At 53.0% G+C, this 111,144-nt stretch overlaps 5 protein-coding genes and 2 pseudogenes across 7 annotated transcripts; 5 read left to right on the plus strand and 2 right to left on the minus strand.

The window, feature by feature from the left end:
- Positions 1–3,263: 3,263 nt before the first annotated feature.
- On the plus strand, positions 3,264–4,202 carry LOC309683840 (olfactory receptor 10AG1-like; the record flags this gene model as incomplete). Its single annotated transcript, XM_082499838.1, has 1 exon — positions 3,264–4,202. One exon carries the CDS (start codon positions 3,264–3,266, stop codon positions 4,200–4,202), a length of 939 nt encoding a protein of 312 aa, XP_082355964.1.
- A 7,003-nt stretch (positions 4,203–11,205) lies between these two features.
- LOC309683935 (olfactory receptor 5D18-like) lies at positions 11,206–20,642 on the minus strand (the record flags this gene model as incomplete). Its single annotated transcript, XM_082499911.1, has 4 exons — positions 11,206–11,325; positions 12,125–13,058; positions 20,050–20,110; positions 20,630–20,642. The coding sequence occupies 4 exons, from the start codon at positions 20,640–20,642 to the stop codon at positions 11,206–11,208; spliced, it is 1,128 nt and encodes a 375-aa protein (XP_082356037.1).
- LOC309683936 (olfactory receptor 14A16-like) lies at positions 20,641–21,597 on the plus strand (the record flags this gene model as incomplete). The annotated part of the gene is made up of 1 exon (XM_082499912.1): positions 20,641–21,597. One exon carries the CDS (start codon positions 20,641–20,643, stop codon positions 21,595–21,597), a length of 957 nt encoding a protein of 318 aa, XP_082356038.1.
- A 6,479-nt stretch (positions 21,598–28,076) lies between these two features.
- Positions 28,077–29,025, minus strand: LOC309683829 (olfactory receptor 6M1-like; annotated as a pseudogene). The gene has a single exon. The product of its transcript is annotated as an olfactory receptor 6M1-like (transcript).
- A 31-nt stretch (positions 29,026–29,056) lies between these two features.
- LOC309683937 (scavenger receptor cysteine-rich domain-containing protein SCART1-like) lies at positions 29,057–68,115 on the plus strand (the record flags this gene model as incomplete). The annotated part of the gene is made up of 16 exons (XM_082499913.1): positions 29,057–29,088; positions 36,415–36,467; positions 46,543–46,851; positions 47,093–47,398; positions 48,262–48,582; positions 48,668–48,982; positions 49,340–49,654; positions 50,273–50,587; positions 51,338–51,475; positions 51,635–51,730; positions 52,167–52,250; positions 52,939–53,003; positions 66,104–66,226; positions 66,394–66,468; positions 67,468–67,503; positions 68,047–68,115. 16 exons carry the CDS (start codon positions 29,057–29,059, stop codon positions 68,113–68,115), a joined length of 2,652 nt encoding a protein of 883 aa, XP_082356039.1.
- Positions 68,116–75,890: 7,775 nt separating this feature from the next.
- On the plus strand, positions 75,891–96,229 carry LOC309683939 (olfactory receptor 14A16-like; the record flags this gene model as incomplete). Its single annotated transcript, XM_082499914.1, has 2 exons — positions 75,891–76,184; positions 95,543–96,229. 2 exons carry the CDS (start codon positions 75,891–75,893, stop codon positions 96,227–96,229), a joined length of 981 nt encoding a protein of 326 aa, XP_082356040.1.
- A 10,011-nt stretch (positions 96,230–106,240) lies between these two features.
- LOC309683940 (olfactory receptor 14C36-like) lies at positions 106,241–107,176 on the plus strand (annotated as a pseudogene). The gene has a single exon. The product of its transcript is annotated as an olfactory receptor 14C36-like (transcript).
- Positions 107,177–111,144: the final 3,968 nt, after the last annotated feature.

Genomic DNA, 111,144 nt, shown 5'->3' on the forward strand with positions numbered 1-111,144 from the left:
ATGCTCTCCCCTGGGAGCTCTCCCCTATATAGCCACGCAAGGCTGCCTTGGTCAGACACACTCATCCGTTTGGGGGGCCCTGGGGCCACAGTAATCTGTCCAAACATAGATATGTGCAGTGCCCTGAAAGGACTACATGAAAGGGCTACAAAGATGATTAGGGGATTAGAACATCTCTCCTACGAGGAAAGGCTGAGGGACTTGGGTCTTTTTAGTCTAGAGAAAAGAAGATTGAGGGGGGATCTTATTAATTCTTATAAATACTTAAAGTGAGAGTGTTGGGGGATGGGACCAGTCTCTTTCCAGCGGTGCCCAGTGATAGGACAAGAGGGAATGGGCACAAACTTGAACATAGGAAATTCCATCTTAAAATGAGGAGGAACTTCTTTTCTTTGAGGGTGGCAGAGCACTGGAAGAGGCTGCCCAGAGAGGTGGTGGAGTCTCCTACCCTGGAGACATTCAAAACCTGCCTGGACACTGTCTTGTGCAACTGCTGTAGGTGACCCTGCTCTGGGGTGGCGGGGGTGGACTAGATGATTTCCAGAGGTCCCTTCCAACCCTGACCATTCTGTGGTTCTGTGATTCTGTGACACAGGCTTTATTACCTTCCCATGAACCTCCAACCCGAGCTTTCTCTCTGCACCCTCTTTGGAGGTGAACCTGAGTTCCAACAGCATGAGCAACTGGAGTTTGACCTCTCAAGACCATCTCACCTTAGAGCTAATGCAGGGCACAGCCAAAATGGAGGCCCTGGGAGGAGGTGTTGCAGAGCAGCCTTTTCCATTTCTGCAAACTAAAGTTAAATACAGATTCATTTTTTTTCTTTACTGCTCCTTTCTTGCCTTCTGCCTCTCCACCCATCCCCTTACAAGGTTAGCAGTTTTCCTTTGAGCAGCTAAATCTCATTTCTCAATTTCTCTGTTTTCAGAAGTCACATTCTAGAAGTTGCTCAGACCCTTATAATCATTTTTCTGACAGTCTTTCTCAAGTTGGTAATGATGCTGTGGGTGTCTGTGGAGGAGCACTGGTCACACCAGCATTGCTCTCTTCTCTCCTGGGGTTCTTCACTGACTTATAACCAGGTGGGAACAGGAGTGGCAGAGAAGAGTCCGGGGAACCCCATCCAGGTGTTTTCCAGGGAAATGACAGAAAGGAAGAGAGGACCGCACCGTCTCCCTCAGCATCATGGAGTGAGGAGCGTGTCCCTGCATTGTGGCTCCTGACAATGGTAACTCCCTTTTGTCACGCTTTGAAGTGCTGAGAGCCCGTGGCAGCACAGCCACTGCCACGGCAGCTGCAGGCATCTGTGGGGCTCGGCTGGGCTCAGAGGAGCAGGTTTGGTTCAGCTTGGAGAAACGCTGCTGCTGAGACAGTCCCCGGGTAAAGAGTCCTCCAGCAGTTTCCCACGCCAAAGCCAGTCCAATCCATGCACTGTGCGTGATCCTGTGAAGCGCTGAGAAAGAAGATGCTGTAGGGTTGGGTGGGGGAGGGGAGTGAAAGGAGCAGACAATGCTGATTATGGAAAAGCTGCCTATAGGCGTCTGCTTTCTGTTAAAAACTTGTGTACACTAAATGCAATATCTGACAGTATTTCAGGAAATAAGAAGTATTTAATGCTCCTGTGCATTGGCGTTCATAAGTTGTGAGATTAGGAAAGAGATCGTGGTCACTTTTCCCTCACATAAACCCTGATTTTCTCTTGGAGATTTCAAAGGGCAGCTCTAAGAGAACTCCATGGATAAAACTCACCAAAATAGGCAGGAACAGTAGGAAGAGAATATTAAAAACAAAAGAAAAAAAAATCATGCTCTTAAGACTTGGTGTCTGTGAATTCAAGCGACCTCTTGGACCAAACATGGTGTGTTTTTCACTTGGCTAATGGGAATGCTTTTATGACATGTTTTCTAACCAGCTCTTCTCATTATCGATACATCAGAGTTTAAGACAACTTCTGGAAGGCAGTCAGCGAGAGCTGCAGAGACGCAGCCAGCACCCTCAGTGCTGGAAGAGAACATGCCTTCTCCACATCAAATCAAAACTTTTAGAAACCCTTTGTTTGAGTCTGTTATTCACAAGAAGCAACCTGCTACTGCAGAGCTGCTTGTTAATGGCTCACGTTCTTCTGGTGTGATCCACGAGAAGTCCTTGTGCTGTGGGAAATGCAGAGGGGAAGGCTCAGTTTCCCAGTCAATGAGAGCATCGCTCAGCTCTGCAAGGGCTTACAGGGGCCTGGGAAACATCTCTGCCTTGGCATCAGAGCGACCGAGCCCTCGGTAAACTGCCATAAATCCATGCGACAGAGCAGCAAGGTCAGGAACAGGGAACTGCACAGAGCTCCTTCAGAAGTCATAAAAGCCTGACCTTTTCAGGAAAACCACATACCTTGGGAGATCACCCTCTAATCTCCACTCTTCTGCCTTTGATCACCTTTGTTTTGGGATGCATTGAAAGCTCTTTGAGACAGTGTTGCACAGTGGCTCCTTTTAGCACCCTGAGGGATTGGGATAGATGCACAAATAGCACCTTTTCTGCCGTGTTGAAATGCCCCATCAATGTTTCTGATTCATGGACAGAGAGAAGTTTGTTTTCTTTCTGATAGAGTTCACCTGTCAGCCATGTAGAAGTGAAAAATTTGGATCCAAAGCATGTCTCCCTGCTCACCGTGTGTGGACAGAGCTTCAGGAGATGAGTTCTTATGTCTCAGAAGAGCTGAGGTAAATCTCTCTCACTACAATCTAAGAGTGAAATCTGGTGTTGCCTTACCCTTGCCTTGCCCTTCCCTTGCCTTGCCCTTCCCTTGCCTTGCCCTTCCCTTCCCTTTCCCTTGCCTTCCCTTGCCTTGCCTTGCCTTGCCTTGCCTTGCCTTGCCTTGCCTTGCCTTGCCTTGCCTTGCCTTCCCTTCCCTTCCCTTCCCTTCCCTTCCCTTCCCTTCCCTTCCCTTCCCTCATCTACCAACAGACAACGCTTTTTAGAACATCTCCTCTCAAGAAGGAAAGACACATTTTTCCGGTCCATACTGCCAAACTCCATGATTTGGACTGAACATCCCTGTTCTGTTTTCCTCTTAGAAGCCCTTTCTCAACAAGCACCTGGTGGTAGACTCCCGTACGGCCATGCAGATCTTGTTGGGGCTTTGCTAACACTGCAGTCACACCTGCGCTGGTGTCTGCAGTCTTTCGCTGTGCTTGAGGGGTGTGGGATGGTGGATGGGCCACTGCCACTGTCCAGTGAGCGTGGTGTTTGCATTTCTCTGTAGACAGAAAATGCCCCAAAGAAAAGGCTTGGAGAATCACACAGCCGGATCTGGATTTCTTCTTTTGGGATTTTCAGACCAGGCCAACCTGCAAGACTTGTGCTTCACAGTCTTCCTGATCATCTACCTAATGGTCGTCGTAGGGAATGGCCTCATGGTGCTCATCACTTTGGTAGACCCAAACCTCCACAGCCCCATGTATTTCTTCCTGAGGAACTTATCCTTCCTGGAAATCTGCTATATCTCCATCACGCTGCCAAAAATGCTGCTGGCTTTCCTGACGGGAGACGGCAGGATCTCCTTCCTTGGCTGTGCTGCCCAACTGCATTTCCTGGTTTTGCTGGGAAGCACCGAAAGCCTTCTCCTGGCTGCCATGGCCTACGACCGCTATGTAGCCATCTGTGGCCCCCTGCACTATGGCCTCATCATGAATGGGAGGCTCTGTGTCACACTGGTAGTGGGGTCATGGCTGGCTGTCATACCAGTACAGGCAGGGCAGACGTACCAGGTGTTCACTTTGCCCTTCTGTGCCTCCCATGCCCTTCATCACTTCTTCTGTGACGTGCCCCCTCTCTTGCAACTCGCCTGTGCAGACACTTTCTGGAACCGAGTGATGCTGCACACCATCATCCTGCTCTTTGCAGTCCTTCCCTTTTCCTTGAGAGTTGTTTCCTACACACAAATTGTCAGGGCAATCCTGAGAATGTCCTCAGTTCTGGGCAGACGCAAAGCCTTTTCCACCTGCTCCTCACACCTCGGGGTAGTGACTCTCTTCTATGGCTCCGCGATGGTTGTGTACTTCAAAGGACAGTCAAGAGACCCTGCAGACACTGACAAATACCTTGCCCTGTTTTACACAGCTGTGACCCCCGTGCTTAACCCTGTCATCTATAGCCTGAGGAATAAGGAAGTGAGTATTGCCCTGAAGAGACTCCTATGGAGAAAGTGATACTGCAGAGTTTGTGAAATAAGCCGAAACAGTACCAAAACTCCCCACAAGGTGTTTGGTTGTGTGAACACAGGTGTCCCATATTAGCTTAGAGAAAACTGGTGTCCTGCCTGGCTATGATCCTCCTCAGGAAGGGGATAGGTCTCCTGGGACATTCCTGCCATCTCGGATAGCTCCACCTCGATATCTTCCTACTCCAGAACATCCTCAGTTCCCCTGGAGAGTTGACTGCAAATCGCTTGTTCCGGCTGTGTCGGCCCAAGCTGCCAGTACCTTGAAAGGAAAATAGTCAAAGCAGTCAAGAGGGATGAGAGGGTGACACATCCCATGAGAAGATGACCAACCTCAGTTTGAGAAATCGTTTGCTAGACCCCATTGAGTATCCGGAGTGTCCTTGGATGGAATCACCGTAGGAAAATTAAAGATCTGAAAGTCATCTTGCCCTTCCTCCATGGCGTGTCTAGGAAAGGACCAAAGGCAAAGGAAAGGAAGGGATCAAGGTGGGTTGGGGAGCAACAAACATGGGAAACAGAGGGAAAAGGGGTTAAAAAGAGCTGGTCACATGTAAACCGTTGGCTGGTCATACACTTGTCTGGCCGTGCCTGCGACTGATCTCTCCAGCCTGTCCTGTTTCCTTACTAAAGTTCATCTCCAGCAAGTTTCTGGGGTGAGGGGGCTCTCTGCTCTTTGTGCAGACAAAGTGTGTAACACGCTGATGTTCTAGCTCTTGCTGAACAGCATCAGCGCCTTCTCAGGGAATAGACTGGGGAGGGCGCAATGGGTTGGGAGGGGACACAACCAGGCAGATGAGCCCAACTAACCAACGAGATAATCCCTACCATATGACATCATACTCAGTAATAAAAGGGAAAAGAGGGAGCTTTCCGGAAATAGCCACCTTTGTCTTGGGTACTGGCTGCGCATCCCACTACCCATGGGAGGTAGGGAGTGATTGCTGTTGCATCACTTGCTCTGTTTTCTTTTCTTTCTCTCTTCTTCCACTTATCCTTCACTTATGAAACATCTTTAAAAATCTCAAACCCAACTTTTCTTGCTTGTATACTTCGTTTCTTCCTGCCCCATCCCACTGGGGGCACAAGGGGTGGGGGGAAGGAGTGAGCAGCTCTGTGGTGCTTCACTTTCCACTGTGGTTAACCCACAACAGCAGAGCAGCCAGCGAGTAGAAAAAGAGTCCTGGGAGGCAGTTATTTTAGACACCCTAAGTCTGGACTGAACACTGGAGAGCCAAGACTTATAAACTGCTCAAGGTCCAGGAAAGACCCCTCTGCTGCCTCTCCATGGAGGTGTGACCACTTCACTAATGCTCTCTCAGCCCAATCACTCAACTGGTGCTTTACCCATGAGGTTGTCTACTCATCCAGACTCTAGCGTCCTAACTTGAATACAAGAATATTGAGGGACACGATGTCAAAAGTCTTCCTATGCTGAGGCCAATGACATCCACTTTACTCCTTTTATTCACAAATACAGGTGGTTTACCATGAAGGCAATCAGCCTGATGAGGCATGATTTCCCCTGACTATACAAGCACACTGACCATTCTTGGGCACCTTCTTCTCCCTTATGTGACTAGAAATGTCACCCACAGAGGACTCATTCAATGGCACACTCTCATAAAAGCCCATGGTTCCATGGATTGCACGTCTGTGCTTTTTCAAAGATGGGTGCAATGTGGCCTTTTCTCCACTCACCAGGGACCTCCCCCATCACCATGGCTTTCCAAAAGTGACAGACAATGGCCTCGCAGTGAAAGCAGCAGCTGTCAACACACTGCTGTCAACTGCATGGGCTCAGTTCATGAAGTAATCCCTGACCCCACCCTCATCCACTGCTGGTTGTAATTCTCCTCTGGAGATGTGACCCTACACACAAAGGCCTGGAACATGTTGTTGAAGAGTCGGGAGAAGGAGGCCTTGAGTTCCTCAGACCTATCTGGATCTGCTGTTAGTAGGTTCTCCACCCAGCTGAGCAGCTGGCCCTACACTGTCCTTGTTAATTCTTTCCATGTTAAGGAAGTGGTAGCAGCTCACCATCTTACCCTTCCTGTCCCCTGCAAGGGTCAAGTCTGAGGAAGCTTTGGCTTTCCGAAAACATTGTCTGCTTCCCTGGAATGTGATTCCAAGTTCCTCCTTGACAGCCTGCCCTGCTTCCACCAGCTGGTCCCCAACAACTCTGTAGAGGCCTGCTGCATGGGCTGGACTCCTCACCATTCCGCAACAACACTTGGAGAGAAGGAGGGGAGAAGGGAAAGAGGGGAGGACGGAGGGAGGGAGGGAGGGAGGGAGAAAGAAAAGAAAGGAAGGACAGACAGGTCAGTTCTCACAGTGGAGGGGAGGTCTGCAGGGGTGTGCACTGGCATCTGCCTAAGACCTACTAAGACTGAATGACTACGCAATCACACGGCAGGTGAAATTCATTGTAGACAAGTGTCCCTGTGTGTGCACAGGGATCAGCCACCCTCACGTCAGTGGTACAGTGCTGAAGAACATGCTTTCCTGGCCTGAAAACACAACCGAATGATGGTGTGAACCCCAACCCTGCACTGCAGTGAGAAAGCACTGACTGTATCAGCAGCCACACACAACACCAACACTTCATGGGCCTTTCACATCCCCCTGTGTCTCCTGTAGAATAAATAGAATACAGTTGCTCAGAGGGCTTTTCACTCACACCTGCACTAGAAAATCCTCCTCAGGGGCAAGGCAGGGATGGATCCTGGAAAGTCTCTCCCAGGTCAACATTGCTGGTCCTGTGGCTTCAGCAAGAAAATTTGCAACAGGGCCATGATGATGGTGCTGCAAACACTGCCGTGAAAAATGGAAGCAGTTGGGTGTGTGGCTCTTTGGGGCTTGGCAGTGTCCCTGTGCGGAACACTGTCCATTAAAACAGGGAGCTCCATTTCCCTCTCCCCAGCTGTCCATGTAGCACTGAGGTTGGGCACAGCACAGCAGTTGCTGCTGGTACAAAGGCCTCCTAGGAAAGGGCAGAGCTCATTGCAGACCAAAGCAGAGGTGCATGTGGTGAGCTTTCCTGCAAGGGTGAGTGTCTGTCACAACATGGCCCATGACACAAGGATGTGAGGAGAAGCAGGAGATGAGATGGAAGGAGTGGGAGGTGGCAATAGGGAGAAGAAACCAAATTGCACAACTGGTCACAACTGCACAATTGGTCACAACTGCACAGCTTGGCTGTGGGTATGGGGAACAGCAGTTGACTCCCTGCATTGTCCAAATTTTGACCTAGCCAAATGGTGTTCCCTTCCAGTGTGGTTTTATTGAGAGGGAAGGAGGTGGAGAGGACAGACACAATTTGTATGGGAGAAGCATATGTTCACCCATGTGGCCACACACAGACCCATCGAGCAGCATGCCCAGCCCTACTGACAAGCCGGTAGGAGAAAAGCTCCTGAGGAGGGTGGATGGAACAGGCAGGTAAAGAGGGGGAGAGCTGGGCGTCCCAGAGCAGACAGGGAGAGACAGGGGTCTGGGAAGAGGCAGGAAGGGAAGGTCAGGGCTCTTGGAGAAGACAAAGAGAGTCACTGGTATGCTCCCATCTCTGACAACTCCAGTGACAGCAATCCCCGTGATGGCCATCCCCCTCCCATCCTGAATTCAAGATCTTGTGCTTTTATGCCACATAGGAGGTTTGGGAGAAATCCCAGCCTTTGGGCTCTTTGCCCTGCTGTGTGTCCTGCGCTCTGCTGGAGGCTTTAGTTCCCCAGGTCATGGCACGTGCCTTTTCTAGCCTCGCTTTCAGGTTCCCCCTCACCACTTTTAGCTTTTCATTTTTGTTTTCCTCATCTGCATTTCCTTTTCGTCGTTGTGCCTGCCCCTGCCCATCCAGTCAAATCCCACACGAGGGTTTGCTCGGCTTGCACTCACCTCTGAGGGAGATGATGTGCTCAGCACCTGTGAGGCGCTCATGCACGGGGAAACACCGCGCTGTCCCAGTGCCTTCCTCAGCACTGGAAAGAGGACTGTCAGATCCTGCCACTTCTCTGTTCCTCTGGGGATGGACCCAGCTAGATGAGAGGGTTGATGTGGGAGGAGGGCCTGCTGGACCACGTTGCCTGTGGTGGACTTCTGGAGGGAATATTTGAGATAGACCCACCAGCACTTTGGTACCATGTGTACGTGATCTCTTCCGCAGAAGGTCAGTGTCACGTGGCTGCAGCAAACAGGACATGGTGGCATTTAAAATCCCACGAGAGGTGTGCAAGATGGCCTGAGCCTGAGGCAGCTCCAGCACCCTTGGAGAGATGGGACCAAGCTTTTCAGGAACAGGCTGAGGTGGGTTGGCAGGGATGGGCTCTGGGCACAGCCAGGCTGGCAGGCCTGGACAGGGAGAGGGCAGGTCCCATCTGTGGGGTTTAACTGGGAAAAGTCACAGTAACTCCTGAGGAGCACACCTCTTGCACGCCTGTCTGAGCTCAGGCAGGTCTGGCACCAAGACAAGGGCTCCTGGGGCAGGGCAGAAGGAGCTGAGCTAGGAAAGTTTGATCTGATGACCCCCAGGTTCAAGCCCCAACTTCAGCAATGCGTTCCCCCTTGGCCTTTTGCAGAGCTGTCCTGTCTTCTTCCAGCCTTCCCTGGTCCTTGTCCGTCCACCCTCCCCAGGAACAGGGCAGAGCTTCCCCCAGGATGGGCACTGCTTGGATGATGCAGAGGGTAGCAAGAAGGGCTTCAGTAAGAGTGTTGGAAACCAGAGGGCGGCAAAAAGTTGTGGTGGCACTGCTGAGTGGGGCAGGGTGCCTGGTGACCGAGGGCATGTGGAGAGAGTGTCAGTGAGCTGAATGATCCTATGCGACTCTAACTCATACAGACATGAAGAGTTGCAGCCAAGGGTGCTGAGGGTGCTGGTCAAAGTCATTGTTTGTCTGCTTCTCTCATCCTGGGAAAGCCATGGAACTCAGGGAGGTTCCTGATGCTTGGCAGAAGGCAAACCTCCCACCCATCTTCATGAAGAGCCAAGAGGAAATTCAAGGAACTACAGTCTAGTCAGCCTGACCTACGTCCCCAGGAAGGTGATGGACCAAATATTCCTGGAAGCCATTCCCAAGACCTTGATGGTCAAGAAGGGGATTGGGAACTGCCAGCATTGCCTCAACAACGGCAAACTGTGTCTGACCAACCTGAATGCCTTTTACAACAACACGATGGGCCCTTGGGATGGGGGGTGAGGTGGATGCAGTAGCCCTTGACGGCTTGGTGAAAGGGGCTGCCTGGGTGGAATATGTTTATCCAAGACAAATGCCATGTTCCCCTTGCCACTGCACTGGGACAACACTATGCAACAGGCCCGGCTGGGGATGACCGCTGGAAGGCAGCTCTGCAAAGAGGGTGGGTGGACAGCAAGTGGGAGAGGAGGGAGCAGCGTGCCCTTAGGATTGGGAATGCCAACAGCATTCTGGGCTGCATTAGCAAATTCAGAGGCAGCAGGGAAAGGGCAGTGATGCTTTCCCTCTGGGAACCGCATCAGGACTGCTGTGTCCAGTGTGTGGGTTTCCCACTGCCCCACATGGCCTCCAACACCGCATGGACCAGGGTGCATTCAGGGCTGGAGAAATGTCACCCCCAAACAGTCCCCATGGCAGCCCTTTCTCCTTCTTCCCCAAGTAGTCCCCTCTTTGTTCCCCCCCACCAGTGCCTGCCCCTGCCCAACCCCAGCTGAATCCCACCTTGGTGTGTGCAGACAGCTCTGCTGCAGGGTGTGGCAGCATCTAGGCCAGGAGAGATTGCACAGGTCTGGCCATGCCCCCTGCAGGCACTGAGCCCAGCAGGAGGATGGAACTGGCCGTGCAGCAAAGGTCCCTCCCTGGGCCTGGGGTGTATGGCCAGAGGTGGAAGTGGTCAGGGTGCGGGGCTGGTTTGCTCCCCATTGCCCTGGGGCAGCTTCCCCAGGGTGTCCAGGGACTGTGGCACAGACCAGCTCATCTCTTGTCCACCTTTCACACCTTGCTTCCTTCTCCATGAAACCTGGCTCTGTACGGTGATCACTCTTCTGAGTCTCCATTCACTGCCCACCCCAGGGAACGTGCGCAATCCCCATCCTCTCCTCACCCCTCCAGACTCCTTTCCAGAGGAACGATAGATGCCATCAGCCCTGTCATACATGTGGCAGCCTAAAGAGCCAATGAGGAGCTCATGCAGCATCTCCGCAGCCCCTGCTCAGCAAGAAGGCAGCGTTTAAAACCAACATTTGTGTCTAATGGATCCCAGTTGTACTGCGAGTTTATCCCCGCAGTCACAGGTAGAAGAGGAGAAAAGACACATGTACTGGTGAAGGAGCTGAGGAGGAGTCAGCAGTGTGCCCTGGAGGCAAAGGCCATTGACATACGGGCTCCCATAGCACAGGCCACGGAAAAACTTGAGATCTGCGGAGAACCAGGGTGCAATGACCATCCCTGCCCTCGGTCCTGGATAAACTGGGTGGGGTGGGTTGGTCACGGCTGTCAGTGAAGCCTCACACAGCCGCTCCCTCACTGACTCACTCCTCACCCCAGTGGAATGGGGGCAGAGACTAGGAAGAGCAAAAGTCAGGAAAGTCATGGATGAAGATAAATATAGTTTAATACACAAAGGAAATAAAAAGAAGAAAGAAAAAAAAATAAATAAACAAGAAGATAATAAGAGTCAAACACCACCTTCCACAAGTACACGAATTCCCAGGCAGTCCCCAAGCAATGGCTACCAACCCAAAACCACCTCCCCTCCAATTTTATTGCTGAGCATGATGCTATATGGCATTGCATATCTGTTTGGTCTGCTGTCCTTGCTGTGTCTCCTCCCAACTTCTTGTAAACTCTCAACCTACTCACTGTAAGGGCAGTGTGAGAATGAGAGACAGTCTGGATGCTGTGCAGACACTGTTCAGCAAAAGCTAAAACAGGGGCGTGTTATCAACATGGTTTTGGTCCCCAATCCAAAACACAACACCTTACAGGCTGCTATGAAGAAAATGAGCTCCATCCCAGCCAGACCCCCTACACTGGGTCAAAGCTTTCCAGTGGGGAAGGAGGGCTGAGGTGGAAAGCCTGATCCTCCACAAATGGAGGAGATGGGGCAAGGGAGTAGGTGTCCCAGTGAAGAGAGAAGACCTTGAGCTGGAGCCAGAGGAGCACAGCTGGAGCAGGGACTTGCTCATTTCCCTGGGAAGAGGGGAGGGAAAGGTGGAGGGAGGGAGATGCAGGTGATGATCTTGTTTTAGCCCTCATAAAGAGGAAGTGCTTGTGTCAGTCCAGCCTCTCCACCTGCCTTTGCAGCAAGAGAAGCAAAGGCTTCTCACTCAGCTGCTGAGCTGCTGCATCCCCAGCTGGATCCTGAGGCATGCCTGCAGCAGGGCCTGGCCAGTGGAATGAGGAGACGTGCATGGTTGTACTCGACATGATCCACCCAATAGGAATGGCCCATTTTTCCTTGGCAGTGCAATGAAAGCAGACCTTCATTAGTGGCTGCCATGCAAGATTCATGCTCTTGAAATGTGCACCACTGGGGGAAGATAACTCTAACCCTGGGACCCCACAGCAAGAAAGATGCCCTCGTGATGGCCCTTAGAAAATGTTCACATATTAGGCCAAATATCTTTTCTTATCTCCATGAACAAAGAAATCTTTAACACTTTAACAGCTCCCAAATGTAAGCCTACCAAGGTGTTTATTATCAAGGGAAAAGCAAACCCAAGACATTTTCAACATTGCTATCTAAACAATAGTATTTCTCTAAAAGGACTTTGTTCTTTCTTCCCTCTGCCACTCCACAAGTAGCATGCACGTCTGAAGAACCAATTGGTGTCTAGAGCTTTCCTATTCAAAGGAACAAGAAGTGTCTTTTGCCTGTGCCACCAAGGAAGCTGTGGGTGCAGGCCAGAGCCATCCGGATTATTTTCCTGGTTGCCTCCCTGACCTCCCTGTTCCGCAGGCTGTAGATGAGGGGATTGACCAGGGGTGTGAGGGCAGTGTAGAAAAAGGAGAACACTTTGTTGAGCTGCCTCAGAGGGCCTCTTCTAGGCACCATGTAGACTAGGATGAGGGTGCCATAGAAAAGAGTGACAATGGTGAGGTGAGAGGAGCAGGTGGAAAAGGCCTTCTGCCTGTCCATGCTGGATGGGATCCTCAGGATGGTAGCTATGATGCACACGTAGGAGCCCAGTGTGAAAAGGAAGGGAAAGATTAAGTCCAGGAAGGCAAAGATGAGCCCAATGAATGTCAACACTCTGGTGTCATTGCAGGCAAGCTCCAGCAATGGAGTAAACTCACAGAAGAAGTGGTCAATCGTCTTGGGGCCACAAAACTGCAACTGGGAAAAGAAGACTGTGACTACCACCAGCAGCAGTGATCCCCATAGCCAAGAGGCAGCTGCCAGGTGTACAGAGACCTTCCAGGTCATGAGGCTTGCATAGAGCAAGGGCTGGCATACGGCCAAGTACCGATCATAGGCCATGGCCGCCAGCAGGTAACACTCAGTAGTGGCAAAGGAAGCAAAGAAGTAGAACTGAGCCAGGCAGCCGTGTGCAGAGATGCTGCTGTCCCCAGTCAGGAAGCTGGCCAGCAACCGAGGCAGGATGGTGGAGCTGTAGCAGGTCTCCAAGGAGGACAGATTGCCCAGGAAGAAGTACATGGGGGTGTGCAGCTGCCGGTCTGCTACCACCAGCACAACGATGAGGATGTTCCCAAATACGGTGACTGAGTAGATCATAAGCAAGAGGAGAAAGAGCAGGTTCTGGAGCGTGGGGACATCACTTATTCCCAGCAGCACAAAATTGGTGGATGATGTCCCGTTGTCCCTTTCCCCTTTGGCCATGCAACTTTCCTTATCTTTCAGTTCCTCCAAAGAGGACCTATGAGAAAGAAACACATTTCAGTGTTTGCCTTCAATATGTTTTTGTGTAGGGCGTTATTCTCTTCACATGAGTTTGTGTTTCATCCCTTGTGAAAGTAGAAAAACAAATGTTCTTCCTGATAGGTAAAGAATGCTCAACCCAGCAGACCCTCTGCAGATTCTAGAGGCCATCTGCCCAATGGAAGTTCTTCTTTCTCACTGTGCAATAAATCTATGATATGCATTTGCTCACACAGAAACACATAACTTTCATACGCCTGTGGAAGATGTGCTATAGGTGTTGAGGATCAACATCCTTCTTCTCTCAGGAAAGACAAAGTGTGCCAGAGAAAATAAACCCTGCTCTCCAAAAAAGCCCAGTGTGTGAAGCATCATGGCAGACACCACCCTTCCGCCAAAGCAAGGGATGGGCACATTGCAGGTGAGTGGCCACAGCTCTCGGAAACACTCCCATGAGGAGGAAAGGATTCCCACCCCACTCCTTCCCCACCACCCAACAGGCAAATCCCTCCTATTGAGAAAGCGCAAGTCAGGAGTTACTGCCTCAGATGACCAAAGCACTGTGCTGGGGGACTGCCAGAGAGCATGCTGAAAACCACATTGCGGGTCAAAATGTGGCATAAAAAGTGACAAGGAAGGGATCAAAAAAACCCCAAAATAGGGAAGGGGTTACTGGGAGTGAGCCAAGGCACATGGGAGAGGTTGTGCAGGGAGGAAGGATGGGAGGGCAAAAGGAGCCAAGTCCAGGCTCTCCTCAGTGGTTCCAAGAAGAAAGAACACATTGAAATACAGGAAATTGGAATTTAAAGATAGCGTGGTGAAATACTGGAAGAGCTGCCCAGAGAGGCTGCAGAGGTTTCATCCCTGTGGCTATTAAAAACTTGACTGGGCATGGTCCTGAGCCACCTGCCTCAGCTGACTCTGCTTTTAGGAAGCGGGGGCTGAACAGGCTGATATGCTGGGGTGGCTTCCAAGCCCAGCCGCTCTGTGACTCTGTGACTGGGAGCTGCTGGGCAGAACCTGTTGCTTCACATTTTTCCCTCATGAGCAGTGGTTCCTGAGGGGTTTGAGGATGCCTGCCTGCAGATCCCAGCCCAGCAGCAGGACTTCGGCATGGCCAGCTGTGCTTGAGGGGCTGCCTGGGCAAGCAGGACATTAAGCGGGGTGTCCGCAGGGTGCTGGGGCTGAGGTGGGATACGATCAGGGTCAGGGGCGTTGGCAATGCCAGGACATGCCTCAGCGCATGATTGGAGAAAGCTCATGCCCAACAACCACAGCTCTGTGCAACAGCAGTGCCCTCCAAGGGCCTCACACCCACCTCTTGGGCTGGAATGCACTTGTTCCAGCGGTGATAATCAAAGGAACTGTGCCGAGAGTTTGCCAAAAACTATTCAGAATGCCTGATACCCCCAGCCCTCTCCACTGCAGGGGAGTGACAAAGCTGAGGGCTGGAAAAAAACCCCAACAACTACATGGTCATAATCCTAATTCTGAGAGTGAGAAAACATATAAAACCCAGCAATAACAACAAAAAAATAACCAAATCTTGAGACAATTGAAGTAGCCCTGTGAGGGATGAAGTGAAGGGCACAGGCAATGTGGCCCCACACAACCTGCCCAAATGCTCTCCTGCCTTCCCAGCTAAGGAGGGAAAGTGTCCCGGGGCTGTTCCTTAGGATGTCACTGTGCAGTGCCAGGGGCCCGGGGGTGTCTGGGGGAAGGTGGAAGCTGGGGTGGGAAGACATGCAGGAAAGGATGGGGCTGAAACTCTTATCTCGATGCTCTCATTTCTTCTCTTCAAAGACCCAGCAGCCTGACTAATAACACTCAGACCTAAACAGCCCCCCGCACACCCATCACAAACCTGCAGTCCTCATCATGAAGCACTGACATCAGCTCTGATGGATCGTGGCAATGAAGTCCAAGTTCAGCGTCTTACCTTCTGCCTCTTCCCTACCATGACCTTCACTTCTTGGACCTCACCACAAGCCCTGAACCAGGGCTCATTCCTTACTCTGCCCTTGCCCTCTTCTCCCAGCAGCTGCTAAGGTCAGTCTCCAGCAGCACCTGAAGGCTCCCTCAAGTCTCAAGTCTCAAGCCCGGGTTTATAGCAGAAAGGAGACTCTAAAGGTTCCCGCTGTAACGTGTCCCCCCTGAGGATTTGCAGAGAGTAGAACCAGTATAATTGTGTTCCTGGTGGGATGGAAGCTCTGAGGTGGTGGAGACTGTGTCAACAGCCCCAGGCACTGCTGACCCCCATGAAACACGATGTAAACTGAGGCAGGGAAACTGAACCAGGAGCTGCTCTGAATTTGGTGAGCAGAACAAGAAAATGCCCAGAAATTGCATTCACCTCAGTTCCCTTCAGATGACTGCATCAACTCACACAGCATGAGAAAGCCTCAGACCTTCTGAGGCAGAGGGACCTGCCTTGTTGGCAGATGAAGGCAGCAGAGCGGTGGGTATGTCCTTCCAGACAGGTGTCCTCTCTCCTGCACAGGAGGTGCACAGGGGCCTCCCTTGCTCCTTTGCTAGCCAAGGGGAGCAAGTGGGCATGGCTCCTTCCAGTCCTGGTGGGCTTCCACTTTGGGAGAACCCTCTCCTGTTCCTCTGCCCTGGCTGGGAAGGCAGGAGAGGGAGGCCCAAAGGACACAGATGTTTGTGCTGTTGCTCCCATGGACATGAGATATTGAATCACAGTTTATCTTGGGAGCCTCACACTGAAAGGAAGGTGCTGGGGGTCCCAGTCCAAGCTGGGCACATTCACTCCTCATCCAGTTGGTGGTGGTCCAGGAAGAGGGGGAACTCCTTTGCCAGCACAGTTTATGGCCTTTCTTTGGACATTCAATGATTTTGGTACATTTCTCTCTCCATGCAGAGACTGCACATACCCAAAGGCATCAGACGCAGCCCCAGGAGCCCATGCCCAGGCTATCCCATCCCATTTCTATTTGTTGACTCCCACCTGTATGGTGTTTGCCCTCCAGCTGGAGCCCACCCTTCCCATCTATTCCATCTGCCAGAGGAGCCCTCAGTGGGCTCCCTCAGCTCACTGCTTTGGAACCTTCACTGCACAGGCTGCACTCAGGCAATGGTGCATGGTGGCAATGGAGACAGCTTCTTTCCTGCTCCTGCCTCCCACCTGGCTGTCTCCTCTGCAGGAAAGCTCATCTGAAGAGCTGTGGGCCTGAGAACCTGCCATCTGCTCCCACTGAGCCAACCAGGTTCTTTGCCAGGAACGCTCTGACCACATGATGTATGGGAAGGAAGAGAAGTTTTATTCGATCACAGCTGTTAATTGAGCTTAAGGTACTCATTTAAGGTGCCAGGTACAGTCTTAGAATGTAAGAAGAGTCATTGGTTTGCTGTATCAAAACATATGATGTTCTTTGAAATGTTAGAAATACGTAGAAACATGTTATATGTATTTTGATACTCCTTGAAATGTTATAGCAAATAATAAATATATACTCTTGTGTATAAATATACACATATATAAAGAATATACTTGTCAGTGTTATATTCTTTGATCTGTTACCGGTCTCTAAATATTCACTGTCATTACCCCAGACATCCCCCACTGCCAGGGGTGAATACATGCACTGAGGTCAGCTCTGACCTGTCACACTCTTACAACTTCTTAAAGAGAGGTTCAGCCTTTACGTAGCCAATCGTTGGGCTAAGCCACACATACACCTCCTGGTTAATCTGTCAGGGGCCCAGGAGCTGCAAAGCCAGTAGCTCCCGCCTCACAAAACTGTTTGTGCTGTTAAAACATTCTCATGGTTTTGACACCTTGCTAGGCTAAGGGAATGACAGCCAAGGACGACACTGGTTTTCACAACTGTGACCTGCTCTTGGTCACCATAGTTGGCCCATCGGGCAGCTGTGCTATAAAGACCCATCTCCTGAGCTGTGTCCAAACACCATCCAGAAACCTCAACGATTGTCTGCACACTGTTGTGCTTCCTTTCTAGTGAACACCAGGTCATTACAGACCCCTTCAGAGGACACATAAGGACTGAGAAACTAAGGAAAATTATGCTCACACTTGGCACATAAGGCCATTTTGCAAGGTCATGAGCCCTCTGGTCTTCTTTTCTCTCACAACAACGTCACCCTTACCAGCCTCTCCCCTTACCCTCAGCCATAAGGGCTCACTCCATTTGTCGGTCCCATAGAGGAGCTCCACATATCTAAGCATATCTCCTTCGCACTGACAGCTCTCCCCTCCTGATCTTTCCGGCCTGTCTCTCATCATCATCCTCTGCCCATTCATCACAGCACCCCAGTCACGTGGGCTGTCCCAACACACCTCCGTTGTTATTCCCCTCAAGTGAATGAAGAGATGGCACGTGGGACTCCTCCTGCCTGTGCCCCAAGCTGAGGGCACCGGTGCATGTCTGGGCCGCGACACCAGGGCTGAGAGTGGACTTGCCATGGGGAAACCTGCTACCAAGCCTCCAAGACCTCATGTGTGCACAGTCTTTGCTCCATGGCAGAGACACGCTGGAGTGGATGGCCGATGGCAATATAACGAAGAAATCAGGTGCCCACACAAAGAGTGAACTGTGCTTTCCCCAAAACCAGAGAGAAACGGGGATGGGCTGTGCAGTCGGAGCAGAAGAGGAGCCTGCTGTCTGTGGTGTCTCTGCAGGCCTGAGGGGCTTTGGGGGAGCTGAAGCGGATGTCAGGAAGGAAGAGATGATGTTGAAAATGTCCTTGGGAGTGGACATGCTATGGTAAGGGAAACTGTGAAAATTATTGGCCTCATCCATGATTGTATCATCAAGGGGATGGTTAAATGATGGGGGAAACCCCATCAGGGTTTGAGAGGGAATGCACTTGAGTGGAGACCCTGGTGAGATGTGCTTTGTATTCATGCAGTTCTCTACATCTACTGGGTAGGGAACAGGCACATCTTCTGTCACTGCAGTGGTGGGCTTCAGTCAGTGGATGGAGTTCCTCTATAGGACCTGAGCCGTCCGTGTCAGCTGTGTGCACTTGTGCTGGAGAGCCCTGGCATCTCACATAGTACTGCAGGCCTGTATTTGGCCATGAAATTGAGATGCAATTGCCCTGAATTCAGTTACGTAAATAAAGAGATGCACATGAGACCATTGTCATTATACTCAAAGGGCATGGAGAAAATACAGCTGGTGGAGAACAGAAAGAGAGAGACTTCTCTCTCCCAATGGCACATGACTCCATCTGGTCAGCTGAAGACCTCTATAGGCTGTCCTGGACAAAAGCAATAGTTACAGGTTCAGTTTTTGTACGTGTGGGCATCTGCTGTCATTTCAGTTGGCCAAAAGAATTTCCTACCAGCCTCAACAAGATGTCCCCAGACGCTGCCCTGTCTCTATGAACTGCTCCATTAGAGCTTTCAGCTTCCAGCATCCATGTTGGTCCCTTCTGGCACTTCACATGTCACCAGGTGTGTGTGTCTGAACAGCTCGCTCCTGGCCTCCACCTCCAGTAATTACAATGGGAGATGAAAGAAGGAACTCCCCTGCAGGAGCCTATTTTGGGCACATCTGAGCTGAGGCAAGAGGAATCCCACCACCTGTGGGGTTGTGGCAGTCGTGGGAGGAGCTGAGTCCCCTTCCAGCCCCAGGACTACAAACCCAGAAGGAGGTGCCTTGACTGACGCAACTGCATCCCTTCCCTCAGCATGGTGAAGAAGATCCCTCCCTGGCACTGTCTGGGTGTCCTGTCTAATGATGAGACAAGGAAAGGTGATATTTAGAGCTAACTCTGTCTGTGAGAGGAGAAAGGAAACTGCTGGAAGTCAGAGTCTCTTCCTGGGTGAAGGAGGGGACATCAGTGATTGCTTCAGCCTCTTTCACAGGAGATTCCCCTGGAGCCCCAGGGACACCTCAAGGGAGCCCAGAGGGGGCACAGAAAGTGCCGCCTTGGGCTGGTCCTCTGCTGCTGAGCTGGGCCGGGCTCCCGGGACGGAGAGAGCTCACGGCAAGTGGGAGCGCTGCCGAGAGGCGGCTCTGCCCAGGAGCAGCTCCCCGGAAAAGCACAGCAGGGCTGAGGCACTGCCTGCAGGCGCTGAAGAGACACGAGAGAAGTGAGAGAGAGTTAAAGGCAGTGTGGAGTTGGAGGATGGTGAGAGTTCACTGGGGGAGAAATCTGCACAGCGCTGAACACAGTAAGTCTCTGGCTGCCGGTCAATGAAAATGAGCGTAGATAGGATCTGGCGGGGCGGCGCTCAGAGTATTTGAGTGCGGAGAAGGACGCGCTCCAGAGCAGGGCTTCCCTGCTGCACCATCAGAGGGACGGGCATGCCGGCCGCCTTCTCCCGGGGACGGCTGCAGGGCTGTGCGGGTGGGTGTGCAGCCAAGGGTGCTCAGCTCTGTCCTGCTGAGCAGGGTCCCTGTGCCCCAGGGGCTGTGTGCCAGGGCAGGGACCCTGCCACCTGCCAGGGGCAGCACTCAGCCTGTCCGGGGAGCTCTTCATGGCACTGCGGGGAGAAGCTGCGGGTGGAAGGAGCGATCCCCAGCAGGGCAGGACAGGGCAGGATCTTTCTGCTGTCAAGAGGGTGCTGCGTGGGGCAGGGCTGCTCACACCCCCAGATCACCCCCAGGGTGTTCCCGAGGGGACTTTTCAAGGGGAATATTTATGAGGGTAACCTGAAAGTGAAGGAGTCTGTGCTTTGACTTTTCTACTCTGGGTGGGCTGGGTGATGAAGGAGGAATTAAAATTCACCTTTCAGGTTTGGGTGGGGAACAGAGACTCTTCAGCTATTATGCTGAAAGATGCAAAAGTCTCAGGGAAGCAACACAAACACCAACTTCCCTCTGCCTCAGCTTACAGAGAGCTCCAGCATCGTCTCTGCAGGCTCTCCCTCACCTTGCATGCCTTTGCAGAGAACCCTGGTGATGCTCCTTCTTCCTTCTTTCCCCTCCTGTCTGTGCCACCCTTGGGCTTCCCCTCAACTTGCCGGGGAGTGGGGTTTCAGCTGCAGCTCAGACACCCACCCTGTGGGTCCTGCCATGCAGATCTGCACTCTGTAAGTGAATTCTCCACTATCCTCTGTTTCTTTGGGGAGATAACATGTGAGTGTGAACGTGCTCCAGGTCAAACCAAGTGTGAATGTGCTCCAGGTCAAACCAAGCACAAAGAAGCCAGGAACAAGGCTGAAGGGCAGACCAGCTCTCCTCACTCTGCCCTAAGCCACAGGCAATGCTTTTGCATCTCCCCAGAAACAGAGGTTCACTCAGACTGCAAGAAAAATGCTGACAGTTTCGGCTCCAAAATAATATTTCCCTGGTAATCTTATGATTATGAGTGGCTAAAATCTGCCCTACATTGTGAGTAGGAAATCTAAATCCCCACCTTGCTGCACTGCAGAGTAGGACCAAGTACTCTGGAGCGCACAGTGAAGCCTGAGCTCTTCGTGGCACACTCAAAGAGCAACCAAAGGAGCTCCAGAAATGGAGCTGAACAAAGGTGCTGCTAAGGAATAAGAAAACTGGAGCGTTTCTATGAGAAACATTGAGTTATATTGCAAAATGTTTGTCCTAACCTGTCAATAACTTCTCTTCCTTGGACACCTACCTGTGAAGCTCATGTCCAATAGCAGCTCCATCACCCAGTTCCTCCTGCTGGCATTCGCAGACACACGGGAGCTGCAGCTCTTGCACTTCTGGCTCTTCCTGGGCATCTACCTGGCTGCCCTCCTGGGCAACGGCCTCATCATCACTGCCATCGCCTGCGACCACCGCCTCCACACCCCCATGTACTTCTTCCTCCTCAACCTCTCTCTCCTCGACCTGGGCTCCATCTCTGTCACTCTCCCCAAAGCCATGGCCAATTCCCTCTGGGACACCAGGGCCATTATCTATGGGGGGTGTGCTGCTCAAATTTTTTGGTTTCTCTTTTTTATTGTAGCAGAGTATTTTCTTCTAACCATCATGGCCTATGACCGCTACGTGGCCATCTGCAAACCCCTGCACTATGGGACCCTGATGGACAGCAGAACTTGTGTCCACATGGCAGCAGCTGCCTGGGGCAGTGGCTTTCTCTATTCTCTAATGCACACAGGTAATACTTTTTCACTACCACTTTGCCATAGCAATGCTCTGGACCAGTTCTTCTGTGAAATCCCCCAGATCCTCAAGCTTTCCTGCTCAGACTCAAAACTCAGGGAAGCTGGGCTTCTGCTGGTCAGTGCTTTTCTTTTCTTTGGATGTTTTGTGTTCATTGTGGTGTCCTATGTGCAGATCTTCAGGGCCGTGCTGAGGATGCTCTCAGAGCAGGGACAGCACAAAGCCTTTTCCACGTGCCTCCCTCACCTGGCCGTGGTCTCCCTCTTCATCAGCACTTCATTTTTTGCTTACCTGAAGCCCCCCTCCATCTCCTCCCCTTCCCTGGATCTGGTGCTGGCAGTTCTGTACTCGGTGGTGCCTCCAGCAGTGAACCCCCTCATCTACAGCATGAGGAACAAAGAGATCAAGGATGCCCTGAGGAAGTGGATTAGACATTTTTTCAGCAGCCATGAACTGCGTACCTTCCTCTGCAAATGATTCCCAGTGTGTCTTGTGATGGGCCAAGCCTGACATAACTTCCTTTTTTTTCCTTCTTTTTGTCTTTTTTCCCCTTGTGATGATCTTTTCTGAAAAGAAATTCTTTTACTCATCCTGTCGTGTTAAGTATCCACCTGTATTGTGCGACCCAGAGACTTTGGGTAAAATAAGACTCAGGCTCTCTTTGTATTTAAAGAAAAAAATGAGGCAGCTGCAACTTCTTTTTCTGAGACCCACCATCAGCAGAGCATGAATGAGTGGGAAATGAAGAGACCTTTCTGGCTGCAGCAGCCTGGGGCAGGCCACTCTGTCACCAGGGCAGCAGGAGCTGCCTGAGGATCCCCAGGGCTCTTGTACTGGCCTGGGGAGAGGGGGTGGCCCAGAGGGGCTGCCGACCTCTCCGAATAGCCTGGAGAGGAGGACACAGGGTGCCGTTGACTGCCTTGTCCTTGTGCCACAGATGTCCCCCATCTCTGGGGCTGGCCCTGCTCTGCCCCCCAGCAGCTGCTGTGCCCTCCCGAGGGGCTGGGGCTCTGGAGTGAGTTCCCAGAGCTCTGCAGCACCCTGGGGCAGGCACTGCTGTGGGGCCATCTCTGGGATGGAGAGAGGCCAGGGGAGCTGGGAGAGAGCTGGGATGGAGCTGGGCTGGGCTGGAAAGTGCCCAGGAGTAAAAATCCTCAGTGTCTGGCTTGTCCTGTGTGACCATGCAGGGTGAGGAGTCACACCAGAGTGTCTGTGGTGCAGAGCCAGGGCTTGGGGAAGGGCTCAAAGGCGTGGAGGTGCAGGAGAGAGGAGGCTGGTCTGTGCCCTTGGTGGCATAGACACATTGGGAAGGTGGCCCCGGGCCTTTGTTACTCCCCAGTCTGGCTCGCTGACCATCTCCAGCACTGTCCGCTCACCCCAGGTTTATGGATGAGTGCTGCTGTGAGGCCATCTCCATCCTCCTGCTGGGCTCAGTGCCTGTATCAGGGCACGTCCAGCCCTGCCCCAGCTCTCTCCTGGCCCAGACCCCAGTAGACTCTCGAGCAGGGCTGTCTGTGAATCTCTGTGTGGGACATGGCTGGGACTGGACAGGAATTGGGTGCTGGGGGAGCTTCACAATATGATCATGTTGTAGCAACATTGACATAAACCAGGAAAAGGGAATGTAAAATGTAATTGAAGCCACCAAGGAAACCTGCTGCTGCTCAAGTCCTCTGTACTGCCCCAACCCTATTTCATTATTTACCTAAGATTAAAAACAGAAATAGTAATTAGACGTGATTTATTTACAACTCAATTAAGGAACGAACCAGCAGACAATGCAGCATTGTTGATAAGCAGGGTATTCCTGTCAAGAGAGCGATGAACTGCAGGCCTGGTCAGCAAACCCAGAAAACCACTTGGAACTGCCAAGATCAGAGGAGAAGTGGGTAAAAGGTAATTCTGTCAGGGGGAGATCCAGACCACCGACTCATTGGCCACCTACCCAAATGATGCCACCTACTCAAAAGAGAACAATGGAAGAAGAAGATAGAGTCTGCACAATAATTTACATGGGAAGCGAAGAAATCTCGACCAATCATTGAAGAGAATAACAATGAATTGGTATTAGTTGTTTGAATATGTAGTAATCCATGTATATAAGTGGAAATTTTTGAAACTAAGGAGTGCTCCGGTTTTGGCACGAGCAGCCAATTTCTGCGCATTAATTGAATAAAGTTGGCAATACCTCTGCTCTGTGTGTTATTGGCTTGCACACCGGGTAAAGAACCCAGATTTGGGACAACAATCATGGGGAGAAGGGGCAAAGATGACTGTTGGTGTTGGGGAACTTTTATCCATCCCTGAATGCACACCACCATGTGGTGTACCTCCCCAGCAGGGCTGTGGGGCCATGTGTGGGGTGGTGGGGCTGGAACAGTGCAGGGACAGGACATTGAGGGAGACCATGAAGCAGCTGCCAAGAGGTGACAGCAAGGACAGGTTACACAGAAGGAATTTACAAATTGCCTTTGCTGTGGAGGTATGCTTTAGGGAACAGCAAAGCTCTCCTGGAGTTGGTGACTGTAAGAAAAGTGAAGGGCAAAACAGGAGTTTAATCGCTCATGAGACCAAAGCTCAACATGGAAAATGCAGGGCTGTGGAATGGGGAGCGGGATTTCATAACAGCAGGCACGGGTGGGGCTGAGGGACTCAATGACACCTTTGCCTGAGTCTTTCCTGAAAAGGCCTCCAGTCCTTTGTGATCAGGGAAGGGGTTGGAGGAGGAGGAGAACACGTATTGGCAAGAACTTCAGGAAATGCAGGAAGGGCCAGTGCCAGTTTCTGCCCCTGCAGGGGACTCACCCTGGCAATGGCAGGGCTGGGGGCTGCCGGCTGGCAGCTGAGGGAACCAGGCTTGTCCAGCCTGGAGAAGGGCAGGCTGAGGGGGACCTCATGGCAGCCTGCCAGTGCCTGCCAGGTTATGAAGAATACAGAGCCAGGCTCTTCAGCATGGTGCATGTTGGGAGGGCAAAAGACCATGGGCGTAAGGTGAAAGAGAAGAGGTTTAGAGGGAAAAAGGAAAAAAACCTTTTCCCCATGAGGTCAGGCAAGCATAGGAACAGGTCACCCCGAGAGCCTGTGCAGTCTTTGTCTTGAGAGGTTTTAATGATCCAACTGGATCAACCTTGAGCAAGTCCGTGTCACCGTTGGTCTGACCCTGTTTCTCACAGGTTGGACTACAAACTTCCCAAGCTCTCTCTCAACCTCGATTATCCTGTGATCCTATGATTTCAGGTCCCATTTCTGATCACAACCAAGTAGACATTCATGAGGCATGAATTCCCCCATGGTGTATGTGACCATCTAAAACAACATCTAAAGCAGTGAAGAGAGGTTGACACCACTTTAACTTGCTCTGTGCAAAGGCTGAGTGAGGGGTGTCAGACTGTCATGGATCCTCTTGACTCCTACCCGTGCTTTGTTCAGGCTGACTAAGGAGCAACACACTTCACATCCTTGGGGTGAGCTTGCGAGCTGGAAAGCTCCTGGCTCACGTCCAAGGGAGTGAAGGTGTCTTGAAAAATGTTTCCAAAGGTGGTTTTGAAAACCAAACGTGCAAGACAACCAATGTACAGAACAAGATACCGGAGTAAAAGACAACTAACTGTCGTGTCTATACTATTGACGAGCAGCCCACTAATTCACTCTATCAATATTACCATCAGGATGGGCCCAGTGTGAGCTCTCCCTGGATTGCAGGTGGACAGCATGGTGTGTGACTCTCCCTTTGAGCAGGGACGTCTCTCAAGGTTAGAGATTCCTTACCTGAGACTAAGAGATCATTCCTTGCCCAAGGTGGAGACATCCCTTACCCATGATGGATCCTGAGTAAGTGACAGCATGCTGAATTAATACTCTGACACACTGCGAATCCATATAGCTACCCACATATTATTAATGTTGTAAGAATAATTCCATTAGACATGGACCGTTGACCAAGTCTGAGACTATGATTGGATCCAGCCAGACCTAGGCTTCAAAAAGGAGTTTAGAAGGCAAGGAGGTCCACACTGAACCTCATTACTCAACAGAAGGGTCATAGAATCATAGAATTGTCAAGGTTGGAAGTGACCTTTAAGATCATCAAGTCCAACCATCAAACTAACACTGACAAAAACACCATTAAACCATGTCCCTAAGCGCAACACCTATCCATCTTTTAAATACCTGCAGGGATGGCGATTCCACCACTTCCCTGGGCAGTCTGTTCCAATGAGTGACAACCCTTTCTCTGAAGACATTTTTCATAATCTCCAATCTAAACCTTCCCTAACGCAACTTGAGGCCACTTCCTCTTGTCCTATTGCTTGCTAGTAGCGAGAAGAGACTGACCTTGCTACAACCTCCTTCCAGGCAGTTGTAGAGAGCGATAAAGCCTCCTCCAAGCTCCTTTTCTCCAGGCTAAACAACCCCAGTTCCCTCAGCCGCTCCTCATAAGACCTGTTCTCCAGACCCCTCACCAGCTTCACTGCCCTTCTCTGGATATGCTCCAGCACCTCAATGTCTTTCCTGTAGCGAGGGGCCCAAAACTGAACACAGTACTCGAGGTGGGGCCTCACCAGTGCCGAATACAGGGGAACAATCACTGCCCTGCTCACCAAAATATTCCTGATAGAGGCCAGAATGCTATTGGCCACCTGGGCCCACTGCTGGCTGATATTCAGCCGGCTGTTGTCCAACACCCTCAGGTCCTTTCCTGCCAGGCAGCTTTCCAGCCACTCTGCCCCAAGCCTGTAGCGCTGCATGGGGTTGGTGTGACCCAAGTGCAAGACCAAGCATGTGGCAATCTCATACCTTTGGCCTCAGCCCATGGACCCAGCCTGTCCAGATCCCTCTGTAGACCCTTCCTGCCCTCAAGAAGATCAACACTCCTGCTGAACTTGGTTTTGTCCACAAATTTACTGTGGGTGTACCCAATCCCCTCGTCCTGGTTGTTTATAAAGATATTAAAGAGGTCTGGCCTCAGTGCTGAGCCCCTGGGGACACAACTTGTGACCGACCGCCACCTGGATTCTGAGGGAGTTTTCCTGGAGATCTCACAGTCAGCAGCACTAAAAGGCAGCAGAGCTTCCTAGAACAGCATCTTCCAGGCTTGGTGTGGTTGCTTAACCTTGGCTGGCTGCCAGGTGCCCACCAAGCCACTCCATCACTCTTCCTCAGCAGGACAGGGGGAAAAATAAGATGAAAAACTTCTGACTCTAGATAAAAGCAGTTTAATAAAGAAAAAAAAGGCCCCATGTGGAAGCAAAGGAACCAACCAAACAAAAGATTTATTCTCTACTTCCCATCAGCAGGTGATGTCCAACCACTTCCTGGCAAGTAGGACCTTGGTTGCTTTAGAAACCCCTCCTCCTACTTTCTCTTTGCTTTTATTGCTAGGTGTGATGTTATATGGTATGGAATGTCTCTGTGGTCAGTTTGGGTCAGCTGTCCTGGCTATGTCCCCTCCCAACCTCTTGCCCACCCCCAGCCTACAGGCCTGTATTTGCAGTGGGGGTTTGGAGAGACAGCCTTGCTGCTGTGTGAGCACTGCCCAGCAGTAGCCAAAACATTGGTGTGTTATCACACAGTTCTAGCAACAAATACAACAGTAGCACAGCACTGTGAGGGCTGCTATGGGCAAAGGTAACTCCATCCCAGCCAGACCTCCCTCTTCCTAATCACTGGGTTGTCTTCCTGCCTTAGCTGCCCTGCAGGCCGCCATGCCCAGGCCTGTTCTGCTCGCCTTGCTCAGGTACGGTGGGGCTGGGCCCTGGCTGGGGAGGCACCACCTGCGTTGCCAGCCATGGTTTCGCCATTGGCTCCCAGCTCGCCTTCCTTTGGAGAGCAGCCCGGCTCTTGCTGCTCCCTGTCAGGGGAAGAATGTCTTCTGACCAAGTGTCAACATTCTTAAGAGAAAACCTGCACCTGACCTCATCATCTGGCCTCACTTCTCATTCTCCAGGCAGAAAATATGCACAAAGGTATTTAGGAAGTATAACTCATCCCACTTAATGTGGACAACTGAAATCACTCTAGAAGCATCGGTTTCCTTTTACGGACCATCTTCTTTCATCCAGGTGAACACATGCTCCCCTGGGCCAATGGGAAAAAAAAGAATTTGAATGAGGGTAACTCATCAGAGGTGCTCTGCACAGATGAACCCAAAAGCAATGGATTGCCCTCAGGAAGTCTCCCTGCATTGATCACAGCAGAAGCGTAGAACAGTTCAGACTTTGCAGCCGTCTCCACGGTGTATAAAGTTACCTGAAACTAACCGTATCCCCTCCGTTCTCGAGCTATGTGCAGGTATCACTTCTGTTTCTCCTCCCCCTCACAACTGCCTTCCTGGCTCTGCAAACAGGGCTCAACGTGCACTCACCCAGAATAAATCATCAGGAGCTTGCCTTCATACAATGACCGGATAAAACAAAGACATGTATAAGAACGGTCACATTTTCCTCTGTGTGCCACTGGGAGTTGGATCTCATTAGGGTTTCCTGTGCTGGCCCAAGAGTCATACCGCTCTCTGCTCACACAGCGTTCTTGAAGAACAATATACAACTCCAGGAGCGGCTGATAGATGTTGCCTCTGCCTTCACTTGCAGCACAGTGTAGGCCTCGGCAGGTAACTTACTGTTCTCTCATGTCTCAGCTCTGGACACAGAGAAAAGGCCTGAAATTTCTGCGTTCTCAAAGACCGGAAGTCCAAAGTTCCTGGTGGTTGGATACTAAGGTTCTCATACCTCCAGCACACACCACGATTGGAATACAGAGATATTAATGTGGATTTTCTCTGCCTCATTACTTCGACAACCTGGTCCAGTGGGAGGTGGCCCCGTCTATGGCAGGTGGCTTGGAACTCGATAATATTTAAGGTCCCTTCCAACCTAAACCATTCTATGATTCTATGAATCATATGTTTGCCCTCCCCACCCCTTTCTCCCTACCAAATACACTTACAAAATCTCTTCTTAGACAGAAAAGATTTCCTCTTTCCTGAAGATTATCACACTTCTCTTCAAGCTCGCCTTGGGACCATCTTTCATCTGCTGGTTCCTCAGGCTGGAAATAAAGGGTCTCATCAAAGAAGTTATGACAGTTTTGAGAAGGGACACTGCCCTGTTATAGAAAATGTGGTGATCTGAAGGCTGGACATGCAGGAAGATGCAGCTACTGTAGCCCAAGATGACAAGGATGAAGGGAGAGAAACATGCAGAGAATGCCTTTTGCCATGAGGAAGCTGACTACAACCTAAATATGGTACTAATGATGTACAGGTAGGACCTTGCTGTCATGCCCAGGGAGCCAAGGAGAATGATGCATGAGGCTCTGAAGGTGATCAGCTCAATAATGTGTGTTTCTGCACAGGACACCTTGATCAAAAGCACACTGTCCTAGAGGAAGTGCTCAATACCCTGCAGAAGGGCAGCCTGGCAACCGGGACAGTGGAGACACGGATGGCCAGGAAGCCTGCAGTCCACAAGGCCACCTTTAGGGCTGAAGGTAAAGCTGACTGTTTGTGAGCACAGGCGGCTGAAGAGGGTGGCATATGGCATCATAACGGTCGTAGGACATGACAACCAGAAGCACAAACTCAGTGCAGCCCAGAAGGCAGAGGAAGTAGCATTGAGGTAAGCAGCCTGCGTAGGAAGTGGTTTTGCTCCCTATCAGCAAGTTTCCGATGGCTTTGGCTGGGATGGATGTCGTGATGAAGTTCTCCACACGGGAGAGGTTATAGAGGAAAGAATACATGGGCCTGTGGAGGTCTCCTTCAGCAAGAATGAGGGAAATGATCAGCAGGTTTCCCACTAACATCACCAGGTACGAAGGCAGGAGAGAGAATGCCATTGGGCCCTCCTGATGGCAGATGGATGGGAAGCCCAAGAGGGGGAACTCTGTGAGAGTCGTGTGGGTCAACATTTCTGCATCTGCTCTGCAGGGAGTAAGGGAGATGGTCAGTGGAGGAAGCAATGCCTCGGCAAGGTAAAAGAGGAGACAGAGCACAAGAATGTAGAATGATGAGAACAGAGATGCATGAGGGCATTCACAGTGACTCTTGAAGGAAAACAGAAGAGAAGAGAATCAACCTAGAGCAAGAAGACACCATTCTATGCACTGATAGCAAACTCAGCATGGGGCTAAGAGCAGGCATCCACTAGAAACCAGCGATCAGGTATTGTGTTTGAGCTCTTTACCCAAGAGTCACTTTAATGTCAATGGAGGAAAAATAGGCATTTGTCAATCATTCTTACTCTAGTCTATCTTAAACATAGCTTTTGATATGAGATAAAATGCACTCTAGTGAAAGATAAAACACCTCAGCAAAGTGGCTTTAACCTTTTGATTAGGACAGGCATGGAGAGAAGGTGGCATGAAGATGGTGACAAAGGAGGAGGCATGTTGGGAAAACCAGACCCAAGCAGGGAAAAGACAATCTTGCTGTCATTAAAACATTGTCATGACTGTCTTCCCAGTTGTACTTGAACTTTGCCAGGTACGGCAGGAAAAGTTAGTAACAGATTTCTCTTCAGTGACTGAAAATTTTCTTTGTCCTGCTGAAGAACAATTTTGATAAAACTGCCTGACTATAAGAAGGAAAAAAATAAAAGACGACTAAAAAAGCAAAATAGTAAAGGGGGGAAAGAAAAAGAAAAACCAAACCCGAAAATTAAGAGTACAAAAAGATTCTTTAAAGAATCACACAACTTCGTAAAACTTTTCAAAGATTGTTAACAAGTCCCCAGGGAGGCTTTGGCAGTAATGGCTCTCAGAGGGACCCATTAACACTCCAAGAAACTTTGGAGTTAACATCTGACTTCTACTTCTTGAGAGGTTTCTTCAGCTTCCTCTGTGTCTGAGGTTCATGGAATCAGCACCAAAATCACCAGAGGGGTCATTAAAATGCCTTGGGCTGCTCCTATGCCGCTAAACTGGTCCAGGCTCCTGGGAGGGAGGAGCTCATGGAGAGTGGGCGTGCTGCAGAGAGACAGCTCTGCCCAGGAGGAGCTCCTCTGCGAACCACAGCAGGGCAGGGTCCGAGGGCAGACGAGCGAGGCAGAGAGGGGTTAAAGGCAGTTGGGAGCGGGAGGACACTGAGAGCTCACAGAGAGAGAAATCTCCACAGCCCCTGACACGGTAAGTCTCTGGCTGCGGGGCAATGCAGCCGCAGCTCCTGCAGGGATCTCCTAAAGCTGCCATAGCCCAAAACCTACGGGATCTCGCTGCAGCGTAGAGGAGGAGGACATGCTCCAGAGCAGGGATCCTCTGCTGCACCATCAGAGGGAATGGGCACGATGGCTGCCTTCTCCCGGGGACGGCGTCAGGGCTGTGAAGGTGTGTGTGCAGGCACAGGTGCCCAGGGCTGTCCTTCTCAGCAGGGTCCCTGCACCCCAGGGGACCGTGTGCCAGGGCAGGGACTCTGCCGCCTGCCAGGGTCAGCACTCAGCCTGTCCAGGGAGCGCCCCACAGCCTGTGCCAGAAGCTGTGGGTCGAAGGGTTGACCCCCAGCAGGGCAGGGCAGGGCAGGGCAGGGTCCTTCTGCTGTGGAGAGGCTGCTGCATGGGTCAGGTTGGCTCACAGCTCCACATCACCCCAAGAGGTTTCACAGGGGACTTCTCCAGAAGCCCATCACGACAAGGGCTACCTGGGAGTAAAGGTGCTTTCCAGGGTCTTTGCTTTCAGTTTCCTGCTGAGGTGGGGGTGGGGGTGGGGAATGGTGCTGGAGCTGTCAGATTTGCACAAGAGTAGGAGACTTCTACAGCATGGAAGTGATTGAGCTATAGCTCTTCAAAGAACCTGATAAGGTCCTTTCACCCACCTCAGCCTCAGAAAGCACAAACATTGCCTTTGTGATCTCTTCAGAAAATACCTGATCCCGAGTTGGGACTTGCCAACACAGAGGTGCCCCTGGACAGTGCCACAGTGGGTGGGTTGGGGTCTGTGAGCACTGACAGGGAGGAGATTTGGGGACAGCTCCCAGCAGGGGCAGCTCCAGGGAGATGCCTTCCCCAGAGACACCCCTTGGTCTCTTCTCCTACCGCATAGAGCTTCTGCCATCAAGGTTGTGGGAGCTCATGCTGACTCACCTGCTTAGCAGCTTGACCCCTGAGGTGATGAAACTTCCAAGTGCCATCCCTGCATCACTGTCCTCCCTTAGAAGTAGCATCAGGGCATTTTTCTGTCTTCCCAACTTGTCTGTGCTGCCCTTGTTCTACCCCTCAGACTTTCCGGGGACAAGGGCGTTCAGGGGAAGCTGACACCATGCTGCAGGTCCTGCCATGCAGCTGTGTCCTTGGGAGCAAAGCCTTTCAGCCCACCCTAACCTGTTGGCCTCTGGGCAATGCAGTGTGTAGGGATGAGTAGTGACCTGGCTCTGCTCTTGTCACTGCAGTTTTAGGACACCCAGGAGTTTCCTTGAGGTTTTCCTGCAGGAATATGCTGAGCAGCTCCTCTTTGTTACAAGTGCATTACAGTTGAGGTAACGAGTAAATGTCAGAAGCTGTCACCCCCTTTCCCAAATCCCCACTGCTGTGGAGAAGGGATGACTCCTCGGGAGCCCACAAGCAGAGCACTGCTCCTCACGGCACGCTTGGCCAGCATAAACCACAGCTGAACCAAGAGAGACACAAAAAGTTCTGGGAATAAAAAGAGAAAGGCAATGTGTGTTTTGGGGGGTTGTGGCTTTGAAGGGCAGGAACGGAAAGAGATTCGCTCAGAGCTGTCCTGAGTTGTGAGTGTGCTTTCCTTTGGCAGTAACTCATGAGCAAAGGGATGAGATGTCCAACAGCAGCTCCATCACCCAGTTCCTCCTCCTGGCATTCACAGACACACGGGAGCTGCAGCTCCTGCACTTCTGGCTCTTCCTGGGCATCTACCTGGCTGCCCTCCTGGGCAACGGCCTCATCATCACTGCCATCGCCTGCGACCACCGCCTCCACACCCCCATGTACTTCTTCCTCCTCAACCTCTCCCTCCTCGACCTGGGCTGCATCTCCACAGCTCTCCCCAAAGCCATGGCCAATTCCCTCTGGGACCAGAGGGACATCTCCTACTTGGGATGTGCTGCACAGGTATTTCTGTTTCTGTTTTTGATCTCATCAGAATATTATCTTCTCACTGTCATGGCCTATGACCGCTACGTGGCCATCTGCAAACCCCTGCACTATGGGACCCTCCTGGGCAGCAGAGCTTGTGTCCACATGGCAGCATCTGCCTGGGGCAGTGGGTTTCTCACTGCTCTGCTGCACACTGCACATACATTTTCAGTACCTCTCTGCCAAAGCAATGCTGTGGACCAGTTCTTCTGTGAAGTCCCCCAGATCCTCAAGCTCTCCTGCACAGACTCAGACTACCTCAGAGGAGTTCAGATTCTTGTGTTTAGTGCCTTTTTTTCTTTTGTGTGTTTTGTTTTCATTGTGCTCTCCTATGTGCAGATCTTCAGGGTTGTGCTGAGGATGCCCTCTGTGCAGGGACGGCACAAAGCCTTTTCCACGTGCCTCCCTCACCTGGCCATGGTCTCCCTCTTTATCAGCACTGCCTTATTTGTGTACCTGAAGCCCCCCTCCATCTCGTCCTCATCCTTGGATTTAGTGGTGTCATTTCTGTACTCGGTGGTGCCTCCAACAGTGAACCCCCTCATCTACAGCATGAGGAACCAGGAGATCAAGTATGCCCTGAGGAAACTATTGCAATATACTCTATTTCAGCATCAATGAGGCAATTGTCTTTCTCCTATGACTCCCAGCATATTCACAGAAAACAGCAGGATGATCTCGTTTGTAAGTTTCTTTCTTCCTTCCTTTCTTTTTTTCTTTCCTTCTTTCTTTCTTTTCTCTTTTTTGTCTTTTATTTTTCTTTCATTCTTTCTCTCTTTTCATTTTCTTTCTTTCTTCTTTCTTTCTCTCCTTTTGTTCCTTCCTTCTCTCCTTTCTCTCTTCCCTTCATTCCTTTCTCTGGCACAGTGACCCCATGTACACAAGAAGACAGACTCCCTCTGTAACTGAAACAAAATAAAGGTAGCAGCAGAAAATCACAGTTTTCAGCTCCTGCTTTTGAAACTTTCCTGGAGCTGTAGGAGAAGCTCCTCTGACTCTGTGATCGCCGGATGGGCTCTTAGCAAGCAGAAGGACAGGGGATGTACCCCTGGAGAGGGATTCCTGATACCTGTTGCACTGGCTTTTGACGGGATAGAGTTAAACTTTTTCATAACAGCTAGTGCGGAGCTATGTTTTGGATTTGTGGTGAAAGCAGTGTTGATAATATGGGGATGGTTTAGTTATTGCTGAGCAGGGTAACACAGCGTCAAGGCTTTATCTGCTCCTCTTAGTTCCCTGACAGCGAGTAGGCTGGGAGTGCACAAGAAGTTGGGAGGGGACACAGCTGGAGAGATGACCCCAACTGACCCGAGGCATATCCCATACCATATGACGTCGTGATCAGCAATAAAACCCGGGGAAAGAAAAAGGAAGTGTGGGATGTTTGGAATTATGGTGTTTGTCTTCCCAAGTAACCATTACGCTTTCCTGGAGATGGCTGAACCACCTGCCTGATGTTTGGAAGTACTGAAGCAATTCTTGATTTTGCTTTGTTTATACACACAGCTTTTGCTTTACCTATTAAACTGCCTTTCTCTCCACCCTTGATTTTTCTCAGGTTTGTCCTTCCGATTCTCTCCCACCCAGGGGGGACGCAGCCAGGGGCTGTGTGGTTCTTCACTGCCTACTGGAGTTAAACCATGACACCTCTTTGAAACACCACACGCCAGATTAAGCGCAGCACTCAAACGCAGAGGCACTGGAAGTGCCCCACAGTCCTACCAAGCCCCTTCCTTGGCCATAGGCCCATCAGGAAGTGGAAGCTGGAAAGGGGCTCATCGGCAGTGATCCCTGTCCGTCTGAGTGTGCTTCCCACCCTGACCATCACAGCCAGTGCAGGGGCACCCCGTAGCCCCAGGGCACCACAGTCCTCGCCCGCTAAAGAGCAGCACTTTAGCTCAGGGCCCTGTGGGGAGCATGGGCAGGGGTGCAGAAACAGCCGGCCAAGCCAGCACGGACACACTCATATGGGAAAAGGCTCTCTGTGATCAGGGGTGTCCCAGGAGAGGAGCAGGAGACCATGTGTGTGTAGGGGATGAAGAAAAAGAGCGACCCATTCCCATGTGTCCAACTGTGCCACTGGCAGAGCAGGAGCTGCAAGAGGAGCCCCAGGGCAAGGACCCTCCTGCTGTCCTGGGGAGCGGGGCTGGCACAGGGGGGCTGCAGGCTGCTGGTGAAGGGCACCTCCTGGGCCTGACAGCAGGAGAGGCACTGTCACAGACCTCTCTCTCATCCTTCCACGTCCAGCCTGCAGCCCTGGGGCTGATGGGGAAGCTGAGAGCCCTCTCTGCCCCCCAGCACCTGCTGTGCCCTTCCGTGGGGCTGTGGGCTGAGTGCCCAGCGCTCTGCAGCATCTTGCGGCAGGCACTGCTGTAGGGTCAGCCCAGACTGGGCTGCTCTGCTGGGCTGGGAAGATGGCAGGGGAGGTGGGGAGAGCAGGGGAGGGCTTGGGCTGAGCTGGAAAGTGCCTGGGAGAGGAAAATGCCAGTGTAGAGCTCAGCTGTGTGTGAAGAGTGGGTGCACACCACAGTGTTCTCACACAACCAGGCCTTCTGGCAGAGACATGAAGGACGAGGAGAGCAGGACCTGGTCTGTGCCATGGTCCCTGGACACACCAGGGAAGCTGCCCCAAGATTATCGTGACCAACCAACCCCTCATGGCTGCCACTGCCAGCAATAGCCACTCACCTCAGCTCAGAAAGGTTTTCTTTCCCTCCACTGAGGGACACTGAGTGACTACATCAGAAGTTTATTCCTGCATTACAGATATCGGAATACATATTGCGTCTGTGTGATGAGACAAACTTGAGTGAACACAAGTGCCATCAGCCCCTCCTGGGAGTGTCCTCTTGTGGGAAATTGAGTTTCTTGAGATCACTTCAGTGTGTGAGTAACAACCCCTGGTAACCACCACTGGGATGTGTGTCCTTGCATGTAGGTCATACGGACATAGAGCTATAAGATCACCAAATGCTTCAGGTTAAAAGGACCTTTAAAGGTCATCCCATCCTATCCCCTTTCCACCAGCAGGGACAGCTTCCACTAGATCAGGCTGCCAAAAGCAATTTCCAGCATGAGTCTGAACACTTCCAATGATGGGGCATCCACAGCCTCTCTTGGCAACCTATTCCCCTGTCTTACCACCATCATCATAAAATATTTCTTCCTCATGTCCTATGTTATCCCTCCTTCTTTCTGTTTAAACCCCTCGCCCCTTGCCCTGTCACTCTCGGCCCTGGTAAAACATCTGTCTTTCTATAAGCCCCCTTCATATCCTGAAAGGCCACAAGAAATTGTCCCTGGAGCCTTCCCTTCTCCGGGATGAACAACCCACACTCTCTCCAGCCTTTCTTCATGGAAGACGTGTTCTCGGCCTTGCATCATTTTTGTGGACTGTGCTAACACATCTACATCTTTCTTGTGCTGGGGACACCAGAGCTGGACACAGTACTCCAGGGGGGGGTCTTACAAGAGCAGAGTGCATGGGGAGAATCACCTCCCGCAACCTACTGGCCACGCTTCTTTTGATGCAGCCCAGGATACGGTTGGCTTTACGGGTTGCAAGTTCATATTGGAATGTCATGTTCAAGTTTTCCCTCACCAGTATCCCCAGGTCCTTCTCAGCAGGGCTGCTCTATATCCCCCAGCCTCTCTTGATGTTGGGGATTGTCCTGACCTAGGTGCAGGGCCTTGCCCTTGGCCTGGCTGAACTTCATGAGGCTCACACGGGCCCACTCCTGCGGTCGCTCAAAGTCCCTCTGGATGGCATCCCTTCCCTCTAGCGTTATCAACTGCACCACTCATCTTGCTGTCATCTGACCACCTGCTGAGGGTGCACTCAATCCCACGCTGTGTCGTTGATGAAAATATTCAATATGAAAATATGAAAATATTCAATAGTCCCCTTGAGGGACACCACTTGTTACTGGTTTCCACTTTGCACATTGAGCCACTGACTGTATTGGACACCACCATCCAGCACACTCCTTATCTATCTACCAGTCCATCCATCAGACCCATTTCTCTCCAATTTACTGTCAAGAATGTTGTGGGGCACCATGTCTAAGGCCGTACAGAAGTCCATGTAGATGACATCTGTTGCTCTTTCCCACGGAGGCAGTCACTCCATTCTAGAAGGCCACTAGATTACTCAGGCACGATTTGCCCTTGGTGAAGCTTTGGGGGCTGTTTCTAGTCAACTCCCTGTCTTCCGCAGGTTACAACGTATTTTCCAGGAGGATCTGTTCCCTGATTTTACCAAGTACGGAGGTGAGGCTGACTGGTCAGCAGTTCCCAGGTTCCTCATTTTTATCCTTTCTAAAAATCGGCCTGATGCTTCCAGTTTTCCAGTCACTGGGGTCTCCAGCTGACTCCATGACGTTTGAAATATGGTGGAAAGTGGCTTGAAAACTGAATCAGTCAACGCCCTCAGCACTCTTAAGATTTATCTGGTTGGGTCCCATGGACTTATGTGCATTCAGGTTCCTTAGGTGACCTCAGACCTGATCTTCTGCTATGATTTGAGGGACTTCATTCTCCCAGTCCCTGCCTTGAAGTTCAGGGACTTGGTAGACAGGGGAGGAGTGACTGCCAGGGAAAATGGAAGCAAAGAAATGGTTGAGTACTTCTGCCTTCTCCTTGTCAGCTGTTACTAGATTTCCTGTCTCATTTATTAGGGCAGGTACATTGACTTTAAACTTCCTTTTCTGGAAAACATACCCGTAAAAGCCATTCCTATTTTTATTTGCATCTGTTGCCAGTCTGAATAGTCTCTTGCCCCACTTGGCCAGTTGAGTCCCAACAGCCCCCCAAAAGATCCACCTACTCAAATCTCACTCCATGATCACAGAAGCCCAAACCTTGAGTGTGACACCAGCAGCCACAAAGCCAGGCATTCACCTGTTGGGTTTGTCTCCCCCTTCTGAACCCCCTTCCTCTGACTGGGAGGAGAGAGGAGAACACCACCTGTGCCCCTGATCCTTTTAGCATTGCTCCGTGGGACATATAGTGTCTTCTGGTGGTTCTCAGTTTCCTTGTGACAATAGGAAATTCCTATGTGTCTCTCTCCAGAGAAACTGTCTGGAAGGCAAATGGTTGCTTCGGTGCTTCTCCATAAGGAATCTCCAATTACTAATACTTTATGTGCTTTCTGGTGGCACTGGTTCTAAAGCGGGTGGGTGGGTGGATCAGCTTTGCACAGTCGGCTTTTCCTGAATCCTGCCCATTACTCACCTGCTCTTCATTCTCCATCCCCAGAGCATCACATCTGCTACTCAGGGGCACTTCAGGGAAGAGGGAGGGTTCCTCCTGCCCTGACCAGAGACAAGGGACCAATCTCCTTCCTCTCAGGACTTACTTGTGTCAGTCAGCCTGAGGTGGAATTCAGGCTTACCCTCCCCTTGGGCAGCATTAAGGCAGGGCTGGTGCTCAGCGTGGCACAGCGCACAGGACCGTGCATCCATCTCTCCATCACGTTCCCGGATACTGCACTGCCTGTTGAGCTCCTCTGGTAACACACCTACTGGTTTGAGGAGTTCTTCCAGCTGGGCACACTTGCAGCTATGATGGCCATTGCTTACTAGGGGGACTTCCAGGTGCTGGAGCTCCATGCAACCTGAGGTCTGGACAGCTATTTCAGTCCTTGGGAGTTCTGTTTGGGTGGACGTGACAGCATAGGAAGGCTGTAGAGCTTCTGCTTGCATTTCAGCCTCCACCTTGCACTTGACTGCACACAGGATGCAGTCTCTTTGAAGTTCTCAGGAAAAATGGCTCTTTTACATCTAAAAGGGAAAATGCTTTGAAAGATGTTGTCCTTCTAATTCTAAATTCCTGGAGACCTCAAGCTTCTGGGTGGGCTTGCACAGCCACCAGCGTGCTGGGGTTACCATCAGGGCTGCAGCCTACGCCTGCCCGGGGAGCAGAGGAGGCAGCAGCCCAACAATGGGCAGAGTGCGCTGCCCTTCTTGTGCAAAGTGCCGGGCAAAGGGTAGCACTGCTCCCAGCTGACACCACTCCCTGTTTGCACGCCCTCGTCGTGCTGCTCCTCAGGGACCAGTTATATGTGGCGTCCTGTGGTTTGAACTGGACGCGGGGACCAATGCACCGCACAACTCTCGGCTGACCCCTCTTGCCAGACCTGTTGCCTGCCGGCTGGTCCCTCCACACACACAGCCCACAGGTGCCAGGGGCCCAGAGACACCCTCAGGCACCTCCGGGCACCTCACAAGCCTTGACATCCTCTCAGCATGCCGCAACAACTGCTGCTCCACTGCTGCCACTGCCGCCACTGCCCAACGTTTAAACTCTGGCAGGAGCCATTACTTTCAGGTTGGTGTGGCTATTTAATTCCCAAAGTGCTGCAAATGAAAGTGTCACTGACAGTGAAACAAGTTTCAGTAGCTCCAAAGTGGCTGGAGATTGTTTTTTTTTTAAAACTTTCGTTCTGGCTGGGAGCACAAGTGCCGTGGTTTAACCCCAGACAGCAGCGAAGCACCACACAGCCACGCGCTCACTCCTCCCAGTTGGATGGGGGAGAGAATCACAAGAGCAAAAGTCAGGAAATTCGTGAGTTGAGACGGGAACAGGTGCATAAGTAAAGCAAAAGCCGCGCACGCAGGCAAAGCAAATCAAGGAATTCCCTCACGACTTCCCACGGGCAGGCAGATGTTCAGCCATCTCCAGGAAAGCAGGGATCCATCACGCGGAACGGTTACTCGGGAAGACAAAACGCCATAACTCCAGAAGTCCCCCTTTCCTTCTTCTTCCCCCAGTTTATATGCTGAGCACGACGTCATGCGGTGTGGAACATCCCGTTGGTCAGTGGGGGGCAGCTCTCCCGGCTGTGTCTCCTCCCAACCCTTTGTGCATTCCAGCCTACGCGCTGGCGGGGTGGTGTGAGGAGCACAAAAGGCCTCGACTGCGGAGCAACAACCACAAACCTGAGGGTGTTATCAACCACTCGGCAGGAAAACAAATAGTCCCACCGCCTCCCAGCAGCCACAGGGCCATTGGCCCCGGAAGACACTCTCTCTTCTGGTCATGTGCTCTGTTGTGATTGGCTGGCAGGACTCAGGACTCCAGTTCACCCGGAAATACATCAGACCCGGAAGGCCCTTCCCCTACATGCACAGGGGCCGCCATTTTGGTTTGACCACCATTTTAGGTCAGGGTGCTGCCATTCATGGCAGTGAGCAGCAATTTTGTTAAACATCATATTACTCTGGATTGGCTAATGGCCATCTTGTGACATAGCAACACCCATGTGTTCTCAGGCAGCCCCTGTGATTGGCTGCCTGCCTCCTTTGGCCTAGGAAATGCTTGGATATGAAATATATACCTTTATATTCAATATAGACATCTATGGAAATAGATCTCTGAAAGGAAGTGTATAATTCTAGTAGCAAAATAATTATTTATATATAAATAGGTACAGTATTTTTTTTATAATCATCCTTTTATATATGTTTATACATATACACATTTTTCACAAATAAACATTTCTGAAGCTACACGAATTAACATACTCACAAAAGTAGAGGTATGAAATGGATAAAACCATCTTTAATATGATTTAATATACTGCAGAAGTAAAGTTTAAGTGTGAGCAGAAACAAAAGGAAAATTCCAGGTCGGGGTCCCCCACTTTACCAGGCGGCAGAACATGCCCTGGCAGGTCGGGGCTGGGGGGAATTCAAGAGGGCGAAGGAGTGCCAAAAAAGTGGTGGGGCACGGACAAGCTGCGACATGCCCAGGTACTATTGCCCCCTCCCTGGAGACCTCCATGGGGCCCCCAGAACAAATCCTGTCAGGTGCAAAGAAGGGCCCATTCCTGTGAGCAGCACTGGGAGGCCCCCACAGCCCAGCCCAGCGCTGCAGGGTGGCCACGCGGGCTGCCTGGGGCAGAGTCTGGGCTTTGAGCGGTGCTGCAAGACACAGGCCATGCTGGCTATGAGAATGGAAAACCAGGACAAAATGCCACCTGCAGAAGAACATGCACATGGGGTCAAAGCAGAAAAAACTCAAAGGGCTTCCCCAAAAGTACCACGTGCTCGAGAGAAAACAGCCAATGGGCCAGTGAACTGCAAACTACATTTTGAGGTGTCCTGCCAAGAAGTTGGGTGGTGGTGGGGAGCTCCCTTTCCCCATGGTTCTGGAGGAGATGACAGATCCCTGTCAGACCACCGTGGGGTGCAGGGCAGTGCTACATGTTCTGCCTTGTCCTTAAGTTGATGGTCTGATGGAAATTTTCAAAAAACTCCAACTAACCGAGTGAGGGGAGAAGTCAGCAGTGGGCTGGGACTTGTCCACGTCCACCTGAGCCACACCAGCCAAACCCAGTACGCTGTGTGTATGTCATGTCAAAGGATGGGGAAGGGGGTGCTGGTGGTTGCTGCAAATGCATTGAACACTGCAGGACCTGAGCAGGATGCAAACGGTATGGAATAAGGGGTGGAGATTGTCCTGAGTCTGGTTGGGATGGAGTTGATTTCCCTGATAGCAGATGAGATGGTGCTGTGCTTTGTGCTGGTGGCTAATCCAGTGCTGAGAACACGCTGATGTTGCATTTGCTGATGAGTGCTGGCATAGCATCAAGGCCTTCACTGTTTCTCACTCTGCACCCACAGTTGGGAGGCTGAGGGTGGGCAAGAGTCTTGGAGGAGACAAAGTCAAGACAGATGATCTAAATGGACCAGAGAGATGATCCATGCCAAACTATTCCTTGTTCAGCGCTAAACCTGTGAGGGGAATTTCTTCAAAGTAGCCATTGCCTGAAGACTGAGTGGGCATTGGTCTTCTGGTGAGAGTGATTGCTTCTCCTTCACTTCTTTCTTTTGCCTTTTTTTTCTCTGCCCTTATTAAATTGTCTTTATCTCAGCCCTATTTTTTTTTCTGTTGGTTTTTTTTTTTTCTTTTTTTCCTTTTGCCCTTCCAGTTTTCTCCCACATCTTGCTGTGGAGGAGTGAGCAAGTGACTGAGAGGGGTTTTAGCTACTGGCTTGGGTCACCCCTAAAGTATGAGCACAGAGCAAATAGGTTGGTATGTGCCTCTGAGGCCTCTGCTGCCTGAGAGACCAGGCCAAGAGGAGGCTTATGGTTTGTGTAGGAGCTTGTGAGGTCACTTCTTTCCTCCTATTTCATAGGTGAGCAGATAGCAAATAGGTAGGTATGTGGTGGTCAGGTCTCTGGTGCCAGAGTAGCTGATAGAGCAGGAGCAAGGCCAGGGCTCTTGTACGAGCCTGTGAGGTCACTGGTGCTTGTGGTGCTGATAGGCAAGAGGGAGACACACGGTTTGTGTATGTACTTGTGATGTCACTCTCGGCTGAGTAGCTGATAAGACAGGACCAGGTACACAGCTTGTATAGGGGCTTGTGAGGTCACTGGAGCCTGAGTACCTCACCAGGAAGCACATGGCAGGTGGGCAGATACGTACTTATAAGGTCACTCTCAGCTGACAGGCCATGAGCTGACCCATGGCTTGTGTAGGTTTTGTGAGATCGTCCTTGCCTCAGTACCTGACAGGCCAGGAGCAGACCCATGGTATGTGTCTGTCCTTATGAGGTCACTCATGCCTGAGTAGCTAGTAGGCCCGGAACAGGCCTATGGATTGTGTAGGTGCTTGTGAAGTCACTGGTGCCTGAGCATGCCAGGAGAAACGTGTGTTGCGTTGGATATTTAGAGGTCACAGGTGCCTGAGAATCTGGTAGGCCAGGAGTAAGCACCTGTCTTGTGTAGGTGTTTGCAAGGTCATTTGTGACCAATTAGCTGATTGGCCAGGAAGAGGCCCAGGGGTTGTTTAGGTGCTGGTGAGGTCAATGCTGTCCTAGTGTCTAAAAGGCCAGGAGCAGACCCCTGGGTTGTGTCGATTGTTGTGGTATCACTGGTGCCTGAGTTTCTGATAGGTTAAGAGCCAAGCAATAGCTTGTGTACGTGTTTGTGAGGTCACTGTTGTCCGAACACCTGATAGGCCAGGAGCAGGCCCATGTCAGGCTTAGATGCTCTGACATCACCAGGAGCAGGCCCATGTCAGGCTTAGATGCTCTGACATCATCAGAGGCTGAGTGGCAGATAGGCCAAGAATATGTACGTGGCTTTGGAATGATCTTGTGATCTCACGGGTGCCAGAGTAGCTTTTATGCAAGAAGTAGGCATATGGTTGTGTGGGTGCTTCTGATGTCGTGAAAAGAATATTTAGACCCCACCCAAATAAGGACTTTTGGAAGAACCATCCTCAGCAGAAGCCCATAGTGAGGTCACCATCAGTATAGGTCCTGAGCACACAGCGGCAGAAGTAGGAGAGTGTGAGGTCACCGTCAGTATAACCCATGAGCACACAGCTTTGGCAGGAGGAGGGATGTGAGGTCACGTCACCGATGGAACCCCGTGGCCGTGGGGTCGGTGCAGAGCGGCCGCGTATATCACAGGGGCCTCATGGGGGACGGGAGCTGCCCGGCGGCGTGCCTGCGAGGCCGAAGGAGCAGCCCCTGCAGCCCTGGCTAGAGCAGTCGGGGTGGGGGTGTCTCGGGGGCACGGCAGGGATGTGCCTGGGCACGGCGCCAGGAGGAAACCACAGACTTCCTGCCCGGGCACTGCGGGGGGAGCGCGGGGAGCGCTGCGAGGCCACGTGGGCTGTGGGTTGTGCACCTGCAGGCTCCAGCTCCCGATCCGCCCGTGGGGAATAACAGCCCCTCGGTGACACGCTGAGAGTCAGGGACACGTCTGAGCCTCTGGGCTGCATGTCTGCTGCCAGGGCAGGGACGTGTCCCAGCTCCAGCTGCTGCGAGGGACCGACCATGGGCTCTCTGGGGAGGCCTGGACAAGCCAGCACTGCTGGGATGGAGCTCTTGACCTGGGCAAGGCCTTTTCCCGGCTGCTGCTCCCAGCACAGAGGGGTCTGTAGCAGGGGCAGGGGTGGTTTCCTCCCCATCCTGACACAGACCCCTGTGCAGTCCCAGCTCCATGGCTCCCACAGCTCAGGGACAGCTGGACACTTGTCACTTGGGTTCATGGATGAGGCCAGCAGAAGAGACGCTCAGTGCTCCCAGTCCCCACAGCGAGGTGCAAGGAGTGACCGACTCATATTCCCTCCACACCCAGCTTGTCCCATGACAATCCGCCACCACAGCGACTGTGATACACGCAGTGGGACATGTATGTCCTTCATATATGGTCATGAACGGCGCTGGAGGAGTTCATTGGAGGGCTGGGCTGTGTCGGAGGGGAGATAGCTCCCGATAACGTCTAAAAAGGTGCTGCTGCTTCAATTGGCTCCTCCTGCAGCTGGGTCGGCATCTGCAGAGATATATTACCCTCCCATCATCATCATCCCCATGAGTCCCCAGGAGCCGTGACCGGGAACAGGGTGCAGCAGAGCCGTGCCAGCAGAGCAGGAGTCGAAGGAGGGGAATAGAGGGATCCATCTCCCGTCTGGTGCTGGGGCTGCTCCTCTTGGTTCAGCTCTGCAGAGGTAAGTGCTGGCTCCCTTCTAGTGAGCACCAGTGGGGTCATCGGGATATCTCTGGGAATGGGATTTCCTTGTAGCTGACACTGAGGTGAGGGTCAGAGGGCGTTCAGGTCTTTGGACTCCATGCCTTTTCCTGCATCTATCTGGGTAGGAGAGGGTATCTCCACTTCCAGGGCTCCAGTATTTAGGTCAGCTCATTTCTGGCTGCATTTATAGACACCCCATCCCAGGGTACCCTTTTGGGATCGCCTGTTCCCCAGTGCTGTTCCTCTGGTGTTGGTGGTGGCTCAGCTGATGACAGCAGCACTCAGCAGTCCCCAGGGCTTAGCAAACCTGCAGATCGCCCTAGAGGGTTTGTGTGCTGCTATCTGCCCCCAGGTTCTGGGGACCCTAACACCAGGAGGGAAGTTGTGCTCCACACAGAGAAGGGGACTGGGGCATCTGCACGTGGAGATGTCCTTCTTGGGGCCCCAGCAGTGATGCCAGTAGCTGGAAGGGGACATGGGTTGGGCGATGCTCAGGACTGTGTCGGCACTCCCTTGGGACATGGAAAGCCCTGGGGTGGTAGGTTTTTGTTGTGCCAGGGCAGGTGGTGTGCTATCGGAGCTTCAGGCCTGGGGACACGGTGCTGTTAAGGGGTGCTGGTCTGGGGAGGAGCAGGTGCCTTGTGCAGGGCCTGGGGGTACAGTTCCTGGGTGGGCAAGGGCAGGGGGCCTTTGGGATGGGAGGAGGTGCTGAGGGCTGTGGGGCAACAAATGGCCCCGTGGGTCTGGAGTTAGCACCCCCAGCCTGCACAGCCCACGGGGAGTGCAGGGTCACCCACACTCCCCCAGGGAAAGACCGGAGGGGAGAGGGCTCCCACCCTGGTGGCCGTGGCTTGGCCCAGGCAGGGGGGACCCCAGACCTGCAGTCTGGGGCTCAGTGTTCTCCTGACCAGTCCCATGTTTGTGTTTGAAGGGGCTGCAGAGGTGAGGCTGGAGGACGGCGGTGGGCGCTGTGCTGGGAGAGTGGAGGTGAAACACCAGGGCCAGTGGGGGACCGTGTGTGATGACTCCTGGGACCTGGATGATGCTGCGGTGGTTTGTAAGCAGCTGGGCTGTGGGTCTGCTCTTGAAGCTCCTCGGAACGGACACTTTGGGGCAGGATCTGGCCCCATTTGGATGGATGATGTTGAGTGTCACGGCAATGAGTCTGCCTTGTCTGACTGTACACACTATGGATGGGGTCAACACAACTGTGATCATTCTGAGGATGCTGGAGTGATATGTTCAGGTAAGGAGCCAACCCGTTCCGCACCTTTGGGACCGGGACAGGGGAAGGGACCTGTCTGTGCCCTCTGGGAGCCGTGAATGGATGCCAGAGCAGGGTGCGGTGTGACTGGTGCACTGCCAAGCTGGGGCTGTCATTGCCGGTGTCCCTGGTGCCTGAGGAAAGACCAGTGGGATCCCACCCTGGGCGTCCACCCACTGCCAGGCCCCAGGATGGCCCAGCCCACCCTCAGTCAGAGCCTGAGTCTGGGAGATGAATCCCCCTCCATGACCCGCATTTTTTGTTGGTTCTCATCTTTTTTTAATGCTTAGAGGAGGGGTGCCAGGGGGATGGGACCAGTCTTTTTTTTCAGTGGTGTCCAGTGACAGGACAAGAGAGATCAGGCACAAACTTGACCATGGGAAGTTCCATCTTAACATGAGGAGGAACTTCTTTACTCTGAGGGTGGCAGAGCACTGGCAGGGGCTGCCCAGAGAGGTGGTGGAGTCTCCCAAACTGGAGACATTCCAAACCCACCTGCACGCCATCCTGTGCAACTGCTGTAGGTGCCCCTGCTCTGGCAGGGGGTGGGACTGGGACTTCCCAACCTGACCATTCTGTGATTCTGTGATTCTCCTCCAATTCAGCCAGGACCTTTCTGGCATTGCCGAGGGCTAGGTTCCCCTGTGCCAGGTGCACCAAGAGCTGCTCAGATGGCCACCCACAGCCCAAGGGAAGGGCACAGAGTGGCCAGGGGGTTTCGGGTTGTGTCTTCCGGCAGACAGAAGTTCCTCAGCCAAAGCAAAGGGGCTGCTCAAAGGGGAAAAGCGCTGGCCTTGGGCAGAGGAGCAGGGTGGCACACAGCAACCCGTTCCTCTCCCAGGGTCACCCTGCAAGAGCCAGCCCATGGGGACATGGCACTGTGCAGGCAGTGCTGACCCACCTGCCCCAGGCCCGGGCTGCCCTGTGTCACAGGGGCTTTGCCGGCACATTCTGGCGCTGCTCAGTGCCGGCCTTGCAATGGGAGTTGGTGTCAGCCCAGGGCTGCTCCTCTCCCGCTCTCCTACCCTCTGCCTTCCCGTTAATGGCCACATTTGTGTTCCTGGCCCTGACTGAGGCAGGTGCCAGAGTCAGGGGCTGGCACAGACTCCGACTGCTGATGTAGCCGTGCCACACTTGTACCATGTGACATGTCCCATCTAACAGCAGTGTCCCAACAGCCTGAGACCGCCCTGAGAGAAGGGTGTGTTTTGTGCGATTCCAAGGGGTTCCTCAGCCTGGCCCTGAGCTCGATGGGCAGAGCAGGCTGCAGCAGCCGACAGGGTCTGAGCCCATGTCCCTGGGCCCCAACGTGCTCTGGGTGCTGCCTGGGAGCTCAAGGTCTCCAAAATGGCAGGAGTTTGTCTGAGCAGTGCCTACACCTGGGGGTTGGGAGAGAAGCAAGACCGCAAGTGCTGTGCTGATGTCTGAGGAGCGGCAGGGTGTCCCTGGGGTATTTGTGCCAGCAGAACCCACTGGGAGCTGCTGAGAGGCTTGTGGGGCTGTTTGCCTGTGGCCACCTCAGAAACCAGGTGGGACATGGGCCCGTGAATCCCAGAGGGCTCTGGGAAATCGCAGGAGTCTTTGATTTCTCCAGGATTTGTCCAGCTGGTTGGAGGGGACAACCCCTGCTCAGGACGAGTGGAGATCCATGATGGGAATCAATGGAAAACCGTCTGTGACTCAGACTTTGGTCCCAAAGCTGCCGACGTGGTCTGCAGGGAGTTCCAGTGTGGCACAGTCCTGTCTGTCCATGGGGCAGCTCACTTTGGAGAAGGGGTTGGTCCCATGTGGAACAGGGAGCTCCAGTGTGTGGGGAATGAATCCTTCCTCATGTTCTGCCCCAAGGGGTCCCCCAGAGACCAGCCCTGCACCCACATGAACGCTGCTGGTGTCACCTGCACACGTAAGGACTCACATTGGAGTGTTAAACACCAAGGGGCGTGCTGGGGATGGGGGAGAAGGGCAGCGACCGTGCTGTGCTGGGCATGAGGAGAGAAGGGGTGATGTGGTTGTCTGCAGCCAAAAAAATCATGCAGAGGGAGAAGGATGACAGGGTCCTCTCCATTTGGCCTCTCTTCCAGCTCCTGAGAGAGTGAGAACACAAGTCCACCCTCTCTCATCCTTCTCTGTCCCTGAGTTCACAGGGTTCAGGCTGGTGAACGGCAGCACGGCGTGTGAGGGGAGGGTGGAGGTCCAGGTGCTGGGGACCTGGGGCACCCTCTGTGCCTCCCACTGGGATCTCTTGGACGCACACGTTCTCTGTCGTCACCTCGACTGTGGATTCGCTGAGTCTGTTCCCAGAAGAGGGCATTTTGGGAGAGGCATTGGCCCCATCTGGAGAGACTCATTCCACTGTGACGGGACTGAATCCCACCTGGGCCAGTGCCCAGTGACTGCCCTGGGGATGTCACCGTGCTCCCATGGGAACACCGCTGCTGTCATATGCTCAGGTGAGTGCTGGGAAAACACTCCATTAACTCTGTTTTCTCGCTACGTGCTACATGGTCTCCCAAAGCAGGGGGCCCTGTGGCAGTGCAAGGCGTCACCAGGGGACATCTGGAGCACTTTTCCTGCTCAGACTGACTACTCCGCTGTGACGGAGCAGAGGACTGAACGGGGGTCAGTGTCTTTCCCCCTCAGGGCAGCAGCTCTGGCCCTGGGGCCACCGCCAGGCCCAGACTCCTTTACCTTCCCACAGTGGGGTGGGCCAGGGATGTGGCTGTGGGGCTTGTCTCCATCCCTCTGCCTGCAGGCAGCCCTGTCCCACCCCACAGAGAGTCCCACAGAGCCCAATCCCACAGCCAGAGGTGCTGCCCGGGGGCCACCAGGAGCAGCATCAGACCTGGGGGTGAGCTGCAGAGTGGGGCTGGCTTCTGGTCAGCACAGGACCCAAATTTTGCCCATTTGATGGCAAAGGCCCACTTTGCTCTGGCTCCCAGTTGCCCATCCCAAGGGATGCAGGATGGCAGAGACGCATCTCTCCCGTGTCTCAGTAGTGGCCACTTCTGGCTGCTGCTCCCTCCTGCGGGAGCTGCCCCAACTGCCTTGGCAGGGACATGCTCTGTGGCTCTGCCCCACCAAGAGCAAAGTTGGCGTCTTACTCAGGAAGGCTCGGGGACTGGGAAAGCACCCCATGGAGCCCTGGACAAGGAGCTCTCCTTGGGGGCTGGAGGCAGGCAGGCGAGCTCCTTCTGCAAGGAATTTCCCTTCTGGGCCCCTCTGCAAGGGTGCCAGAGCCTGGAGACATGCTTCAGGCTGCCGGGCTCCCCGATGCCACCAAGGACTGGGGCATGGCTGCTCTCCCCAGGCCCAGATCGCTTTGCATCCTTGCGGCTGGTGGGTGGAGGAAGCCGGTGTGATGGGCGAGTGGAGATCTTCCAGCACGGGACGTGGGGCAGAGTCCTGGATGACCAGTGGGATCTGAAGGAGGCCAGCGTGGTGTGCCGGCAGCTGCAGTGCGGAGAGGCAGAGACAGCCTACAACCCCCCGAAGCCTCAGCGAGGGACGGGTCCTGTGGGGCTTCAAGGGGTCCGGTGCGCAGGGCGCGAGGCCAACCTGACCCTCTGCAACACCTCCCTGCCTGAGAGTGCACTGGATGCATGGATTGCCGAGGACGTGGGGGTCATTTGCTGGGGTGAGTGGCACCGCAGGGCCCCCCAGGCTCTGGGCTGGGTGGGCAGCCAGCCCGTGAAGGCAGCTGGGGTTTCCTCCTGCTGCAGGGAGCCGGCGGGTGCAGCTGGTGAACGGGCCTGGGCGCTGCGCTGGGAGAGTGGAGGTCTACTACCAGGGACGCTGGGGGACTGTCTGTGATGACGACTGGGACCTGTCCGATGCTGCTGTCGTTTGCCGCCAGCTGGGCTGTGGAGGGGCGGTGGAGGTGGTTGGCTCCACTCGGTTTGGGAAAGGCTCTGGTCAGATCTGGCTGGATGGAGTGAACTGCTCCGGGGCTGAAGCTGCTCTCTGGGACTGCCCGGCAGGGTCCTGGGGGCAGCACGACTGCGGGCACAAAGAGGACGCAGGAGTCATCTGCTCAGGTCTGTGCCAGGGGCTGTGGTGGGAGCCCAGTGCCCAGGCAGGCTGGGACGAGGGGAGGGCCGGCAATGGCCGAGGCTGTTACTGGCCACCTCTGAGCCCCTGACAAAGCCCATCCTGGGGACACACACCCACAGGTCCCCTCAGTCCCTTCGGGGGTCCCTGGGGAGCTCAGCTGTCCCTGATGGTTTGCAGGGAGGGCAGGGTTGTCTGTCCATCAGGGACATTTCTCTGCCCGTGGGTGCAAGAGGGACTTGCTGGCCGTTCCTTTGCCTGGCTGAGGGTGTGGGTTGTGCAGAGGCGTCCCTGCTGCCACAGCCCCACACCAGCCTGTTCCCCCTCGGTGCCTTTCCTCCCAGAGTTCGTGGCCCTGAGGCTGGAGAACAGCAACAACTGCTCCGGGCGCCTGCAGGTTTTCTACAATGGGACGTGGGGGAGCGTTTGCTCCAACTCAATGACTCGCAAAACGATGTCGCTGGCATGCAAGGAGCTGGGCTGCGGGGACATACAGACCCTGGAAACACAACTGCCCTTCGGCAGGCTGTCTGGCCCTGCCTGGCTGGATCATGTGGAGTGTGGGGAGAGAAACAGCTCCTTCTGGCAGTGTCTGTCTGATCCCTGGAACCCACAGTCATGTGATGACCTGCAAGATGAGACCCACATCACCTGCAATGGTAATTCTGAGCTACCCGGGCACCAGCTTCTCCCCAGCTCCTGCTCCCTTCTGGGCACAGTAAAACACAGAGACAGGCTCTGCCGAGGCTCTTCCTTTCCATGCCAGATACTTCTGCTGCTGGTAGCAAAAATGGGACTTCAGCCCTCAGAGCCCCACACATTCACCAGCAGGGGAATTGCCAGCCGGGCTCCCAGCTTTGCCTGGGCAGGGAAGAGGTTTTTGGAGGCAAAGTCTCAGAAGGGAACAGCCAGGGGTCCCAGCAGTGTCCCTTCCATGGACACCCTGCTGCTGCTGTGAGGTCCAGGGTCCCTTTGGGGCTGAGCAGTCAGGGTCCCTCACACTGCGTGTCCCCTGAGTGACCGGGGTTCAGGTGCTGCCGTGAGTGAAGTGGCACGAGCAGAGCGCAGCCCCGCTCTCTGCTGCACCATGCCCTGCAACAGCCCCTTCACCGCAGCATTTCCTTCTGCAGGGCGTCAGCCAGAATTGCCCCCGGCCCCAACGGCTGCATGCCCCAGCACCACGAGCTGCACAGGTAGCTGCTCCTCCGCGTGCTCCTCTCGTGTGGCAGGGCTCTGCCTGCTGTCCCGCTGCACTGGGAGCTCTCTGCCTTCTCCAGACAGGGAGAAGATTCGTGCCGTGGGAGGCGAGAACGGGTGCTCTGGCAGAGTGGAGATCTGGCACCGTGGCTCCTGGGGGACGGTGTGTGACGACTGGTGGGACATGCGGGATGCCGAGGTGGCATGCAGGCAGCTGGGCTGTGGCCCTGCGGTGTCTGCCCTGCACGAGGCTGCATTTGGGGAGGGGACGGGCCCCATCTGGCTGGAGCAGGTGGAGTGCCGGGGGACAGAGCCATCTCTGCAGGACTGCTGGGCCCGGCATGGGGACAGCGGTGCCTGCCGCCATAAGGAGGACGCTGCTGTGCGCTGCTCAGGTGAGCGGCAGGGCTGATGCTCCTCACAAGGGTATCAGCAAGGAGCCTTTTCCCCATTGGGTCCCATCATGGCTCCAGAGGTCCTGAGAGCAAGGCCATCGCTGCAGAGCACGGGAGCCTTTTGCCAAGTGGGCAGCAGCTTCTGTGGGGCTGGATGTCCTCCAGCTTCTGCCTGCAGGGCCCTGCAGCCCCCAGGGGCATCTCCCAGGCTGCCTGCTCTGTCCTGCCCTGAGGCCAGAGTAGGGCCCTGGGCTCCTTTCTGGCCACCCTCACCAGCCGTGCAGGAGGGGCAGTTTGGGTGGGATGTATCAGGGATGTCTGCACATGCACACGTGTGCACACACACACACTATGTGACAGAGAGGAGGCTCCCTGGTACCTGCACACCCACCCATCAGCCCTATTCTCCTTCTCCTTCCTTGCAGATGCACCCAGGACGGCAGCACCAACCCCTCGAGCAGGTAACCTGTCCTCCCCACTGGCGATGGGTCTTCTTGGGGCCATGCTGTGACCCACAGCCGGATGGAAGGGGCTCATTGCTGGGGTGTGAATCTCCCAGGAGGAGGCACCAGGGTAGCGGTGGGCGGATAGTTTGGGAGGGCTGTCATTTACCCAGTTAGGATGGAGCGTGCCCATCCCTCATGCCCTGGAGTCCCCTAGTCAAGATGCAGTGGGGATCAGGACTGGGCTGTCCCAGCCCCTCACCTCTCCCAGGCCTGGTACTGCCCTTTCTGTGTTCCTGCCATGCAGATCTCACCCGGGGCCGTCTGAGTGGCAGCGGGAGACTCTCAATGCCCGTCATCATCTGCATCATCCTGGGAGCCCTTCTCTGCCTGCTCCTGGCCCTCCTGGCCGGGCAAGTGCAACGCGCCAGGGCTGGGCGAAGAGGTGGGTCCCTTCCAGGGGAAGATGCCTCCTGGCAAGGCCAGGGCTGGTGTGGGCTGTCAGTGAGTGGTAGAGGCAGAGCTGGGGGAATAGGTGTTTCCTACCTGCGGAATGCCATCCTCTCTCTGACCACCCCTGGGCCAGCTCTGCCTCTGTCCGCAGGCTCTGAGAGAGCTCAGGAGCCCTTCCCTGAGGCTGTGTACGAGGAGATTGGTTACAGCCCAGCATGGGAGAAGCAGGCAAGGTTCAGCGGCTCAGGTTGGTGCGCGTCCCTCATTGAGGACACATCTACAGTGCCTTCCCCCTGGTCCCCACCCAGGGTTGACACCCTCTGCAGCCCCCTGGCCCATGGTCCCTGCAGCTCTGGGGCTGTGGGGTGTGTGGGGAGAGCAGACAGGTCCTGGTCCCAGGAGAGAAGCTTTCTCCCCACCAGCTCTGCCCGCCCCAGCTGGGGATGGCCCCTCTTTGCCTGCCCCGGCACCCTGGGGGACACATGAGGGGTGAGGGAAGGGGCTGTCCCAGGGCAGCTCTGGGAGGCCCTTTGAGAAGGGGTTTGTCCCAGGAGAGCAGGGTGAGTCCTCAGCCCTCGTCCCCATGCAGCCGTGGCTCTGTGGGTCCCCCATCCCCAGCAGCACTGGCCACAAGCCGTGTCAGCAGAGCGCACTCCTGGAACACCCATTGTGCCTCTCTCCAGGCGCCTCTTCAGAGGGGTCCCTGACCAAGCTGCAGTCCTACCCCGGGGACAGCAAGGAGGAGGATGGTCCGGGGCCAGCCCCAGGTAATGTGGAGCAGGAAGGGGTGGATCTCTCCTCCCTGAAGACATGTGATGGACAGCAGTGTCACTGGGTGTCAGCGTCAGAGTTGGAGAGGACATGGGGGGGTCTTTTGTGGGGCTGCCAACACCAATGTCTGAGCCCCATGTCCCTGCACGTCCTCCCATCCTCTGCTCTGCAGATATATCTTCTCACTGCCACCAGCTCCCCTCTCCTTCCAGACGTCCCTGTCCTGGCCGGAGGTGACCCAGCGGATGGCTATGATGATGCCAGGGAGGTTTCTGACCCGGGGGAAGATCCTGCCCCTGGGCAGGAAGACTGGGAAATGCCCAGGGTGCCAGAGGAAGGAGCAGGGCCCAAGGATGCACCCGGAGGTGAGAGGGGGAGATAGCGCTGCCGGTTCCTGGGGTGCCATCCCTGGTGCTGGATGAATCGCTGCCATACTGAGAGCCCGACCTGCTGGGACGGGGCCACCTGCCCCAGGAGTTTTCCTTGGGGGAAGTAACGGTGAGAGAGGGAGCTGAACATCTCCGGACTGGTGAGAAGGGAGGAAGGAGATGTAGAGTCCAGAAGGGGCACCCCATGGGGTGAACATGCAGTAGCATGCCTTGCTGCTTGCAGAGGCAGCCCTGCGCTCCCAGAGAAGTGCTGGGGCCCCTGGAGCTAAGGGGGATGTCTGTTCCCTGTCCCCAGAGAGCACAGGCTACGATGATGCTGAAGAGGTGTCTCTGGCGCATCTCCCTGAGGACACAGAGCCTGTGAGACTGGATCTCAGTGCACAGCAGTCCCTGAGCCCCGGGCCAGGAGAGCACATCCCTGCCATGCAGCGGGGTGCAGCCAGGAGAGAGGAGAGGTCTGTGCAGCTGGGAGAGCCGTGAGCACCAGGGAACCGTCTCCCTTTTCCATGGGCAACAGAAACTGCTGGGCGGTTGCTCTATTTTTAATCCCCTGTTTTTATACTGTGCCCGTGTATTTGGTCTTATTAAAAGCCTTTGAGTCTTCGAGCCAGAGCTCTTCTTGCCTGCCCAGGAGTTGTAGTGTCTCCCTGAGGCCAACTAGGGGGAACAGAGAAGGAAAACATGGGAGTGGGGAAGAGACATGTCTTGGGGACAGCAGGCTGTGAGAGCCCATGGTCCCTTGGAAATGTTTCTGCTGACAGAGACATTTCCACCCTGCCAGTCACACTTTCCAGCAAAAAGGATTCTCTGCAAAGTCCTGTGATTCACCCAGTGCGAGCGCCCATCTCCTCATCCCGGGGTTCCCCAGTTGTCCTTTCCTGCAGCTTTGCCTGGGCCACGCTGGTCCCATGTATGCAGTGACCATATGTGTCAGCCATCGCCGAGGGGGTCTCGCCCTGGGAACGCTGCTCTCCCATGGGCTTTCCACAGCCGCACTCTGCCCAGCGTGGGGTACCAGTGCAGAGGGTTGGGGTCTCACCCTCCCATCTCTCAGGCAGGTCCGTGGGAGCTGCAGGAGCAGGCACAGACCCAGGGCACAGTGACAATCCCGCTTTGCCACAAAGACCGGACCCAGCCTGCAGGGCCAGACTGTTCAGGCCCCAAAATGCCATGAAACGGGCTCTTTCTGCTCAGGTGTTCTGCCCCCTCACACATCTCTATTACGAGGAGGAGGAGGAGGCAAAGCTCTGCCAGGTGCCAGAGTCAGGGAGAACTGTCACAGCTGTGGGAGGGAAGGGCTAGTGGGGAGGTGGCCTGGGAAGGACAATGGGCTCTTCTCTATGGTCGCCATCCGGGGCAGCTTGAGTTTACAGGTCAGTGTCCATCCTGGCACCCATCATCTCGTGTTCAGAAGATTTTCCCACCTCTCTTCTTCTTTGCTTCACTTTTATACCTCATTTGTCTGAATTTGGGCCCACTGTTCGTGGGGACTGGGCACCCTGCAGTGAAAGGCCATTTCTCACATGGTTTGGTTGCAGGTAGTTTTGGTGGGGAAACAGTGGGGACACCATCTCCTGGTCCTCCCTGCCTGTGCACAGCTGTGGACAGGCCTGTGTCTTGCTCTTCCCACTGGCACGTGGGTGAACAGGGACCCCAAACGCCCCCTAGAACAAGAGGTGGGTTCTGGCCCCACCCGTTCCACCTCTGCAGGGCTGTGCCTGACCTCAACAGCTCCGGGTGCCCTGAGCTGAGGCTCTGCTCAAGCCAGTGGCGATGGCAGAGGGAAGAGGACCTGGAGACAGGGTCAGGGTAAGAGGTGTCATCCCTCCAGATGGGAGTCCCACAGGTCTGTCCAGGTTCATCCAGCTCAGACACCCCTACCTGCTGGCACAGAGGGGTGCTTCCCTTGTGGTGTGGGATCTCCACCTGGAGACAGGGCCATCTCAGACCCTGGGAAGCCACCAGGGCAGCGTGGCTCTGCTTCCAAAGGACACCCGGGCTGGAGCAGCACCCTCACACCACATCTCTCAGTGCAGCCAGAAAGGATTCCTCGTGTGCTGCTGATGTCTCCCCCCTCCCTGAGATCTCCTCACAGGCACTCTGCTGCCCAACCTTGTCCCTGGGTGGTGGGTGGGGTGGGTCTGTGGTGCAGGCAGTGACCTGAGCTCAGGTCCAGCACAGCCGCCTGCCTCTCTTCTGAGAGGGGGCTCAAAAGAGGCAGAGCCCTCCTCACCCCACAGCCAGGCCCTGGGTGGGCAGGGCAGGCCCACAGTGCCTGGAGAGGACCAGAGGCTCCAGCTCCAGCCTGTGCCTGCCTGAGGCTGGGGATTCAGAGAAGAACACCCTTGGAGATGCCGGGGATCAAACTCAGGACCTCCCACATGCACAGTGGGCGCTTGACCACTGAGCAACATCCCCTTCACACTTGCCACTAGAAGAGACATTCTGCTCCCATGACGTGTCTATGACAAGGCAGCCCTGTTGTCCCCTGGGTGCCCGGGGACCCTCTGCACAAAACAGCACTTGGATCCTCCTGCGATGGGGGAAGGCCGGACTGCCTCTCCACTGGGGCCTGATCCTGGCACAGGGCTGCACTGCAGAGCACTGCCCCTTCAGTGTCTCTGCAGGGTGATGGGGCAGAAGGAGGCTCTTGCTGCAGGCACTGCTCCCACGCTCTGGCCCACCCTGGGGTGTTTGGATGGAGAGGAACAAACCTCTTCCCTTGAGCCTCCTCTGCCACCCAGGACAACACAACTCTGTGCCACATCTGTCCCCATCTCCACAGGAGGAGCAGTACAACAGGGTGAGGGACATGGCCTCCCTGGGGTGAGGTGCCCTCAGGCTCTTATTGACACCCCAGGGTGTGTTGTGGGGGAGACACAGGCAGAAATCTCACAGACCCTCATCCAGGTACTGGGCCTCCTCCTGCACTTCCTCTGCCCCACAGCATCCCTGGAGGTGGGGTGAAGGGCAGGCTTCCATCTCCATGGGGCTGATGCCCAGAGAGGGGCACAGAGGTGTTTTATCAATCACTGCAGCAGGGGGTCAAAGGGGACCAAGAAACTCCACTCAGGACAGAGTGGGACTAAACATCACTGACGCCCGTGCACTGCAGTGGGTGACCCTCAGCATGGCTTTGCCAACTGTCCTGAGCACATCAGAGATGTGGCTGTAACACCCCCCCGCAGGAAGGATGCTGCCATTCAGGCCTCGGTTCCAGGGAGTACCCTTCCCTGGGACTGGTGGGACGGTGGCCTCTGGTCTGGGAACTGAAGACAAGGTGAAGGAGGTGCACGAGGAGGGGAGCAGAGTGTGCACCATCAAGCGTGACAAAGAGGAGAGGAACAGGGTCTTTGCAGAGACCCTACAGAGGAGAGATCCCCATCTTTGTGGAGCAGGGAAGGGGGGACAGCTGGACCCCCCACCCCCAAGGCAGCACTGAATGGAGAGTCCTGCCCAGTGGGAGGATGGCACTTGTGGCGCTGGAGGAAGGCTCCTTCTAAGCCGCAGATGCACAGCTCCAGGGCAGCGCTAGTGGTCTGGCAAGAGGTGAGGGAGCAAGCATGGCTGGGGCAGGCTGGAAGAAGGCAGAGGGAAAAATGTAAGGGGGAAAGTCCTTGCTGAAGCCTGGGGTTGAACCAGGGACCTTTAGATCTTCAGTCTAACGCTCTCCCAGCTGAGCTACTTCAGCCCTGCCCCAGCAGCCACTGTGCCACCTGGGCCAGGCTGACACACACGAGGAGTGCTCCTCAGGGAAGTTCCCAGGGAGAAGCTGTGCCCAGCCCCGGACAGAGGGGACCTGGGCCCTCCCAGCCTCCAAGGTCAGGGGGGCTCCAGGTTTGGGTGGAGGTCAGCTTACACTGGGCATGCCCAGATGTGTGTGGGCCTTGTACAAGCCTGACAGGAGTGAAGGTGTTTGGCAGACCAGGCTTGTGCCACTGCAAAGGTTGAGGGTCGAAAAAGCATAGGGCGGGTAGAAGACCATCTGTCAGTTCCCTCAGGACCTACAGGTGAATCTCATCTTGTCCCATGGCCTTGTGCAGTTTCAGGTTCGTCAGATGGTCTCGAACCTGGTCTTCTCCTACAGAGGATGGTTCCTCATTCTCCCAGTCCCTGCCTTTGCCTTCTGTGACTTGGGTGGTGTGGCTGGAGCCCCTGCCAGTGAATACCAAGGAAAAAATGTCATTGGGTACCTCAGCCTCCTCCATGTCCCAGGTTACCAGGTCTCCCATTTCCTCCCTGAGAGGGCCCACAATTTCCGTCATCTTCCTTTTGTCACTGACATACCTATAGAAGCTTTTCTTATTGCCCGTGATGCCCCTGGCCAGATTTAACTCTATCCGTGCTTTAGCTTTCCTAACCTGATCCCTGGCTGCTCGGACTATTTCTCTGTATTCCTCCCAGGCTACCTGCCCTTGCTTCCACCCTCTGTAGGCTTCCTTTTTCTCTTTGAGATTGCCCAGGAGCTCCTTGTTCACCCATGCAGATCTCCTGGCATTTTTGCCCAACTTCCTCTTTGTTGGGATGCATCTCTCCTGAGCTTGGAGGAGGTGATCCTTGAATATTAGCCAGCTTTCTTGGGCTCCTCTTCCCTCTGGGGCTTTATCCCATGCTACTCTGCCAAGCAGATCCCTGAAGAGGCACAAGTCTGCTCTCCTGAAGTCCAGGGACGTGAGCTTACTGTGCACCCTCCTCACTGCCCTAAGGCTCTTCAACTCCACCATCTCATGATCATTGCAGCCACGGCTGCCCTTGAGCTTCACATTCCCCACCAGCCCCTCCATGTTGGTGAGAACAAGGTCCAGCGTGGTCCCTTTCCTCATTGGCTCCTCTGTCACTTGGAGAAGGAAGTTGTCATCGACGCATTGCAGGAACCTTCTGGATTGCTTATGCCCTGCTGTATTCTCCCTCCCACAGATATCAGGGTGACTGAAGTCCCCCATGAGGACCAGGGCTTGTGAATGCGAGGCTGCTCCAATCTGCCTATAGAGGGCCTCATCTGCACAGTCTTCCTGGTGGGGTGGCTTGTGTCAGACTGAAATGTCACCTGTCCCTGCCCTCCCTTTAATCCTGACCCACAAGCTCTTGATCCGCTCCTTATCCATCTCCAGGTGGAGCTCCATGCACTCCAGCTGGTCTTCCCCTTCTCTGACAGGTGGACCCCATCAGGCCCCAGGGGACCCGGTTTCTCAAAGTGAGTCTCATGGTCTAAGCAGCCAAACCCCTGGCTGTGGCACCAGTCCTGTAGCCATTTATTGACTGGCCAGCTTTGACTGGACCTTTCAAACCCTTCTCTTTGACTGGGAGGATGGATGAAACAACCACCTGCACCCCAGAGTCCCTGACCGCTGCTCCCACGGCTCTCTAGTCTTTCTTCATCGTCTTCAGGCTGCTCCCGGATGCATCACTGGTGCCCACGTGAAACAGCAGCAGCAGATAACAGCCAGAGGACTGCTCTCGGCGCCATCCCTGACACGAGCCCCCGCTAAGCAGCACACCTCTCCAGAGGGTGCGTCAGGTCAGTGAATGGGTGCCTCCGTGCCTCTCAGAAGAGAGTCACCTACTGCTATCACCCGTCGCCTTTTCTGAGTTGCACTGGTTGTTACACGGGGAGCAGATCGGGTGGCCTTACTCAGCTCCAGCGCCTCTCCTGATGCAGTGGGTTTTTCCTCTTCACTCTGCAGAGCAGTGAAGCGGTTCTGCAAGGGCACCTCAGGTTTTGGGGGAAGTCTCTTCCTCCTGCTGGTCTTTGCAGTAACAAGCTTCCATTCCCCTGTGTCGCTGGTGCCCCTCCCTTCTGTGTGTGACAGTGTGGGAGGTTTTGGCTGTTTGGCCGTGGGCTGTGGGTCCACTTCAGGCTGTGCTTGTAACGAGCTATCTCCTTCTCAGCCTCCCGGATACACTAAGATAAACCAAAGAAAAGCACTAACCAACAAAACCCCAGCTTCCCTGAGGTAGGATTCTGAGCAGGAGAGCTTGAGGATCTGGGGGATTTCACAGAAGTACTGGTCCACAGCATTGCCTTGGCAGAGAGGTACAGAAAATGTATGTGCAGTGTGCAGCACAGCATTGAGAAACCCACCGCCCCAGGCAGCTGCTGCCATGTGGACACAAGCTCTGCTGCCCAGGAGGGCCCCATAGTGCAGGGGTTTGCAGATGGCCACGTAGCGGTCACAGGCCATGACAGTGAGAATGAAATATTCTGCTACAACTAGAAAGAGAATCTAAAAAAATGTGAGCAGCACATCCCAGGTAGGAGATGGGCCTGGTGTCCCAGAGGGTATTGGCCATTGATTTTAGGACAGTGGTGGAGATGCAGCCCAGGTTGAGGAGGGAGAGGTTGAGGAGGAAGAAGTACATGGGGTGTGGAGACGGTGGTCGCAGGCGATGGCAGTGACGATGAGGCCGTTGCCCAGGAGGGCAGCCAGGTAGATGCCCTGGAAGAGCCAGAAGTGCAAGAGCTGCAGCACTGAAGCCCCCACATAGGACTGGGTTCCCCCGGTGACCCATGATCTACAAGAGCACTTCTGGAGCAGGAGCTGGTCACCAGACAGGCTGTGTCAGAGCATCACAGTTGAGACAACTGGTTTCTCTTCCTTGGGTAGGAAAGGAAGCCTGGGCAATGGCACCCCAGCTCTCCAACATGACAGGAGATCACTCTCATCCCTGCCTCCACCTGCAGAGGAGCCACCTGTACCCTACCCTGCAGGGAATTAAACAGGAGTTGGTGTAGGTGCTGCAGAGTCTACTTGAAATGGATCCTTTATCCCTGATGCATTGGGATGAGTGCAGGTTTGGCTATTCAAAGTAGAGCACTTCATTAACTGCGTCTCTTTGCTTCCTTCTGTGAATTGAGGGATTTTGTGAATTCACCATGTGACTCATAGTAGGCAAAAAAAGGGAAGACTGAGAGAGTCCGAGCAGGGAGTGTTGTGGTGGGCCTTGGGATCTGTGCTTGACAGAAAAACATTTTTTTCCATTGGTCTAAGGCTGTCCATTCGGAGGCGCTCAGGAACAGCATCCGTCATGGATAGCCGACCTCACTTAATCTGTAATCAGAAAAAAAAGAAAAGAACTAGAAAAAGAACAAGTGCTTTGTTATTGTTATTTATTATTCAACTCTTTTCACTTTGAGTGGGCTCTTGAAATCTCACTAATCAACCACATGAGAACTGAGGACTTGAGGAAAACTCTGCCCCAAGACTTGGCTTGTTAGGGCTTTTTGGGTGTTTATGAGCCCTCTGGTGTCAAATGTTTGAACTGCAGTAACTGAAAGGTGGAACAAGCTTCTGTGGAAGTAAAGAGTCAGCAGCAAACCTTCAAGTTTCTGAGCACATCAGCAGGTCCCACTGAGGGCCATCACTGAAAAGGCCATGGAGGGCATGGCCTGACAAGGAGACCATCGCTGGGGGCTGGTGAAACAGGCAGTCAGAGGCACCGGTTACAAGTGGAAAATTAAATGCTGAAGTGGCTCTGAAAGACCTTGATGTGTTTCACCAAGCGGGATGCCCAAGCCTGGTTGATGATCTTTAAGCCTGCTTGTGAGGATTTGCTAAAGCCATCAGCCATCACCTTGTAACTCACTGACATCCCCTGACCCACCTTCCCAGACACACTGCATTGGTTTACATGGCAGAGTTTTGGTAGGGGGACACTCCAGGGCGGCTTCAGTGAGCAGATGCCAGAAGATGCCCCCACGTTGGGCAGAGCCAGTTCCAGGCGGCTATGAGACAGACCCACCGCTGGCCGAAGCTGAGCAAATAAGTAACAGTGGTAGTGCCTCTTTGATAACACATTTAAAAAGGAGTAAAAAATGGCTGTGCAGCAGCAGCTGAGAGAGGGGAATGAGAATATGTGAGAGAAAAAACTCTTCAGTCACCAAGGTCAGTGAAGAAGGAGGAGGAGGAGGTGCTCCAGGTGCCATAGCAGAGATTCCTCTGCAGCCCGTGGGGAAGACCATGGTGAGGCAGGTTGACCCCTGCAGCCCATGGAGGCTGCAGATATCCAGAGTGGAGCACGTATCTGCCTGCAGCCCGTGGAGGATGGCATAGCAGAGCCGGTGGATGTGCCCTGAAGGAAGCTGCAATGCTGTGGAGAGCCCACACTGCAGGAGGCTTCTGGAAGGAAGCAGAGGAAGAGCATGAGGAGGAACGAGTGGCACAAGCAAAGCGATACGAAATGAACACAATCCCCATTCCCCACCCTCCTGCATCACTCTGGGAGAGGACGTAGAGTAGTCAGGAGCAAGGCTGATGCTGGGAAGAAGGGAGGGGTGGAGGGAATGTGTTTTTAGATGTTATTCTTCTGTCTCATTATCCTCCTCTGTTTGATTGGCAATAAATTACGAGTCTGTTTTGCCTGTGATGGTAACTGGTGAGCGATCTCCCTGTCCTTATCTCAACCCATGAGCTTTTCATTTTATTTTCTCCCTGTCCTGCTGAGGAGGGGCAGTGACAGAACAGCTCGGTGGGCACCTGGCAGCCAGTCAAGCCCTACACAAGGCCAATCACTGCTGCTCAGAGCCACTCACTCTTCAGACAGGATCTTGAGCTTTCTGGATCTTCCTGGTGTTTATTACAATCTCCCTGGCTTCCGCCACAGCTCACGGGGATCTTTCCTGTCCTTTACCAGGGACTTTATGACCATCTTTTATGAAATGGTTGTAATTTTACAGTATTCTGTGCAGAAAGAATAGTCACAGAAAAGCACCACATATGTCAAAACAAATGCCGAGTGAAGTGCCAGAAAAAGCCTCCTGAGCTTCCCGCATGGCTGTGGCTTCTTGGCAAGCAGTCTGTCCTGAGAAGGGGCTCCAGCCCCCGCTCCTCTGGGGAGCGCAGTAGTGCAGTCTGGATCAGTCCATGGCAGATGGTGGGGCTGTGTTTCCACCCCTGGGGCAGTCGATTCCAGGCGTACGGGGTACTCCTCCAGGTGAAAGCAAACTCTGGCCTGCACTCTGCTGCCAAAGAGACCAAGAAAAAAACTCAGTGGTATCAATTGTTGCATACCCCTTGGCTGCCTTTGACTCCAGTTCCTACTGGAATTCTATCATGTCTGGTGTGGCAGCACTCAGGGGTGGTGTGACTTTGTTCAGGCCACAAAAGTACACATTTAGCCTCAACTCTTGGTTCGATCTTTGCAGTGGCCATTTGGGATTATTAAAGGGTGAGCAAGTCTTGCTGATCGCTCCTTGGCTCTCCAGTCGCTGGATCAGCTTACAGAGGGGACCAGGGAGTTTCAGCTGGTGCGATATTGTCGCCTGTGGACTGTCATGGCATGTGGCTATTGCCAATAAAAATAAATAAATCAATAAATAGGAAATGGATTGCCTTTTCTCTTTTTTGCTTTTTTTTGCACTTCTTGTACCAAAACTTCTAGTCTCCGGATAGGTACACCATCCCACTTCCTCATGTCCTTCCCCTGGTCACGCAGATAGAACCACAGGGTGGCACAGGGTGTGTGCCACCAGTACCTACTCCTTTGAGCAGAAAAAGGCTGACTCTTAATAGCTGAGATGTCGGTCGGTATGAGAGAGGAAGACATCCGTTTTTAAGTGCTGGGGCAATTGTTGGGACAGTTTCTCCACAGCTGAGACGCAGGCCTGTAGGGAGCAAGCGAGAGTCTCTTTCAATTCCTGCAGCTGGCTGGGCAGTCCCTCCACAGCTGGTGCCTCCGCGTCTGTCCAGCTCACTATAGACAAGGTGCTGGCATGTGCACAACAGCCTTATCCCTGGCAAGGACACCCCGAGCTGCCCGGCATCCTTACCCTCTCATTCTGACTAGTGGCCCCAGTGTCCCAGCATCGGAGCAACCAGCTGACAATTTGCTCTCCTGGATGATGGCTGAAATCCGTTTGCACACCTCGCAAGTTGGCCTCGGCTTCCGTTGTTCCTTCTCGGCTAGAGGGGAGACTGATCTGGCTGAGGGCTGGGTCTGCTTCAGCCTCAGTGTCTGTTTGCACGTCTTGAGATCCAGAGCCCCTCTCTTCCCCTTGAGGTGCTGAGCAGTGCTGAATAGAGCTCAGTAGGCGCAGGCCAGGCCCCAGCACGGCGCGACAAGCTGTGGCTCTTGGGCACAGCCAGGGCCAGGGCACCCTTTGTTCTGGGTTGAAGTCCCAGACCATCAAAGGTGACCACCATTCTTGCCACCCATAACCACACTGCCTCGAGGCCTGCGGGATATCCCTAAGTACTTGGTTAACCTTAGAAAAAGGGGAGAGAGTATTCTTGAGAAGTACCACCAGCAGCATTTTGGCTACCCAAGGGTGTTCAAGATATTGAAGACACCTATTGTAATGAGGGAGAAAACATCTGCCACGCAGAAGATGGTGAGGGTGCCGTGCTGTGTGTCCTCCCCCAAAAACCTCTTGGAGGACAAAGGTGAAAGTGTAATTGTTAATTGTCTCCATGAGATGGTTCCCAAAGCAGAGAAATGGCATCAGTGCAGAGCTCACATACCACATTAAACTTCAGGACAGTCCTTTTACAGTAAATCTCCCAGAGAAAACACCACCAAGCGCTACAGAGCACAGCAAAGGGCAAAAGCCAAAACCAGCCTTTAACATCCACAACACAAAAGGGAGCATGGCACAGAGCAGATAAATGAAGGTCGAGTACAGATAGGTCAATATCATGACAAGCAGCCGTTACACAGATATAACAATTAAAAGTTCCCTCTAACACACTGGGGTCATATCTCTTGTTAATTCCATCCCAGCCCAAAGCAGGACAGCAGGACAGAGACCCCCTGCTGAGTCCTGTCCTTCCCCCCACCCTCCCCGGGCACTAAGGGACACTGGGAACTGGAGGATATGGGGAGATGGGAACCAAAACCTAACTGTGTGGGAAAAAGGACCTTCACTCTCTGTCTGCCCCCACTGATGTGTGTCCTTTGAGATGTCCTTAAACCAGCAGATGGGATCTTCCTGAACAGCACCTTTAAGGTTAAGTGCCCATCAAATGCGTTTGCCCCTCATTTGCATTGACCTCAAAGGCAGCCCTGACCTCTCCTAAGTCAATATTCCTCAATTATGACAGTGCGCACAGTTCAGCACTTCTTTTCAACATAACTTCAAAACACAAAGAATGTCACAGCATATTTAAAGATGATAAATAAATCAACACTCGGTCACTTCGCTCTCTAATAAGTAACACACAAAGCAGAAGCAGTCAAAATGAAAACCTTCCAGGTGACTGCCTGCTCTTTGGGCAATTTCCAAAGCAAATATTCAAGTCAGTTGCCTTAAATCTTTTCACAGCTGATCCACAACAGATCTCTTATTGATACTTAGTCTCCCGTAAAGATAGAACCATACGCATAAGCCTCAAAAATGACATAGAAAGTCATGGAAGAACCTGAGCCATTCACAGGTCTCTTGAACCACTTGTCAATGTATTTTTATTTCTTTGAAGCCCTGACAGGAGCCTGTGTCATCTTTGGAACAAAACCAGTGACGCTTTGGATTCACTGAAACTCAGGCAAACCTCCCACTGATTTCAAAACCTAAACCAGATTTTTACTACCAGCCTTTGATTCGCAGCTTGTGTCTCATAAAAATAAATTAGCCTCACTCCCTCACAGACAGAGGACTCAAATAGAGCACTCTTTTACTTTCAGACCCGTGACATGGACTGCTGGATGGTTTTGGAAGGACAATTGGGAAGCACAGCGCGGTAGCTTGAATTACTGTGGCACATAACACTCGGAAGATGAGTTTGCAGAGGAACAAGATGAGTTTCCAGAGGAACATGTCCGCCTTACAAAGTATCCATGGATGTGCTGTCATAATGTTGATGTCCCATGAACTCAGTAGGGGCCCGGAGCCCAATGCCTTCAATGCTGCTGTGGCTCAGTGCAGCTGGTGGATTTGATGGTCATTCCATGACGTTACTTCTGACCATCAGCTACACCAAGAGGCAAGTGAATACATGCTGCATCTCCTGACTGAGACCTTACTGGCCTCCCAGTGCTAGCTCACACCGCCAGTAAAAATGCCGGTCTTCTTGGGATGCAGAAATCCATATATGCCTGTCCATTTGTCTCTCTCTCCTTCCAGTTGTGTGTATCTACAGGAGGCACAGAAGGGGTCCTGGAGCTTGTTGATCCAAAATACGCCCATCTTCATTAGGAGGATGTCCCCGCTGACAGAGGCACCAGCTATTCCCTCTGCTGTTTGGGGCAGTTGCATCCTTGAAGGGAGCAGTGATGGCCGATGCCGTGCGGGTCACAACTGGAAAGAATGGTGCATAGACACCGCACTGCTGGAGAAGGTCTTGCTTGGCTTATGCGAGCCAGGCCAGCAGCTTCACCCAGCGGCCCTCCCCACTGAGAGGGGAGAGCTGAACCACTTGTGTACAACCGCACACTGCCCCTGCCCCACACTGGCCAGAGGGTGCTGTGCAGGGCCCCCGGGATGGTGATGTGTGGGCCAGGGGTGCTGTGAAGGAAACCCCCCTGGAAAGCTGGGGAAAGCTGCAGGGCAGGCAGGGGGGAGAGGGAAAGGGAGGCAGTGCCCCTGGGGAGACAGCTCCAGCCCCCAGGCTGCTCTAAGCCCCGCTCCTGCAGGACTCCCCTGCCGCCAGGCTTTCCCGAAGGACAGCGACACCCCGGGTGTCAGGCTGCTCCCCCGGGACTGCCCCCACCTCTGGGCTCCAGCCTGTCCCAAGGGCAGCGAGGGAGCCCCAGGCGTGCAGGGTGCCCCAGGACCTGCTTGTCCCCGGTGCTCCTGGCACTGCCCTCCTCTGTGGGCTCTGCCCGCTGCCAGGGCTGGAGGGAGCCCCGGCATCCAGGATGCTTTATCCCCCCCCGACTCCCCCCAGTTGGGCCCTCTTGTGAAGCACCAAGCTTGCTGAAGGGGCTTCTGGTGCCATGGGCGCTGGGCAAACAGACCTTATCAGTGATGCTGTGGGGAAAAACATCCCTCCTCTTGCCAGGAGAGCTCTGTCCCCGCAATTAGCTGCGGGTGGCTGCCCAGGCACAAGGGCCTCCTTCATTGTGTCCCTCTGAACAGCCACATCCTGCTCAGTGATGGCAAAAGCCTGGGCCAAGGACGAGGGCATGGAAGGGACACTCTTTGAGGAAAAGGGCCAAGAGCTGTGGCCAAGTCCCAGCCAGGGACAGGGCTGTAGGCAGAACCTTGTTTGGGACAGGGCCACTGGGACCCACCGTGTGAGGGCAGTTCTGCAGAGTGGGACCCATGCTGTCTGGAGGGCACGGGATTTCCCCCTCTGTTCTGTGCTCTGGGGAGGTCACGGCTGGGAACTGGACCCGTGTGGGGCCACAGTGCAAGGGGAATGGAGTGGGCTGGAGCTGGGCACTGACACCAAGTCAGCACTTCCCCCAAGCTCAACCCTCATCTTCGGGGGCCCAGCATTCACCAGTGATCCCCATTTCCTCCAGGGACTGGAGATGCCAGTCATCCAGCTGTCCCCATTGCCTATGCCCCTGGTTGTCCTCTGTAGGGTGTGCAGCTGTCAGGGGTGCACTGCCCTCACCACCCGCTGATGCCTGAGCAGTTCCTGTGCAGCTGCCCCAGGCGGGAAGCTGGAGTGATGCCGGGGAAGTTGGCTGGATCGGTGCCGGAGGTGGGGGTCACTCTGTGCCAGAGCTGGGCTTGTTGCCAGGGCTGGTGTCTCTGCCAAGCCTGGCTTTGCCCTGGGGGCTCTCAGGGCTGGGAGGGGCAAGGAGTCCGGGCAGGGATAAATCTGCCCCTCACCTTCTCCAGCTTCACCCAGGACTCACCACTCCGCAGAGGAAGATGAAGGTCGCAGTGCTCAGCGTCGCGCTCCTCTTCACCATCCTGCTGTGCACCCTGGACGATGCTGAGGTGAGTCCTCAATGCCACAGGGAGGGGCTCAAGGCTGAGGATGGGTCCTGGCGGCAGGACATCTGCTGTCCTGCAGAATGACATTGTAGTGGTGAACTTGGCCTCTCCCTTTCCCATGCAAGGAGCTCCTCCAGGCTCCCATGCACCTCCAGCCCAAAGCAATGCAGCTTTCTGCCTCCCACAGTTCTGTCTGTTGTCTCCGCTTCCCCTGCAATTAACCTTCTGGTGCCCAGAGCCTGAGTTCCTCAATGAGTGGTCGGACCTGTCCCCTCCCTGAGAGAGTCCACTGCAAACTCCTCTAATGGCACCTGCCAATTTCTCATCTTGGTGCCCCCACATCTACCCCTTCTGGGCCTCCCCATCCCATCCTTTTGTGACTCTCACACATCACCTCCTTAGATCTCCTTAATGTCCTTTCTAGAGTCCCCAAATGATCTTCCTTTTATCATTCCCAATGACTTGCTTTCAGTCTTTCCCCTCATTCTTTTGCCTTTCATCGTGTCCACTGTGGTAGTGTCCCCAGATCACCTTCCTTCAAACCCAACTCCCAAACACCATCCCAATCCCCTTTTTTTGGTCCTCAGCAGTCCTCTCCTTCTGGCCCCACCGACCACCTCGCTTGAAGTCCCCGTATCCCCTTTCAATTTCTTTACCCCTCACTCGCATCCGACACAGTGCTGTCCTTTCAACACCCCCAACCCAGTCCCTTTGGGGTCTACTAATTCACCCCAGTGTCCTGTCTTTGGGTCCTCCCCTCCCCCATCCTCTTGGGAGGCCCTGAATTCCTCACACTATCCTTATCTCCATCCCGCCCCTGGTCCCTCTGTGAACAGCTATCCCAGGTGAAACTTGGGAGGAATGGAGCTGGAAGGAGTAGAAAGGATTTCCTGTCTCAGAGCAGGGGGAAGCCATCGGCCTGGGGGGAGTGGGGAAACTCGTGCCCCATCCACAGCCCCACCAAGGTCCAATCCAGACCACCCCTTTTCTCTCTTTCCCTAGGCACGCTTGGAAGGAAGTGGAAGTCTTAGCCTAGATGTAAGTAGTGGGATGGACTTGGGTAATGGGAGTGCAGTTTGGTCCCTCCCATCCCTTTCTGGGACCGAGAACATCTCAGTGACCAGTGAGGTCTCATGGTCTCTCTACAGGAGAAGGTACTCAAATCCCTGATAGGAAAGAGGTCTGAGGTGGGTACCACAAATTCTACTGGCCCCCAACCCTCCCCTCCTATGACCACAGTGATCCAGGGCATCCCAGTATACCCCTGTACACCCCACTGACACCCCAGAAAACACCTCTGCACCCCAGTCTTTTCCCAGGGAAGCCCCCTTCCCCAGGGTCCCCATTGCATTCCCATCCCTCCCATTACACCCCAGGATACCCCAGGATACTCCAGTACACAGCCAGTACCCAAGTGGGCCCCTTCCCCAGAACCCCCACTACTCTCTGTGCACCACCCTACAAACTCATGTACCCCATTCCTTCCCAGAAGCACCTTACCCAAGGACCCATTGCTTTCCCCTGTCTCCCAGTATACTGCAGTGCTCTCAAGTGTGTCCCTAACTCTCCCTTTCTCCCCAGCCTCCTGTGGCTGAGCTGGCAGTGGACCTTGCGCGCCAGAGACGTGTGGCTGTCGACGTTGATGTCTAGGTGAGCAGCATCAGGGTGTCTCCAGCCCCACAAAGGATGCTGAGCCCCGTGGGATCCCTGAGCCCTCTGGGTTGGGCAGAACTTGGCTAAGGGAGAGGGAAAGAGAGGGGACTGTCCATGGTCCATGTCCCAGCGTGACTGGGACAGAGCTGCCCCCATGCCTTTCGTTGCACCCAGTGGGGCTCTACAGACCCAGAGGGTCACCATGCAGGCCAGGCAGGGTCTCTGGTGCCATACACACCCCAAGGATCACCGTGAGGGCTGTGCAGGGTTCTGGGAGATTTAGGGGCATTGCAGGGTAGAGACACACTGGGCGAGGGACTCTGGGTGCCATATGGTCTCAGGAGAGCCAAGTCGAGTCCTTGGTCTGTTGAGGGCTCCAATTCCCAGCTCCTTCCCCAGGGCTCTGCAGAGAGAGACAGTAGGCGACAAGGCCACTCTCATGTCCCAGTTGACAGTGGGGGTCTCATTTGGGTCTCTCTCTTTCAGGACTGGAACTGGTGGTGACACCCTTGCCCTGTTCCCCTCCAGCAGCATGAGGAGATGATCATCCCTGGATGAACCCACCTGATCCCCTGGGAGCCCTGGGCCATTCCCCCCTAATGATCAATAAACCCCTTCAGCAAAGCTATTCTCTGCGTGTGTGTCCGTGTCTGTTTCGGTGTCCCCTTTCGCCTGCCAGTGCCCAGACGCCTGGGTCCTCTCTGGCTGTACCACGGCAATGAGCAGAGTGACTGAGGGAGTGTGGACACCTGGCATGTCTCTGTAAAGGAGATCCCCATTCCCACCCACCGTGTGCCCCCCAAGAAGGGCAGATTAGGGCAAACTGGAGTGGCCCCCCTTGAGGCTGGGAGAGGCGAAGGGCAGACAGTGCCAACCCTCGGGGCAGACGGTGCTTTGGAGGCACAACGGGAAAGTGGTTCTTACCTGGGCTGTAGTGAGCACCAAATGGCACCATTTGGTATTGGGGCAGGAGAGGAGCACGGGGACAGGCAGCCTGGGCCCCTGGGTCTTCTCCCTGCTGTGGGAGGGGGGTGGTTCCCTGCCCCATGGACTCAGCACTCCTGCCTTCACAGGTGATTTCAGAGCCCCGTGATGGGCCAATGTGCCTTCCTCAAGCCCCAGCCCGCATTCTTCTCCTGGGAATGCCCCATCACAGGCCAGGAAAGCAGGTCATGGGAATCAGATGCTGGAGAAGTGCTGGGTCCTGCACTTAGGTCACAACAACCCCATGCAACGCTACAGTTCTTGCAAAGTGTGGTTGGAAAGCTGCCTGGCCGAAAAAGACTTGGGGGTATTGGTGTACAGCCGGCTGTGTATGAGCCAGCAGCGTGCTCAGGTAGCCAAGAAGGCCAACAGCATCCAGGCTTGTATCATAAATAGTGTGGCCAGCAGCACTGGGGAAGTGATTGTTCCCCTGTTCTCGGCACTGCTGAGGCCTCACCTTGAGTAGTGTGTTCAGTTTCTGGCCCCTCACTACAGGAGGGACATTGACGCACTGGAGCATGTCTAGAGAAGGGCAACGAAGCTTGTGAGTGGTCTAGGAAACAAGTCTTATGAGAGGCGGTTGAGGGACCTGGGGTTGTTTAGGCTGGTGTTGTGGTTTTGGCTGGACTTCCACCAAAATAAATGACAGATGCTCTCCTTTAACTTGTCTCCCAAGGGAGAGAAGAATGAGAGAGAGAGAAACTGATGCTTTGAAAAGAAATAAAATTATTTTAACAAAATATTAATAATCAATTAATTGGAAGAAGATTTGATCCTAGTAATAAGAAAACAATGGAATATATTCAGTATATAGAACCCGTATGGAGCACACTGTATGACGATCACATCACTGGCAAGCACTGAGAAAGTTCCAGACTGGACTCAGCAACGGATGGGAACTGGACTGCGGATCAAGAGTCAGGAACGCACAGACCGGGATCAAAGGCAAATGAAAACACAGAGTCCTCCTTGGACACAGGCTATTGAAGGAGGAGCACTGACCCTTTGATCCCTCAGATTTTACTCTGAGCATGAGGCAGATGGGATCGAATCCCCCGTTGGTCAGTTTGGGGTCACCTGTCCTGTCCGCTCCTCCCCGCAGGTGGGACCCCTTTACACTCTTCTGCTTCCGACCCTCTAATGGGGCAAATACCAAAGTGAGCCGCCCTTGGGTGTTATAGCAATAAGTATAAGCAGGAGCCTCTCTGCATACCATGCCCGGGCATCAGCTATAAACACAGGTCTTATCCCTCTGAGGGTGAACAGTGTCTGCACAATGTGCTGTTAATTTCAGTAGTTAGAAGAGGCTCAGCTCAAAAGTGAAGTTACTGAACAAAAAATCCATTCTGCTTCACCTCAAACCAGGACAACACTTTTAAGATTCAGCTGGACAGGGTGCAGGGCCATCTAATTGACACTGTGCTTTTGCCAAGAAAGGTTGGAGCAGATGACCCTTGAGGTCCCTTCCAACCTGCTGTTCTAGGATTCTATTTTTTTCAGTGCTGTTCAGTGACAGGATCAGAGCCAATTCACACAAGCTGAAACACAGCTCCGAACATCAGGAAAAGTATTTGAACTGAGGAGTGGCACAGGTTCCCCAGAGAGGTTGTGGAGTCTCCATCCTTGATAATATTCAAGAGGCATCTGGACATGATCCTGGACAACTGGCTCTAGGTGGCCCTGCTGTAGAAAAGGTGTTGACCAGATGACATTTAGTAGTCTCTTCCACCCTCAACCATTTGGCAATTCTGTGAAAAGGTAAATGATCCTTGATCTGACCTTTGCCTCTAGTCTCAGGGGTCTGGGATTACTGAAGGCTCATCTAAGAAGCAAAGAGTGAGGTTGAAAGGGCATCAAATCCCTCAGCCTTGTCTATGTCCTGTGTCAGCAGGACTCCCGCCCCATTCAACTGTGGTCTCATGTTTTCCCAAGCCTTCCCTTTGCTGTTGACATAGTTGTAGCATCCTTTCTTGTTGCCCTTCATATCCCTTCCCAGATGAAACTGGAGCATGTTCCCCATGGGAGCATGGCTGTGATCATCTGAAGAAAGCCTTAATCTTCCTCAATCATCTGTAATGTTCCTGATTTCTTTGAGAAGACACCCACTACCTCACCCATGTGTCTCTGCCCACTAATTCATTTCTTCTCAGCTGACTCATCACCTCTCCCCAGGCAGAGATCCAGACATTCCCACTGCTCTCTCCCATGACCTGTTAGGAATAGGTCCAGAGGAGGCCACGAAGATGAAGAGAGGGCTGGAGCACCTCTCCTTTGAAAACAGGCTGAGAGAGTTAAGAGAAATTTGGAGAGGGACTTTTTACAAGGGCATGTAGTGATAGGACGAGGGGGAATGGCTTCAAACTGGAAAAGGCGAGATTTGGAATAAATATTAAGAAGAATATTTTCAATTTGAGGGTGGTGAGGCACTGGAACAAATTGCTCAGGGAAGTTTTGGAGGCCCCATCCCTGGAGGTTCTCAAGGTTGGACAGGGTTTTGAGCTTCCTGCTCTAGTGGGAGGTGTCCCTGCCCATGGCAGGGATATTGGAACTACATGATCTTTGACAAAGTCCTCAGAAGAGGTTTTCAGGATTCTGTTGGACAAAGTGAATTGAAGGATCTCGGGGTGAATTCAAGGTTGACTCTGTTGTGAGCAGCAGGCTGATCTAGAGACATTCCAAACTCCCTCCCAACTTGAACAGTTCTGTGATAAACCTGTCATTTCTGATAATGGTTACTGTGGTTCCTGCAGCCATTAATTCCTCATCTGCATGTGGGTTAGCACCAAGCATGGTAGCCCCAGAGCCAGACCCTCACAGTGGTGTCCTGTTGCCACCAGGACCTGAACCATCTTCAGCTCAGTGTTTCACTGTGGGTGACTGCTTGTTCAGACAGAACAGGCTGTCCCTACAGCCTGCAACAGCTGTGCATTGCAACAGGGTGACCAATGAGAGCGACACATGCAGAACGTGATGATATGAGAGTGACAATATTCCAATATCCCTGCGGTAACATGGAAATCCAATAAAATCTGTTCGGACTGTAAGAACCCTAAACGTCTCAGGCATGCATTGGTAAGGTTGACTTTGTCAGTAGGAGAGGCTGAGAGAGCTGAAGTTGTTCAATTGTGAGATTAGGGGGCTTTGGGCAGAACTAAAGATGACAGTTCTACCACTCCCAAGAGATCATCAATAAGGTGCCTCCAGGTTCTTCCTTGATGTGTGTGAGGAAACACTGTTTACCCACGAAGAGAGTGAAGCACTGGAGCAGGTTGGACAGCAACATTGTGCTGTGTCATTCCTTTGAAGGTTTCAAAGCCAACATGAATAAATCCCTGAGCAACCTGGTGTAACCTGATAGCTGCCCTTGCTGTGAGATGGCCATTGGCCTAAGGAGCTTCTGCGGTCCCTTCAACATGAGTGATTCCATGCTTCTTTCCACCACAGCTCTTCCCTTTATCATGGGAGGGAAAGTACTCAGACTCTCCAGGACCCTGAAAGTAAGTCAGACATAGGTTTGGTCAGATCATCTGGGTCATTCTTGTCCCACACCAGTCACTGCTGCTCACATCCAGAGCTTCTTGGCAGGAACCCCCAAACCAGCCTTGATCTAGTCCTTAGCTTCACCTGCCATTTCCTTTCTCCCTCTTTTCTTCCCTTTGATCCTTCTTGTACCCTCCAACATAAACAGCAGACCTCCCTTTGCTCTTTCCTCACTGGCCCTGGCTTTGCTTGCTTTGCAGCTGTTTATGAAATGGTCACCATGGATAACCCTAAATTGGAAAAAAGTTGCACTAAAGTAGCACCACCTGTTAGTATCTGTAGTGCCCTGCAACTCCCTGGGTTGTTACCTTTTGAGGGACACCACCATCAGAGTTAACATCTGCACATTAATGTTAGCAGCTGACAAAAGGGAGCTTCAGTCCAGGGGGGGCTTGAGAAACTCTGGGATTTGGGCAACAGAAAGCCTTTGAAATTTTACACAGAGAAGAGGCCAGTGGTGCATCAGGGGGAAGATTAATACAGTAGAGGAGGGCATCCTGGGACCTGCCTGGCTGAGTGGGCACCCTGAGGAGAAGGGCCTGGGCACCACGAGGGGTTCCATAGGTGCCGGTAGGGCATGCTCACCATGAACAGGGCCAGGTGTATGTGGAGCAGCATTAGGAGGAGTGTGGGTCACCCACATCAGGGGAGCTGTCATCCTGCTCCACTGAAACCTCGTGTGGCCACCTCCGGACTAGCGTGGCCCTCTTTGGGAATTCCTGTTCTAGAAAAGTAGGGAGGAATGGAGAGTGTCCAGAGGAGGTCTGCCAATACGGGATTCATGGCCTCAAGCACATGCCCCATTTGGGCAGGCTGAGGGACTTGGGGTCCTTCAGCGTGGTGAAGTGGAGGCTCAGAGCATCGCAGTCACAACATCTAACTGCTTGAAGGGTGGTTTCAGGGATGGTGGAGCTTTTCTTCATAGTGGTCAAAAAGCAGGAGATAATGCCACAAAGTGTGGCTTGGGAGGCTGAGACTAGAAAAGAAGAGAAGGAAATGTCACTCCAAGGGCAGTGCTGTGGAACAATCGGACACCCAGAGGGAGGCTGGACCAGCCCATGGCTTTGTCTTTCAAGGAACACCCAGGGAGGATGGAGAGATATCAGTAAGGGCAGTGAGTTATTGAGGTGAAAATGAAAGACAATTGAGTGCCTTCAAAGAAAGAAGGGGGCACTGAAAGCCCCCACCAGACATGATCTCTTCTTCACCATGGCTATGGCTACTATCTTAGCCACCAAGTCCTACCAGAAGATACTTTAACCTTTCTCACGAAGACCTCATTACCTCCTTGCCTCACCCAGAAGTGTCATGCCATACTCCTGCCCTCGGCATTGCATATCCCCACATCACACTGCTCCCTGAAGAGCCCTGAGCAAGGGGTGAGGGACCAGATCTCCTTTCCCAGGGGCTGCAGGTCAGAGCGTGGCCCTTTGGCTCAATGTAACACATTCAGGTTTCCTCAGCATCAGAGCCACCTTTAATTTTCCTTTCCCTACCTGTCATTATTGACTCCTGTTTTCTGCTCTAATGAGCCCCTGGGGAGGCTTTGTTGGTAATGGTCCTCAGTGGGACCCATTAACACTCCAAGAAAGTGTTGGTTTTGCAGATGACATCGAAGTTCTGCTTCTTGAGAAGTTTCTTGTACTTCATCTCAGCGTCTGAGGTTCATGGACTGTGTCTCAAACCCACCAGAGGGGTCATTAAAATGCCTTGGGCTGGTGCTGTGCTGCTGAGCTGGGCCGGGCTCTTGGGACAGAGGGAGCACTTGGTGAGTTGGTGCTGCTGTAGAGAGACAGCTCTGCCCAGGAGCAGCTCCTCTGCAAAGCGCAGCAGGGCTGAGGGAACAGCTTCAGGCACGACGATGAGATCAGCAGTGCAGAGAGAGCTTAAAGGCAGTTGGGAGTGGAGGACAGCTGAGAGCTCACAGTGGGAGAAAGCTTCACAGCCCTCTGCACGGTAAGTCTCGGGCTGCAGGGCACTGCCACCGCAGCGTAGAGGAGGATAAGGGTGTTCTCCAGAGCAGGGCTTCCCTGCAGCACCGTCAGAGGTACAGGACTGCCTTGTCCTGGGGATGGCTGCAGGGGTGTGCAGGCGGGTGTGCAGCCAGGGGTGCCCAGGGCTGTCCTTCAGAGCTGGGTCCCTGTGCCCCGGGGGGCTGTGTGCCTTCCCAGTGAGCTTCTGCCCTCAAGGATGTGGCATCCAGGGCAGCAGCTGCCTCATCTGTGGCCAGAGCTCGGGCAGAAGAGACTCTCCTGAGCACCCCTCTGTCCCTCCCTGGCCTTGCCTGCCTTGGCAGAACCATTGGGCCATTTCTCCTTGCTTCTCCACCCATCCCTGCTCTTGCTGCTGCTCTGGTTTTCTGGTTCTCTGGGATGGGGCTTCAGCAGCAGCTCAGTGACTGCTCCTGCAGGTCCTGCCATGCTGATTTGTCCATGGTGCCCCAGCCCCCTTCCAGCCTGTGGGTCTCTAGGCAATGCATTCCACGGTCTGGAGATAAAGCTGACATTTTGTTAAGGACACCCCATCTTCTGGGCATCCAAAAGCTCCCAGCTTTTCACTGGGGAGTGGAGGTTGAAGATCTGCACTTTGAAACCTGGATTCCTCTGATCTCTCTGTGATCATCCTCCAGAGCAAAGAGGTGCAAGAAAAAGCAGCTGAGCTTTTCTTCAGCTTTCTTCAGCTGAGCTGAGCTGAGATGGACAGATGGTCTGTCCATCTATCCAAGACGGATGGACAGACCAGCTCTCATCTTTCTGCGATAAGGCTCTGTCCTATTGCCTCCCAGGATTCTCCAAATAGCACTTGTAGTGTAATAAAAATGACAGGGACTTTTTTCTTCAAAAATGACTCCTTAGGTAGGACAGGGGTAACAAAGAGCAAAATAAAGAAACCCCCAAACCCACATCTGTGTTCTGCCGCCCAGGGAACTGGGAGTGACAATGGTCAAAAGCTCTTTTATATCAGTGATAGGTTCAACCTGTGATCACTCCTGGTTCCTGTCTGCCCATTGCTGCACACCACGACTGACTCCTCTGGAGCCCACAGCAGAGTCCCCTACTCCCCACTGCACCCTCAGCCCGCACAAACCAGGATCACGCCAGGATCTGCACAAAGGTCTTCCTGGAAGGACAGAGTTCACTTGGGGGACATTACTGTAACATATGGAACAGGCTCCGCTCAGAGGTGTCTATCCTAACTCCTCACTGTCTTTTCCTCCTTCAACAGGCCCCTCTGTTCAGGGGGAACAAATGTCCAACAGCAGCTCCATCACGGACTTCCTCCTCCTGGCATTCGCAGACACACGGGAGCTGCAGCTCTTGCACTTCTGGCTCTTCCTGGGCATCTACCTGGCTGCCCTCCTGGGCAACGGCCTCATCATCACTGCCATCGCCTGCGACCACCACCTCCACACCCCCATGTACTTCTTCCTCTTAAACCTCTCCCTCCTTGACCTGGGCTCCATCTCCACCACTGTCCCTAAAGCCATGGCCAATTCCCTGTGGGACACCAGGGACATCTCCTATGGGGGATGTGCTGCACAGGTATTTCTATTTCTATTTTTCATCTCAGCAGAATATTTTCTTCTCACTGTCATGGCCTATGACCGCTACGTGGCCATCTGCAAACCCCTGCACTATGGGACCCTCCTGGGCAGCAGAGCTTGTGTCCACATGGCAGCAGCTGCCTGGGGCAGTGGGTTTCTCAATGCTCTGCTGCACACTGCACATACATTTTCAATACCTCTCTGCCACAGCACTGCCTTGGACCAGTTCTTCTGTGAAATCCCCCAGATCCTCAAGCTCTCCTGCTCAGACTCAGACTACCTCAGGGAAGTTGGTCTTATTGTTCTTAGCGCCTGTTTCTTCTCTGTGTGTTCTCTTTTCATTGTGCTGTCCTATGTGCAGATCTTCAGGGTTGTGCTGAGGATGCCCTCGGAGCAGGGACGCCACAAAGCCTTTTACACGTGCCTCCCTCACCTGGCTGTGGTCTCCTTCTTCATCAGCACTTCATTTTTTGCTTACCTGAAGCCCCCCTCCATCTCCTTCCCAGCCCTGGATTTAGTGATATCATTTCTGTACTCGGTGGTGCCTCCAGCAGTGAACCCCCTCATCTACAGCATGAGGAACAAGGAGCTCAAGGATGCCCTGAGGAAAGCGATCCCATGGATCTTGCACCATTAAGACACCATTAACAATAATTTGCCTCCCCTTCTCTGCAGCTTTCCCAGGATGTATTTTAGACTTGGCCTCAACTCCCCCCTCCCCCCACCTCACCCCCTGCCTCTGGTTATCATACTTAGAGGTAATTGCTTGGGTTCAGAGTCCTTCACGTGCGACTCAGTCCTGTTGTGTCTGATCCTTGAAGAACTATGTGTCACTTCTTGCCTCCTTATTAACACCTCTGCAATAAAAGGGGATGTCCTGAGTGTGGTGCCTGAAGACTGGGCTCTCCTTGATACAGTTGAGGTACAAAACAAGCCCAAGGAACTGAACTTTCCAAGTGTTTTGCACCTTTTTCTTCCACTTCAACCTGTCCCTCCTCGACCTGGGCTCCATCTCCAATGCTCTTCCCAAATCCATACCCAATTCCCTTTGGGACACCAGGACCATCTCGTACTCGGGATGTGCTGCCCAAGTGTTTTTTCTTTTCTTCCCTCTCACTGTCATGGCCTATGACCGCTGTGTTGCCATCAGCAAACCCCTGCACTACAGGATCTTCATGAGCAGCAGAGCTTGTGTCCACATGGCAGCAGCTGTCTGGGGCAGTGGGTTTCTCAATGCTCTGCTGCACACTGCCAATATCTTTTCACTACCACTCTGCTTCCAGCTTGACCAGCACAGCCAATAGGTAGCCACCCCATAGTCCCAGGGCACCACAGCCACCTCGCTCGGCAGAGCATCAGAACAGCCGGTCAGGCCAGCTCAGATGCATTCACCTGGGCAAAGGCTCTCTGGGGAACAGGGACATCTCAAGAGAAGACCAGGGCAGACTGTGTGCGGAGCAGGAATGAACGAGAAAGAAAACCATGTTTCTGACTGCACCAGCTCAGGGCAAACTGTCCTGCCACTGGGTAGCAGGAGCTGCCTGAGGAGCCCTAGGACCAGGATTCTTGTGCTGTGCTGGAGAGGGGTCTGTCAGACAGGGGCCTTATGCGGGTGGGGATGAGGATACCCTGCACAGGAGAATAGGTCAAGAGTGTCAGTGTCCTACAGTGCTCAGGCAATGTCTAGCCTCTAGCCCCAGGGCTGATGAGGACACTGGCAACCCTTCTCTCTGGCCCCGACAAGTTCCTGTGCCCTTCGGCGGGGCTGGGGCTGTGGTGTGAATGCCCGGAGCTCTGCAGTACCATTGTCCTCGGTCTGGTGGGGATAGGGTTAATCTTCCCAAGGAGCTGGCATGGGAAACAGGTGCCAATCAGTACAACAACGGTGCATCAGCTGCAATATCGCACTAACCAAGACTCTCGGATTCCCATCCATAAGCTGATTTGTCAACTAGAGACTCAAGCAGTCATCAGCAAGACCCACTCACCCTTTAATGGTCCCATATGGCCAGTGCGAAAATCTAATGGAGAGTGGAGGCTAACAGTGGACTATCATGGCCTGAATGAAGTCCCGCTGCCACTCACCACTGTAGGAGATGACTTGTAAATTCCCTGAAACAAATGGTGAGAGACCAAAGACAGGGGAGGCCCTCTGAGCCTCACTGAGGAACATCTCAAACACTCTCAAGTACCTCGAGATATGGCTGTAGCCAAGGGGTGGATAATGTGGAGTCTGGATAATGGAGGCCTTGTGCTCAAAGAACTGATATGGCTAACACTTGCTTCCCTCTTGTGTCACTCAGGAGAAAAAACTCATCTCGATAACGCAGAATTCATCTGTGTGTGGGGAAGTCTTGTGAAGACAGGACTTTCTGCTCAACTTGTGAAGATTGTTAGTTCTCTGTTTTCGGGGCCATCGTGTCTGATGAATGACCTTTGCCTCATTATCCACAAAATGCATATTAAACTTCACACCCCAACATATGCTCATGAAGATTATCGAGATCGTGCTAAACATACATGACTATAGGACTCTTCTCTCCACCCAAATCATGTTATGTGTCACCTGGTGGGGAGAGAAACCTGAGCACCGTAACAGCGGCACAGGTCATACTGATACTGAGAACATAAAAGGGGAAAATAAGGGCCCCTAGGGAGACGATTTTCCTTGGGGATCCACAGAGGGGCGCTTCTACAACCCAGAGACCCCCGTTGGCTGGACAAATGCTGGAACCAGATCCGGTGATCTCTTTCTCTCTCTCTTTCTCTTTTTCTCTATCCCTCTGTTTCTCTTTCTTTTCCCTTCTTCTTTTAAAGTTAAGTACATCACGCAAGGCGCACTTTGCCACTTGAAATACATTGTTTTACCGTTAGCCATAATTTGTCATATACCTAACCCATTATAGGAGACCTAGTAAAGACATATATTAATCACTGTGGGAATCTAATAAATGTTTCTGTATGGACCCTGAGAGTTGTCTCACCTTACTCCACACCACTGGGGATTTGCAAATCTGAGTCACTTCCCCCCCTCTCTCGAGAGTGGGGTGTAACAGCCTCCAAAGCACCGGCTGCCCCGAGGGCTGGCACCGTCTGCCCTTCGCCTCTCCCAGCTTCATGGGGGGACACTCTAGTTTGCCCTAATCTGCCTTTTTATGGGGGCACACGGTGGGTGGAAGGGGATCTCCTCTACAGAGACACCCCAGGTGTCCACACTCCCTCAGTCACTCTGCTCACTGCTGTGGTACAGCCAGAGAGGACCCAGGCGTCTGGGCACTGGCAGGCGAGAGGGGACACGGACACGGACACGGACACACACATGCAGCGTGTAGCTTTGCTGAAGGGATTTATTGATCATTAGGGGGGAATAGCCCAGGGCTCCCAGGGGATCAGGTGGGGTCATCCAGAGAAGAACTCATGGTCATGCTGCTGGAGGGGAACAGGGCAAGGGTGTCACCACCAGTTCCTGTCCTGAAAGACAGAGCCCCAAATGAGACCCCCACTGTCGGCTGAGACATGACAGTGGCCTTGTCTGCCATGATCCCTCTCTGCACAGAGCTGGGGAAGGAGAAGGGAGCTGAAGCGCTCAACAGCCCAAGGACTAGATGTGGCTCTCCTGAGAAACATATCGCAACCAGAGCCCGTTGCCCAGTGTGTCATTGCCTTGGGATGCCCCAGGGCATGGGATGACCTCTGTCCCTCTAACACTGGAACATGGATCATGGACAGTCCCCTCGCTTCCGCTCTCCCATACCCAAGTTCTGCCCAACCCAGAGGGCTCAAGGATCCCATGGGGCTCAGCATCCTTTGTGGGGCTGGAGAAACCCTGATGCTGCTCACCTAGACATCAACGTCGACAGCCACACGTCTCTGGCGCACCAAGTCTACCACCTGCTCAGCCACAGGAGGCTGGGGAGAAAGGGAGAGTTAGGGACACCCTTGGGTGCACTGGGAGACAGGGGAAAGCAATGGGGTCCTTGGGGAAGGTGCCCCTGGGTAGGAATGGAATACATGAGTTTGTATGAGGGTGCACAGTGTGCAGTGGGGGTCTGGGGAAGGGGCCCACTTGGGTGCTGGCTGTGTACTGGGGCATCCTGAGGTGTACTGGATTGTAATGGGAGGGATGGGAATGCAGTGGGGGCCCTGGGGAAGGGGGCCTCCCTGGGAAAAGACTGGGGTGCAGGGGTGTTTTCCGGGGTTCAATGGGGTGCAGCAGAGTGTACAGGGCTATGTTTGGACACCCTGGAGTTTTGTGGCCCTGGGAGAAGAGGGTCCAGGGCCAGCAGAACTCGTGGTACCTACCTCAGACCTCTTCACTCGCCCAAAACTATACCCGTACTGTAGAGAGAACATGAGACCTCACTGGTCACTGGGATGTCCTCAGTCCCAGCAAGGAACGGGAGGGCGAAATTGCCCTCCCATTCCTCAGACTGGATGTCCTCAAAGTCAACCCCATTACTTACATCCAGGTCATAACTTCCACTTGCCTCAAAGAACGCCTAAGAAAGGAGAGTGAATGGGTGGTCTGGATTGGACCTTGGTGGGACTGTGAATGGGGCACAGGTGTCCCCAGTTCCCCCAGGCCCACAGCTTCCTCCTGCTCTGGTCCATCCCTTCTGCTCCTCCCAGCTCCATTCCTCCAAGTTTCACCTGGGATGGCTGTTCACTCAGGGACCAGGGGCAGGGATGGAGATAAGGATAGTGTGGGGAATTCAAGGTCACCAAAGAAGATGGGGGTGGGGAGGACCCAAAGACGGGGCACTGGGGTGAATTAGTGGACCCCAGAGGGACTGGGCTGGGGGTGTTGAATGGACAGGAACACATGGAATGGAAGTAACGCATAAAGGACTTCAGTGGAGGGGATACGGAGACTTCAAGCGAGGTGGTAGGTGGGGGAAGAAGGGAGAGCAATGCAGAGGATCAAAACAAGAGGAATGGGAGAGTGTTTGGGAGTGGGGGTTCAAGGAAGGTGATCATTGGAAACTACTACAGTGGACAGGATGAAAGGCAAAGGACTGAGGGGAACGACAGAAAGAAAAGCGATAGGAACAATTGACAGAATGGTGTTTAGGGACCCTTGATAGAACACAGAGGAGATCCCAGGGAGGTGATGTTGGAGGGTTACAAAAGGATGGGATGAGGAGCACCAAAAAGGGGAGATGTGGGGGCACCAGGACAAGAAACGATCTGATGACCTGCAATGAAGACCTATCCTCAGCCTTGAGTCCCTCCCTGTTGCATTGGGGACTCACCTGAGCATCTTCTGGGGTGCACAGCAGGATGGTGAAGAGGAGGGCCACACTGAACACTGCGACCTTCATCTTCTTCTGCCATGTGGTGAGTCCTGGGTGAAGCCAGAGAAGATGAGGGGCAGATTTATCCCTGCCCTGACTCCTCCTTGCCCCTCCCAGCCCCGAGAGCCCCCAGGGCAAAGCCAGGCTTGGCAGAGACACCAGCCCTGGCAACAAGCCCAGCCCCGGCAGAGATTCAACCCCCGCCTCCGGCACAGATCCAGCCACTTTCCCCGGCATCACTCCACCTTTCCACCTAGAGCAGCTGCACAGGGAACTGCTCATGCATCAGCAGGGGGAGATGGGGGGGTGGGCAGTGTGCCCCTGACAGCTGGACATACTATGGTGACGACCCACTGCTCCAACACAAAACCATGCTCCAACAGCTCCCCAAACACAGACCTCCCCCCATCTCCCAGTGCCCCTCACCTCCCAGCACTGCCATCTCCCAGTGCCGCTTGCCTCCTGGGCCAGTCTTTCCCTCTGGGACTCTCCCAGAGATGCTTCCAGCCTCAAACCAGTGGTCTCTGAGTAGACTTCTCTCTGAGTGCTATCCAGCCCCTTCGGGTAAACGCGGGGCTGGGACTGAGCCCTCTCCTTGGAGTACCGGGGATCCCCGGGATTAGGGAACGCTGAGTGGTGGGAGGACAATTGTGGAAACGGGGACAGCCAGGAGAATGGGATCTTCAGTCCCTGGAGGCAATGGGGAGCACTGGTGAATGCTGGGCCCCCGGAGATGAGGGTTGAGCTTGGGGGAAGAACTGGGTACTCGCAGTGCCCAGCTCCAGCCCACTCCATTCCCCTTGCACTGTGGCCCCAAACTGGTACAGTTCCCAGCCGTGACCTCCCCAGAGCACAGAACAGAGGGAAAAATCCCGTGCCCTCCAGACAGCATGGGTCCAACTATGCGGAACTGCCCCCACACAGTGGGTCCCAGTGGCCCTGTCCCAAAAAAATCTCTGGCTCCAGCCTTGTCCCTGGCTGGGACTTGGCCACAGCTCACCAGAGGCCCTTGTCCTCACAGTGTCCCTTCCATGCCCTCGTCCTCTGCCCAGCCCAGTGCTGTCACTGAGCAGGATGTGGCTGTTCAAAGGGACACGATGAAGGAGGCCCTTGTGCCCGGGCAGCCACCCACAGCTAATTGTGGGGACAGAGCTCTCCTGGCAAGAGGAGGGATGTTTGCCTGGGGGCTGGAGCTGTCTCCCCAGGGGCACTGCCTCCCTTTCCCTCTCCCCCCTGCCTGCCCTGCAGCTTTCCCCAGCTTTCCAGGGGGATTTCCTTCACAGCACCCCTGGCCCACACATCACCTTCCCGGGGGCCCTGCACAGCACCCTCTGGCCAGTGTGGGGCAGGGGCAGTGTGCGGTTGTACACAAGTGGTTCAGCTCTCCCCTCTCAGTGGGGAGGGCCGCTGGGTGAAGCTGCTGGCCTGGCTCGCATAAGCCAAGCAAGACCTTCTCCAGCAATGTGGTATCAATGCACCATTCTTTCCAGTTGTGACCCGCACGGGATCGGCCATCACTGCTCCCTTCAAGGATGCAACTGCCCCAAACAGCAGAGGGAATAGCTGGTGCCTCTGTCAGCAGGGACATCCTCCTAATGAAGATGGGCGTATTTTGGATCAACAAGTTCAGACACCCCTGCTGTGCCTCCTGTAGATGCACACAACTGGATGGAGAGAGAGACAAAAGGACAGGCATTTATGGATTTCTGCATCCCAAGAAGACCAGCATTTTTCCTGGTGGTGTGAGCTAGCACTGGGAGGCCATTAAGGTCTCAGTCAGGAGATGCAGCATGTATTCAGTTGCCTCTTTGTGTAGCTGATGGTCAGAAGTAACCTCATGGAATGACCATCAAACCCACCAGCTGCACTGAGCCACAGCAGCATTGAAGGCATTGGACTCCTGCCCCTACTGAGTTCATGGGACATCAACATTATGACAGCACATCCATGGATACTTTGTAAGGCGGACATGTTCCTCTGCAAACTCATCCTCTGAGTTTTGTGTGCCACTAATTCAAGCTACCGCGCTGTGCTTCCCAATTGCCCTTCCAAAACCATCCAGCAGTCCCTGTCACGGGTCTGAAAGTAAAAGAGTGCTCTATTTGAGTCCTCTGTCTGTGAGCGAGTGAGGCTGATTTATTTTTATGAGACACAAGCTGGGAATCAAAGGCTGGTGGTCAAAATCTGGTTTAGGTTTAGTGGGAGGTTTGCCTGAGTTTCAGTGAATTCAAGCTGTCGCTGGTTTTGTTCCATGTCCCATGATGATACTGACTCCTGCCACAACTGAAGAAAGACTGTGTTGTTTTATCCACGTGAAAAGGGATACATAGAAATACACTGATAAGTGGTTCACGAGAACTGTGAATGGCTCAGATTCTTCCATGACATTCTCTGTCATTATTAAGGTTTATGGGTACGGTTCTATATTTACGGGACACTAACTATAAATAAGAGATCTGCTGTGGATCAGCTGTGAAAAGATTTAAGGCAACTGACTTGAATATTTGCTTTGGAAATTGCCTGAAGAGCAGGCAGTCACCTGGAAGATTTTCATTTTGACTGCTTCTGCTTTTTGTGTTACTTATCAGATAGCTCAGTGACCGAGTGTTGAATTATTTATCGTCTTTAAATATATTGTGATGTTATTTGTATTCTGAAGCTATTTTGAAAAGAACTGAAGTATTCTAAAGCTCTTTTGAATAGAACTGATGCACTTTTATACTTGAGAAATACTGACTTAGGAGAGGTCAGGGCTGCCTTTGAGTTCAATTCAAATCAGGTGGATGGCATTTGATGGGCACTGAACCTTAAAGGTGCTGTTCAGGAAAATCCCATCTGCTGTTTAATGACACCTAAAAGGACGCGGTCATGTTTAGGTAAGAGTAGCCTATTGGAAAAGTGTAATGTCACGAGGTTGCCAACTTGACAAAGAGGTGGACAAGAGACTTTACAAGGTTGGTCTAAAGTGTAGCTTCTCCTACTTGTGCTGTCTCCCTCAACCTTCTCTGAGCAGGGCTGAGAGCAATTGTGGAGGTTTCTCTGTTTTTCCTGCAGTCACTTCTGTGAGGCAGTGGAATTTGTCTCACATTTGTTTTCCAAATTAAGTTGTAGTACAGTTGCTGTCCTCAGGCTTTGACCTGCAGTGAGGTATCCTGTTGTTTTACAGAGGGAAAGGTGTGTTTTCCCTCTGTAAAAGAGGGAAAAGAAACGTTCATGTACTGCTTCTTTGGTGGAAACACTTGGTTCATCCATTCATCTTGAACATGTATATAGGTTTGGAGCCTGAGCAATCACCCCAGCTCTCCCCTCCAGCATTTGGAGATGCATCTTCCCCTGCCCCATTGGAGGAACCCCAGGGATGGAGGCAGGGAGAGGGAGACCAACAGAGGCAGGAACGAAAGGGGAGGAGAAGGGATGGGGGTAGAAGGAGAGGGGAGAGGCCGCTCTGCAGCGCTGGAAGCGTGTCAGTGGGGACAGATGGACAGTGAGGGCCGTGTTTTCCCCACGGTTACGTCTTGCTCCATCACCCAATCAGCTCTAAGCCTCACTCCTGCAGGACTCCCCTCTCACCAGGCTTTGACGAAGGACAGCTACACCCCGGGTGTCAGGCTGCTCGCCCAGGATGAAACCTCTGGGGTCCAGTGTGTGGGGACCCCCAAGATGTGCTTCTCCCCGGTACACCTGGCATTGCCCTCCTCTGCGGGCTCTGCCCGCTGCCAGGGCTGGAGGGAGCCCCGGCATCCAAGATGCTTTATCCCCCCCCGACTCCCCCCCAGTTGGGTCCTCTTGTGAAGCACCAAGCTTGCTGAAGGGGCTCCTGGTGCCATGGGCTCTGGGCAAACAGACCTTATCAGTGATGCTGTGGGGACAAACATCCCTCCTTTTACCAGGAGAGCTCTGTCCCCACAATCAGCTGCGGGTGGCTGCCCGGGCACAAGTACCTCCTTCACCATGTCCCTTTGAATGGCCACATCCTGCTTAGTGACAGCACTGGGCTGCGCAGATGACGAGGGCATGGAAGGGACACTCTGTGAGGACAAGGGCCTCTGGTGAGCTGTGGCCAAGTCCCAGCCAGGGACAGGGCTGGAGCCAGAGCCTTGTTTGGGACAGGGCCACTGGGACCCACAGTGCAGGGGCAGCTCGGCAGAGTGGGACTCATGCTGTCTGGAGGGCACGGGATTTTCCCCTCTGTTCTTTGCTCTGGAGAGGCCGTGGCTGGGAACTGTACCGGTTTGGGGCCTGCAATGCAAGGAGAATGGGGTGGGGTGGAGCTGGGCACTGCGAGTACCCAGTACTTCCCCCAAGCTCAGCCCTCAACTCCCAGGACCCAACACACTCACCCGTTCTCCCCATTGTCTCCAGTGACTGAATATGCCAGTCACCCAGCTGTCCCCATTGCCCATGCCCCTGGTTGTCCTCCATAGGGTGTGCAGCTGTCAGGGATACACTGCCCTCACCACCTGCTGATGCCTGAGCAGTTCCCTGTGTAGCTGACCGGGGAGGGAAGCTGGAGTGATGCCGGGGAAGGTGGCTGGATCTGTGCCGGAGGAGGGGGTTAACTCTCTGCCGGGGCTGGGCTTGTTGCCAGGGCTGGTGTCTCTGCCAAGCCTGGCTTTGCCCTGGTGACTCTCAGGGCTGGGAGGGGCAAGGAGGAGTCTGGGCAGGGATAAATCTGCCCCTCATCTTCTCCGCCTTCAACCAGGACTCACCACACCACAGAGGAAGATGAAGGTCGCAGTGCTCAGCGTCGCCCTCCTCTTCACCATCCTGCTGTGCACCCCGAATGATGCTGAGGTGAGTCCCCAATGCCATGGGGAGGGGCTCGAGGCTGAGGATGGGTCCTGGCGGCAGGACATCTGCTGTCCTGCAGAATGACATTGTAGTGGTGAGCTTGGCCTCTCCCTTTCCCATGCAAGGAGCTCCTCCAGGCTCCCATGCACCTCCAGCTCAAAGCAATGCAGCTTTCTGCTTCCCGCAATTCTGTCTGTTGTCTCCGCTTCCCCTGCAATTAACCTTCTGGTGCCCAGAGCCCCAGTTCGTCAGTGAGTGGTCGGACCTGTCCCCTCCCTGGGAGAGTCCACTGCAAACTCCTCTAAGGGCACCTGCCACTTTCTCATCTTGGTGCCCCCACATATCCTTTTTTGGGCCTCCCCATCCCATCGTTTTGTGACCTTCAGACATCACCTCCTTAGATCTCCTCAGTGTCCTTTCTAGAGTCCCCAAATACTCTTTCATTTATCATTCCCAATGCCTTGCTTTCAGTCTTTCCCCTCAGTCTTTTGCCTTTCATCCTGTCCACTGTGGTAGTGTCCCCCAATCACCTTCCTTCAACCCCCACTCCCAAACACTCTCCCAGTCTCCTTGGTTTGGTCCTCTGCAGTCCTCTTTTCCTGCCCACACCGACCACCTCACTTGAAGTCCCCATATTGCCTCCACTTGAACTCCTTTACCCCACACAGCCACCCCCATCCTCTTTGCAGGCCCTGAATTCCCCATGCTGTCCTTGTCTCCATCCCCACCCCTGGTCCCTGTACGAACATATACCCCCGGTGAAACTTGGAGGAATGGAGCTGGGAGAAGCAGAAAGGATTTCCCCCTCCAAGCAGGGAAACACCATTGGACTAGGGAGACTAGGGACACCTGTGCCCCACCCACAATCCCACCAAGGTCCAATCCAGATCACCCATTTGTTCTCCTTTCCTAGGCATTCTTTGAAGCAAGTGGAAGTTATAACCTGGATGTAAGTAGTGGGGTTGACTTGGAGAACATCCAGTCTGGGGAACGGGAGGGCAATTTCGACCACTGATGAGTGAGGTCTCATGTTCTCTCTACAGTACGGGCTCAGTTTGGGGCGAGTGAAGAGGTCTGAGGTGGGTACCACAAGTTCTGCTGGCCCTGGACCCTCCTCTCCCATGGCCACAAAGCTCCAGGGTGTCCGAGTATACCCCTTTACACCCCGCTGCACCCCACTCAACACCAGAAAACACCCCTGCACCCTAGTTTTTTTTCTCAGGGAGGCCCCCTTCCCCAGGGCCCCCGTTGCATTCCCATCTCTCCCGTTACAACACAGTACACCCCAGGATACCCCAGTACACAGCCAGTACCCAAGTGGGCCCCTTTCCCATGACCCCCACTGCTCTCTGTGCACTACCGTACAACCTCATGTACCCCATTTCCTACTGGAGGCACCTTCCCCAAGGACCCCATTGCTTTCCCCTGTCTCCCAGTAAACCCCAGTACACCCAATGGTGTCCCTAACTCTCCCTTTCTCCCAGCCTCCTGTGGCTGAGCTGGCGGTGGACCTTGCACGCCAGAGACGTGTGGCTGTCGACGTTGATGTCTAGGTGAGCAGCATCAGGGTGTCTCCAGCCCCACAAAGGATGCTGAGCCCTGTGGGATGCCTGAGCCCTCTGGGTTGGGCAGAACTTGGGTATGGGAGAGGGAAAGAGAGGGGACTGTCCGTGATCCATGTCCCAGGGTGACTGGGACAGAGCTGCCTCCATACCTTTCCTTGAATGCAGTGGGGCTCTACAGACCCAGAGGGTCACCATGCAGGCCAGGCAGGGTGTCTGGTGCCATACACACCCCAAGGATCACCGTGAGGGCTGTGCAGGGTTCTGGGAGATTTAGGGGCATCACAGGGTAGAGACACACTGGACGAGGGACTCTGGGTGCCATATCGTCTCAGGAGAGCCAAGTCGAGTCCATGGTCTGCTGAGGGCTCCAATTCCCAGCTCCTTCCCCAGGGCTCTGCAGAGAGAGACAGTGGCAGACAAGGACACTCTCATGTCCCAGTTGACAGTGGGAGTCTTGTTTGGGGCTCTGTCTTTCAGGACTGGAACTGGTGGTGACACACTTGCCCTGTTCCCCTCCAGCAGCATGAGGAGATGATCATCCCTGGATGACCCCACCTGATCCCCTGGGAGCCCTGGGCCATTCCTTTCTAATGATCAATAAACCCCTTTAGCAAAGTTATGCTCTGCGTGTGTGTGTGTGTCTGTGTCAGTGTCCCTTCTCGCCTGCCAGTGCCCAGACGCCTGGGTCCTCTCTGGATGTAACATGGCAATAAGCAGAGTGACTGAGGGAGTGTGGACACCTGGCATGTCTCTGTAAAGGAGATCCCCATTCCCACCCACCGTGTGCCCCCCACGAAGGGCAGATTAGGGCAAACTGGAGTGGCCCCCCATGAGGCTGGAAGAGGCGAAGGGCAGGTGTTGCCAGCCCTCTAGGCAGACGGTGCTTTGGAGGCACAACAGGAAAGTGGTTCTTACCGGGGCTGTAGTGAGCACCAAATGGCACCATTTGGTATTGGGGCAGGAGAGGAGCACAGGGACAGGCAGCCTGGGCCCCTGGGTCTTCTCCCTGCTGTGGGAGGGGGGTGGTTCCCTGCCCCATGGACTCAGCACTCCTGCCTTCACAGGTGATTTCAGAGCCCCGTGATGGGCCAATGTGCTTTCCCGGACCCCCAGCCTGCATTCTTCTCCTGGGAATGCCCCATCACAGGCCAGGAAGGCAGGTCATGGGAATCAGATGCTGGAGAATTGCTGGGTCCTGCACTTAGGTCACAACAACCCCATGCAACGCTACAGTTCTTGCAAAGTGTGGTTGGAAAACTGCCTTGCCGAAAAGGACTTGAGGGTATTGGTCTACAGCCACCTGTGTATGAGCCAGCAGCGTGCTCAGGTAGTCAAGAAGGCCAACAGCATCCGGGCTTGTATCATAAATAGTGTGGCCAGCAGCACTGGGGAAGTGATTGTTCCCCTGTTCTCGGCACTGCTGAGGCCTCACCTTGAGTAGTGTGTTCAGTTTCTGTCCCCTCACTACAGGAGGGACATTGACGCACTGGAGCATGTCTAGAGAAGGGCAACGAAGCTTGTGAGTGGTCTAGGAAACAAGTCTTATGAGAGGCGGCTGAGGGAACTGGGGTTGTTTAGTCTGGTGTTGTGGTTTTGGCTGGACTTCTACCAAAATAAATGACAGATGCTCTCCTTTAACTTCTCTCCCAAGGGAGAGAAGAATGAGAGAGAGAGAAACTGATGCTTTGAAAAAGAAACTAAACTATTTTAACAAAATATTAATAATCAATTAATTGGAAGAAAATTTGATCCTAGTAATAGTGAAACAATGAAATATATTCAGTATATAAAACCTGCATGGAGCAGACAGTATATCGATCACATCACTGGCAAGCACTGGGAAAGTTCCAGACTGGACTCAGCAACGGATGGGAACTGGATTGCAGATCAAGAGTCAGGAAAGCACAGACCGGGATCAAAGGCAAATGAAAACACAGAGTCCTCCTTGGACACAGGCTATTGAAGAAAGAGCAGTGAACGTTTGATCCCTCAGCTTTTACACTGAGCACGAGGCAGATTCCATCCCGAATCTGTAACCCCATGGACAGTTTGGGGTCACCTGTCCTGTCCGCTCCTCCCCGCAGGTGGGACCCCTCTGTGCTTTTCCGCTTCCGACCCTCCAATGGGGCAAATACCAAAGTGAGCCGCCCTTGGGTGTTATAGCAATAAGTATAAGCAGGAGCCTCTCTGCATACCATGCCCGGGCATCAGCTATAAACACAGGTCTTATCCCTCTGAGGGTGAACAGTGTCTGCACAATGTGCTGTTAATTTCAGTAGTTAGAAGAGGCTCAGGTAAAAAGTGGTGTTACTCAACACAAAATCCATTCTGCTTCACCTCAAACCAGGGCAACACTTTTAAGATTCAGCTGGACAGGGTGCTGGGCCATCTAACTGACACTGTGCTTTTGCCAAGAAAGGTTGGACCAGATGACCCTTGAGGTCCCTTCCAACCTGCTATTCTATGATTCTAAGATGTTTTTCAGTGCTGTTCAGTGACAGGACCAGCAGCAACGGGCATGAGCTGAAACACAGCTCCGAACATCAGGAAAAGTATTTGAACTGAGGGGTGGCACTGGTTTCCCAGAGAGGATGTGGAGTCTCCATCCTTGATAATATTCAAAAGGCATCTGGACATGATCCTGGACAACTGGCTCTAGGTGGCCCTGCCGTAGAAAAGGTGTTGACCAGATGACATTTAGTAGTCTCTTCCACCCTCAACCATTCAGCAATTCTGTGAAAAGGTAAGTGATCCTTGATCTGACCTTTGCCTCTAGTCTCAGGGGTCTGGGATTACTGAAGGCTCATGTAAGAAGCAAAGAGTGAGGTTGAAAGGGCATCAAATCCCTCAGCCTTGTCGATGTCCTGTGTCAGCAGGACTCCCGCCCCATTCAGCTGTGGTCTCATGTTTTCCCAAGCCTTCCCTTTGCCATTGATAGAGTTGTAGCGTCCTTTCTTGTTGCCCTTCATATCCCTTCCCAGATGAAACAGGAGCATGTTCCCCATGGGAGCATGGCTGTGATCATCTGAAGAAAGCCTTAATCTTCCTCAATCATCTTCTGTAATGTTCCTGATTCCTTTGAGAAGACACCCACTACCTCACCCATGTGTCTCTGCCCACTAATTCATTTTTTCTCAGCTGACTCATCACCTCTCCCCAAGCAGAGATCCAGACATTCCCACTGCTCTCTCCCATGACCTGTTAGGAATAGGTCCAGAGGAGGCCACAAAGATGATGAGAGGGATGTAGCACCTCTCCTTTAAAGACAGGCTGAGAGAGTTAGGAGAAAGCTGGAGAGGGACTTTTTACAAGGGCATGTAGTGATAGGACGAGGGGGAATGGCTTCAAACTGGAAAAGGCGAGATTTGGAATAGATATTAAGAAGAAAATTTTCACTTTGAGGGTGGGGAGGCACTGGAACAAATTTCTCAGGGAAGTTTTGGAGGCCCCATCCCTGGAGGTTCTCAAGGTCGGACAGGGTTTTGAGCTACCTGTTCTAGTGGGAGGTGTCCCTGCCCATGGCAGGGATATGGAACTACATGATCTGTCCCTACAGCCTGCAACAGCTGTGCATTGCAACAGGGTGACCAATGAGAGCGACACAGAACGTGACGGCATGAGGGTGATTATATTCCAACATCCCTGCAGTCCCTTGCTAATCCAGTAAATCCAGTGGGATTGGAAGAGCTCTAAACCTCTCAGGTATGCATTGGTAAGGTTGACCTTGTCAGTAGGACAGGCTGAAAGAGCTGAAGGTGTTCAATTGTGAGATTAGGGAGCTTTAACAAGAACATCAAATTACTACCTCCTACCACTACCAGGAGGTCACCAAGGAGGCAGATCCAGGTTCTTCCCTGTTGTGTGTGAGGAAACACTATTTACCCATGAAGAGAGTGAAGCACTGGAGCAGGTTGGCCAGTGACGTTGTGCTGTGTCGTTCCTTGGAAGGTTTTAAAGCCAACATGAATAAATCCCTGAGCAACCTGGTGTAATCTAATAGCTGGACATGCTGTGAGATGGACATTGGCCTAGAGAGCTTCTGCGGTCCCTTCAACATGAGTGACTGCACATTTCCTTCCACCACAGGTCTTCTCTTCACCATGGTAGGGAAAGTACTCAGACTCTCCAAGACCCTGGAAGTAGGGCAGACATAGGTTTGGTCAGATCATCTGGGTCGTTCTTGTCTCAAACAAGTACCTGCTGCTCACATCCAGAGCTTCTTGGCAGGAAATCCCAAACCAGCCTTGATCTAGTCCTTAGCTTCACCTGCCATTAACTTTCTCCCTCTTTTCTTCCCTTTGATCCTTCTTGTACCCTCCAACATAAACAGCAGACCTCCCTTTGCTCTTTCCTCACTGGCCCTGGCTTTGCTTGCTTTGCAGCTGTTTCTGAGATGGTCACCATGGATAATCCTAAATTGGAAAGAAGTTGCACTAAAGTAGCACCACCTGTTAGTATTTGTAGTGCCCTGCAACTCCCTGGGTTGTTACCTTGTGAGGAACACCACCAATCAGGGTGACCAACTGCACGTTAAAGTTGGCAGCTGACAAAAGGGAGCTTCAGTCCAGGAGGGCCTTGAGAAACTCTGGAATTTGGGCAACAGAAAACCTTTGAAATTTTATACAGAGAAGAGGCCAGTGGTGCATCAGGGGGAAGATTAATACAGTAGAGGAGGGCATCCTGGGACCTGCCTGGCTGAGTAGGCACCTTGAGGAGAAGGGCCTGGGCACCACCAGGGGTGCCAGAGGAGCCAGTAGGGCATGCTCACCATGAACAGGGCCAGGTGTATGTGGAGCTGCCTTGGGAGGAGTGTGGGTCACCCACAGCAGGGGAGCTGTCATCCTGCTCCGCTGAAACCTCATGTGGCCACCTCTGGACTAGTGTGGCCCTCTTTGGGGCTTCCAGTTCTCAACAAGAGGGGAGGAATGGAGAGTGTCCAGAGGAGGTCTGCCAATATGGGATTCATGGTCTCAAGCACATGCCCCATTTGGGGAGGCTGAGGGACCTGAGCTCCTTCAGCCTGGTGAAGTGGAGGCTCAGAGCATCACAGGCACAAGCTGTGACTGCTTGAAGGGTGGTTTCAGAGATGGTGGAGCTTTTCTTCATAGTGGTTAAAAAGCAGGAGAGAGGAATAATGCCACAACGTGTGGCTTGGGAGGTTGAGACTAGAAAAGAAGAGAAGGAAATGTCACTGCAAGGGCAGTGCTGTGGAACAATCGGGCACCCAGAGGGAGGCTGGACCAGCCCATGGCTTTGTCTTTCAAGGACCAGCCAGGGAGGATGGAGAGATATCAGTAAGGGCAGTGAGATATTGAGGTGAAAATGAAAGACAATTGAGTGCCTTCAAAGAAAGAAGGGGGCACTGAAAGCCCCCACCAGACATGATCTCTTCTTCACCATTGCTATGGCTACTATCTTTGCCACCAAGGCCTACCAAAAGATGCTTTAACCTTTTTCAGGAAGACATCATTACCTCCTTGCCCCACCCAGAAGGGTCATGCCACACTCCTTCCCTCGGCATTGCACATCCCCACATCACACTTCCCCAAGAAGAGCCCTGAGCAAGGGGTGAGGGACAAGATCTCCTTTCCCAGTGGCTGCAGGTCAGAGTGTGGCCCTTTGGCTCAATGTAACACATTCAGGTGTACTCAGCATCAGAGCCACCTTTAATTTTCCTTTCCCTATCTGTTGTTATTGACTCCAGTGTTGTGCTCCAACGAGCCCCTGGGGAGGCTTTGTTGGTAATGGTCCTCAGTGGGACCCATTAACACTCCAAGAAAGTGTTGGTTTTGCAGATTTCATCTGAGTGTGGCTTCTTGAGAGGTTTCTTCAAATTCCTCTCAGTGTCTGAGGTTCATGGACTGTGTCTGAAACCCACCAGAGGGGTCATTAAAATGCCTTGGGCTGGTGCTCTGCTGCTGAGCTGGGCCGGGCTCTTGGGACAGAGGGAGCACTTGGTGAGCGGGTGTTGCTGTAGAGAGACAGCTCTGCCCAGGAGCAGCTCCTCTGCAAAGCGCAGCAGGGCTGAGGGAACAGCTTCAGGCACAACGATGAGATGAGCAGTGCAGAGAGAGCTTAAAGGCAGTTGGGAGTGGAAGACAGCTGAGAGCTCACAGTGGGAGAAAGCTTCACAGCCCTCTGCACGGTAAGTCTCGGGCTGCAGGGGACTGCCACTGCAGTGTAGAAGATAAGGGTGTTCTCCAGAGCAGGGCTTCCCTGCAGCACCGTCAGAGGAGCATGAGTGCCTTGTCCTGGGGATGGCTGCAGGGGTGTGCAGGCGGGTGTGCAGCCAGGGGTGCCCGGGGCTGTCCTTCAGAGCAGGGTCCCTGTGCCCTGGGGGGCTGTGTGCCTGCCCAGTGAGCTTCTGCCCTCAAGGATGTGGCATCCAGGGCAGCAGCTGACTCATCTGTGGCCAGAGCTCGGGCAGAAGAGACTCTCCTGAGCACCCCTCTGTCCATCCCCGGCCTTACCTGCCTTGGCAGAACCATTGGGCCATTTCTCCTTGCTTCTCCACCCATCCCTGCTGTTGCTTTTGTTCTTGTTTTCAGGTTCTCTGGGATGGGCTGCAGTAACAGCTCAGTGACTGCTCCTGCAGGTCCTGCCATGCTGATGTGTCCATGGTGCCCAAGCCCCCTTCCAACCTGTGGGTCTCTCGGCAATGCATTCCACAGTTTGGTAATAAAGCTGACATTTCTTTAAGGACACCTCATCTTCTGGGCATCCAAAAGCTCCCAGCTCTTCACTGGGGAGTGGAGGTTGAAGATCTGCACTTTGAAACCTGGATTCCTCTGATCTCTCTGTGGTCATCCTCCAGAGCAAAGAGGTGCAAGAAAAAGCAGCTGAGCTTTTCTTCAACTTCCTTCAGCTGAGCTGAGATGAGATGGACAGATGGATGGAGAGACCGATTCTCCTCCTGCTGCACTAAGGCTCTGTCCTAGATGCCTCCCAGGACTCTCAAAATAGCGCTTGTAGTGTAATAAATATGCCAGGGATTTTTGTCTTCAGAAATGACTCCTCCGGTGGGACAGGGGTAACAGGAGCAAAATAAACAAAAACATCCAACCCACATCTTTTTTCTGCCGCCAGGGGAACTGGGAGTGACAATGGTCAAAAGCTCTTTTATATCAGCGGTAGGTTTAACCTGCGATCACTCCTGGTTCCTGTCTGCCCATTGCTGCACACCACGACCGACTCCTCTGGAGCCCACAGCAGAGTCCCCTTCTCCCCACTGCACCCTCAGCCCGCACAAACCGGGATCACGCCAGGATCTGCACAAAGGTCTTCCTGGAAGGACAGAGTTCACTTGGGGGACCATACTGTAACATATGGCACAGGTTCTGCTCAGAGTTGTCTGTTCTAACTCCTCACTGTTTTTTCCTCCTTCAACAGGCCCCTCTGTTCAGGGGGAACAAATGTCCAACAGCAGCTCCATCACCCAGTTCCTCCTGCTGGCATTCGCAGACACACGGGAGCTGCAGCTCTTGCACTTCTGGCTCTTCCTGGGCATCTACCTGGCTGCCCTCCTGGGCAACGGCCTCATCATCACTGCCATCGCCTGCGACCACCGCCTCCACACCCCCATGTACTTCTTCCTCCTCAACCTCTCCCTCCTCGACCTGGGCTCCATCTCTGTCACTGTCCCCAAAGCCATGGCCAATTCCCTCTGGGACACCAGGGCCATCTCCTATGGGGGATGTGCTGCACAGGTCTTTCTGCTTGTCTTCTTGATTGAAGCAGAGTTTTATCTTCTGACCCTCATGGCCTATGACCGCTACGTGGCCATCTGCAAACCCCTGCACTATGGGACCCTCTTGGGCAGCAGAGCTTGTGTCCACATGGCAGCAGCTGCCTGGGGCAGTGGGTTTGTTCATGGTGTGCTGCACACAGCCAACACGTTTTCCATACCACTGTGCCAGGGCAATGCTGTGGACCAGTTCTTCTGTGAAATCCCCCAGATCCTCAAGCTCTCCTGCACAGACATAGTCTATCTCAGGAAAGCTGGGCTTCTTGTACTTAGTGCCTGTTTATTCTCTGTGTGCTTTGTTTTCATTGTTGTTTCCTATGTGCAGATCTTCAGGGTTGTTCTGAAAATACCCTCGGAGCAGGGGAGGCACAAAGCTTTTTCCACGTGCCTCCCTCACCTGGCTGTGGTCTCCCTCTTTATCAGCACTTCATTTTTTGCTTACCTGAAGCCCCCCTCTATCTCCTCACCATCCCTGGATCTGGTGATGGCTGTTATGTACTCTGTGGTGCCTCCAGCAGTGAACCCTCTCATCTACAGCATGAGGAACCAGGAGCTCAAGGATGCCCTGAGGAGACTGATCCAAGGGGTCTTGCACCATCAACAGGAATTCTCTTCCCCTTCTTTGTGTGGTACGCGGAAAGTATTTTAGGAAGACCTCTGTATTTCTTTTCTCTGATAATCATACTTAAAATAAATTGCTTGTGATCACAGCACTTCCCTTGACGCTCAGTCCTGTCATGTGTGATCCTTGAAGAAGTATGTGTCACCTCTTGCCTCCCTAATAGCATCTCTTCAAAAAAAGTGGGGTCCTGAGTGTGGTGCCTGAAGGTTGGGCTCTCCTCATATATTTGCTGTTAAAACCAAACCCAAGGTAATGGACATTCCAAGTGTCTTTCCACCTTGTTTTCTCCTTGTGTTTGGGGGAATAAAATCATGGTATCACTGAGATCTTTAAGACACCTAATAGTTGAAGGCTCTCTTAGTCGCTTTGAGGTGCAGGAGAGATCATGCAGGACCTCCTTGTCACCCTCCTCAGGCTGTCACAGGTATGGTGGAGCTGATGGCAGATGTCAGTCCATGTGGAAAGGAATCTGGAGTGGTCAGGGGAGGATGGGGACACTCCATGTCCTCTGGGGTGGGAAGGGAATGGAGACTCAGAAGGTGAAACACCCTCAAGATTAAGTCCCCCCAGGAGAATGCACCAAAGCAGGTACCCACAAAGCAGGACTCTGTCGTGCCGTGGGAGGCAGTGAAGATGCAGCGGGCCCAGGGAAGGGAGACTGGAGAGGTGGGGGAGCTGCCTGAGGAGCCCCAGGACTCTGGTGCTGTGCTGGGGAGCAGGGCAGGCGGGGAGGCCGAGCGGGGCAGAGGCAGTGTGGGCGGGGGATGCCCCGCAGCTGAATGCAGGAGAGCCCGAGAGTGAGCGGGCTCTGCTGGCACTTGGGGCCAGCTCCAGCCCTGGGCTGGTGGGGAGGCTGAGAGCCCGCTCTGCCCGCCAGCAGCTGCTGTGGCCTTCCGAGGGGCTGGGGCTGTGGGGGGAGTGCCCAGAACCCCGCAGTACCCTGTGGCCAGCGCTGCTGTGGGGCCAGCCCAGACTGGGCTGCTCTGCTGGGCTGGGGAGAGGGCAGGGGAGGTGGGGCAGAGCCAGGGAGGCTCTGGATTAGTGTTGATTGAGCCCAGGAGAGAGCAGTTCTTCCAGTGTCTGGGCCACATAATAATACACTGGACCAGAACGATACATAATGGTGTAACACAAAAGGTAGAAAAGGTGGAGAGCAACGGACCAGAACACAGTAGTCTGCCCGGTCCCCATGGTCCTGCCGTATGAAGATAATAACGATGATCGGTCACTCCTGACAACATAGCATGGTTACATGGACCATCTTTTAATAATAAACAATCCCAACTTATATGATGGGACATCACTGCGTTACTGGGGACAGAATCGGGAGTACGGAATAGCATAGATGCTGAGGTCTTAGTGAACAGACTAACTGCTACTACCGATGACCTGACCAAATTGGAACGCCCACTACAGTCATCTTTATCAGCCTTGGGAGCAAGTCAGTGTCTCCAATCAGACATTTTACCTTATTGGGAAGAAAGTGAAAAAAATGATCATCAATTAATTGCAAAAGCCCTCAGAGCAACCCAAGGTAACACCTCTCTTGCCTTGAGTTGTACCCGAGCACACTTGTGGATACAGCTATGGTAGCAGCCATTCTTAGAGAAGGAGGAGGAGGAACCCTACCACTGAAACTTGTAAATTGATTTGGGACAGTGCCTCAGAATTTGAAAAGCAGTTTCAATCCTGGTGGCAATTAATCAAATTCACTTATCACATGGAAAGTGATAAGATTATTGCCTTCATCCTCACAATACACAATGCTTCGGTGTGCACTATATATACAATCACTGCATTAGGACTAAATCACAATGGAACTGTACCCTGTCCCTTAGAGCACAGAGTGTGGTCTCATCAAAAGGAGGAAAGTGGCAAACGGTTGGTGTCAACGCATGCATTGTGAGAGACCAACAAGGTTTCATTTGAGAAAATAACACTCTTGAAGCTCAAGACATCTGTTAAGATACAGAACAAAACATCTACCACTTTGAAATCCACCCAAATGAGATTCCTGAAAGCGTTGTCATAGACATTGGAAAAGGATGTGTCTGCATGGGAACGTTGTGTGAATCTTTATTGATAGCTGATCTTGCTTCCAACATAACCAATCAGCTCAACTTACGTGTATGCAACCTGTCCATGATTGTTGGCTGTGATTTTCATTTCTCTGTACCAATAACTATTCATGACGATTTGTCTTTTGATTACATGTTATATCACCAGCTACAGCCCACACCTATCAGAATGAGTCTAAGTATAATCAAACAGCTCCTTCACCACCCGGATTTAATCAACCTTCTACAACGAACACGAGAGACTGGATAAAAACCTATTATCACAGGCTACGGAGATGTTGAAGAAATACACTGAGTGTTAAAAAGTGTCAAAGGAGGACAAGAACACCACTGGTGGGAAGTCCTGTTTGGATGGTCTCCAAGGGCAACTGGAATACCAAACCTGGTGTTACAGCCTATCGTGATCTTACTGACTGCTGTTATATTATGCTTGCTGTTAAATATTGTCTTATACATTGCAGTTTGGAGGATGGCTAAACAAACTGCATTCCTGTGAAAATATCCCTGTGTATATAATGCCACTTAACCACATTTAACAAAATGCTGTGGAACTAACCAAACAAAAAGTCTCCCTCAAATTATGCTTGGACTGAGGCATTCCCTGTTTATAGGCATAGAGACAAGAGGCAACAAAACAGCAGCTCTACGGACGAGGTAAATTAACGTTAGTCACGGGGCAGATTTTGGTGAGGAACCCCCTCTCTTTCCAGGCCACTTGGTACGTGGCGTGATTTCCTCCCCACCTGAGCCACAAAATAACACACTGGACCAGAATGATACATAATGGTGTACCCTGAAAGAAAGAAAAGGCGGAGAGCGACAGACCAGAACACAATAGTGTGCCTGGTCCCTGTGGCTCCTACCCTTTGAAGATAATAACTACAATCCATCACTACTCACAACATATGGTTGTGGACAACCCCAAGTCCTCGCAACTTCTGGGGCTGTGTAACCAGGCGAAAGTACTGGAATGTTGCATTGTCTGAGCTGGTCCGGAGTGGAAAAGTATCTGACAAAAGTTAATTATCTCAGATCCTAAAAGTAGCGATTCTAGTAAAGACCCTTTGAGCTCTTCTGGATCGCAGTGGGCTGTGGCCAGTATCTCCCCTGAGTGGGGACACCGCTCAGGCTGACACCTCGAGGACTGGAAGGCCAGACTAGTCGAGCCTCAACTACCGCCCCTTGAGGAACACCGATGCACTGTGAGTATTTATCCTAAACTCGGGAAAGGGAAATTGTGACTATAGGCTAGCCTCTCTCCCACCCACCCACCCACCTATGTGTTTGTGATATACACATTAGCTTTATGGATGTGGATATTCTGCTGTTTGTCCATGTACACGTAGGAGTTAAAAGTGGCACCACTTGGCTCGTTAGAGCCATTATGAGTTTATTAACATTATAGCTAAAATGCTATTATGAAATTCCTGATTCCAGGAATCAAAGACCTCTGTCTGTGTGTGGGGGTGTGTGCATGCGCACTTATATGCTTTCCTTATGTGCATATGTATTAACTGGAGATGTGTGCTCTTACCCATATGTATATGTATTGATTTGGAATACTCTATAGCACGTTAGTGTGAATTTCGCCATCTTCGAATCTGTAACTAAGTCGCTGTTCAATTATTTTGTTAAATCACTTTGCAAACCTCTAAATTGGTTAGTGATTAAGTGCTGCTAAAATTCCACCTCTTGATCTACCTTAAATCACTAATAAATTTTTAATCACTGTACATCATAACTGTGTCAAATCTTTCCCTCTGCTCTAACAAACCCATGGGGAGGCTTGCTCTGGAATGGCCCTCCGTGCAGCCAATTAATGCTCCAACACACTTTGGCGTTTGCTGCTGACTTTAACTCCTGGACAGGTTGTTCACTCTCAGTATCTGAGGTTCATGGGCTCAGCTCCAAATACACCATGAGACTCGTTAAAGTGCAGAAAGCCCAAATGAGCAACATCTCTTCCGTAATTTTCTGCAGGGCTTCCAGGCTTGTACAGCTAATTGGAGAGGTCTCACGAGTCTACTTACAGTGGAAGATATCAAGGAGAACCGAAAAAAAAAGTGGTTTTAATTTTGAAGCATTTTTTACTTTATGTTTTCAGTGTACAGAAGTGCTGGCAGCTTTCTCCAACTGATACTGAAGCAGAGGGTGTCCTGAGGATGTCTGCAGAGGCAGCAACAGCTGTCCCCTCGAGGTCCCCCATTGTATGTACAACTTTCCTCCCCACCTCCCCAACCCCACCACTTCTCTTGGGGGCCGCCTGGGACTTACATTCTTTTCCTACATCACATTTCCGCACTGAACTCTGTAGATGAATGTTACAGCTTCTTTGTACCAATTCCCGCCTGATTTAACCTGAGACTTGGCAGTAAATAGACACAGGATTATTATTAATTTTGAACAACCACAATTAAATATAATTATAAATTAACAATTAATATATTATAATTAATTACAAATTAATTATATTATAAAACAATATATTTTAAAATTAATAAATAATAAAATGAAGTAACACTTTTCTCAACTGCATGCCAGGTTCAAACCTCCAATAAGGTCCATCTTCCTCAAGCAATGACCATACATAACACATTTTAGATAAGAGAATAGGAAATGGTAAATATACACACAATTAGTGAGTTGGCTTAAGAGTTAATTCAGCAGACTACCAGAAAACAGGCAACCTTTTAGGTCCCTGAAGGTCAAAGTGTCAACTCCCTGAAGATCAAAGCAGTGAGAGATGACTGAAGGAACCATGTGGAAGGGGAGGTCAAAAATCCTGAGGACTAGGGAAAGAGCACATGGCCAGAAAATATTGAACATATAATGAAATTCTCCATTTGACATGACTCGGGGAAAATTTATTAGTTTTAGTAGGAGTATTCAATCACTTCAGCAAGTGACAAAGTGCTCACAGCTTTTTAAATCTTGACAAAATTTCTGAGGTTCTCAGGCAGAGCTCAGCATCCATTCTTGGCCAAATTCCCAGCCCAGAGCCTTGTCACCAACTCATGTCTCTCGCGATCTCCCTGCCCATCTTCCTGTGGTCACATCTACCTGGCTGCCTCTGCCTCCTGATCCCATGCCCACCTCTAGCAAATGAAGTTGGGGTGTTGTGGGCAACATTTGACAGTCAAATGAAAAATCACTTGTCCATGTGGAAATCAATACTGAGTCACGACTGAGAAAGAAAAGAACCTGTGTTCCATCATGTGCTTGTTAACATCATCAGACTTTGCAAAACTCTTCCTCAAAGACAGACTCTCCTAAAAATCCCTCTGCAACCGTACAGAAATTGAGATGCAAGAATAAACTCATTACAGTTGCTGCACACTAACAAGCTCCCAGGGGAAAGTCACCAAGTGAGGAGAGCCATGGCAGGAATAAAGAGGCTTGGAGGTTCAGCAGGGTCTGCTGAGGCTGTGGGTGATGAAGCTGTTTCAGGGAATTGAAGCGGGCTTCCCTGGGGGCTGATTGGAGCACAAATTCAGAGGCAGTAATTTCAGGATGACAAAGAAAGGAGGCAGAGATGTCCTGTGTCATGTAGCCCCTTGGATGTGCCCTGTCAAGCCAAGGGGCCCAGTGCTGATCCCCAGCCCATTGAAATGGTGATGCTTTTGGTCACCAGGAGCTGAGGTTTCCCTCAGGTCACCACGAGGGCAGAAGCACGCAGAGTGCCTACACCCCCTTGCCTCTCAGACCTGGCACTGCCCAGCTCACCCCAAACCTTTGCCTCTACCCTAACCCAAACACCTAACCTGGAGCTCTCATCTTTAGCCCTTCCCTGAACACTAATGCCAAAGATGAAACCCTCATCAAGTGCCTCAAGCCTAAACCCTAACCCAACTCCCTCATCCTGTCCCTCAACCTCCCTTCCTCTTCAACCCCTCTCTTAAGCCTCACTCATGTTTCCAAGGAGGTAGAAAGAGGAGAGGGATTGTGAGGTTCTGTGGAGAAAGGCCAGGGAGATGAGCTGAGAGGTTAGGGGCAGGCAAGAGGAAGATGAAGGCAAAAGCGTCCTTTCTGGAGAGTAGGTTGGGATGTCATTTCTGCTGGAGGAAGCTGGCTGCTCAGAAGTAGCACTGTGAGGTGCTCCATAAGCCTGAGGGTTTCAACAAAGAGAGAAGGGAATGTGGGGAAGGTCAGAGGAGAGGTGCGTGAGAGGGACAGCACTTAGTTGCTCTCTGTGAGGTCCCTACTCATGCCATGCTAGCCTTAACCCTGGCCCTCACCTCTATCTCTAACCACCCCCAACCCACAAAGCTGACCAGTACTCACATCAATTCCAAGAAGCCCAAAGATCAATCCCAAACCCTCACCCTGAGCCTCACCCTGATCCCCAACCCTAAAAGGGAAGCTCCTACCCCTCACCCTACCCTGAGCATGAAGTAGAAACTCTCAGCAGAATTTCAGGTTTGCCTGAACGCAAACTGCTAACAGAAACCCCAACCCCCTAAGCCCCAGCACCCTCCCTGAGGTGGCATTCTGAGCAGGAAAGCTTGAGGGTCTTGGGGAAATTCACAGAAGAACTGGTCCAGGGCATTGCCTTGGTGGACTGGTAGGGAAAAATGTATTAGCGTTGTGCAGCAGAGCATGGAACAACTGCAGCCTTAGTCTGCTGTTGTCATTTTGACACAAGTCCTGCTGCTCATCAGGGTCTCACAGGACAAGGGTTTGCAGATGGCAACCTAGCGGTCATAGGCCATGTGTTGTGGTTTCACCCCAGCCAGCAAATAGGACCACACAGCCTCTCTCTCAGCCCTGCTTTCCATCCCAGAAAGGTAGGGAGAAAAAGATGAGAAAGGAAAAAAAAAAACCAAACTCTTGTGGGTTGAGATAAAGACAGTTTAATAGAACAATAAGGAAAAGGAAAATAACACTAATAATAACAAGAATGGTAAAAGAATATACAATACACAAGTCCCTCTCACTATCTGGTATATTGGTTTCCCAGCCCGACCCAAGCACAGATCACAGATTCTTCACGACAGCAAGCCTCCATTTACATACTGAGCATGACATCATCATGTTATGTCTGTGCTCCTTCTCAGCTTCTGTGGGAAGCTGGAAAAAGTCCTTGACCAGTATAGACTTCACTTAGCAACAGCTAAACCAATACGCATCATTGACATTCCTTTCATACCCAGTCTGAAAACACAGCAACAATTAGAAAGAAAATTAACTCTCTCTCAGCTGAAACCAGGGCACTGTGACAGTGAGAAGAGGGCACTAAGCTCACACCAAGGAGACAAAGAGAAAGGCCTGTGCAGCACATCCCATGTAGGAGATGGCCCTGTTGTCCCAGAGGGAACTGCCCATGGATTTGGGGAGAGTGGTAGAGATGTTGCCAAGGTCCAGCAGGGAAAGGCTGAGGAGGAAGGAGTACATGGGGTGTGGAGGCGGTGGTCTCAGGCTATGGCTGTGATGATGAGGGGGAAGGGAATACTGCTTTAGCCCGAGGGCTTCCAGCTTGGGATGAGACGCCTGCATTCCCTCAGCTGAATCGCTGCCCTGCACAGGGGAAGCCAACCCCTCCCTGTCCCACCCTGTGTGTCCTTTCATTTAGGGCAGTAATGGCATTTCCAGAGGGGAACATTTACAGCCTTTGCAGGCAACCACACTCTGCTGTGACAAACCATGCTGCTGGAGTCAGTCTCTCTCTGCTCTTTAGAGAGGGACAATTGGTGATTCCTTCTGCTGACTGCAAAGGACATTCCCCAGGGGTGACCTGGAGCATCAGGGGAATCTCCAGGGAGCTGGGGTGGAGACAGTGACCCCTTGGGCTGGGTCTCTTCTCCTGAGCTGATCCAGGCTCCTAGGACAGGGGGAGCTGGTGGCAACCGGGCAGGGCTGTGGTGAGGCAGCTCTGCCCAGGAGCAGCTCCTCTGCAAAGCCCAGCAGGGCCGGGGGCACTGCCTGCAGGTGACAAGGGGAAAGGAGAGAACTCGATTTCAACAGCTCTCTGAAGCGGAAAGACAGCTTAAATCTCACTGCAGGAGAAATCCCCCAACAGCCCTTAACATGGTAAGTCTCTGGCTGCAGGGCAAGGCAGAGGAGAACCCTGGAGGGCTCCTCTAGAGCTGGCCCAGCTCATGGCTGGGAGGATGTGTCTCAGTGTTTCTGCCGGCTTCTCTAGCGCAGAGGAGGAGGACATTTTGTGGAGCTGTTATCAGCTGCCAAAATTGCCAGAAGGACAGGGCATGCCACCTCCCTTCTGCCAAGGGTGGCTGCTGGGGTGGGAAGCCATGGGGTGCACCCCAGGGTGCCCCGGTCTGTCCTTCAGAGCTGTGTCCCTCCACCCCTGGGAGCTGTATGCCGCGTCAGGGACTCTGCTGCTGCCGGGCTCAGCACTCAGCCTGCCCAGGGAGCTCCCCACGGCGCTGCAGGGAGAAGCTCTGGGTAGACGGAGTGACCCACGGCAGGGCAGGGTTCTTCTGCCTGTCAAGGGGGTGATGGGTGGGTCAGGGCTGCTCTTAGCCCCTGCTCACAACCGAGACTTGTCTGGAGGGGACTTTACATGAGTATGACCAGGGCAGCCTTGTCCTGCTCAAGCCTGTTCTTTCTTGAAGCTGTGCTTGGAGTTTTCGCTGGTTTGTCTGCATGGGAATGGAGATAAGGCTGGCTGGCTTAGAAAAGGGCTGGGGCTCCTAAGCCACCACTCTGAGGTTTACGAGGAACCTCAGCAAGTGCCTTCAGCACCCATCAGTCTGCACATAGCACCAGCATCCCCTTTCCAGCTTCCTCAGGCTTTGTGACATGCTGGTTGGCTCCTGCTACTGTGGAGATGCCCATGGGCAGTGCCCCTCCTTTGGGAGGTGTCTGCAAAGCAGAGCTGAGCCCGCAAAGGGTGGGATGAGGTCTGTGAGTGATGAGGGGGCACAGAGGTGGGGACAGAGAAGCAGCACCCAGCAGGGACGCGTTTAGGAAAGAGAGACGTAGGGAGGGAGGGAGAGGGTGCTGCTACCAGAAATGCCGAGGGAGGGGGGATTTGGGCACCTTCCTGCCATCCCCAGCAGGGCAGAAGCCTTCCCCAGAGCAAAGCCTCTTTCTCCTCTCCCACCCAGCAGAGCCTCTGCCCTCCAGGCTGTGGCCTTTCTGCCTGAGTGGCCTCCTCAGCAGCCCCACCCCTGGGGAGGAGAAATTCCCAAGTGACCATCTGCCTGTCCCTGTCCTGCCTGCCTTGGCAGGGACATTGAGGCATTTCTCCATGTTTCCCCGGCTCTCTGTGCTGCCTTTTCCCACCAAGACTGCAGGCTCTTAGCGCTGCCATGGGAGGGTCTGGGACTGAGTTCACATACACCCCCACCACCCTCCACCCCCACCTCAGGACACCCCATCTTTAGGATATTCCTTTCTTTCTTGGGGGTGGAGGGGCTGCTGGGCTGCAGGCTGCTCTCCATCAGCGCACCGCTCTGCTGTAGCATCTCTGTGTCATCCGGGAGCCCCCTGGAGAAGACATGTCTCGCTCTATACTAAGAGACAGCTCCTTTGCATCTCAGGACTCACAATATTTCACTTCCAGTACAGCAGAAATGCAAACAAAATCTGTTTTATAAACAATACTCCAGTGTGGTGGGGCAACTCGAACAAATTAAACAAATCAAAATCTCCAGAGCGCTATGCTGTATTCGAGTGAATTGGGAGCAACAATGGTAAAAAGCTCTTCTCTATCAGAAGCAGATTTCATCTGAAATCACCCTGTGTTCCTGTTGAACATTTGCTGCATGGCAGAACTGACTTCTCCAGAGCCCTCAGCAGCACCCCTGCTCTCCTGGCAGCCTCAGCCAGTACCAGTCGCAGCTCAAGGAAAAGGGAGCTGCACAAACGTTTTAGTGAAAAGACAGAGGCATTTTGAGGGATTTCTAAAAAAATGAAGTAGGTTTTCCTCAGAGAGGTATACCCTAACTTTTCACTGTCTTTTCCTCACTGGACACGACCCTGTGGCAAGAGGCAACAGATGGCCAACAGCAGCTCCATCACCCAGTTCCTCCTGCTGGCATTCGCAGACACACGGGAGCTGCAGCTCTTGCACTTCTGGCTCTTCCTGGGCATCTACCTGGCTGCCCTCCTGGGCAACGGCCTCATCATCACTGCCATCGCCTGCGACCACCGCCTCCACACCCCCATGTACTTCTTCCTCCTCAACCTCTCCCTCCTCGACCTGGGCTCCATCTCCACCACTGTCCCTAAAGCCATGGCCAATTCCCTCTGGGACACCAGGACCATCTCCTATGGGGGGTGTGCTGCACAAGTCTTTCTGCTGGTCTTCTTGATTGGAGCAGAATATTCCCTTCTCACCATCATGGCCTATGACCGATACGTGGCCATCTGCAAACCTCTGCACTACGAGACCCTCCTGGGCAGCAGAGCTTGTGTCCACATGGCAGCAGCTGCCTAGGGCAGTGGCTTTCTCAATTCTGTTCTGCACACTGTTACCACATTTTCAATACCACTCTGCAAAGGCAATGCTGTGAACCAGTTCTTCTGTGAGATTCTGCTCCTCCTCAAGCTCTCCTGCTCAGACTTAAACCTCAGAGAAGCCGGGCTAATTGCAGTTAGTGCATTTTTAATCTTTGCTTGTTTTGTTTTCATCATGCTGTCCTATGTGCAGATCTTCAGGGTGGTGCTGAGGATGCCCTCAGAGCAGGGACGGCACAAAGCCTTTTCCACGTGCCTCCCTCACCTGGCCGTGGTCTTCCTGTTCATCAGCACTTTAATGCTTGCCTACCTGAAGCCCCCCTCCATCTCCTCCCCAACTCTGGATGTGGTGGTTACTGTTGCATACTCAGTAGTGTCTCCAGCAGTGAACCCCCTCATCTACAGCATGAGGAACAAGGAGCTGAAAGACTCGTTGAATAAACTCATCCTACCAGTGGTACTTCAGAAGCAGTGAAATGCACAAGTCATTTCCAGTTTATCTCAGACAAGTAGTATGCTTTTGTTTTTTTTTCCTTGATAATCATGGTCATACATGAACTATTGCAGTCATCCCTCTTCTCCAGGGACAGAAAGCCTGTCTGTCTCACCCAGAGGGTTTCTGTAAATGTTTCTATCACTACGTTATAGCTGGGCTCCTATGTGGCATCTCTCTAATGAAACAGGATTTTGTTAGTGCAGAGCCCGAGGCTTGGCATTGACTTCCAAAACTGGTGTCAAGAACAAGTTCAAGGAACTGAGGCCCAAAAGGCTGCAGGGAATATCTGCTCAGCTCTTACCAGCAGTGGGGCTGTTGCTGATGCATCTAGAACCAGCTGTGCGTTGCATGGGTTGGCCCCTTGCCTCTTCTCCCAGAGACCATCCCTGCAGCCCCTGCGCTACCTACACCCAATAAATGGGGTTATTCTTCCCCTGTGTAGACATCACCTCCTTCACCTGGTTTACCTTCAGGAGCTTTCTGTTGGCCAAACTCTCAAGTGTTTCAAGTCCCTTGGACTGAAGCTCCACTTTTCAAGCTCTTAAAAGCAAGTGTGAGATGGCTCATCCTCACCTGTGATAGCTCTGACAGGATAATAGCATCAGGAATTGCAGGACACTACACGCAAGGACATGGGGCATACGTTGAAAGGATTTGCTGCCCAAGCTAGAAAGTACCGCAGCCCCAAGAGCATGGTGCATGGGGAAAGGGTTATCAGGGTAGGCGGATCTGAGTGTATAAGGATGTTTAAAAAGAAGAATGTGAGAGGGGGAGAAGAGGATAAACAGGAGTGAAAGAAGACAAGGCAGTGGTCAGGGCTGTTTGGGATCCCTGTGAAGCAGTCCTATGCTTGTTGTGAATTACATCTGTGGTCAGGGAGAACCTGAGTGCTTTCTGTAATGCTTACAAGGTGACAGAGAAGGAAGGACAGTGTCATTCAGGCTTGAAGGGACCTCAGGAAGCATGCAGACCAACCTTCTGCTGAAAGCAGGGTCATACCATATAACTTAGTGCTATGTCCAGACGGGTCTTGAAAACATGCAGGAGGGAGCTGGTGCACACTCTCTGGGAAACAGCTTCCACAGCTCAGCTGTCCTCATGTTGGAGAAGTTTCTGCCTACATCTGGCCTTATGCTCTCCTGTCTCTCATTGACTCTTGTCCTCATGTTTTGCTCTGCCTGAAAATGTCTTCTTGGACATATCACCGTAGGCAGTTACACTGCTACGTGTTTCCCCCAAAGAACTTACCTTTGCCAGACTGAACAAGCCCAGCTCCCTCAACCTCTCCTCTCAGGGCGAGGTCTCAAGCCCTGGCTGTCTCGGTGGCTTCCCCTGAACTGGTTCCAGTTTATCAATGCCTCTCTTGCATTGTAAGAAGTTAAAACCTGGGAAACATTATGGATGTGGTCTGACAAGTGCTGAGCAGAGAGGGATAAAGATCTCCCCTGGCCGTGCTCCTGCTTATCCAGCCCAGGATACCTACAATCCAGGGCCTTGTATCAGAGCTGAAAGCCAGCCAGGCAGTCCGTAGCCTCTGTCATTGCAGCGGGCTACCCAAATCGAGGGGCAGGACCTTGGATTTGTCCTTGTTGGCTGTCGTAATGTCCCTATCAGCCCATCGCTCCAGCCTAGCTAGGTCCCTCTGGATGGCAGCCCTGCCCTCTGATGTAGCATCTGCTCCCTTTGATTTGGTGTCCTCCAGAGCAGGGCTGAGTGCGAATCCCTGCATGGGGAACCAGTGGGGCCGCACAGGGACCAGGCACTGGGCGAGGCAGCCAAAGCTGATGGGGACATCAGAGAGCATTGAAGGCTGACACCACAACTGTGTCAGGGGACATCTCCCCACCCCGAACACAACTGCCCCATGGGGTTTCTGTGCAGGGGGAGCATGGGTCCACATTTAGAGCAGCAGGGCTGGGCCAGCGAAGGGACAGGGCACTGACAGGGGACACAAAGCAGCCAAAAGGAGGTGAAAGCAGGGACAGGCCACAGAAAAGTGATATTTATTGCCTTTGTGTCATGGGTGTGTTTTCTGAAAATGCAAACCTCACCTGGAGTTGTTGGTTGCAAGGGAAGTCAAGAGCAAACACAAGGAGGAGCACGTATTGTCAGGAACATCATGAAATCCCACAAGGACAGATGCCAGCTTCTGCCCCATCAGTGGACAAACCTTGGCAAAGGCAAAGGCTGAGGGCTGCCTGGCTGGGGAGCAGCCCTGTGGGAAAGGTCTCGTTGGGCAGCAGGCTGGACAGGAGGCAGCCATATGCCCTGGCAGCCAGGAAGGCCAAGAGCACCTTGGTCTGTAGGAGCAGGAGCACGGCCAGGAGACTGAGGGAAGGGACTCTCCCCCTCTACATGGCATTCATTAGGGCACATCCAGAATACCTTGTCTAGCTTTGGCACCCCCAGTACTGAAAAGGTGTGGGCAAGTGGAGCAGGTCTGGGGAAGGGCCCTAAAAATGCTTGGGGATGGGTGGGGATGGATCACTTTCCTTGTGAGGAAAGTCTGAGGAAGCTGGGTTTGTTCAGCATGGAGGAGGCCGAAGGGAACCACAGCAGGGGGGGCTCATCCTCTTCACCATGCGGCCACCCAAGCATTGGAACAAGCGCTGGTCACCCTGAGAAGTCATGCAGTCCTCCATTCTTGGAGATTTTCAATACTCAACTGGATCAAGCTCTGAGCCAGCAGGTCTGGCTGAATACCTGACGCTGCTTTGTGTAGGAAGTGTGACTACAGACCTCCCAAGGTCTACTCTGAATGAAAATGATGGAAGCACCCTCAGTGAGTTTGCAGACGACAGGAAGTTAGGCGGGAGAATTGGTCTGCCTGAGGGTAGGATGGCTCTAAAGTGGAATCTGGACAGGCTTGATCCATGGGCTGAGACCAATGGTATGAGGTTCAACAAGGCCAAGTCCTGCCCTTGGGTCACAACAACCTCATGCAGCACTACAGGCTTGGGGACGAGTGGCTGGAAAGCTGCCCAGCAGAAAAGGACCTGGGGGAGGGGGCGGGTGTTGGTTGACAGCCGGCTGAATATGAGCCAGCAGTGTGCCCAGGTGGCCAAGAGGGCCAAAAGCATCCTGGCCTGTATCGGGATTAGTGAGGCCAGCAGGATGAGGGCAGTGATTGCCCTCCCGTCTCAAGTACTTTGTTCAGTTTTGGGCCCCTTGCTACAAGAAAGACATTGAGGTACTGGAGCATGTCAAGAGAAGTGCAACGAAGCTGGTGAGGGGTCTGGAGAAGAAGTGTTATGAGGAGTGTCTGAAGGAACTGGGGTTGTTTAGCCTGGAGAAAAGGTGGCTGAGGGGAGACATTATCAGTCTCTAAAACTACCTGAAAGGAGGTGTGTGAGCCGACTCGGGCTGGACACAGGAACAACCACAAAACCACGGGTGAAAGACAAAGAACCAATTTAATCTCAATACCACGCAAATCGGGGAATCTCCAAAGTAACACCCGGGCAGAGGGACGCGAGCAGGGCATGCAGGCACCACAGAGCAGGAGAAAGTCCTTGTTAGCAGGAGCGTGTGAGCTTCGACTTGCTGTTCTCACCTGCTTTTCAAGGGTTCAAGTAGTGGTAGTTTTCCACTGTGCTTTGAGCTGCTTCAACAACAAGGCAGTGATCTCAGGTATGCCAGATAAGGTATCCCTGAGTCCATCCCAGGCTTACGTTATCTAAGTGTGGATGTTCTACTTGTGAGCACTCAGGGCTGAACAACAATTAGTGTGATGTATGTGTTGTCCAGCAGCCCAAGTGGGAGTCACTTGAGCATGTTTACAATCCTCCTCGCCAATCTTCCATTATTTTCCCATAGGAGGTTGTAGCAAGGGGGAGTCAAACTCTTCTCCCAAGTAATAAGCGAGAAGACAAGAGGAAATGGCTGCAAGTTATGACAGAGGAGGTTTGGATATTAGGAAAAATGTCTTCACAGAAAGGGTTGTCATT

The sequence above is a fragment of the Vanellus vanellus genome (assembly GCF_965231255.1).
Source record: "Vanellus vanellus genome assembly, contig: HAP1_SCAFFOLD_35, whole genome shotgun sequence".
Taxonomy (NCBI): Eukaryota; Metazoa; Chordata; class Aves; order Charadriiformes; family Charadriidae; genus Vanellus; species Vanellus vanellus.